At 41.5% G+C, this 144,179-nt stretch overlaps 1 protein-coding gene, 1 long non-coding RNA gene and 1 other non-coding gene across 3 annotated transcripts; 2 read left to right on the top strand and 1 right to left on the bottom strand.

Moving 5' to 3' along the window:
- Positions 1-1,947: 1,947 nt before the first annotated feature.
- On the bottom strand, positions 1,948-116,897 carry SLC16A10 (solute carrier family 16 member 10). Its single transcript, XM_019967206.2, has 6 exons — positions 116,371-116,897; positions 45,095-45,239; positions 39,681-40,143; positions 15,397-15,540; positions 6,787-7,015; positions 1,948-4,536 (listed from the first exon to the last, which is right to left on the bottom strand). The coding sequence occupies exons 1-6, from the start codon at positions 116,705-116,707 to the stop codon at positions 4,307-4,309; spliced, it is 1,548 nt and encodes a 515-aa protein (XP_019822765.1). The 5' UTR covers positions 116,708-116,897; the 3' UTR covers positions 1,948-4,306.
- Positions 40,958-41,030, top strand: TRNAE-CUC (transfer RNA glutamic acid (anticodon CUC)). Its single transcript has one exon. It is a non-coding gene; the product is annotated as a tRNA-Glu (tRNA).
- On the top strand, positions 41,974-45,511 carry LOC139184803 (uncharacterized). Its single transcript, XR_011568320.1, has 2 exons — positions 41,974-42,246; positions 44,864-45,511. It is a non-coding gene; the product is annotated as an uncharacterized lncRNA (long non-coding RNA).
- Positions 116,898-144,179: the final 27,282 nt, after the last annotated feature.

Raw genomic sequence — 144,179 nt, forward strand, 5'->3', positions numbered from 1 at the left:
ATTTTATATCTGTCAAAAAAAAAAACTGTACCATGGGAAATTTCTTTGAATGTAGAGAGGCCAAGGTAATTAATGTTTACTTTTTAAAATTATTAATTTTTAAAGCTAAAGCTAAAGTAGGCTACTGTATCCCAAATATCAAGGTTTGAGTGATTCAAAGATGTGGCAATGAATTGTTTCATGGGTCCTAAGCAGTCATCTGATAAAAATCCCTATTTATGGTAGTTTGGTGGTAATGAGTCTGTGTTGTGTGCAGGCTTCACATTTAGCTATGGGGATTTGGCCCTTTATTCTTGAAAATTGTAGCCTATCACTTGCAGTGTATATCTGAAACAAAGCATGAGTCTCTGTCAACAAGTAAAGTGATCCAGTGTGGCTGTGACTGTCATCCTCTCAGTGAGCCTGGAAAGTAAAGTGATCCAGTGTGGCTGTGACTGTCATCCACTCAGTGAGCCTGGAAGCTGTGTGTTGCTGTTGTCTACCTTATTATTTGCTCCCTCCTTGCAGCAACAATGAAGTTTTCAGTTTGAAAACTCCTGAATAGTTTTAAATATGTATTTAAATTATTCACATATTTTTAAATTTTGGAGCTAATTTGCTCATACTTTCCACCCACATCTCTAGACGCCGGGAACTTACTCTTAATACCATTCACCATAAATTGTAACCCAGGCCTAAAGCAGATTCACGAGACACTGCATCCCAGAGGCCTACTAGATTCCCAGGCAGCCTCCAGGGTATGTTCTCAGGACTACAATTTAGCAAAACTTTAATGGAATATGAAAATCAAAGTAAAAAAAGTATGCTCTGAAAATATGTTAAGAACTTAACATACTTTGCTCTCAAAGCATTTACCTTAAATATTTAAAGTTTTATATGTTAACACAAAAGTTGACAATTATATGAAACTTCTTATCCCCCCACCCATTATAATTTTTTTTCCAGTGTACCATTAGAACTCTAAGTGGAAAGCTGAGACCAAGCCATTCTCTAGGTTACACAAAATTGGATGGGGTTCCATCCTCTGAAATCACCGGGACCAGTAAGTACTGCAACTAAGCAACCAGTGGAACTAAGCAGGGATAGTCATTGACTCTTCAGCAGGCTTTTGAAGGATGTAGGGAAGAAAGGGCAACAGAATGATAAAGACAGTATAAAAAGAGGTATGCAAGGGCATGAAAGTTCGCCACCAGGAAGTCTTCAGTCCCACCCATGCTACAGGTGCCTACCTCTCATCTCATAGCACATTTTCTATTCAGCCTTATTGGATTTATCATCAGGTTATCAGAACATGGGACAGCTTACAAATAACAGTGGCACGTATTTAAATGTTAAGTGCAGTTAAAGGAGTATAATTACCAGAAGTAAACATATGTTTACTTTACAACCAAGTGTACATTTACTTTAAAAGTGTGGGAAGTTGAAGCTAATGGCATTAATTTTTTTTTCCCCCATACTTGGGCAGAGTCCATGGGATCATCTGCAAACATGTCTAAACAGATAATGTCTGATCATGAAATGCAAATGAAGTCTTATTTCTATTTATGAATAGAATTTGAAGCTCAGTGCAAGCACTGTGCAGTTTTCAGGAGAAATTACAGGTCTTGGGGTAGGGCTATAGACTTAAGCATTGCAACTGTGATCAAAGAGATGAATTCTGAAAATAGCATCAGTAATCTGGGTGGCTTATTGTTACTGAAATGGATGCATCCCAGCCACAGGCACTGCAGTAAACCCTAACCAGAATGTTTCTGGAAGATCCCTGGGCATCCTGTTACAGTAACATCCCATCCAGACTGTGTGTGAAGAGGAATGATCGCTCCCTTCTTTTATAGTGTTGGCCTCAAACGCCAGAACCTTTTACGTTTGAGAATTTGCTGAGTTCTTTAAAGATTTTATCTATTCTTTTAAAAAAGTGTCTTGGATTAAACAACAACAACAACAAAATGTATGTCCATCAGGTCACTTTACTGCAATTAAGTAACAGTCTTTAGAAATTAGGCCTTAGTTTGAAAGATTAACATTCCTTGGTCTAAAACAAATCTTTGTGAATACTGGTATTTTTTCTTAGGTTGTATATTTTAGACTTTTAGAACTTTTTGTACCAAACAACACATTACTAAATATGCATTTTATGTAATTTAGCATCTTATCTTCTATACTTTTAACTTTATATTATTACAGCACAGCACTCTCCCTAAGAGTCTATTTTAGTGGAGCCTTCGCAGTGTTATAGATCCTGTTTGATTCATTCCATTAGACTGAAACTACATATGTGTAATATTATACACAAACACAATAGTCTGAGATCTAAGTTATATTATACTTGTCGTGTTGCTCTTTTACTATGTAAAATAAACAAGATCAAGTCCGAGTTTCAGATAATTACTTTCCCCCACTAATATCAGCCAAATAATAAAAGGAAAAACATTCTGAAGGTCTTTACAGAATAAGTTTTTCAGATCTACTCTTTCTGAAAAATCACAGGGTAGTCAGGAGTTTGTGCTGAAACTATAGAAAAAAATAAGTATTTTATAGCGGCAGGTTTGATGATTGTTCATAGCTGTTTGTATATGAAATACAACTTCCAGTAGTAAGTTGCAGCTGTGTGTATGGTGTAGTAAGTTGCTGAATGTCTCTAAGATCAAAATTGTTTAAAGCTCTATTATAAATAAATTACATATTTAGTGTTTATACTGAACCTTCAAGGTTGCAGATTGAGAAAGCTGATATTGAAAAAGTTACTGGGTTTTCTAGTTGTTTACTTATCAGCCTCACTTTGCCTTTCCTCCTGAGTGCCCTCCTCCCCCAACAACTACAAATCCATGTTTTACCGACATCTCCATCCTCAGCTTGAGACAGGAATGGAAGGACTTTGCCCTTCACAAACGATCCAAGCTGAAAAGGAAAGTTAAGGAGATTGCATTTCTCTCAGCACAAAGAATTTAAGAACAGGCGGATCCTGAAGGGGCTTTATAAAAAAGATGGCATCTTCCCAGGTGAACAAGCCACATTTGAGGAGGATCTAATATACATATGCATTGGGGATTTAATTATGAGTTTGTGTATTATTAACGCAATAATAATAAGAAACAAATGGAAGATCCTTGGGCATCCTAGAAACAAACGTACTAAAATATAATTTCAAGATGAGGGACCCATTCCTGTTTTTTTCCTTTAGTGGAGTTTAGGTCATGTCATGACTTTGGTTTTAACTTTAAATCTTTAAAATTTTGCTTTCTTTCTTATATTTATATATAAATAGAAAAAATACAGGCAGTGTTAAAGGGGAACACACTAGGATAAATATATATGAATGCAAATTTTTGCCAGAAAGTTTTACCAACTTGAGCAATTCTTTCCAGTAGAAAGAGATATTTTCTTCACAAAGAGTTTTTTTTCCCCCATTTATGCCTAAAACTGCAACTTGATAATATGCTTGTTTAAATATCAGGTCCTAGTGCAACAAATTCAGAAGTCAGAAAAATTCTAAGCTAAAATTGCTAGAATATCTTTCATTCTATTTTACTGTTACAACTTAAACAATTCAGAAATCTGGGGTGTTTCTGGCAACTTGAGTAAAACACACTGCAAATCCAAAGGGAGAACATGTAAATGGAAGAAATGTCTGATTTCTGAACTGTTTTGCCCTTATGAACAGTATCCTGTTCATCTCACATATTGATTCTGAATACCTTGTCAGCACCTGCTCCAAGAAGGTCCCTTGACACTGGAGCAAGTCAGAATAACTTACTTTCATAGCTTATTTAACAGCAGGCGAACAATTTTTACACTGGCTTGAAATCTAAGTCGATCTGATATTATCTAGAATCCAGGCTTAAATTTTGTAAGAAGTTTCCAAATAGCAGAAGAAATTAAAACAGAGATACTAAAAACACCAATGTGAGACAACAAATAATATTTCCAGTCCTAATCAAACCACAACCCTTTCAGTATAGCTTGAGGTATTTTTAAGTATTTGTACAAGCTAAATAGCATTCACAGTTTCCGAAGCTGCTTTTTTACTGAGATAGCCTCATATTCTCATGATAGTTGACTTTCAGACAGGTTTTCTTGTACATGAAAACTGAGTCTGAGTCTCTGCCCTCAGACTCACGGAAATATCGGACAGCTAGCTGTTCACTGGCAGCAAATGGTTCTTGTAGTAATGAGGGTTCTATTTCCCAATTATTGTGCTACTCCTAGGATGTGATTAAAAAAATAACAAATTTGCAATTCATATATAAAAGGAATACTTGCTTCAGTTTCTGAAAGCAAGTCCAGTCTGGTGGAGGTATATAAGACATTAAATAACAGAGTCAGATTCCTTCTTAAAGATTGCAGATGAGCTTGACAGAGAGTTCTGGTTCGCCAGCATTTTCTCCATCTTTTCTCCTCCAGTGGTTTTAGTGACCTCTCTTTGCTTCTTACTGTGGACCCATGGGATAAAACAAAGAACAGCACCTCCAATAAGGGGAGGGATTCCAGCGAGGTAGAAGGCCACATCATAGGAGCCCAGCTTGTCCCGGAGTAGCCCTGGGAAGGGAAAACACTGTCAGCAGGAGAGAAAAGCATGACTGTTGGGGCCCAGAGGAGTCGCCCTGGTGGCCCACTGCCAACCTAGGACCTTCATCCCAGCAGGCCAGTGCAGACACCTCAGAGAGCAGACGTTTTTAAGGACATGGTTCTGAAAGATAAACCTTTTCTGATAGGAAAGAAAAGATGTCATTTCTTTAATCTTGTTGCAAATCTGTGACAGGCTTCTGAGTTTTCCTACCAAGATATCACGTGGACAGAACACTTGCAGTCAAGCTTTGGCTTTCTCAAAACCCTTCAGAGGCCCTTTGGGTATTCTGACACATGGTGTTAAGGTCCTGTTTCGGCTGAAAGTGGACGGTCCACCAAGCTGAAACCTGTCATACACACAGGCTTCAAAATGTTTACATTTGCAGACCTTTCGTGTGCCTGTTTATGAAATAACATGAAACTACTTAAAATGATAATCCAAAATCATGAAAAATTATAAATCTAAGAGGATGAAAAAGTTACATTGTTAAATACATTTTGGAAAGAGACTAAGGTTTGTCAGCACCTGCGGGGAAAATGTAAGAGTATAGATATGGTATTCTAATAGAGCCTACGGCTGTGCCTCTGAAAACTGTCAGAGTACTCCTTATTTCTATTTTGCTAACAAAATCCAGATTTTAAAAGTTACCTTAGTGTTTCAGACTTTTGCTGTACAACCTAAGTGACCAGAAATGTTCCAGGAACACATTATAATGGGTATCTGACTCTGCTAAATAAACAGCTGAGGATTTGTTCAGGTAAATACCAACACATTGGGGGGAAAAAAAGTGTACAGTCATTCCAAATAGAAACGTAAAACATACAGTGTATCTAAATACATGCTTTTCCTATCGGAATCAATATTGCATATGTAACTGAACCTTGCATCTTCATGAACACAGGTTATGTTTGGCTGTAATACTGTAATCCCTAGAACCTCCTGGCGTTTTTCTGCCCACTTTGGGAATTTCCTGTTACCCCCTTCATTCTTGATCTGTTATAGTCACCTCCAGTGGCAAAAAGAAACACCTTTTCTAGTAAAGTACTTCCTATAACTTGCTGTGGACTTGGAAACCCTAACAAAGCATGTAAGAGGTAAAAACAGGTTGTTAACTGGGAGAGAGGGGAAGGACTGGAGGGTTCTCCTGCAAGGAGACTGTGATGTTTAGAACTTATATTTCACTTGGTGTGCTCAGTAGTGGTTCTGCTTGCTTGATTCATGACTAGGTTCCTAACTGGCAAATTTGCTGACATGTGTGGTTCTGAATATGAGAATGAATTGAAGTTTCACTGAGTCACTCACATACAAGACAGATGCTAGTACATACATTTAAATTTCATAATATTTATATCAAATCTTATAATTTATAGTAGTACCCAGTTAATACTGAATGTGAGACAACTTTATACTATCATTCAGAAGATTTCTAAAGGTAAAATTCGTGTAACATAAAATTAACCATTTTAGTGGCATCTGGTATATTTACAGTGTTGTACAACCACCACTCTCTCTCTAGTTCCAAAATATTTTCATCACACCAGAAGAAAAGTCCACACCCAATACACAGTGACTCCCTAATCCCCCTTCCCTCCATCCCCTTGCATCTGTTCTGTCTCTGAATTTATTCTGGCTATTTCACATAAATGGAATAGTATGTGACCTTTTGTATTTGGCTTCTTTCACACTTAGCATGATGTCTGAGGCTCACCTACCTGGTGGTGTGTGCCGGTACGATGCTTCATTCCTTTCTATGGCCGAAGAACCCCATTGTACGGATGTAGTACATTCTGTTTACCCATTCATCTACTGACGGACATTTGGGTTCTCCTGTTAAGTGTTACTTTTCATTTAACTATTTCTCAGGGAGGACTGTGATCTCTTACACAATTCATACATATTTAGAAATCTTTCAGAATCTTCACCTCTTGAAAGAAAGAAGTCACATTTCCTATTCCTCCAAAACACTTACTAGCACAGGAACTCTTAAGTCTTCAAGTCCAGAAGCTAACTGCTATACATTTCAGCGGGCAGTTAAGATATCAGTAAGAGTAAGAGGGCTCATCAGCAAATTTTTCCAACATGCCATCTGCTGGTCTTAGTAAAAATGTTATAGATAAGCCACATACAACAGCAAGACAGCAGAAAGCAATAAATCATAATATATTTAACATGTGAGACTCAGGACCTACCGTAGACAGTGCTAGGACAATGTTATTTACCTGCGATTGGTGGGCCCACAGTCATGGGTATAGACATGAATCCGAGCAGAAATCCAATTGCTTGGGAGACGTCCTGGGCACCAACCAACTCAAAGGCAATGGGGGCCATAATGGAAATGAAGCATCCATCGAAGAGACCCATGATGAGGCAGACAGCAATGAGGCCCCCAAAGACGCTGCACAGGGGGATCATCATGGACATCAGACCGATGAAGAGAAAGGACAGGACCTGGGACAGGCACACAGTGTCAGCGCCGCTCTCGGAACAGGGAGCATCACAATTATTGAGCAACATGCGTAGGGCTTTAAGTGGTTACCGGTTAGTCACCTCTCCAGCCCACTTTGCCTTGATTTTATATACATAATCAACTCCCACAATCATCTTCCCTGAATTCCCCTCACCCTTTCTCAGTATTTCCATTAAGGGACAAGAAAAAAGTAAGGGTTTTTGTATACTTACTTTCCTTTCCCAGCGGTAAGCTCTTTGAGATCAGAATCTGTACAAAAGTCATCTTTGGCCCTACATATAATAAGGTTTAAGGATCTTGTACCTGGCCAGTGCTCATTACGTATTTGTTCTTTGAATATCAGCTCAAATTCACTCATCCAACATATGATTTAGAAATTTTACCTTTGAAATTATTTGCACTTTACTGGTGTCAGTCCTCTGCATAATGAAAATACGCCAGCCAGATCTATCCTTCACCTCACAGAGCTTCCAGTTTGCTAAAGTAACAGAATCAAACACTGGATTTTCCCTGCCATTGGGCAGCTCCTGTGCTCTGTTCTAGGCACTGTGCTATGTGAATAAAACCTGGTTAGTACCCTTGGGTTATGAAGAGATGACTGTGTAAATAAGTGCACATGAAGTATTCTAGATGTTCTAGTTGTATATTCAAAGCATGGTGGGTACAAAAAAGGAAGGAGTAGACAATTCAGTTTTTTAGGCAAATAACTAAAATTGTATCATTCACTCATTAGGTGGAATAGATGTTTAAAAAGAATCAGCTTTTTTAAAAGTATGCATATAACAGAAACTGTCGTTTATTTAATGCTTATGAAATGCAGGCATTGTTCCAAGGACTTTAGGTGGTGACTTTATGAGGTGAGCCCTAATATTTTCCCCATTTTACAGATGAAGCGAGTGATGCTGGGAGGTTTAGTAACCCCAGGTGGAGCCAGCCTGGAAGCCGGGCCTGCCTGGGCAGTAAGTAGCAGGGGCAGTGGAACCATTCCTAGAGGGCCCCCTCTGATGACAGCGGGGCAGGGACGGGAGGGAGAAGCCACAGAGAGCAGCGCTCCAGATCTCCACCTTCATCTGCTCTGTTTGGCCAGGGCTTAATGGGGGACACCAAGCTTGGCAGGGCCTCGGGGCAGCCCCCACCACCTCAGTGCACAGCAGGATCACCTGAGGACAGGGACCCCCAACAGTGGTTTTCACAAGCTCCCCAGGTGACTTTGGCACATGTCATCCACTGACCCCACAATCAAAAGCATTCTTGAAAAAGATTTTAAACTCCAAGTTGGGGACTTCTCTGGTGGTCTAGTGGTTAAGGCTCTGTGCTCCCAATACTGGGGGCTGCTGCTGCTGATGCTAAGTCACTTCAGTCATGTCCAACTCTGTGTGACCCCTGAGACGGCAGCCCACCAGGCTCCCCCGTCCCTGGGATTCTCCAGGCAAGAACACTGGAGTGGGTTGCCATTCCCTTCTCCAATGCATGAAAGTGAAAAGTGAAAGTGAAGTCGCTCAGTCGTGTCCGACTCTTCGCGACCCCATGGACTGCAGCCTACCAGGCTCCTTTGCCCATGGGATTTTCCAGGCAAGAGTACTGGAGCGGGGTGCCATTGCCTTCTCCGATACAGGGGGCACAGGTTTGATTCCTGGTCAGGGGATTAAGATCCCACATGCCACTCAGGGAGGCCAGGGAGAAAAAAAAAAATCCAAGTTGGTCTCTCTTCTGACACCATTGTATTATATAGCTGAGTAAATACGGCTTTATGGTAGAATTAGTTTAAGACTCAGAGTTGGCTATTTGAAAAAGAAGTCTGGCACTTCACATTTTTTTCCTAAAGAACATGATCTCCACATTCTGATTGTTTATACTCTACTGAAACATCTTTTCCTCAGATCCCATGTCCATTAGGGTGGAAGCGTAATTCCTTAGTGCTGCTTAGTGCTTTGGGCTTCCCTGGTGGCTCAGATGATACAGCATATGCCTGCAATTCAGGAGACCTGGGTTTGATCCCTGAGTTGGGAAGATCCCCTGGAGGAGGAAATGGCAACTCATTCTAGTATTCTTGCCTGGAGAATTCCATGGACAGGAGCCTGGCGGGCTACATTCCATGGGCTTGCAGAGTCGGACACGACTGGGTGACTAACAGACACAGACTGGCTAGGCACTGGGCTTGCAGCCTTAAGGCTGGAAAGAGCTAAGGCCCAGAGGACAGGCCCGGGTCCAGACCGCTGTGATCCTGGCAGAAAGACCCGATGCTTCCCATCTACCATCTAGAGTTAAGGAGTTACTGTTACTGAAAAACTAATTAGACCAATCCTAATATTATTTATTAGATACAGTTTTACTCTATCTACAAACACAAAGGAGATAAAATTCCAGCGAACCTGGAATAAAATGTTAGGACATCACGGGGCCAGATTCAATGGGTTTAATGCCCAACCATACCACTGTACTTCTACTAGGTTAGCTTAGAATGCGCTTCCTGTTCTTTTCATATTTTGTTCAGTACAAATCTCCTGCAAGATAAGACAACCAGAGTGAAAGTTGAAAGCTTATAGCACGAAGTCAGTTTTGCTGAATAAACAAATGTTTTCTTGGACCCAATACATTTAACACGAGACCCAGGCACTTACAGTGCTTATCCTGATTTTTCTATTCATTTTTGGCCCCTTCAAATTTTTATTCTTTGTTCAGTTTTCTAAGAAATCATTCATATAAGAGTTTCAAGTTTATTATTATATATTTTGAGCACATTATTACTTCTTAATTCTTTACCTGACTACAAGCTCTCCTTTTCTCAATTGAAATTATATTAATTTATATTCTTTTTCAACTATTTGACAGTATTTAAAACTTAAATTTTAACAATAATTGTTAAATAAAAATTATTAGTTATTTAAAGTAAAATTTGTTGGTTTTTCTTTAAGAATTGAACTGATAGAAATTTACACACATTCTCTAGTAGCTCTCAGAAAATACCTGGTTACTTCTGCCTTATTTGCAGCTAAATAGTAGTGAGAAATGCTGCTGTTTCTCAGCAGGTGTTACTACCCTAAATGTAGCTAAAGTTCAGAGGTAGCAGACCAAGCTGACAAGGACATACCTGTTCCCCACACTCAGGAACACTCCACCCACAAGTAGCATAGAACGAGGTTTAGCGCACTGTGCGTGTAGGAAGTTCATCACTTCCCCCAGTATCTACTGATCTGTAGATACAAGCCCCAGTGTGTAGGGTGAGTAAGTTAGTATTACAGTCTTTTTTTCCACCCCAAACACAGTAGCTCTGGTTAGATTTAAAAAAGAGATTCAGAGGTTCCTAACCCTTGTCTAGGGTCTAGCACTGCCATTTAATGAGACATTGACTTTTGAGATTTCTTTCTTGCTTCTGCTTCTTAAAACTGTACAGGAAATATCTTCTGTCATAATATTACAGTCTCTAGAAGAATAACCCCCTGCTTCAGTTAGTTTATGTACCTAAGAACAACAACAAGCAAAGTCCTTGCTATTATAGTTCCCATTTCTGTCACAAAGAACATTTTTGGAGGAAATGTCAGTGGCAGTTTTGCTCAGAAATCTAAGCATAATGACGGAAGAGGGAAAAATGAGCTGCACCTGAATAAGCAGAAGGCACTTTCAGAGGCAGATGCAAATTACATTAATTTATATTCTCTTGGCCACAGTTAGAAACAAGTGTTGCTCCTATGAATTTATTCAATATAAAGTTTGCAGACTCTCAGAGCCTCTGGCTAGGAGTCCACTAGTTGGCAGCAGTGGTCTTCGGGTCCATCACACCAAAGGGAAGTGTTCAGGGCACAGCCGGGCATCCGGCTTCTTCTAAAGCACGCAGTCCTGTGGCAGCGCTTCACCCAGAAGTCTGTCCAGCTTTCCTACTACACATAAACACCACCAGTTCTGCCTGGAGGAGGAACCAGCCCCAATGCCACAGCCCAGGTGAGAAGAGAGAATCATAGTCTGGTTCCTTGTTCAGGCAGGGGAACTGCTCAATATCTGGATACCATTGTAGAAGTAGCTTATGTTTGGTAAAGCATATACCTTTTATCCCAAGGTATCTTTCAGAAAACATAAAATACTAAAAGGGAACAAAAAACAGCAGCAGCAACAACAAAACTGGGCAATGAGGCTCAGTTTGTTTTACAAGCAGAAGTGACTTCCAGAGGAAGATGGATCTAAAAGTGATTCATTTTTCTAAATTACAAAAAAACAATTCTGCATTTCAAAAGTAACTCATGAATATATTCCTGACAAAATTCAAACTGTAGAAAAATGTATACAGTAATAAATGAAAGTCTTCCTTCAACCCCCTCCACCCTCAACCCACACTGTCCTGGTCAGGAATAACCAGTCACTAATGGGATGGTCCTCCCAGACCCTTCCTGTGCGCACCCATCGGGGTTTGTCTGCTTACGTACATGGATATGATGTCCACACTTTGGTTTACATCCATGGCACAGAGCAATCTGACACAATGGGAGAGTGATCTTAATCCAAAGCTTTCCATTCTTTCATTAGAGTTACAACTTCCAAACCTTTAAACTCACACTGTTGAAACAGGTACACAGTAAAGACAGAAATCTGCAATACTGTACTGGTGACTAGAAAGACAGGCCTGTGAAGTTAAGAAGGATGGCTGGGAAGGTGCCAGGACGCAGTCTTCCCTCTCCTAATGGAGTACTCCGGGAACCTCTGCAGAGATTCTCTTATCATTCTATATAATACATTTCAATCATCTCTTCGCTCAGTATTCAGAATTGTTAGGCTAAAAATACTTGGTTACCCAAGACCTTGCTGGAAGTTTAAATTCAGAACTCTTTAGCAAAAGTGTAAGATATATTCCTAAACTCTGTTACCTATAAGCAAAGATCCCCACATCAGAAAAACCAAGGTCTCCTTTCTTGAGACCTGTTCCAAATCAGGATCTGCCTCAGTATTTAATAGAATATTAAAATCTCACAAAAGCAAGGATTTATTAGTGATCCCCCTGGGCAGGCAGTTTACGTAAGCTGTCACCATGAATCCTCACACAACCCTCTGCAGGATCTGGGGGAGACAAGCTGTATCTCACTTTAGAGTCTGTGCTTTTCTGCTCTGCAGCCTCCCCAAACCCAAGATGACTGTGCCCCCAAAGCAGACCACATGGGATGCTGCGAACTGTGTCCCAGGCCTGGAAGCCACTCAGAACTGGTGTCACAGGGACAGGGAGGGAGGAGGACTGCCCTGACAAGGCTGAGCTGTAACAGCAGCAAGAAGCAGGCGTGTCTGAGAAAACCCAGCAGCCAGGAAAGGAAGGAGAGGAAGGTAGGCTGCAGAAGCATTCCAGCCCTTAACAGCGGGGCCAGAGGGCAAACAGCCAGGCAGGGAGACAGGGAGGGGAGGAGGAATAAGCCGACCCACAGAGCTGGACTTGATCACAGCAGAGAAGAGCCAAGGATCAAAAACCACACAATTTTTGGGAGTTGGGGCAGGGGAGAGACAGAGCGGGGAGGGCTGTTGGTGGCTCCCAGCAGCACAGGACACCCCTTCTGCTCCACGGGCCTCCCTGGACTGCAGTCACCTCACCTCGCTGTGACACTCGCTGTGCCACACTGTGGCTAACCTTTCATCCAAAATGAAATTACTCATTCTTCACTCACTTCCGTGTAACTGTCGGCCACACGTGGGCCAAGTCAGGAAAGGCTGTTTTCTTTCCTCAGTTACATGAACTACTAATGTATCTGCCCCCTGTTATGTTGTAAATGACCCTCCTCTGGGGGGAAACCTTTCTAAAGTCAAAAGTTGTTTTGGAGTAAAGTGTTGATGTATAAAACACGCCATGACTTCGTCCATCGTGTCACCACAGTCTGGCCTCCATCCTCTCTAACCTGGATGCTGTATCATCTCCTCCCTGGTCTCCCTCCCTCTTGCACTCCCGCTTCCCTCACAGTCTTCAATCCTCCACACACGGAGCAACCACGCCGACTTCAAAATGCAAGATCACATTATTCTCCAACAAGGACCTACTATGCTTAAAGTAAAATGTCTCCTCCGTGTATTCCAAGGCTCTGTTTAATCATGGGGAGAGGCCCCTCCTCTCCCCATGCCCTGCTCTTTCCAACCTCTTCCCAGGCCACTCTGTCTTCTTGAGTTCCCAATCATGCCCAGCTTTTCCCTGCCTCAGGTCTTGCTCTGGGAACTCAAGGACCATGTCTGTATCATGTTTGTATCACCCACCAGGGTCGGGGCTGGTGCTTGGGCACAGCAGACACTCTTTTAATAAATGAAAGGAAGCCAAAAGTCTGTAAGGCAACAAATGTCCACTAGAGGGCTCCCTTGACACTTGAGAACAAGACTTCTGTTAAACATTCGACAGAGATACCCACAGTTAAGGTGTTAATAAAAGGGGGAATGGTCATTAACACAGAAATACTTGCAAAGGTAGTGTTCTCCCAGCCTTCCAGCTATGTGACCAGACTCCTTACTGCGCTGACCGCCTAGATCTACAGAGACACCCACAGTGAGGCAGCCTCTGTCCCTCCGAGTTCACGTCTGTAAGTGCGATGGTACGCACCTTGAAGGGCTGGGCAAGGAGGGAAGGCGCACTCGGTTCATTGACCACCACTACTGTGTAGTTTTAGAATATTTACATCACCCCAAAAGAAACCCCACTGCCGGTAGGAGTTACTCCCCAGACCCTCCTTCGCTCAGCCACCAGCAACCACTGATCTACACTTTCTGTCCCTGGATCAGCCAATTCTGGACACTAGGTATACAGGGAACCACATAATATGTGGCCTTTTGTGACTGTATGAACCCTGGCCCCTCCTCCTCTGTATTCACCCTTCACAGCTACTAGGCTAAGCTTTATAAAATACAACTCTTGTCACGCCCTTGTATAAAAAAATCCTTAATGGCTCCTGGTAGATTCAGGATCGAGCTCAGCCTCTTCTGTGCTCACAAGGCCCTTCCCAACCTGACTCCTGCCTATTCGCCAGCCAGCCAATCTACTATTCTCTTAGTCCACTCAAACACTGTTCCCAGACACAGCACACAATGTCACATCTCCATCTCTGCCCGTGCAGCTGCTTCTGCTTGCAGCACTCTTCTCTGTCTTCCTTATCTATTTAACTGTTACCTCTCAACAGTCCGCCAGCCAAGGGAGCCTGCTCAGACCTCCTCTAGTGATTTAGCTGCTTTGGGCCTGTGTTTCTGTGGCCCCACCTAGCCCCGTTATTTCACTGTGCTGGAACACGGCTTTATCTGTCTTGCCCAGAGACCATTCGTCACAGAGCACACAGATGGTGTTTCATCTGTAGCATTTAGCACAGTACTGGGCATGGAGGAGTCACTTAAATACTTGTGAAGTGAACAACAGTATGGTCTCGGGACAGCACAGCCCACAACACCCAGAAGGCAATCTGCAGTGAGAAAATTCAAAAGACATGCACACCCCTGAATTTCACAGGGATTGCCAAAGGCACATGACCATGAGAACTACATCAAAAATAAAGCATTCTTAGAAAAACGCAAAAGATAGAAAACCATTCTGGTTTGGTGCAGTTCCATGACAGAACAAAGAATATTGTTTGCTCACCAATTTCTTATGTTGAAAACCCCGAACTCCGAACTACCCTGGCAGTCAAGACTCTGAGCTCCCTCTGCAAACTGGAGGTTAGGGAACTAAGATCCCACATGCCATGCAGCACAGCCAAAGAAAAAACCCAGACCTCATAACTGATTTTGCTCTTTAAAAGCTGCTTGTTGAGGTCTAGAAAATAGTTCTCATGTTTACGGAAGAATTTAAGTAAATAAGTACATGTATGAGCCATTAGGTGACAAGGATAAATCTGCTAGAGGAATAAAGGCTTATTAAGGAAGTACCTGTAAGGGCTTCCCTGGTGGCTCAGTGGTAAAGAATCCACCTGCCAACGCAGAGAGGACAGGTTCAATCCCTGGTCCAGGAAGATCCCACACGCCACAGAGCAACTTCTATTGAGCCCGCGCTCGAGAGCCTGGGAACCACCACCACTGAGCCCACATGCTTCAACCATGGAAGCCCCACACCCCAGAGCCTCTGCTCCGCAACAAGAGACATCGCCGCAATGAGAGGCCTGCGCACCTCAACAAAGAGCAGACCCCACACAACCAAGAAGACCCAGCACAGCAAAAATAGAAAAAAAAAATAATAAAGAATCAAAGCAACACCTCAAGCCCATCTCCACTCCATAGGCTGACCTGAAAGCATCTCCCTGTACTTCTTAGTTCCCTTGGAAATCCATGCAATAATGCCTGACACTGTGGGATTGGGTACATGGGAGGTTCATCAATGAGGTTTAAAACTTTACATAGTACAAGATGTTTTTTTAAAAAAAGAAAGTACCTGGAGATAAATTTTCTTCACGCCAGGCACATAATCCGCGATCCGGCCGAAGAGCAGCCGTCCGACTCCTGAAGTGATGCCGATGCACATGAGAACCACCTCTTTATTTTTCTCATCTTGAAACCTTTCATTCACATATTTCATCTGTAGGCCAAAGAGAAAGAAGCCACACTAAATGTGGTAGGAAAACTTGACAAGTTTTGAGGCTTGGTACAAATGCCTTTTTTTGTACATGTAAAAGACTCTCCTTCCAAAGTCAAATTTTTATAAAAATTTGTCTATGATAATTTTTCATAGGAACACATGAAGAAAAAACAACATGGTTTAGCCTGTATAAATAATTTTTATAAGAGGGCTTTAAAAACATTTTTAATAAAAGGTAACCAGCACACCCTTTCAGTTCAGTTCAGTTGCTCAGTCGTGTCTGACTCTTTGCGATGGGAAATAGATGGGGAAACAGTGGAAACAGTGTCAGACTTTCTTTTGGGGGCTCCAAAATCACTGCAGATGGTGACTGCAGCCATGAAATTAAAAGACACTTACTCCTTGGAAGAAAACTTATGACCAACCTAGATAGCATATTCAAAAGCAGAGACATTACTTTGCCAACAAAGGTCTGTCTAGTCAAGGCTATGGTTTTTCCAGTGGTCATATATGGATGTGAGAGTTGGACTGTGAAGAAGGCTGAGCGCCGAAGAATTGATGCTTTTGAACTGTGGTGTTGGAGAACGCTCTTGAGAGTCCCTTGGACTGCAAGGAGATCCAACCAGTCCATTCTAAAGGAGATCAGCCCTGGGATTTCTTTGGAAGGAATGATGCTAAAGCTGAAACTCCAGTACTTTGGCCACCTCATGCGAAGAGTTGACTCACTGGAAAAGACTCTGATGCTGGGAGGGATTGGGGGCAGGAGGAGAAGGGGACGACAGAGGATGAGATGGCTGGATGGCATCACTGACTCGATGGAAGTGAGTCTGAGTGAACTCCGGGAGTTGGTGATGGACAGGGAGGCCTGGTGTGCTGCAATTCATGGGGTCACAAAGAGTCGGACACGACTAAGCGACTGAACTGAACTGTACTTCCACTGCTTTCTCTGCAATCACAGAGTTATTATATCAAACAGTTGTTTCAAACAGTCAGACTCACTGTCCCCTACACCAAACACTGGCCTGAATTCTGAAAGTGTACAAAGCCAGTTTCCCAGAAAGCATGCTGGCCCAAGTGATCTGCTTGTGGCACCTGCAGCCTTTCTGGACAACACTGCCTTAGAAGACCTGCATTTTGCAGTTTTAGGCCTACTTGGGTAACCAACACCATCGCATCTCTCTTTTCCCTTTCAAAACTGGTTAACTATTCTTCCTCTTGTATTTTCACAGTGCTCCAGGATAACTCTCCAAGGAGATGGTCCAGTGGCTAAGATGCTGTGTTCCCAGGTTCAGGGGGCCCAGGTTTGATCCCTGGTCAGGGAACTAGATCCCACATGCTATACAGGGATCTATCCCACATGCGGTAGCATGCCACAATTAAGACCTGGCTCAGCCAAATAAATAAATATCCAACAACCAGAACAGAATAACTCTCCTAAACATGGCTTCAATCTTCATCGATCCCTTATACATCAGCTGACTACATTTATACCCCTTACTTTGGTATTAAAAGCCCTCCATAATCTGTCACTGATCTATCTCTGTAACTTTATTACCTACCAATCCTTGACTCAGAAAACTCAGATGTCTACAGGATTCGGGTAAACAGCAGAAAGGAATAAAAGAGACTTGCTGGAGAGGGACTGCGTACACTGAGTCCCATCATTACCGTATAGGACCTCCTGTGCTGCCAAGTCAACCTCCTGGCTGCCTTTTATTTTAAAGAAAAGTCAGAAATCTGGATTTTTGTGTGGAAATGTTGGCATCTATCTTAAATTTAGAACACTGCGTGATCCAACCCCATGTGTGCCAAACACGACATGTCTACAGCATTGATCTCATCTGGCCCAGCAGGAAGGTTTAATCACGGTGTCACTTAGACACGTCCAACACCTTCTCATCTGTCTACATTTCTGCTGCCACTTCTCCTGGTTCTCTGACTCTGCCCAAGTCCCACCTTTTCTATAAAGCTGTCCTTGATTACCTGACCCTTACATCCCCTTTGGGTTTCTGCCTAGCCTTCATGGGCATCTTAAGTACTGAGCGCCCTCCCCAGCCCTTCTGGCATCATAGGTGGCGCTAGTGGTAAAGAACCTGCCTGCCAATGCAAGAGATAAGAAGAGACATGGGTTCGACCCCTGGGTCAGAAAGATCCCCTGGAGGAGAGCACGGCAACCCACCTCAGTATTCTTGCTTGGAGAATCCCATGGACAGAGGGGCCTGGCGGGCTCACCACCTTCCTTCTTCCATTTCAGTCACCACCACTGCTGTTGACCCAACCACCCAGGTAAACACTGGACAACCATCCTAGACCACCCCCCTCCCTTCAAATCCAGTAGCCGCCATCCAGTTCTGATGACCTGTCCTCCCAAACCTTTCAGACACCCTCCCTTGGTCCATGCTCCCCACAGTTTCTACTTTGGGGGATCACTCCTCCCCTGGATCCCTACACCCGCTTGAACGTGCCTCAGGCCAGAGCCCTCACTCCTAAACCCCTAACCTGCATCCCCTGAGACCACCAGATGAAGTTCAAATTTTAAATAACACTGCTTCACCACTGTGGCCTTGCAGCCTTCAGGGTAAAGCTCAGACTCCTGGTTTGTCAGATGAAGCCTCACCTCCAGCTGCCTCCTCATGCACCCACGTCGGTGGGTGCTGGCCACGGTGGGCTGGGCTGTCCAGCACTTGAAATGTGGCTAATTTGAACTGAGATGTGTAAGTGTAAAACACACAGAAAATTTAGAAACCTTAGTGGAAAAAAAACGTAAAATATCTCAATAATTTAAAAATACCAATTCTTTGTTGGAATAATACTTTGGCTATATTGGCTAAATAAAATATATTATGAAAACATTTCTGAGGTCTTTTTTCTGTTTTTTTTGTTGTTGTTTTTTTAACTTTTAAAAATATGACAAGAAAATTTTAAATGACATGTGTCTTGCATTATATTTCTATTGAAGAGTGCTGGTCTAAGAAATTCACTTGTGGACACAAAGATAAAACAGCTGTTGATAAAAGTGACTTCAAACTGGCAAATTCCTCCAGGTCCTTATCAGAGATGGAATACAGCTCAATTCTAAAGAAAATGAATAACCTGATCTGAGGCAGGTGAGATATAATTACGGGAATTCATCAGCTTTATTTGGAATTTGAATTCTGACTCTCATGTATTAATCCACTTTAGGAATCACTCAAAGGATCTAGTGTAATTTTTTAAGAGACATTCTTTAGTATTCAAACCAGACTGAATATGCTAGTCATTCTTTTGATGAAACTAAGAACACATGCCTGCCGCACTATTATCCTTTATTAGTGGTTTATTTTTCTTCCCCCCGCTCTACACTTTGTAATCCTTAAAAGGAATAATGAGGATAAATGTTTGGGGGTCTTGTGAAATAATGGTAAATTTGGTAAATTCAAATTATGCTTAAGTGGAAACTTACTTCTTCAGCTATAACGGGCCTTATTTCATTGAATTTTGTTATTGTTGTTGAAACAAAGCAAGAACTTCAGCTTCTAATACCTCCTTTCCTACCCTCAGCCAAAATGTTCAAAGTTAAGCTGTGGTTTATTTTGTTTGTCTTCTGGTTTTGTTTGGGCAGGAAATAAGGGAACTGGAGAATAGCATCTGGGGAGGCGGCATCTACTGGTCCAGCAGATCTTCCTCATTGAGGAAACAGCCCACGGGAGAGCTGGTGTATTCTACCAGCCTGGGCCCCCCACTACTGCTACAACTATTCCCGGAATCCCCACCCATCCTTCATCCTCTGGAGACTGGCACACAGTTTAGTTTAGCAGAAGGCACGAGTACTGGCAAAACTGGTATTTCCAATAACAGTCCCATGGGCAGGGACATGAAGATGTTGACCAGATGTTCCCATGTTTAACCTAACTTATTTAAACCAATAGAGAGCTCTTATTAGAAGCCATTACCTACCCAGGGGATAGGCTTCGCCAGTGGCTTCGTCGGTAAAGAGTCTGGCTGCAATGCTAGAGACCTGGGTTTGATCCTTGGGTCAGGAAGATCTCCTGGAGGAGGGCATGGCAACCCACTCCAGTATTCCAGCCTGGAGAATTTCATGGACAGAGAAGCCTGGCAGGCTATAGTCCGTGGGGTCGCAAAGAGTCGGACACAACTGAGTGACTAACACTTCACTTCAACAGGGAAAACATCATTTTTAGAACAGTGGTTTTAAAACCGACTTTATCCAAATGTGGAAGTGCCTTTAGGGCAGGGACTACTCTTTTGTTTCTATTCTAAACATGTGTTTACTCCAGGGCTGCACACCTCTCAGTGATGACCAGAGCCTGGGTACTGCCTGCTCTTGAAACATTTTCCATCATTCCAACAACAACTGAACTTCATCAGTCACAGAAGCCATTTTTGGACTGGGTGAAACCCTCTTTTTGTTTTGTTATCCAAAGATAACCAAGAACTTAAAACCCATCATAGCTTCTCACTGCTTATCCATGGGTGAAAGAAGGGAACAAGACACATGAGCTCAGGGTTTACACCCTTCCCTCCTAACCATCCCCACTTCAAGTAAAGGGCGATTCAGCCTCTCTCCATGGAGGACACGATTCTGATCAGCCAAGTGAAGGGAGAAGCTCCTCCCCACTCACTGGAGCCTAGAGCCAGTGCCTAAGAAAGTGACCCTCTCACGGCGCTGGCCTCAGCCTGGCTTCTCCCCCTCTTACCTCTTCCCAACATGAGGCACAGCTGCAGACACTGAGACATCAGGTAGTGCTCTTCAGCTGAGAAGCCAGGCTGAGTCTTCTGGCTCCGAGAGCCAACTGTGAAGGAAGCCCAGCAGACAGCCATCGTATGAAACCAGCTCCAGTACAGCTGACGCAGTGCACTAGAAACTCAAGCTTCTCCTTGACGGGTGGTTTCACGACAGAAGATGGCCCAGCAGAAGGGAACCTCAACTCACTTTATCTACGGAAGCCCCTGAAATCCAGTGACCCTGCTGCTGCTGCTAAGTCGCTTCAGTCGTGTCCGACCCTGTGCGACCCCACAGACAGCAGCCCACCAGGCTCCCCCGTCCCTGGGATTCTCCAGGCAAGAACACTGAAGTGGATTGCCATTTCCTTCTCCAATGCATGAAAGTGAAGTCGCTCAGTCGTGTCCAACTCCTAGCGACCCCATGGACTGCAGCCCACCAGGCTCCTCTGTCCATGGGATTTTCCAGGCAAGAGTACTGGAGTGGGGTGCCATTGCCTTCTCTGACACTACGCAGCTGCAAAACAAGGAGCTCACTGGTCCAAAAGATGCAATAACTAGAGAACTCCCTGGCAGTCCAGTGATTAGGACTTGGTGCTGAGCGCCTAGGTTCGACATGTGGTTGGGTAAGATCCCACATGGCTGGCAGTGTGGGGAAAAAAAGAAAAAGTCCAATAATCACCTACAGTACTGCTTTCTAAGATTGAGTGTTATCTGGCCGTGCAATAGTTATTAGCCTCACTGTCCTCCCCTCCACCAGCACCATTTTAAAGGGATGGGTGGTCTTCATTTAATACCTTTTATATAATTTATTACAAAAAAATGATAAAACTTTGGTACATACAAGTTAAATTATGTATCACTAGGGGATAGCAGTTAAAGGAGGAAAACTACTGAAGATGTAGAACAAAAACAACTTTATTTCTGACAGCAGACTTGTAGTAACAGCTGACTGACTCAAGTAGCAAGTGCTAACAAAGGCGGTATTTCAGGAAGGCCAGGAAAGCAGGGTAAAAGCAGGCGCAGTAGAGCACTGCAGGCTATGGGGCTAATGGAACAACTGCCTCTGCAGAACTGAGGGGAAAAACCAAACCCTATTTATCATCCACTGTTGCTGCAGTTACTGTGCCCTTTGGGAGAGAGCTGATTCCAGGCAGCAGCCACTACCTGTCCTTGTCTGTGGCATCTCACTCCCTGATCCTCTGCCCTCCCCATCAGATCCACACCATCAAGCTGAGAAGGAGGCAGACAACAGGCAGTCCCGTTGCACTCCTTTCGGTGGGGACAAGGGACCTGTATCATTTACATTTACACAGTACCTTCAAAAACAGGATAATAAATGCTGCACCGTATTTTCAGGGCTGTGGAATTCAGAATTTCTCCAGCTTCCTACTTCCCCACAGGGATGCTGAGTTCCGAGCACTTCTGCTCTCTCGCTCTTCCTGAGCAAGTTAATCTCTTCTAACCTGAGATTAGCAGGTTCCGCTTGTTGCCTCTTCCTTGCATGCAATTTAATTTCTAAGAACACATCCTTTCAACACCCAAAAAGCTACTCCATAACTCTTTAAGTGGAGTATTTAAGTGTATTCTACTTAAATATACTTTTTTTTTAAGGCAATCACAAAGAAAAGAGCCTGGTTCCTTTAAAAATTACATGTACATTTGAAAGGCAGTAGAAGGCTGCTAGAGTAGTTAATGGATAATCTCAGATTTTGTTGCAAATCAAAACTTTATACTACCCTTTGACTTCAAAGAACGATGAACAGAAATCTGAATGGATGGAGGGTTTGGTTTGTTTTTTTCTTTCTTTTTTACAACAATTGTGTTTTTTTCCATCTTTGTTTTTGCTAAGAAAGTAAGTCAGCACTACAGGGCATTCCCTGAGAAAGTTTTACACGAGTACAGTACACCAGCAAGTCCAGTGAGGTGACTATAGATAGCAGAAAACTAAGCCCACGGATTTGGGTACATAAAATTAATCCCTTTACACCATTTAATACTGAAATAGGACGTTATGGCCATTAAGACAAGTGCTGATTAGAGCAGCCTCAAAATATCATTTTAACATGTTAAATCTGATCAACTGTGCTTTGAAGTAAAACAGCTCTAAGATGTACTTGAAGTGAAAACACAGAACCTCCTTGGCTGCCAACATTTTTAAGGGCTAATATCTTAGGCAGCCCACTGTCTCTTTACTAATAAGGTACCTGTTGCGATTAAAGCCGTGGCATGGGTACTGCCTGCCTCCCCAGGAACTAACCCAGCGGAGGGCAGACCTTTGCCCTGGCAGGACTCTAGGAGGCATGGGCAGTTGGCTCTGTTTGTTTTTTTAAACGGCCAGTCTTCCCATTTCATTGAGATGGGTTTCCATGGTGCCGGTAATCACACACGGCACTACTAAGACACATAAAAGTCAAGACTAAAAAAGGGAAGAGTTTCCAGGAACTTATTTAACAGCCACCAAGGGGTAGAAAAAGACGAGTTCTAAAGGAAGGAAGGTAGCTGATGGTTTGGAAATCCCTGATTTGGAAAACATTTTCTAACTCTAAAAATTCTTAAGACCTGATTATTTTTCTGTGTTTTTTTTTTTCCAAAAATAATTTTCCTTTGATTAAAACAAAGTTCATCCTTGACACAGTATTGTTTAGATGAGATTTGGCAAAATGTTTCAGAGGAATTATCTGTCAAAACCAATCTGGATTTAGAAGCTTCCCTGGTAGCTCAGAGGTTAGAGTGTCTGCCTGCAGTGCAGGAGAGCTGGGTTTGATCCCTGGGTTGGGAAGATCCCCTGGATGAAGGAAATGGCAACCCACTCCAGTATTCTTGCCTGGAAAATCCATGGACAGAGGAGCCTGGTGGGCTATACTCCACGGGGTAGCAAAGAGTCGGACACGACTGAGCAACTTCACTTTTTTTCAAATAATCCTAAATTATAGAAGTTAAAATGAACTTAATCTTAAAAAATAAATCACTAGGGTTTTTACATAACTTGAAGTTATTAGTGACCCTGACAATAATATCCATGCCAGACAGTTCTCAAATTATCAAAAATTATTCTCATCCTTCTTGAACTATGAAAGGTGTTTAATCTGTTGGTTGACTTAATTTTTATTCATTCCACCCAAATCCAAATATGATTCTGACCAGCTTTCTTGGAGGCTCATTCTTGGCACACCAAGGTCACCACTCCCTCAGACTCGTGGGTCCTGGCTAGGCTGGATGAACACAGTGGACTGTGAACCGTGGAGACCGGGCCCATCTGGGAAGGAGGCAGACTGCCTCTACTCTGGTCGGGATGGCTCGGGAAGGCCCCGCTGTGGTCCCTAGCATGCCTGCATGACTGCCAACGCTTCAGGACAGCACTTTGAAGGCATAAAGTGGTAGCAAGGTCTCCACAGATGCAGACCCCTGGTTGTGGTTAATGCTTTTCTGAGGCATCACTGACTTTCCATGTTTTCATTTATTTTTTTTTTTAAGGGAGGAGGTGATACATGCTCTTCTAAACTTACTCTTGGATTCATCTGGTGATAAAATCACCCATCAGCTAAATGTACATGCAGATAGACAGGTGTGGGTTATGGAGTTTCTAGTCAGCAGCTGAACTGCATGAATTTAGAAAAATAGTCCAAAATGAACAAATGCACCCAGCAAAAGGCTAGTTCAATTAAGGCTGAATTTTTTAAGATAGACTTCGTCTTAAAATAGGAAGGGATAACTTCAGAAAGTATTATTTAAATCACTAGGATTCTGGGTAATTTGATAATGACCCTGGAGCATTATTAGTTCTTACTTAGCCTCTTGATTTTGCCCTTAATTTTAAAGTGATAAAAGACTGATCCTTCCACAAAAATTCTACCTTCTTCTAACCTCTCCTCACTAAGATTCTTTCAGGCTAGTGATGCTGGCTAGAGAACCCTTTTACCAAAAGCCTTCTGGCCGCCTTTCTCCTTCAGTCTTTCTAAGGCACACCACAGAGCTTGTCTTTTTTACTAATTCTAAGAGTTATCTCTTAAATTCTCTCCCTAGAATCACATCACATTTTTAAAAAATTATCTGAATAAAGATCAAAAACCGTTAGGATTAGGGAATTCTTTGGCAGCCCAATGGTTAGGACTCCATACTTCCACTACAGTGCGATCAGTTTGATCCCTGGTCAGGGAATTAAGATCCTATATATGCTTGGCAAGCCACTCCAGTACTCTTGCCTAGAAAATCCCATGGATGGAGGAGCCTGGTGGGCTACAGTCCATGGGGTCGCCACGAGTCAGTCACGACTGAGCGACTTCACTTTCACTTTTCACTTTCACACAAAGGAGAAGGAAATGGCAACCCACTCCAGTGTTCTTGCCAGGAGAATCCCAGGGACGGCAGGGCCTGGTGGGCTGCCGTCTATGGGGTCGCACAGAGTCGGACACGACCGAAGCGACTTCGAAGCAGCATATGCTTCACGGGATGGCCAAAAAGGAAAAAAATAGGAATAAGTGCAGATCAGTCTCCCTTCCACTGCTGCCCCTTTCACATACTTCTGAAAACCGTCTACCCCAGTTTTTACCCCCTCTTTAAAGAATAAGACTACTTCAGAGTCGGGGTGAGGTGGTGGTGACTAACATTACTTTAGACATGTTCGGTCCTGTCTTGTGATTTTAAAGTGTTCAGGAAGAAAAGGACCACACCTCTGCAGGATAGATAAGAAAGTAGAAAGCCTGAGTGGTCTGGATTAAGGCAGCTGGCATGACTCTCAGTCTTTTATATACTGAGAGTTGGAAGGCCTAAGCAGAGCAGGTAAAAAAGTCTTTGAAATTGTGAGCGCTGTTCCTTACAAAGTCTAAGATCTTGGACATCACTTCCTTGGTTTCAAGTCGGCAATACACACTGCTTCACTCCCTTGGAGGGATGTTCTGGAAATCTACAGAGGCTATTTTTATCTGATATAGTTGTGCCCAAACATTGCTTTTTTTCCAATTAATTTTTTATTTTAATAAATTTTTTATCACATAACATTTACCATTTAAGCAATTTTAAAGTGTATACAGTCAGTGGCATTAAGTACATTCACGTTCTTACGTAACTATCACCACCATCCATCTCCAGAACTTCTTCACTTTCTCAAACTGAAACTCCAAACCCATTAAATAATCTCTCCCCTCTTCCCCCTTCTCAAAGTCCCTGGGAGCCCTCACTGTACTTCCATCTCTCTGAATCTGACTCCCCTAGGTGCCTCATCTAAGTGAAATCATACACTTTGTATCTGGTTTATTTCATTTAGCATAATGTCTTCAAGGTTCCTCTGTGTTGTCACATATATCCCAAACATTACCTTTTATTTTATCCAAAAACTATTTTTATTTCTTTTTATGTTACAAGTGGGGCATTACTGATTTTTTTTTAAATTATGTGTACAGGTAGGTTTTATGACCTAGGAATTTGGTTTCAGGAGAGAAAAGGAGGCTCCAGGTCTGACACACTACTCTAGATGTGTGACCGGGCAGCTGTGAAGGCGAATGTGACACTAACTTAGCACCTCACGAGGAGATGTGGGATGGGGACCCCAGGACCGGGCATCCCGACTTCAGGACTCAGGGCGGCCCCGAAAGCTGGAGACCAGGAGACAGGAGACATCGGCAGGGAGCTGTGAGAAGTCCCTAGGACAGCTCCCGAGGAGTCAGACATGTAAAAGGAAGCTGTGTGTTCACAGGAGCAAACCCAGGGATACCTGGTTTATGTTGAGGTTTTTACCATGCTTCATAAATTAAATAATCAACATATGGGAGCACTTTACATTCTATAGATGTGTGCAGGGGTCACGAGGCTGCGGCAGAATCTGCTAGTCTATGTGGTGGAGGTCCACTCAGACATCCCATTCTCCTGGAAGCACATGGTACCAGGTATGAGAGAGGATATTCCACCTTAGCAGGGCCGACTATATACTGACTATGTACCTGTAGCCGCTCATTTCTGTATCTTTAAATTACTCGACACTAGTCTAGATAAACATACTTTTATTTCCACCTTGTCACTAATTACACGTGTGATCAGAGAAAGTCTCAAAACCAATTAACTCCTCTCCACAAGAGTTGAAGAACATAAAGCACAATTAGAACGGAAAAACTGTCAGGAGTAGGGAAATTACTAGACCTCATACTCCAGCAACTCAACCAACCTATAAGCTCAGCCTCAAACTGGTCAAAACGATTTGCGTGCTGGGGGCTGAGATGCAGCAGTGAAGAGGAGGCTCTGTCCCTACCCTTGTCCCGTCTGCCTTACCTGGTTCTTCTTTATCATTTCATGAGGTGTTAGGACCCTCCCCACACAAAACGCCCCAGTATATGTTGTAGATAAATCCACAGTCTTCACCAGCCTTTCCCATACTTACACTGAACACATCATACAGTAGAAGGGCCTAACCAAAACACACTACTGCTGCATTCCGACTTAACATAAAATCAGATACTCTTAAATGCTTGAGGATTTCTTTCTTCACCACAAATCTTAAATCTTTCAGCTGTATAGGGCCCACGTTCTAGGGATAATTTTCATGCCTGAATAAACCATCCATCACTTCTAAAAACTAGCGTTGAATTATGTGTAAATACATATTATTGCTTGTAAGTACATATTATTTTTGGCTAATTAAAAACTCCAGGAGTTGGTGATGGACAGGGAGGCCTGGCGTACTGTGATTCATGGGGTCGCAAAGAGTCGGACACGACTGAGCGACTGAACTGAAATATAATTTGGAAGACATGACAAGCTTACTCCACCTTACTAAAAGCAGCAGCTCTGTTTTCATTTATCTGTAAATGATTCATTTCTAGATTTCTTATGTATTATATATTGTCTTCCTATCATGTTCCTATACTGCTGCTGCTGCTGCTAAGTCACTTCAGTCGTGTCTGACTCTATGTGACCCCACAGACGGCAGCCCACCAGGCTCCCCCGTCCCTGGGATTCTCCAGGCAAGAACACTGGAGTGGGTTGCCATTTCCTTCTCCAATGCATGAAAGTGAAAAGTGAAAGTGAAGTCGCTCAGTCGTGTCCGACTCTTCGAGACCCCATGGACTGCAGCCTACCAGGCTCCTCGGCCCATGGGATTTTCCAGGCAAGAGTACTGGAGTGGGGTGCCATTGCCTTCTCCGGTTCCTATACTAGTGTACTACAATTCAGAAGAAAAAAATACTCAAAAAACCAGCTAGCTTTTTTTGGATGAAACTGTTCTAAAGATATGGAACTTCACCATTAATGAGTCACAAGTGGCCAGAGAAGTAAAGATCCTTATTCATCTCAAGTAGGAGAATGCTGGTGAATACTGCCTAAGGCACAAAACTGGTAAATGGGCAAATTTTCACTAACCTGAGTAGTCAAATTGCAGCAGATGGTGAGATCTGCAGGGAAATAAATGCAAGGTTAGAAAAGCAAGAAAAGCACAGACACCACTGAAAAAAATCTGAAAAAAGTGGGGATAAAGTGATGGTGAGAGGACATCTACTCACTCATGTAATAACCACAGGAGAACTGAGGACTGCAGTTAGAGGATGTAAGTAGTGAATGAGGTATCTGCAGAAAAAGCAATGCTTGGGTCCTGTGCAAGAATTTTTCATTTCTAACATACAGATTTTAATATAATACATCAGATAAAAATAAGTTGAATGAAAAAATTCATTGACTGTTGGCTGGCCTTAAAGACAGAAACTAGAGAATTTCCATGCCATAGGCTTCCTGCGGGCAACAGGAAGCCATCTCGTTTTTCTGTCTTCTAAATACCTACTGCTGCCCTTCACCCAGAAGAATGCACCTACCAGCACCTCCTCAAAGGGGTTGTTGCTGATTTACACACTGAGGTCACGTCCCACCGCCACCTTCCATCTCATTTTACTGCCTTCAAAGAAAATATCACTATTTGAAAACTACCTTGTTTATTCACGAGGTTACTGTTTACTGAGCTCCCTGAGAGTAGAGACTACAGCCCTTCTCAGCACTGCAATCCCACATCTGAAGGCACCCGCAGGCGCCCGGTGAGTATCTATCAGGTATGCACTTGAATCCGCTCAATTTGAATCTGCAAACTGAGTCGTAATTCCTGAGAGGGAATTACACATGCGAGAAAATACAGCAGTGACAAAGGAATAACTCACCCTAACTCTACCCTAGTAACATCCCTGCCACTTACTGTGAAACTCTGCGCAAAAGAAAACCTCTCTTTTGGTCCAGGTTCTTATCTATTAGTAGGAGAGACCAGTATCAATGCTGCTTTCCTCATAAAAGGCTGCTGTGAGAGTTGAATCAGAAAATATATCTGTGAAGTGAATTCCTTCATATTCTTTAGGGAAGTCCACTGGGATGGGAATGAATGAATGAAATGAAATGGAAATAAATGAACAACAAAACATTTCCAGACCACATAACAGGGAAAAAATTTAGCAGGTGTGTATGTGTGTGTGTGTGTAGATCAGCACACAGTAAATTCTGTTATTTAAATCAATACACTATAAAAAGAAATATTCTTGTCGTCAAGGAAATCTTGTAAGCATGCTTTTGAATGAAAAAACAAAAATTACTTAAATTAGAAAATCTTGGTGAAAAATCTTGATTATTTTTTATTCTGCAAAGTACCAAAACATTCTGCATAGCTAATAAATGTCAAAGTAACAATAAAGATAATCAGAATAATAAACCCAAATCAAGAATAAAAAGGAGGGAGGGAGGGAAGGCAAAAATGAAATTTAACCCCTAGTATTTAAACTTTATTGTTTAGCATCCAGGCTAAAAACAAAATTAAAATGTCAACTCTGCCTCTTTTATCTGGTTATAGTGCCAGAAGACTGAGATAGGGCAACTCTTCAGGTTATATAATCCCGATGGAAATAATTTTTAAAATGTTTCCAAAACTCTGCAATCACCATCCCAGGGCTGAGGACATGTAATGGGCCTCCAGGCCTTTCTCCTGTCAGAACCTTACAAGAAACAGATAAACAAGGCAGGTGAGGTCAGCTCAGCTGCCCAGACCTGGCCCCATATACAGTAACCTCTGGTTTAGATGAATTCTGCTATGAACCCTGCATTCTCGGGGCTTAGCCACTCAATAACTGTAACTTTGAGCTCTAAATATATCCATGAGAGAAAGATGACAAAACCAGTACAATCGCTGCTGGCAACTCTGAATACCTGGACTGTGTCAAAATGGTGAGGTGACCTCCAGACTGGGAAAGGAACCCCATAAACTGACGAGGGTTGTGTTAGATAAGCCAACTTCATTCCTCTAATGATTCAGTTTCCACTACATACACATTTCAGGCTAGGATAAGCTTCCATTCATTTTCCGTGGATATTCTTGCATGTAATGGTGCCAGGTTCTACCATTTTTGTAACTATGTGACTTTTGGCAAGCAACTTAACCTTTCTGTGTCTTAACTACTTTACCAGTTTTTTTTTAAGTACCATTAAATGACCTGTACACTCCATTCAACTCCTAATTTACTATCATACTTTTTTTTTAAAGGCATCTAAATATTTATATTTTACTTCAAAGCCACACATTTAAGAAGACCAGGCTCAAGCCTCAAGCTCAAGGCTGCACCAGGCACCAGCCTTACAACCCTGAGCAAGTTGTCTTAATAACCCCAAGTCCAGCTCCTCTCCTGCTAAATGGAATCTGATCCTGCCCATCTTGTAGGGTGGCTCTGAGGCTCCAGCAAGAGATAATACTTGTGGAATAGTCTTAGAAAGTAAATGTTAATAAAAGTGTGGGATATAAAAATACTATGTTTAAAAGAAACTTAGGAGTTAAAATAAACCCTCGTGTGGCTGTGATGACTGGGCATACAGGATGCTAAACCATGCTCTGAAGATTGAACGCTGCAGTTGTTCTGGCCTTTTACTCTGACAATACATCAGTTCAACTTGACATGGATGCAGACACAGCTGGGTTACATAACTGCACGTCAGCTGTCCATGTTTGCAATTCTGCCTCCACACTAACTACAGTTAAATGAGCTTTTCTCCAGTTTGTTATGAGGCAATATAAACTTTCTGATGATAAGTGAGTTGCCAAAAGGTAGAGGAGTGAAAAAACTAGATACAGATAATGGGGCTGGAAAGCAAAGGGGAAAAGGGACAGTGGCATCTGGGGGCGGATACGTAAGAGACCGGCACTCCTCAAACTTTCTTTGGATCTAGAGACGCTTCCCTACATCATGAATACGTAAGTTACCTTCTCCCTCGATACTCTGTAATCACTGGAGTTAGTGTCTGTGAGGGCTTTTCCAAAGAGATGTCCCAGAACCTAGAGAGAAGGTTAAACTAGCAGAAGGTACTCTCAATTGATCAGACAATTCTCTCCACCCACCAGAGCCACCTGGTAAATGCAGGGCGAAAGGCAACGTCCAGGTTTACCCTCATACCTTTAAGAGTCTTCAAATTAATATTTCTATTGTGTTAATTCTCTATCATAACAATTTATTTTCTAGTTGACAGAAAAATCAGGATAGGACCCCTTATCAGCTAAATTTAGGTTCCTCAAACTTGAAAAAATTTTGATATTAATCCGACGAGTTGACGGATAAAGCAAATATCCCTATTACAGTTAAATTTTGACATTTTTCTAGAGAATATTATATTTTGACAAATAAAACATGAGACAATTAAACACAAAGACCTGGCGAAATTTACAAATTAACAAGACAGAAAAACAGATACAGAGGATAAACTAGTGGTTATCACTGGGGAGAGGAAAGGGGTGAGGGGCAAAACAGGGAATACGGTATGAAGAGGTACGCACTATTATGCTTAAGTAAGCTACAAGGACATATTTTACAGCATGGGGACTAAAGCCAGTATCTTATAACAACTTTAAATATCTTACAATAAATTTTATTATAGATTTATAAATGAATTTATATAGATTTATAATAAATTTATATAATTTTTTAAATCTATAAAAATATTGAATCACTATGTTGCATACCTGAAACTAATATAATATTGTAAATCAACTATACTTCAATTAAAAAAAAACAAGAAAAAACATTATAGATATGGCGAGGGGACAAGAGAAGGAACAGTTTCTCCAATGCTTTTAGGGCCTTCTCAGGAAACTTCAGTGTCTTAGGACACTTCAGCAGGCTTCCCAAGTGGCACTAGTAGGAAAAAAAACCTGCCTGCCAATGCAGGAGACATGAGAGACCCAGGTTTGACCCCTGGGTTAGGAAGATCCCCTGGAGGAGGGCATGGCAACCCACTCCAGCATTCTTGCCTGGAGAATCACATGGACAGAGGAGCCTGGGGAGCTACGGTCCATAGGGTCGCAAAGAGTTGGACAAGACTGGAGTGACTTAGCACACACACACACGGGACACGTAAAGATCTATCAGGGTCTTCAGAGTTTATATGTAACTCTAAAATTCAAGCAATTTGTTTCTTCGCATTTTCCTATAATAGTACTCTGTTACCAATCAAATACATTTGTACATTTTACTATAGATTTGTACATTTGTCCATTTTTTTCTTCGGCTATGCTTAATGTTTACTGTATAAAACCAAACTGAGCAAGAAACTATGCATATTTCATGTTCCACTTGATATTCTCATATTCACAACGTCCTAGAGACCAAAAGAGGAGACACAGGGGCTGAGAGAGCAGTTCCATGACACCCTGTCATTCACATCAGCCCATTTGCTCAGAGTCCTCTCCACGGCTGTGCAGCGTGCTCTGAGTGCCTGGATGGTCCAGCCCTGCTTCTGTGCTTAGTTCTGATAGAACGGGGGGAAACATGCAAAAGCCAAAGAAAATCCTGGTCCCGGCCCAGTGCGGCTGACGGCAGGCAGCACCCCACCTCTCAGGTGATCCGAAGAGAGAACAGACAACTCTACGAAAAGAACACGAGACTCAGAGTCTGAGACCCACGTTCAAATCCCAGCTCTGAGCAAACTCAGTGCTTGACCCTGACTAAGCATAGCTTATTTAGCAAAGTCGCTTCCTTGGCTCCAAGTATATAATTGTTTATGACATTTGTTACCCTCACCCTTGTGATGGTTATGTGAAATTTTGTGGAGATGCTTGGCACATGACAGATTCTTGACAAATGTCACCTGAATCTCCGTTTGAGGAAGCCACAAAGAGACAAGAACATGTCTGCTGTTCCTATTTACACGGCTCAGCACCCTGAGCTCTACCCTGGGGCGATATTCCTGCTGTGACTACAACGTGGCCAGTGGTAACCTGGCCAGTGAAGTCTAACAGGTGCATTCCACTACTGAGCCATGGAGCACCTGGCATTAATCAAAGCCATAAAATATCTCCTGAGGTTTTACATGCCCCATTGATTGGCTTGTTTGCCTACAGATTTCATTCTAATTTAAAAACACAACTTGTTTGTTCCCAATTACAATTGGACTTGGTATCCACTGAATTGCCCTGTCAGCAGGCAAATAATGGTGCCTTTAATCATAGTCTCAGATAAGTGGGATATTCGTACCAGATCAGAATTTCTTTTGAGGACAATTACTATCTGCCACAAAACTGACACATCTTATAGAGTTTTTTGAAAATGAGCTAATAAACACAAATTTCAACACACGAGTCAGTCATCTCTCTGATACAGAAACTATGTGGGTCAAAGCTTAAAACCTAAAACTTCACTGCCGTATGTTCTGGAGTCAAAGAACCCAAGTGCTGCTTTTCAAGGCGAGTAGTGGTGGAGAGATGTAAAAGCAATAAAAACTAAGTCATCACTCTCAAACTGCGGATGGGACGTTCTATGCCACTGAGAAGAGCTGCATCGCTGTTGCCAGTTGCAGCATTTACCAGGCATCCGACTGATGCAGCCCTGTGGTCAGTGCTCTGGGCCTGTATCCCCATTCTGTTCTCACTCACACCACCCAGGCTCTGCAAGATTTTCAGCTGCTATGCAGGAGAGCAGACACCAACTGTCTAGCTTTCCTTATTAATGGGGACGGCCATTCCATCCCTCCACACACTCACAACAGTGACAGAGACACACAAATTTCTTCCATTTATAAATTTTCAATTTCAACATGTATATATGGCTATAGGTCAAAAGCAAAACGCATCAACTCTTTTCTCCATCAACAGATGGCATTAGTGGTACTTTTAAGTCTGACGTCTGCTGAGTTTGAGCTTGTTGATTAACTGTGGAGTGGGTATGAATACCATCATGTCATATAGGTATAACATGTGAAACATCATTTTAGTATCATAGCAGAGAATTTTAAAGATCAAAATGAAAAGAAGATGAACAGTGCTTATATAGTGTCCCTTTTGATTAATCCATAAGACATTTAGTCATTCAACAAATATTTGAGCACCCACTGCTATGTTAGGCACTGTGCTAGGTGCTCGGGTTCATTCATTGAACAAGGTATAGAAGGACTCTTGGTTGGCCTTGACATTTACATTCTAACAGAGGTATACACACAGAGAACAAACAATCAGCATCACAATGAAGTTATATAACACATTAGAAGGTATGACAAAGAAATAGCAGTGTGAGAGTCTGGGAGTGTGTGGAGGGGAAATGGATGAAGGGAGTTTAACCAGGTGGTCAGGGCAAGCCTCCTTAAAAGTGAACAGGAAAGACAGCGGAGTGTTGAGAGCAGAGTGTGAGGGGATGGGCCAGATGAGATGGAGACAGGAGGGGACAGGCCACGGAGGACTCTGAGTGAAGGGAAGTTAGGCGCTCAAAATAGCCTGGAGTTAAAACTCCCCTCTGGGTCCTCCCCACCATTCTCTACAAAACAAAGAACTCTCTCACCCGAAGAAAAAAATGGACATTAAGATTGATTATGCCCAGATCCTGGCTGGTCCCAGCCTCTGGCCGATCTCCAGAATTCCTTGCCCCAGCTGTTTAAGATATAACTAATCTGAACAACCTTGGAGAAGAAGAGGCCCCCTTAAGACAGCAGATTTCCACATATATGCCTATATATACTTAACTCTTTTCTTGGGTTAGTGCAGCAACTCACTAATCTGACTGCTGCCCCTTCTTGCCTCATTAAAAGTGATTTGTTCTTGTAAAGTGCCAGTCTAGTTCTTTCTCCGAACCTCGCTTTCTCTAATTTCCTTACCCTACATTGAGAGCCACCAGAAGGACATTAGTTTTTACTCTCAGAGCAATAGGGAGCCACTAAAAGATTTTGAGAGACTTATGTTGAAAGAACACCTGAGGTTTCTGCATACAGACTGCAGCAGGGCAAGGAAGGAAGTGGGGAGATCAGATAGGAGTCTATTACATAGTGATCCAGGCTAGGGGTGATGCTGGCCCAGTCAGAGGAATAGTAATGATGATGTTGAGAAGTGGACAGATTCTAAATATATCTTGAAAGGAGAACCACCAAGATTTCTGGTCTGGATCAGGAGTATGGTGTGAAAGAAAGAGGCGCCAAGGATGCCTCCAAGGTTTGGGGCCTGATGGAATTGCCATTTCCTGAGATAAGGAACGCTGAGGGCAGAACAGGTTTGGAGGACAGGGGATAACCTTCAGGGCTCTTCATGTTAAATCTGAAACATCCAGCAGTCCTCCAAGTGGAGATATTAAGTAAGCAGTTGGCTATAAAAGTTTGGTAAAGAATTCAATAAAGGGGTTTAGACTAAATTAATATAAATTTTGAGCCACTGGCATATACATGATACCTGAACTTAGGAAATTAGATGAAATCATCATTTGGAATTAATACAGGAAAAGATCAAGAGGCAAGTCCTTTGATATTCAGAGTCAGGGTGAAAAAGAAGGAACCAGAAGAAACTATTAATAAGAGGAATGATGGAGAGGTAGGAGGAAAACTAAAAGCATGTTTCTGGAAGCTAGTGAAAAAAAACTGAAGACAAAGAAGCCATAAAAACTTAATCCAAGTGACCTACAAAGGATTAATCTCAAAAATATACAAACAGCTCATGCAGCTCAAATAAAAAGAGCAAATAACCCAATCTAAAAACTGGCAGAAGATCCAAACAGACATTTCTCCAAAGAAATATTAATATACAAATGGCCAAGAGGCACACGAAAAACGCTCAACATCATTAATTATCAGAGAAATGCAGACCAAGACTATAATGACGTGTCACATCACACCAGTCAGAATGGCCATTATCAAAAAGCTACAAACAATAAATGCTGGAGAGGGTGTGTAGAAAAGGGAACCCTCTGGCACTGTTTGTGGGAATGTAAATTTGTACAGCCACTATGGAGAACAGTATGGAGGCTCCTTAAGAAACTAAAATAGAATTACCATATGATCCAGCAATCCCACTCCTGGGCATGTAACCAGAGAAAAACATCCTCCAAAAGGATACTGCACCTCAATGTTCTTAGCAGCATTGTTTACAATAGCCAGGACATGGAAGCAACCCCAATGTCCATCGACAGAGGAGTGGATAAAGAAGATGTGGGACTTACATACAATGGAATATTACTCAGTCATCAAAAAGAATGAAATAATGCCACTGGCAGCGACATGGGTGGACCCAGAGTGTCATAATGACTGAAGTAAGTCAGACAAAGAAAGACAGATATCATGTCACAGAATCTAAAGAAAATTACACAAATAAACTTATTTACAAGACAAAAATGGACTCACAGACTTAAAAGAATGAACTTATAGTTACCAGAGAGGAAACACAGGAAACACAGCAGGGAAGGGGTAGCAAGGGAGTGGGGGACTGACATTAAAATGGACAACCAACGAGGACCTGCTAACTAGCAACACGGAACTCTGCTCAATGTCAGTGGCGGGCTGGGTGGGAGAGGAGCTCGGGGGAGAATGGATACAGTGTATGTGTGGCTGAGTCCCTCTGCTGTTCACCTGAAACCACTGTGACATGGTTAATCGGCAGTACTCCAAGACAAAATAAAAAGCTAAAAAAAAATAAAAAACAAGACAAAATGGATAACCAACAGTGACACAGGGACCTCTGCTCAATATTATGTAACAATCTAAATGGGAAAAGAATTTGAAAAAGAATAGATACATGTATAACTGAACCACTTTGCTGTACACCTAAAAAACCAACACAACATTGATTATCAACTATACTCCAATACAAAATAAAAAGTTAAAAAAAAAAACCTTAACCTAGAAAACAGAACAAAACAACTCTCAGGAAAAAAAGGGCAATTCAGAAAAACTAAAGCAGCTGTTAATGGGAATGGTTATTTGGAAAGTTACAGCTCATCAAAATTAATATATAAGATTTGTACCCTTACTCTATTTCTGTAATTTTCTATCTATGAGATATGGGATGTTTACTAAACTTGTTATGATATTCATTTCAAGATGTATACGATTCAAATGATTATGCTGTATACCTTAAACTTAAGACATGCTGTAGGACAATCATATCTCAATAAAACTAGAAGAAAAAAGATTCATACCCTCACAATAGAGATTACAACTGGGAAGGCTTAAAAGAATCATTTGACCCCTTCTAGGAAGCAACATGATTCTTCATTTTTAAAAGTCAACTACTAAAAGAAAACTTTCAACCTTGCTCTGAGAGTAAGAATGCCACAAAGCATACATATTTTCTCTCAAATCATCACACATAGTCTAACAAGCAAGTGACCTTAGAATTTTTAACATAACCATGAAAGCACTCATTGTATTTCTGAATCCTTCAAAAGAGACCTAGATAGAGAAATTAGTTCCCTAATTAAAGATGTAGTTTTAACAGCAAAGCTCATGATTAAAGACCAATTCCAATCCTATGAAGCTTTTACTAACCACTTTTCCAAAAAGATACCATCTTTCTCCTTTGACTTGTCCACTAAAATCACACAATTCACCATCATGTCATCTTAAATTTGAATAACTCTCATTTTTATACCAGAACTGGAGAGATGCTTTACATACCTTTTTTTGTCATCCTTACAACAAGGATTTATCCCTATTTTATAGATGTTGAAACTGATGGTTAGAGTCTGTTACCTAAGGTTACCCAAGTATAAAGGGACAAAACCAGCATCTGTTTTACTAACTATGCAGTACTGCCTCTTGCATGAAAGTATGACACTAATAATTGCCAGTCACTGTGTCTTGTGACCCTGGACGAGTTTTTATACCTCTCAGTGCCTCATTCATGAAATGCGGATGATACTCTACAGGTGCTGCACTGTGGTGAAGATTATATAAGGTAATGCCTGTAAAATTCCTTTATAAACTACAATGGTCGGTATTACTACTCAGAGTAGATTTTATGTTCCTTCAGCACAGGTTCTTATGCCTTACAGGCATTTTCCCTTCAACATTCAACATGAATTGAACACCATCTTACCAGTCCTTGTAACGACTTCAGACACCTTTTCCCCCCTCTAAGGAGGGAGGTGGTATCCCATTGCATGAAATCTGGATTGAGTATCGAATATCCCTAATCCTAACCTTAAACTACAACACAGTGACAAACTCAGCGTGCTCATCAAACAGGAGATTTAAACCACCTGCCCAGCATGTAACTGGTATTTCCTCTCCACCATGGCCTTAGTGCCATAAGAGTTCGAAAGGGAGAAAAATCCCAAATGAAAAAGTATCACATTTTGTAAGAAAACATGCCTGGAAGGAGGGACAGCAGAATAAGGCCTGGTTTGTTATCTGAGTTAACAGAGACCTTGTTGTTCTGTGTACAATCTGATTTACAGCTTCCTGATGACAGTAGTAACTGTAACACTGTCTAACTCATTACTCATTATGAAATTTCATCTACTTTAAGAAAAAGACCAATAACATATTTATGGAAGTTCTTAGGGAACACTCACTCCCTCTTCAATACAATGCAGGTTTCCAGTGGTATATCTGGGGACGGGAGCTGGTGTACACCAGAGGAAGACCATGCCAGGTGTGTTCTCCAGGTAAACACAGCAGGAGGCAACCAGCCCCTGCTCTGCCATGATTCTGGGGAAGCTGCTCAAAATCTTTGTTAATGATGGATCTGCTTTCCAGCCTGTAAATCATGAGCTAATATTATTTATTCTGCCTACCTCACAAGTTTACTGTGAAAGGTCAAATGAAATAATATATGTAAATTAATTTACAAATTACATTACTAGAAGTTACCAGAAATAACTAGATAATCAACTACCACTTGCCCTTTGGTAAACGTCAGGTACTAGCGACTTAGCAGCAGCAGCAGCAAAGTTGAGATATTGATTTCTCTAAGGGTTTTCACGTTGTAATAACAAACGGAATTTTTTTATAAAAAATCTACTCATCTTTGAAAAGGACACGACAAATGTTTTCTTAGCCACAGACTTCATATGTGATAGGTGTGACATACCAGGTCATTTTACCTAGTAACTCAGGCTCTGCAAAATGCCTCATGGTTCAGAGTCCTAAAAGCTAGTCCTCTCCTTGTCTCCCCATTAATCACCCCAGCTGCCTCCTTAAAACCTCTGGCAAAAAGAGAATAGGAGAATTAAGAATTCAAATTGTCTTAGATCCACAAAGGACTGATGATGTCATTTAGTAGCTGACCCCTTGACCCCAGTAATTCTCTGAACTACACTGCCAAATTGCGCCAGAATTTTAACTAAAGAAAATTGCACAAGCATCCAAAAGTAGACTGAAAGCTAGAAAAACTCCAAATCACACAGTATACACATAAAAGAAAAACTTATCCTAGTACCATTTTTGTTTATCATTTATCAACTATGTTGAACTATAAATACATTTTCAGTCATAACAACAAGAATAAAGGAAGAAACATAATAATAAGCACTTCTGAGCAAATTTTGCCAGGGGCAAATACTTTAGACACTGCTTACTCTTATTATGAAGAGGTTGAAATTTGCCTTTGCAATATAAATAAGCAATATAAAGTGCTCGAGGACGTGAAATCCTAATTTCCTATGAAACCCTTGCTCTCTCTTGTTATGTGGAACTTGCTAACATCTCTCAAATAATCCTCCAAATGGAATTCCCATTTTTTCAGAAGTATCTCACAAGTAGACAAAGTGCTTCTTTGTGTCCAAGTCACTGGCTTTTACTATTTACCTAATTTTTTCACCCCTTTGTTGAAAAATAATTTATTGGTGTTGACAAAATCATTGCACCGTCTTTGTCCCTGATTATGATTAATAAGCCATTTGAACAAAAAGGGACCTGTCAGCTTTTTTGTATAGATGACATTTGTTCCAACATTTTAGTGTTCTTAAAAAAAAAAAACAAAGTTGGTTTTATTTGTGTAGGTTTGGTGATCTGTTAAATACCAAAGCATACCATGAAACATATTCTCTGTGTAATGATCGGATGACTGTGCTGACCTTGTCTTAGGAGACCTTGACTTTCAAGAGTCCCTGAATTACAACCAGGAAAGCATTTAAGGCCAACTTCAATCTGAGCTCTCTTGCTCTTCTGAGAAGCTTTTCTGTATGAAATAATAATACCCGTTACCAGCAAAGCCAGAGCGGCGTACTCACCAAGTGAACATAAGGCACAAAGTACCCAAAAAGTGCAAGTGGGATTCCAACGGCCCACACCGCGTATGCTGTCACCTTGAAGATGGCAAAATTGAAGATTTTTTTTGGAGGACTGAACTTTCTCCTGGAAAAGAGGGAGAGTCTGTTGCCTCCTTTGGTTGTACCGTCTTTATCTTTGGCACTGGAAGCAAAAGGTCGGTAAGTGAAGCCAGCCAGAAAGAGGACAAACACGAAGATGCAGAGGACCCTGAGGGTGTGGAAGAGGCCCACGCTGTCAGTCAGAACCCTCAAAAGGAAAGGCAGCAAAATTGTGAAGATGCTGCTGCCAGCGGTGACGATGCCGTTCACCAGTCCAAGGCGCTTCTTGAAATAGTGTCCCAAAATGACCAAGGAAGGCTGGTAGGCGAAGGAGCAGCCACAGGCAAATATGATCCCATAGGTCAGGTACAGAGGCTCAATGGAGCTGTGCGAAGATGAAAAAGATGTAGAGCAGCTTTCATTATTTTCATCATGTGCTTGGAAGAATAAAGCCTTACGGTCAAAGGGGGTTTCAGTTAATCAACATATTTTCTACAAATAAAAATTAACCAAAAAGAGGTTAAAATCTTAATAAGAATACAACATTACAATATTTTAATTTCATCTGAACAGATAATAAAAAACGCCTTAATATGTGAAAAATGATCAATAAGGTCCTCAGTGATTTGATCCCTGCTCCTCTTTCTATTGACTTTCAGGCGAACCACGCAGCACTGGATAAAAACTGTGATGCTCCCAACTTAGAAATAAACAGCGGTGCCAGGAGGGGCCCCAGTGACACTGACAATCATTAAACTACCTAAGAAACACCTAGTCTCAATAAAAGCTTTTAAAAAGGAGAATTGAACTATGAAAACTCTTTTCCTTAATGGAATTTTCCCAGGGACTTATTAATCAGCAATGTACTCAAAGAGAAGGCCACGTTTGATATTTTCTCCCCAGGCTTATGCGAGGAACGTTCGCACGGACAGGCAGTTGTGCGTCTGCTGCATTTTGCTGGCCTAAGGGCTGCAGACCAACCTTCGCCCTGTGCTGCACTGTTCTCAGTGTTGTGCAAGATAATGAGAAATCATATTCTGATCGCAGGACTGCTAAATGAAGTGCATTCACTACTGATCCCAGTCTGTAAGCTTCAGGGCCAGGCAAGTCTCAGCAAAAATAATCAAAGGTTAAGAATTCTATATTTAACCAAATACTTAATTACACACTTCTGATGAAAGTCAAGGAACATAGGGAATTCCCTGGCAGTCCAGTGGTTAGGACTCAGCACTCTCACTGCCAAGAGCCTGGGTTCGATCCCCGGTCAGGGAACTAAGATCCCACAAGCTGCACAGTGCAACAACAACAAAAAAAGAAAATGAACAAAAGAAAAGAGAGGGCTGAAGCAAGAGGAGGCTGCAAAGTGGAGGAAATGTTTTAAAAAAAGAAAGTAAAGGAACACAGCATTACATTCTTTGAAACAAGGAGTAAAAGAATGCTGAAGTGTTTTTTCTTTTGAAAATTCAGAAGGCTGTGTATCAGTAGTAAAGGCAAGCTCTTTATTAGAAACTAAGGTAGATAAAGTTGGTTAATAATTAAATTTTGAACAATAATTGTAGCTAGCAATATGCTGAGGTAATCACAAGGAACTCTAGAATCTGATAAAATTAAGGTAGGCTTGCAGTCCTCTCACTCTGAGATGCCCCTTCCCCGTCTATTAATCTACGTAAAAACCATCTTCAAATCAGGTTCAAGAGCCAGTCCCTAATTCTCCCAAATTAACCTTACCTAACTCTGATCACTCTTTACTAAAATCTCACTCTTATTCAATAAACATATTTAACAGCTACTATGTTCCAGATACTTGGTGAAAAAAACACTTTAAGTGTGGTTATGCCCTACTTCTAGTCTGCTTAGTGAAACAAGACACCTACCTGAAATAACAAGAATGTAAAACAAAATATAAATAATATTTCACTCATTCTGCATCAGTCTTTTCACATTCAGTATTTTTCCAGATAACTGCAACAAATTTCTTAAGGTGCCAATTTACTTTTATTTAATAATTTTAAAGGAAAAATCTAAATACGTTTTTCTCTGCCTTCTTCAAAGTGTATGTTAAAAATAGTATTGACAGCACAGTATTGTCATAAACAATGACAATATCTATAATTACACTACATTATTGTAAAGCTGTCAGTTGGAAAACCAGAGAGCCATGGATATAAATAGAGACATTCTTTTGCACACCATTTAAATACGGAGTGCTGGGTAAGGTTAGCCTTGGAATCTCTCCTACAGGGTAAAATACATCAGCTTTGTGATGGCATTTTCACTGCTGCTGGAACCTTCTTCACTTCTAATTTTCACTTTAGTAACAGATGGTTCAAATTGTTGAAGTTTGACAACTGAGTAAGTGCCGTGTAAATCAGTAAGATAGCAAGTATGTGTGGGAAAAGTATTCAAAGAAGAGACACTGACGCAGCACCCTGGAATTGCTACAGAAGGCTTTCTTAAGAAGGGAGAATTTGAACTAGACGAAAAGAAGGTCAGTCCACCGTTCAACATATGTGGTAAGGTAAAGATCCCTTCAAGGGGTGGGGATGGGGGAGGAAGAGAGAGAAAAAGAACTAGGTCACCACATAAAATACATTTTATAATTTTTTTTCTCAGTGGTCAAAGAAGTTTGAGAAACATTGCTTGCTGTAAGTTGGTCTGTGTATATGAATTTTGTCTACCAAACTAGGTAATAAGTTACATGAGTTTTTTATCTCTTCGTTTCTCTCTCCACCAAAGCCTGAGTGTTAATACTTCAGCAAATGCTAAGGTCACTGACAATGGGTATCTGGAGGCTTCCAGGCCATGCAGGGGTCTGATGAGGCAGTAAGAGCACAATACTGTATTAGAGATAAAGAAGAACTAAAAGTAAATGATCTCACAGAATTACCTAAGTAGAATCTTATCCCAAACAAAACTGGTTCTTTATTTCTTTAAAAAACAACTTTAGAAGACAAGAACAAAGGCAACTTTAAAGGTGGAATACTTATTTTCTAATGAGAAATAAAAATAATTGTTTAGAATCCAAATAAAATGTCTAAGGTGAAAGAAAGGCTCACTTTAGAGTTGAGGAAGGGGTATGTGTGGGGAGAGTGAGGGTAAAATCAGTAAACCACGGATTCTGTTGATTCTAAATACTTAAAAATAAGCAGGGTGGGACTCCCCTGGTGATCCAGAGATTAAGGACTCCGAGTTTTCACACAGGGGCCTGGTTCAATCCCTGGTTGGAAGCTAAGCTTCCTCGTGCTGTGTGGTGTGGCCAAAATAAAGATCGAAGAAATAAATAAACAGGGCAATGGCCAATGAACACATGAAAAGATGCTCAAGATCATTAATTAACAGAGAAATGCAAATTAAAACTACTATGAGGTATCTCCCTCACAGCAGTCAGGATGGCCAGCATCAGAAAATCTACCAACAATAAATGCTGGAGATAATGTGGAGGAAAGGGAACCCTCCTATACTGTTAGCGGGAATGTGAACTTATACAGCCATTAGTGAGAACAATATGAAAAAACTAGGAATAAATCTACCATATGACCTAGCAACTCCACTACTGGGCATATACCCTGAGAAAATCACAATCAAAAATGACACGTGTTCCCCAGTGTTGACAGCAGCACTGTTTACAGTAGCCAGGACAGGGAAGCAACCCAGACGTCCACCGACAGAGGAGTGGATAAGGAAGACACGGTGCATACACACAATGCAACGTTACTCAGCCATAAAAAGGAACGGATTTAAGTCAGTTCTAGTGCGGAAAGGTTGAGGACAGGAGGAGAAGGGGACGACAGAGGATGAGATGGCTGGATGGCAACACTGACTCAATGGACATGGGTTTGGGTGGACCCCAGGAGTTGGTGATGGACAAGGAGGCCTGGCGTGCTGCGGTTCATGGGGTTGCAAAGAGTCAGACACGACTGAGCGACTGAACTGAGTGAGTAAGGTAGATGAACCTCTAGTTATACAGACTGAAATAAGTCAGAAAGAGAAAAACAAATAAAGTACATTAACCATATATATGGAATCTAGAAAAATGATATTGATGCAGCTATTTTCAGGGAAGGAATGGAGACACAAATGTAGAGAATGGACTTGTGGGCACAGTGGGGAGGGAGACGGTGGGATGAATGGAGAAAGTAGCAGCAACAGACAGAAACTCTTAGGTGAAAGATGGACAGCTGGTGAGAAGTTGCTGTGCACCACAGGGAACCCAGGTTTGTGCTCTGTGATGACCTGGAGGGATGGGATGGGGGTGGGGGGTAGGGAGGCTAGACAGGGAGGGGGTCTAAGGATAATTATGGCTGTTCTGCACTGTTGTGTAACAGAAACCAACACAACATTGCAAAAAAAAAACCCTTTTAATTTAAATTTTAAAAAAATAGAAAAAAATCAACAGGGCAAGCAATGTAAGTTTGATTTTTTTTTTTCCCTAGTAACTACAATAATGCTTTCCAACTAGAGCTCAAAGATAGCTAGGGAAGAGAAAGGGACAGGAAATGAAGATAAACCACAAAAGGAGACAGAGGATGGAAATCATCTAAGGGTTTTCCTGTTAAGTGCTGCCTGTTAGCCAGAGCTACCCATTAAACCAGGGTTTCTCTATCTGGGGATTATCCTGATAATGAAAGAGGATTTGCAGGTAAAACAGGAGCTGGAGGGAGAGGTGCTTCCGCGGTAAGGGTGCCCACCAGCTCTCTGCAGTTAGCGCCTCTGCAGGGCTTCTAACAGACACAGGGAACAATGTTTTGATAGGAATCTTTATTTTAAGCTGCATTTGATCACTACATTTTGTCATGCTCTTTTTAAATTTCAGCACTGTTCTTTCCCCCTCCCCACCCCCACCCCCCAAAAAAGTGCAGGTAGGAATTCTCTACCTGGATTAAAATAAACAGCAAAGTCTAGATCTCATTAATAAAAATATTTCACATCAAGCGTATGAACAACCATTTCAAAATATATGTTCTTGTACGCTTTGGAACTCAGAATGAGTTGATCTTAAATTAAGGCCATTGCTTTAGACAACTTTACTGCTAGAATCTGAGTTCTTTGGGATTTTTCTGTGAATGGAAAAAAACAAAAGGAGAAATATTTTTTCTTGGCTCCAGGGAACACATGTACCCTGACTTGGCATCTCACTCTGAGGCACTGCAAGCAAAAGCATTCAAATTTACAAGCTCTGATTTGCTGCTGTGGACAGTGCGTAAGTGACACGCTTCAAGTTTTAAGCACTTGAAAAGGAGGACTTTTTTTCCTTGTAAACAGCAAAGTTTCTGAAAGGAAATCTGGAAGATAGCTCACAGATTTTGAAAAGCAACATGAAGAAACCAAGTCCTTACCTTACAAAAGAACTTGATAAGAGTCCAACAAATCCAACAGCAGCGCCCACGACAGCTGTTTTCCGACAACCAAATATGTCTGTGAAGACACTGACAATCGGGCAGCAGAAGAAAATCATCCCCATGGAGAGAGAACTAACCCATGCTGCAAGAGAGGGGGAGATGGGGGACATTATGACACGGGGAATTCTAGTTGTTCTTATCTCATAAAATGCAAGACATATTGAGAAAAGTACCAGTGCAGGAAAGATATTACTCAGACTGATGAATGGGGGAAAGTTAGAATAAGCAACAAATCTGAATCATAGATCAAAGCATTGGCAAGGACTCATTATAATTAGCAAAGCAATTATTTGTGTTCAGTGGAACTTCTGAAAAAAGTCTGTATCCTTAAATAAATCAAACATTCTCCTGGGACCTAATCTCTATCCTGGTAACTATGGTTTTAAGCAACTTCTAATCTGCGGAAAGAAATCTGTCTGAAAAAATTGAAATATATTTAGGAACCCATGTCCAGGTGATCAAACTGCAAAGAAATAACCACCGAACTCAACAGTGGTGAAACCTGAAGAAAAGGAGTTATATGGACACAGTAGTTAAGAATCAAACATCTGCCTAGAGTCTGGGCTTTGTGCTTTTGTTAAAGGAACCAAATCCACACAGGCAATTTGTTGACCTAGATAATAGTTACTGTATATTCACTTTATTCATAAAGCCATACACACAGTTTATCTTCTTTTTTGAAAGTATGTTATCATTCACAATAGAAAAGATTTAAGAATCAGGTCATAATTTCCTGTTCTGATGCTGTAAAGACAAAAACAAAAGGAAAGCAAAAGAGAGACATACTGAGCACAAATGATCATAAATTTGTGCCAAAGAAATGAGTGATCTTGTAAGACACTGAGTCTGTGAATTCTTAAAAAGTATAATGAACTAGTGAGCCCTAAGTGAACATGAGCTATAAAATAAACAAATCCCTCAAGTCCCCAGCTCTGAACTATGCAACAAATTCTTGGGCAAATCATTTCCTCTGAGTCTGTTTTCTCACCTTGAGAGGGGATTGAACACAGATCTTTCCAGAATTATTAAAGATTAGAGAATATGTGTCTAAACCTCCACATATAGCACAGAGTGCTTAATAATGCAGAGTTTTAACAGCAACAAATTGTCTTAAAAAATGAAATGATCTCCAGCATTCCACCCAGCTCTGACAGTCTACTAGTAAACCACTCTATTTCCTTAGCAAAGGAAGTTAAGTCCAGACAGACCCTGTACAAATGACTATTTGCTAATAATGGTATTCAAATGGAGCTTCACCAGACTAACAATTTCATTTAATTCTTTGCCTTCTTACATTTTAAGTTATTTTAAAATTATGTATATTTTATGAGCCATAATTTCTTTCCTTTCTTCCCTTACCAGAAAGGAGACAAAACACAATGAAGAGACTGTACAAACAATGCAGGCTTAGCTTAGGTGTTGGTGGGAGGGATCAGAAGTGGACAGGCTCTGGGGGAGAGGTGATGGGCCAGATATTACCACAACAACAGCCCCGGATGTACCCACTCAAGGAGAAGTATGACTTTTTCAGTCCATGTTATATAAAAATGTTACTGATTTTTAATCATTTAATCTCATTCAAAAAAATTTTAGTCATCTATCATGTTGATGAAACAATCTAAACCAGTCTAGTCAGACCAGAAGAACAGCATCCTAACCTTTATTTTTGGATGAAGGTACTTGACAATTAAGTGAAACGCCAACACTAAACAGGAAATCACATTAAGAAATTCGAGAGCAAATATTTATATTGCGCTAACATTCAAAGAAGTCAAGGCATGTTTCAAGAAGAACAACAAGTCCTTATGCGTTATCTAGGTGTTGGTCTACCTTTAACACCAAATGTGAAAGTTTTTACAGAATCTTATGTCCACTGAACAAGCACTAAGTGTAGGATATAATCAAACACAACTTTACCTTTGTCTCGACTATCGCCTTAAAATGCACGCATGGAGAAGATGTTCCCTGCCACTGCACTAGCACTTCAGCAGGCCCACCTGACCCCTGCAGCCAGTGCTGAGCAGCAGGAAGGCCTCAGGTGCTTTAGGTTACAAACTAACCTTCACTAGGTAATCAGAATCTTTTTTCCTCGGGAGGAGAGGAAGATCAGCTTTGTCTCTTTTCCGTGGCCCTTCTTCCCCTCCCTAGCTATTGCTCTCTCCAAAGTGGGCGGGCATGAGACACAGGGCTGCTCGGAGACAAGGCAAGGAGACTCCTACTTAACAGGTCCTGCCAAAAGGCCTGAACGGCGTGTCCGAAGCGGATGCTTTCCCTCAGGTGCACTTCCATGGGTTCTTCCAAGTCTCACCTCAGAGCTCCTTCTGGCTACAGCTCCACAGACAAGGACAGTTCACTCTCGTCCTGGCTTTCTGGCTGTCACTTAAAAGACTCACTGTTGGAGCCTCGTTGCCCTTCTAGACGGTTTATTTGGGCAGGGATCAAAACAGCTCCTCTCTCCTCCACTCAGCCTCCTCTGCTCTGCAGGAAATGTTCATGTTTCCTCTGCCCTGACAAACACTGGAGTGTGGGCAAGTTCCACAGAGCCCTCCTCTTGCTGTGGGAGCAGCTGGCCAGATGCAGTTCTCTCCTTGTGGGATTTCTCACAGGATTCAGACCTCAGTCCTCTGTATCCCCTAACTGAAGAGAATTTTTTAAACCTCTAAGTAGTCCCTCTAAAGCTCCTCTCACTAGGTTATCAAGTGAGAGAGTGTGTACCCAAACTTTTCCCATGAGGGGTTGGGTGGAAGGAAGCCATAGCATAATTTCATTAAAAAATCTTCACAAAATGCTCTTCCTTGACCCATAAATATCCTTCTTCTGGGTTTTAGAGCCTCTAACTGATCCTTGAACATGAACTATCCCACTTTTGAATTTCATGCTTCTGTACCTTGATGCCTCAGCTAAATTCCAAACATCTTTTTTTTTTTTTTTGGCTGCACCACACAGCTTGAGGGATCTTAGTTCCCCTGCAATGGAAGCAGGGGAATCCTAACCACTGGACTACCAGAGAATTCAAGAAATTCTCTTTTTAGAAATTTTTTATTGGAGTATAGGTGACTTATAATGTTGTGTTAGTTTTGGACAAACAGCAAAGTCAATCAGTTATACATATATTCACTTTTTTTTTTAAGATTCTTTTCCCATATAGGCCATTAGAGAATACTGAGAGGTCTCTGTGCTATACAGCAGGTTCTTCTTCTTTTATATACAGCAGTGTATATATGTCAGTCTCAATCTTCCAATTTATCCCTCCATCCCCTGATAATCGCAAGTTTGTTTTCTACATCCATGACTATTTCTGTTTCATAAATAAGTTCATTTATACTCTTCTTTTATACTCCACATATAAGTGATATCATATGGTATTTGTCTCTCTGTGTCTGACTTACTTCATTCAGGATAATAATCTCTAGGTAAAGCCACATCACTGCAAATGACATTATTTCATTCTTTTATGGCTGAGTAACACTGCATTGTATATATGTACCATATCTTCTTTAACCATTTCTCTGTTGATGGACATTTACGTGCTTCCATGCCCTGGCTATTGTAAATAGTGCTGCAATGAACACTGGGGTGCATGTATCTTTTCAAATTATGGTCTTCTCTGGGTATATGCCCAGGAGTGAGATTGTTGGGTCATATGGTAGTTCTATTTTAAGGAACTCCCATACAACATACTGTTTCCATAGTGGTTGTACCAGTTCACCTTCCCAACAGTGTAGGAGAACTGCCTTTTCTACACATGCTCTCCAGCATTTACTGTTTGTCGATTTTTGATGATGGCCATTCTGACTGGTGTGAGGTGATACCTCATTGTAGTTCTGATTTGCATTTCCCTAATAGTGATGTTGAGCATCTTTGCATGTACTTTTTGGCTATCCATGAAATATAGCTACCAAATAACCTTTCGATTGGCAATAAAATGGTCAAATCAAGTACAGTTTACTCGTTTCTGAATTTTTATGTAGTTGCCAGACAATACCACACTCCAAAAGTCATTGGAACTTTGTTAAATAATATTTAAATGTTTATTTGAGGCTATTAGACCAATGTTCTATTACAGAGCAAAGATGTTGTGAAAAAGGCCAAGATCAAGTGGAAATGGGGGTTGGAGCTCTCAAAACAGGGCGAAAGAGTATTTATCAGCCTTCAACTAACCACAGTAAGTCTTCCCTTTGGGTGTTTTCAGTTGTAAACATTTTGTCCTTGTAGTCATTTACATCCAAGTTATAACATTTTTGTTTTACTTAATATGCAGGAAACTCTTTTTAAATATTAAACCTAACCACTTCTTCCAAGTGATTTGCATTTTCCTTTGGCCATGCTGAGAAATGAGGATTTGTTCTTAGTATGGAGTAGTAAACAAAGAGGGTCTGGATGGAGAAACTGGAAAGCTGATTGTTACTTTTAGATATATATGTAGTTTATAATTTATTGTTTTTTAAAATTTGTATTTAATTTGTACTTTTATGGTCACCTTACTATAACTGCTAACGGTTACACAGGATTTGAATTGAATTTGTATTTATGCTAACCACTTTGATTGTTACTTTATAAAAAAGATTGTCCTACCTGGTCTTTTTTTTGGATGTTTCTCTCTGTTAACATCAAACACACACATTCAAATAAGAGTGTACAAACGCACTCTAAAGTCTTTCTTTCTTTCTTGTTTTTTTTAAGGGAAAATGGACTTTATGTAATAGCTAACTTGAATCCTATAGAAGTGCCAACAACCTCAAAATCAATTCATTACATACATAGGTATGCCACTCTACAACAACAGTAAATATAGAAAAGTACAGTTCATTGAGAAATACTGTTAATGCCAAAGAGGTCCACTATGAAGTCATTAGCATTTTAAAATATCTGAATTTTATTACTAACATCTACATACATTTTAAAAACAGTATTGCAAATGAGAAGAAGATACAGCAGTATGTAACACACTTTGCTGATTAGGGATTCTAAGCTGGTGCATTTTCAGAAGATATTTAATCCCTTCTTTATTATACATTTTTTGAAATCTATATCTCTTAAGACATTTAGCACATTGTATTGGAGAAGGAAATGGCAACCCACTCCAGTGTTCTTGCCTGGAGAATCCCAGGGACGGGGGAGCCTGGTGGGCTGCCGTCTATGGGGTCGCACAGAGTTGGACACGACTGAAGCAACTTAGCAGCAGCAGCATATGGTGCTCTGGTTGGACCTCTATTTCTGTATGTATATTACTAGATGGAAATTATTGGAAGATAGAAAAATATTTTAGTTGTTTTAATATTCTCAGGAGCCTATGATAGTGCCAAGAACATACATAATAAACACTTACTTGGAATGGAGAGAATGTTATTATTCCATATTTTAGATAGTATCTCTTCCATTGGAAAATATTTGCTCTTCAACAGAATTAGGAAACCCTGTGTAGATGTTTAGTCAAATTATATGGGAGGATTAGGGGTAGTTTTCTTTTTTTTTTTTTTTTTTACTATTTATTCATTTATTTGGCTGCACCAGGTCTTAGTTGCAGCATGTGGGATCTAGTTCCCTGACCAGGGATCAAACCTGGGCCCCCTGCATTGGGAGCTGAGAGAGTTAACCACTGGACCAGCAGGGAAGTCCCTAGTTTGCAATTTTTAAACAAAGTTTTACCATGCTGGATATAGTGACTGTGTCTTTCAGTTTCTCAGTTTCTATTATTAATAGTAATCATAGACTTGGAAGGGTCAGAAGAGAACAACAGGCTCTTTTATTTTTATGGTGTATAGTATAATCCATAAAACCTTGGATTCTTCGTTATGCCATGTTAAAATTTTACAAAAACAGTGCCAAGTAATAGATTCATTCAAGAATTAATATTTTTGGTCACATAATCTATGACAGAGGCAGGAATATACAATGGAAAAAAGACAGTCTCTTCAGTACGTGCTGCTGGGAAAACAGGACAGCTACATGTAAAATAATGAAATTAAAACACTTCCTAATACCACACACAAAAATAATCTCAAAATGGATTAAAGACCTAAATGTAAGATCGGACACTATAGAACTCTTAGAGAAGAACATAGAACACTCTTTGACAAGATCTTTTTTGATCTACCTCCCAGCATAATGAAAATAAAAGTAAAAATAAACAAGTGGGATCTAATTAAACTTAAAAGCTTTTGCATAGCAAAGGAAACCATAAACAAAACAATAAGACAGCCCTCAGAATGGGAGAAAATATTTCAAATAAAGCAACTGACAAGGGATTAATTTCCAAAATATGCAAACAGCTCATGTAGCTGAATATCAAAAAAACAACCCAATTAAAAAATGGGCAGAAGATCTAAATAGACATTTGTCCAAAGAAGACATGCTGCTAAGTCACTTCAGTCGTGTCCAACTCTGTGTGACCCCATAGACGGCAGCCCACCAGGCTCCCCCGTCCCTGGGATTCTCCAGGCAAGAACACTGGAGTGGGTTGCCATTTCCTTCTCCAATACAATGTGCTAAATGTCTTAAGAGATATAGATTTCAAAAATGTATAATAAAGAAGGGATTAAATATCTCCCAAAAATGTACCAGCTTAGAATCCCTAATCAGCAAAGCGTGTTACATACTGCTGTATCTTCTTCTCATTTGCAATACTGTTTTTAAAATGTATGTAGATGTTAGTAATAAAATTCAGATATTTTAAAATGCTAATGACTTCATAGTGGACCTCTTTGGCATTAACAGTATTTCTCAATGAACTGTACTTTTCTATATTTACTGTTGTTGTAGAGTGGCATACCTATGTATGTAATGAATTGATTTTGAGGTTGTTGGCACTTCTATAGGATTCAAGTTAGCTATTACATAAAGTCCATTTTCCCTTAAAAAAAACAAGAAAGAAAGACTTTAGAGTGCGTTTGTACACTCTTATTCGAATGTGTGTGTTTGATGTTAACAGAAACATCCAAAAAAAAAAAGACCAGGTAGGACAATCTTTTTTATAAAGTAACAATCAAAGTGGTTAGCATAAATACAAATTCAATTCAAATCCTGTGTAACCGTTAGCAGTTATAGTAAGGCGACCATAAAAGTACAAATTAAATACAAATTTTAAAAAACAATAAATTGTAAACTACATATATATCTAAAAGTAACAATCAGCTTTCCAGTTTCCCCATCCAGACCCTCTTTGTTTACTACTCCATACTAAGAACAAATCCTCATTTCTCAGCATGGCCAAAGGAAAATGCAAATCACTTGGAAGAAGTGGTTAGGTTTAATATTTAAAAAGAGTTTCCTGCATATTAAGTAAAACAAAAATGTTATAACTACATGGATGTAAATGACTATAAGGACAAAATGTTTACAACTGAAAACACCCAAAGGGAAGACTTACTGTGGTTAGTTGAAGGCTGATAAATACTCTTTCGCCCTGTTTTGAGAGCTCCAACCCCCATTTCCACTTGATCTTGGCCTTTTTCACAACATCTTTGCTCTGTAATAGAACATTGGTCTAATAGCCTCAAATAAACATTTAAATATTATTTAACAAAGTTCCAATGACTTTTGGAGTGTGGTATTGTCTGGCAACTACATAAAAATTCAGAAACGAGTAAACTGTACTTGATTTGACCATTTTATTGCCAATCGAAAGGTTATTTGGTAGCTATATTTCACTTAGGAGTGGTTCTGAAGTTATTTACTATCAACTTCTGTTAGTAGCAGCAGAGTGAAGTGGTCAAGTAAGTCCTCTTACAGATAATAACTGTGTTGGGGGAAAAAAACTTATTTAAACACACTGGGAAATGTTTTAAAACAGACAGAAGTAGGAGAGTTTTCTTCCCTGGTGGCTCAGACCAAAAACAACCTGCCTGAAACGTGGGAGACCAAGTTCAATCCTTGGATTGGGAAGATTCCCTAGAGAAGGAAATGACAACCCACTCCAGTATTCTTGCCTGGAAAATCCGCATGGACAGAGAAGCCTGGCAGACTACAGTCCATGGCGTCGCAGAGAGTCTGAGAGACCAGCAACTAACACTTCCTTTTCCCTTTTATACCTGGAGAAGCTGAATCTGGAAGAAATAAAAATTACCAGTTTGTGGGCCTTCTTGAAGATCAACAAACTATGCAGATGCTGGGTGGACTAGTAAGGGGCCAGACTAAAAAGCAACAGCTGGAGAGGGGAAAAAAAAAAGCAACAGTTGGAAACTATATGAACTGAAAACAGAGATACCAGCTGCTACGTACCACAGACAGACAGACTTTGCAGTTTGAGTCCAGGCAAAATAACTGCCTCCTAGGAACAAAAACTCAATAATACTTGGAAAAACAAAATGGAGTTAAGAGTTGTTTCAAATATTATCTACAATGTTCAAGTATTCAACCTAAAATTACCAGACATGCAAAGAAACAGATACTAAATATAAATGGACTCTGAATGAACTTAGATGTTGAATTCAAAAACAAAAACTACAAAATGTCTATTATAATTATGTTAAAAGTATTGATATTAATGGATAATACTTTAAAAGTAAAATATGGAATTACTGAGTGAAGAGATAGAGAATCTCAACAGTGAAATGTAAACTACAAGAAAATGGAAATTTTAGGGGCGAAAAGTACAGTAGCTGAAAAAAATGCATTATGATAGGCTCATACGTAAGAAAGAATCTGGGAATTTGAAGACAAAAATTACCTAATATAAGAAAAGAGAAAAATAATACTGAAGGAGAATGAACAAAGTCTCAGAGATCTTGGAATGGAAATCTAGGAGATTTCCACTACAAGAAATCTTAAAGAAAGTTCCACAACTTAAGTCCAAAGGAAGGACTGAAACATACAAACACACACAACACACTGCTTTCTCATATTTCTTTATAAGATATATGACTATTTAAAGCAAAAATTATAACAATGTATGTGCAGGAGTGCTTAGTTGCTTCAGGTATCTGCCTCTGTGACTCCACAGACTGCAGCCCACCAGGCTCCTCTGTCCACAGAATTTTCCAGGCAAGAATACTGTGGGTTGCCATTTCCTCCTCCAGGGGATCATCCTGACACAGGGATGGAACCCACACCTCCAGTGGCTTCTGCATTGGCAGGCAGATTCTTTACTGCTGAGCCACCTGGGATAGATGTATTATAATACATCTATAATACACATATGATACATATATGATACATAATATGATAACAGCACTAAAGATGGAAGTAAATGAAAATACACTACCATAAGATTCCTATATTTTATCTGAAGCAATTCCATATCAATTTAAAATACATTGAGATATACGTTGTAATCCCTAAAGGTAGCACTTTTTCAAAAATGTAGAAATACAGCTTGAAAGCCAATAGAGAAATTAAAATTGATCACTAAAAATTACTTGATTAATGTAAAGGAAGGCAGAAGAGAAAGAACAGAAGAACAAGAGGCAGATGAGACAAATAAAACCAAATAGCAAAATGTCAGACCTAAATATGACCATATCAGTAATGATATTACAGAAAAATAAAGACTCCAAGCAAATGGCAAAGACTATCTAACTGGATTTTAAAAAATCAAAAATCACTTATATCCTGTTTAAAGAGATGCAGTTTAAATACAAATACACAAATAACTTGGAAATAAAAAAGATGGGAAAAGATATGCCATGAATTAATAACCCTAAGAAGACTGGAATGGCTGTACTAATACCAGACAAAACAGACTTCAAGGCAAGTAGTTTTACTAGAAATAAAGAGGGATTTTAATGATAAAAGTCTCAACACATCAGGAAGATACAACAATGACAAACCTATATACACCTAATATAACAGAGCTTCAGAAACACAAGAAGGAAATTTGATCTCTACTTTACACCATATTTTTACTTACCTCAAAATGAATCATAAAAATGAAATTTGAAACTGAAAAGTATAAAACTTCTAGGAAAAAACATAGGAGAAAATCGTTGTTACCTTGGGTTAGGCAAAGATTTCTTAGACACAACGTCAAAAACATAATCCGTAGATAAAACTTCACTTCAGCAAAATTAAGAATTACTATTTGAAAGACACTTTTAAGAAAATGAAAAGGCAAGCCATAAACTGGGAGGAAAGACTAGCAAGTTATATATCTTACCAAAAAAAAAAAACCCTGCACCCAGATTATAAAAAGAACTCTCAAAACTCAATAAAAACCAAGCAACCTACTTTAAAAATAGGTTAAAAAGATTTGAACAATCTCTTCACAAAAGATATACAAATGGAAAATATTCATTTTTGAAAAGATGCTCAACATCATTAGCCATAAGGAAAATATAAATTAGAACAATGAAAAAAACCACACACACCTATTCAAATGGCTAAAATAGCTAATCATACCAAGTGTTGGTAAGGATGTTAGGATGTAAGGATGTCTGTCATACACTGCTACTGGGAATTTAAAATTGGACAATCATTTTGGAAAACTGAGTAGGGATTTTTTTTCAGCTAAATACATCCCTATTATATTATCCAGCCATTCCGCTCCCAGGTATTTACCTAAGAGAAACAAGAGCATATGTCCATACAAAACTTATCTACAGATGGTTTTGATCGTCTTATTTCTAACAGTCAAAAACTGCAAAGAGCCCAAATATCCAGAAATAAAGTGACTGGATAAACCAATTATGGTATGTTCATAAATGGAACATGCGTGCATGCGTGCTCAGTCGCTTGAGTGGCGTCCGACTCTTTGCAACCCCATGGACTGTAGCCCACCAGGCTCCTCTGTCCCTGGAGATTCTCCAGGCAAGAATACTGGAGTGGGTTGCCACGCCCTCCTCCAGGGGATCTTCCCCACCCAGGGATCGAACCCTCATCTCTTATGTCTCCTGCATTGGCAGGCGGTTCTTTGCCACTATTATCACCTGAGAAGCCCACATAATGGAATACTACCCAGCAAAATACCAGGAGTGAACTATTGATAAATACAACATGGATGAATACCAAAATACTCATACACAGTGGAAAAAAGGCAAAAAAGGAATATATAAAACATGACTCCAATTATTAAAAATTTCCTAAAAATATAAGCAATATACAGGACAGGAAGCGTATCAGTGTTCACCTCGTTGTGGAGAGGGATACAGAGGGAGGGACTGTCAAAGACACCAAGAAACCTGAATGTGATGGAGACGTTCATTATCTGGACTGTGGTGGTTGTGTCTCACTGGTGTATACATATGACAAAACTCATCAAATTACCTACTTTATTTCATGTCATACAGCTTATTTCATGTCAATTACACAATAATGTTGCTTTAAAAAAAAATAAGAGAAACCCTGTATTTATATGACATGGTAGATGTTCACTAAACTCAATTGTAATCATCATTTCAGGATAAACTGGAAGGAAAAAATAGAAACTATATGGAGGTTTTCAACAAGAACAAAAAAATAGATGTCATAAAAAACAAACACACAAAACTGAGAGAACTCAAGGGAGAACTAGACAAATCCACAGTCACAGCTGTATATTTAACCACATCACTCTCAGTAATTAATAGAACAGGAATACCAAAATATAAATGTCTGGATGACAGCATCAAGCAGCGTAACTGACATTTACAGAACACTATATCCAACACCAACTGCAGAAAGCTGTTTGCTCTGCCAGCGAAATTTTTAATCACTGATGAGGGTAGAGTTGGGTGGGGAAAGATGGAAGAACTAACACATACAAAATGCCACTTAATCCATGCGCAGTGCCTGCATAAAACTGTCATCAGATTCTCAGGCAACACGGTGAGGCATTATGTTCATTTTATAGATGGGGAAAAAACAGATTAGAGGTATTTAGCAACTTGCCAAGGTTATTTATGCAACTCTGGTAAGATTCCAGGTGGAAAAAGGAATATGAAAACTGCCCAAAGTCCTTCATTAAAAAACATCCACCAGACTTCCCTGGTGCGCAGTGGGTAAGAATCCGCCTGCCAGTGCAGGGGACACGGGTTCGATCCCTGGTCTGGGACGGTTCCACCTGCCGTGGAACAACGAAGCTCACGCACCACAACTTCTGAGCCCACGCTGTAGAGCCTGTAAGCAACTACTGAAGCCTGCATGCTCTGGCGCCAGGAGCCACAACTAATGAGCCCCTATGCTGCAACTACGGAAGCCCACCTGCTACAGAGCCAGCAAACCCAACTACGGAACCTGCGTGCCACAGCCACTGAAGCCTGAGCTCCGCAAGAGAAGGCACCACAATGAGAAGCCCACCCACCACACCAAAGCGCAGCCCCCACAACTAGAGAAAGCCCGTGGTGCACAGTAACAAAGACCCAGTGCATCCAAAATAAATATTAAAAAAAAAAAATCCCCCAGAGAAAAAGGAACCCTCCTACACTGTTGGTGGGAATGTGAACTGGTGCAGCCATGATGGAGAACAGTATTGTTGCTGTTTAGTCGCTAAGTCGTATCCGACTCTCTGCAACCCCATGGACTGAAGCACACCAGGCTTCCCTGTCCTTCATTCTCTCCCAGAGTTTGCTCCAACTCATGTCCATTGCGGTGATGATGCCATCCAACCACCTCATCCTCTGTCGCCCCGTTCTCCTCCTGCCCTCAACCAGAACATTATGGAGGTTCCTTAACAAATGAAAAACAGAGTTGCCATATAATCCAGCAATCTCACTCCTGGCATATATCTGGAAAAACAAAAACTCTAATTAGAAAATGCACCCTAATGTTCACTATAGCACTATTTACAACAACAGCCAAGACATGGAAGCAACCTAAGTATCCACTGACAGATGGGTAATTAAAAAGATGTGGTGTCTATATATACAATGGAATACTATTCAGCCATAAAAATGGAAATAATGCCATTTGCAGCAACACGGTTAGACCCAGAGATTATCATACTAAGTGAAGTAAGTCAGAAAAAGAAAGACAAATATTAAATACTATATCACTTATGTGTGGAGTCTAAAATATGATACAAATTTATTTACAAAACAGAAACACTCACAGACATAGAAAACAAACATGGTTATAAAAAGGGAGATGAGGTAGGGGAGGGATAAATTAGGAGTTTGGGATTATCAGATAAAAACTACTCTATATAAAATAAACAATAAGGTCCTACTACACAACCCAGGGAACTTTATTCAATATCCTACAATAAACCATAATGAAAAACAATATGAAATCTATATGCTTGAATATATATATATATATATCTGAATCACTTCACTGTACACCAGAAACTAACACCTTGTATAGTTTGATTTTTAAAACAATTAATTAAATAGCAAAGAAATGAAAGAATATGAAAGCAATATAAAAGATTAACAAAACTAAAAGCTGGTTCTTTGGAAAGATAAACACAATTGACAAAACTTTAGCTTGACTAACCAAAAAAAAAGGACTCAAACGAGTAATACTGTAAATGTATATGCACAGCATGGTAACTATCAGTTAACAGTACTATATTGTACACTTGGAAGTTGCTCTGAGCATAAATCCTAAAATGCTTACCACAAAAAGTAAAAGTTGCAACCATGTGAGGTGATAGATGTGTTAAGCTATTTGTGGTGATCATTCACACTATGTATGTATATAAAATAAACACACTGCACCCTCAAAAAAAAAACCAACCCACCAGGTACCATACTTGATGCTGATAAAAACTTATCCCACTCTGGAGAAGCTCACAATCTAACTGAATTACATTATGGTTTTCTCCAGATATATGACCAGGAGTAGGACTTCAGGGTCATATGGTAGCTCTATTTTTAGTTTTTTAAGGACCAGCCACACTGTTCTGCCTAGTTGCTGTACTAATTTACATTCCCAGCAACAGTGTAGGAGGGTTCTCTTTTTTCCACACCCTTTCCAGCAATTACTCTTTGTAGACCTTTTGCTGATGGCCATTCTGACCGGTGTGAAGTGATATCTCACAGCACTAAAGGAAAGAAAGAACTGTCTTAGCCAAATCAAAACTATCTCTGCCATTGTTTATTTTTATTTTTTTTTAATTTTATTTTTAAACTTTACATAATTGTATTAGTTTTGCCAAATATCAAAATGAATCTGCCACAGGTATACATGTGTTCCCCATCCTGAACCCTCCTCCCTCCTCCCTCCCCATACCATCCCTCTGGGTCGTCCCAGTGCACTAGCCCCAAGCATCCAGTATCGTGCATCGAACCTGGACTGGCATCTCGTTTCATACATGATATTTTACATGTTTCAATGCCATTCTCCCAAATCCTCCCACCCTCTCCCTCTTGAAAGGACAACAGCGAAATAGTAGACAGGTAACCAAGTAAGGCCTAACATGGGTGCAACGAGATGAGCTAGAGCTCCATAAGAGGGACCCCTGCCCTGGTCCCCACATCAAACAGCACTGATACAGTGAGACTCATAACCCTGAACAGTCTTCCTTGTTCAGGCTTCAGAGAAGCACATCTCCACAGCCTTTGTCTTATGTCCAGGAAGCAAAAGGAGATTTCACCTAAACGTCATGAAGTAAGCTGTGGCTGTGCCACTGCCAAACTCAGACTGGCACCAGAGCGGCCTCAGATGCCTGCAGAGTAGGAGCAGGAGAAGCACTCAGCTAAGAGGTAAGAGAAAAGCAAATCCTTCCTCTTAGCCCCAACACAATCGATTCTTTCATAATGAAGATTACTTCAAAGCAGTGTTGAGTATTCACTTCCTGTGCCATTCATGGTTCTGGTGCGCTAAGCAGCATGGTTGTCTTAACTCCTGGTGAATACATACACGTGTTGGTGAACCTGTAATATGAATGACACATGACACTGCTTATGCAGGAACTAACAGACACGGAACACTAGAACATTTCTGATTTTATTAAACTACTTAATAAGATTTTTAAAATTTTAAAAAATAAATCAAATTCAGCTATAAACAGTCTGTATTTCAAAATTAAAATTCTTGATATTCTGTATTTTGCCTTTTGATTTTTTTCTCTCATGTAACAATTTAAAAGAGATATAATTCACACACCATAAAATTAGACCTCTTATAAAAGTCAGTGGTGTTCAGTACATTCACAAAGTTATGCAACCATCATCATCCAATTACAGACCATTTTCCTCACCCCAAACAGAAACCCTGTACCAACTAGTAGTTACTCCCATTCCTTCTTCCCCAGAGCCCCTGGTGACCACTAATCTGCTTTCTGTCTTTATAGAATTGCCTATGCCATTATTCTTGCCTGGAGAATTCCACGGACAGAGGAGCCTGAAGGGCCACAGTCCATGGAGTTGCAAAGAGTCAGACACGACTGAGAAATTTTTCATCATTCTGGACATAAGGGATTACCAGGTGGCGCTAGTGGTAAAGGATCTGCCTGCAATGCAGGAGACAAGAAATGCAGGTTGGATCCCTGGGCCAGGAAGATACCCTGGAGGAGGGCATGGCAATCCACTCCAGTATTCTTGCCCGGAGAATTCCACGGACAGAGGATCCTGGCAGGCTATGGTCCATAGGGTCGCAGAGTCGGATACGACTCAAGCAACTTGGCACACACACATTCTGGATATAAAACATGTTACCTTTTTTAAAAAAAATTTTAATTGAAGGATAATTGCTTTACAGAATTTTCTTGTTTTCTGTCAAACCTCAACCTGAACCAGCCATTCAGTTCAGTTCAGTTGCTCAGTCGTGTCCGACTCTTTGTGACCCCATGAATCGCAGAACGTCAGGCCTCCCTGTCTATCACCAACTTCCGGAGTTCACCCAAAGTCATGTGCATCAAGTCGGTGATGCCATCCAGCCATCTCATCCTCTGTCGTCCCCTTCTCCTCCTGCCCCCAATCCCTCCCAGCATCAGTCTTTTCCATTGAGTCAACTCTTCGCATGAGGTGGCCGAAGTACTGGAGTTTCAGCCTCAGCATCAGTCCTTCCAATGAACACCCAGGACTGATCTCCTTTAGGATAGACTGGTTGGATCTCCTTGCAGTCCCAGGGACTCGCAAGAGTCTTCTCCATCACCACAGTTAAAAAGCATCAATTCTTCGGCGCTCAGCCTTCTTCACAGTCCAACTCTCACATCCATACATGACCACTGGGAAAACCATAGCCTTGACTAGACGAACCTTTGTTGGCAAAGTAATGTCTCTGCTTTTGAATATGCTCTCTAGGTTGGTCATAACTTTCCTTCCAAGGAGTAAGCGTCTTTTAATTTCATGGCCGCAATCACCATCTTGCAGTGATTTTGGAGCCCAGAAAAATAAAGTCTGACACTGTTTCCACTGTTTTCCCATCTATTTCCCATGAAGTGATGGGACCGGATGCCATGATCTTAGTTTTCTGAATGTTGAGCTTTAAGCCAACTTTTTCACTCTCCACCTTCACTTTCATCAAGAGGCTTTTTAGTTCCTCTTCACTTTCTGCCATAAGGGTGGTGTCATCTGCATAGCTGAGGTTATTGATATTTCTCCTGGCAATCTTGATTCCACCTTGTGCTTCATCCAGCCCAGCATTTCTCATGGTTTACTCTGCATAGAAGTTAAATAAGCAGGGTGACAATATACAGCCTTGACGTACTCCTTTTCCTATTTGGAACCAGTCTGTTGTTCCATGTCCAGTTCTAACTGTTGCTTCCTGACCTGCATATAGGTTTCTCAAGAGGCAGGTCAGGTGGTCTGGTATTCCCATCTCTTGAAGAATTTTCCACAGTTTATTGTGATCCACACAGTCAAAGGCTCTGGGTATACATATATCCCCTCCCTTCTGAACCTCCCTCCCATCTCCCTCCGCATCCCACCCTCTAGGTTGATACAGAGCCCCTGTTTGAGTTTCCTGAGCCATACAGCAAATTCCCATTGGTGATCTATTTTACATATGGTAATGTAAGTTTCCATGTTACTCTCAACATACATCTCACCCTCTCCTCCCCTCTCCCCATGTCCATAAGTCTATTCTCTACGTCCGTTTCTCCATTCATGCTTCCATTTTTGTCTAGCTTCTTTCATTTAGTATAATGTCTTCAAAGTTCATCCAATTTGTAGGATATGTTAGTACTTTGTTCCTTTTTGTAACTAATATTTCATTTATGAATATACCACATGTCATTTATCCATTCATTGATTGACACCTAGATTGTCTCCTCTTTTTAGTTATTATGAACCGCACTACTGTGAATATTTGTGTACAAAGTTCTACAGGCACATATATTTTCTATGGGCACATATATTTTATTTTTTCCTTTGCTGCCTGTGCTTCTGATGTCATAGCTAGGAAATCACTGCCTTACCCAAGGTCATGAAGATTTATGCCTTATGTGCTCTTCTGATAGTTTTACAGTTTCAGTTTTTTAAGTCTTTAATCCATTTTTAATTAATTTGTGTACATGGTATGAGATAAAGAGTCCATATTCATTCTTAATGTGGCTGTCCAGTTGTTCCAACACCATTAGTTAAGTTTATCCTATCCCCCACTGAATTGTTTTGGCTTCCTTTGTCTTAATAATTTTTAATATTTAGGACAAAAAAAATCATATCATTTAAAAAAATTTATTTTTTAGTTTTACATACATAACTGTTACACAATAAATTGCACATAAAGTATTCAGTGAGAAGCTCTGACATGTATATACTCATGCGACCACTTCTACAATCAAGACAATGAATATTTCTATCGCTCAAAAAGTTTCTTCATGCCCCTCTGTAATTCTTCCCTCCTGTCACTTCCCATACAACACCGATTCATTTTCTGTCACTGTAGATTAGTTTTTAGACTTATTTACATGACTAGAATCATACAATATCTACTTTGGTTTATACTTTTACATTTATTTTTTTGGCCACGCTGTAAGGGATGTGGGATCTTAGTTCTGCAGCCAGGGATACAACCGTGCTCCCTGCAGTAAAAGTGCTGAGTCCTGACCACTGGACAACCAGAGAATTCCCACATTTACTTTTCTCTTCGGTTGCACTTGGGTCTTTGTTGCTGCACAAGGGCTTTCTCTAGTTGCAGTGAGCAGGGGCTACTCTTCATTGCTGGGTGTGGGCTTCTCACTGCGGCAGCCCCTCCTGTTGTAGAGCACGGGCTCCAGGCACTCGGGCTTCAATAGCTGCGGCACCTGAGTTCAGTAGTTGTTGAACACAGTTGTTGTTCCACAACAAGGGCTTAGCTGCTCCTCAGCAATGTGGAACCTTCCCGAACCAGGGATGGAACCCATGTCCCCTGAATCAGCAGGCAGACTCCCAACCAGTCTACCACCCCTACATTTACTTCAATTTACGTCTTTGTAGAAAATTATTCAAAGATTACAGTTGGAATACATTATTTTTTAATCCTTAAATCATCATAGACTGGGTCTTGTTACTAGTACACCAAAATATCTTTTTTTTTTTTTTCAAAATATCTTGAAAACAGTGGTTTTGCTGAAGTAAGGTAAATAATTCTATAGAATAATTACATAGTAAGTTTTGAATATGTCTTTATTTTACTTTACTACTCCTCCAAACATTACAGGTCTATCAAAAGAAAACACTTTAAATAATAACTGAATTGATAACTGAATTGATTGCATTCAATTATCTTTGATATTTTGCTTTCAGTTATCTAAAGCCACAACTTTATATATTTCCTAGTTTTGTTGCTATGAAGGTTGTCAAGATACAGAGCATATCTTAACCATTTTCAGACATACGGTACGTAGGACTCCATTTGTACTTTAGAAGCAGGCTGGGTTGGCAACATTCTGTTTCTTCATAAAAGTGTTTATAATTATCTTTCAAAATATACAGGCAAGCTTTTGCTCTTTTCTATACACAGGTTCCTTTGTGGCTCAGCTGGTAAAGAATCTACCTGCAATGCAGGAGATCTGGGTTCGATCCCTGGGTTGGGAAGATCCCCTGGAGAAGGGAAAGGCTACCCACTCCGGTTATTCTGGCCTGGAGAATTCCATGGACTGTAGAGTGAATGGGGTCGCAAAGAGTTGGATACAACCGAGCAACTTTCACTTATACATAGATTACATTTCACAGTAAAAGAAAAAGGAAAGGAAAAGGAAAAAGCATCTCAGAAGGTCACACCACTGATAAACACTCTACATCCTGGTGAACTTCCCTGGACAGTCCAGTGGTTAAGATTCGGTGCTTCCACTGCAGGGCGCAAGGGTTCGATCCCTGATCAGGGAACTAAGACCTGTATACTGTGCAGCCCAGCCAATGGGGGGGTGGGGGGGTGGGGTGCGGTGAAGAGGGGAAGAATGGGTGGAGTCACTACTGTTTACATATGAATTCAGCTTTTGGAGGAATTGAACCAAACCGACAGCTCTCCAGGATGTCACTGCCTGAGGCAACCAGGGAGGGGAGGGACCTTCTACACAGACCAACTCCAATACTATCAGAAGGGCTGGGAGGGAAACCAAGGGAAAGAACATCCAAGCAGCACCGTGGTGGGCCAGGCACACAGCCAAGGGCTTTCCGCATACATATCATTTAAGCCTTGCAACAGCTCTGGCAGACAAGGATTATGGGCTCCATTTCACTGGGAGGAAAGCTAAAGCTCACAAAGATTACTTCTCCAAAAAGCCACAGAGCTGGTTAGTACAGTGCTGGCTCAGGGCCAGCTTGCTGAGGATTCATTCACCAAATACACCAAATTGACTGACCCATCAATGACAGAAGAAAGATCTAGGAATTGGAAAAACAAGCAAACCATCAAGATGAATAAGATGACCAACGAAGGGGTTCGAAGACCAGATTCTAGTTTCAGCTCATTGACATCACACACCTCCCTGTCTGAAATACACTCCTGCCATTCTGTACCCCATTTATTTATTTATTCCAACTCTTACTAGGTAATAATTATTTTTTTTTCAAAAAGCATTTGTTTCACTTTATGCTTATATAATGTGTACTCAGCTGGTAAAGAATCCGCCTGCAATGCAGGAGACCGCAGTTCGATTCCTGAGTTGGGAGGATCCCCTGGAGGAAGGCATGGCAACCCACTCCAGTATTCTTGCCTGGAGAATCCCCATGGACAGAGGAGCCCAGCAGGCTACAGTCCATGGGGCTCACAAAAAGTTAGACATGACTGAGCAACTAAGCATACGATGTGTACTGTATGCCAGGTAGTTCTAAGTGTTTATTTTTAACTATTAATCCATTTAATCCTCATAACAACCCTATAAGGAAGGCACCATTAGGATCCCCCTTTTACCTAAGGAACAGAGAAATTAATTTGCCTCAGATTGTGTGTGTGTGAAAGTCACTCAGTCGTGTCCAATTCTTTGTGACCCAATAACTATACAGTCTATGGAATTCTCTAGGCCAGAATACTGGAGTGGGTAGGCGTTCCCTTCTCCAGGAGATCTTCCCAACTCAGGGATCGAATCCAGGTCTCCCACACTGTAAGCGGATTCTTTACCATCTGACCCACCAGGGAAGCCCAAGAATACTGGAATGGATAGCCTATCCCTTCTCCAGGGCATCTTCCCGACTCAGGAATGGAACTGGGGTCTCCTGCATTGCAGGCAGATTCTTTACCAGCTGAGCTACTAGGGAAGCCCTAAGATTACACAGCTAGTAAGTAACCTAGTCAGGATTCAAACACAAGCAGTTGGATCATGCTCTTAACCACTATACATTGCTACCTATTAAAAAATAGATTATCCTGAAAAACAAAACAAAAACAAGATTTTTGCACCAGATTATCCTGGTGGGAAAAAGATACTCTATTATCTTAGAGGACTCAAAACAGAGATGGGCAGGTGGCAGCCTGGATGACTGCCAAATGGAACTCAAGTCTGGAGTTGGTGGATAAGGGTGCACTGGCAGAAAGAGAGGTCAACAATAGCAGCAAACAAGAGTGGACTCTCTGCCCAGTAAGACTGCAGCCTCCCCAAGGGCGGATGTAATGCCTGTGTGTGTGTGTGTGTGTGTGTGTGTGTGTGTGTATGTGTGCACACGTGCTGAGTCGCATCAGTCATGTCTGACTCTTTACAATCCCCTGGACTGCAGTCCACCAGGCTCCTCGGTCCATGGGATCCTCCAGGCAAGAGTATGGGAGTGGGCTGCCCTACCAGACCACAGGGCAGCTCAACACACTCAACAGGATGCCTGGTGCTGAGAGCCAACCAACTGAGGCACCCGAGAAAAGGCAGCGTCTCAGGGAACAGTGCCTTTTTCCAGGCACTATTCCCATGTAAACACAAAGGAAATGGCCACATTTCAGCAACAGGTTCACTGAAGACTGTCACACAAGCTTCCATACTATAAAAGAAAACCTCTACGTGAATTTAACAGGAAGTTCTGCCCCCCAGAAATCTCAGTATGCTGACTGCACTGCACTGCAATTCATCTAGAATGCATTCTCCCTGACCTATACACACACACACATGCTCCAGCACCAACATGCACTCACGTTTTTGTTGTGACAAAAGTAGAGCGCTTTTGTATACTCTATACAAAGAGGTGCTTTAAAGCAAACTAGATATTCTGATACTGTGATGTGTCTCATAATTAAGTACTGCAGTTCATAACTCAAATGTAGGCTTCCATAATTTAAAGTGTGATGGTCTGAAATTAACATCAAACCTGATTTTGAAATTCTCGTTAAGTAAATTATTTTCCCTCAAGCAGATGGAATCCACTGTGCCAAGGTCCCTCTCTCTACCTCCCTCCCCTCCAAAAAAGTAAAATTTCAAAGTAATGATGGAGAAATGAAGAAATAATCTATCAATTGTCTCAGACCTTCTCCAAACAGGTTTAACAGGATTTCTACTGATTACTTTGTCCCATTGCCTTTCACTTACCTCTTGTCACATCCAAAAACCCAAGAGGAAAAGGGTAATTTGGATGGAGGAATTATCAGTAAACCTCCTGAATATGGGATTCCATCCTCAGGGTGCTTGGCTTTACATCATGGAAGACTTGAGGCCCAAGTGGCTAGTCTGTAGTTATACAAATTTGAAACTGAAAAATCACTTTGAATTAAACTGAATTTAAATACAGAGTAACAGCTTTATCACTAAAATAGTATTTGTCAAGTATGTACTTTGTTCTTCCACTCTGATAAAACTGGTTTTATAAACAATAAGTAACTATTAAAGCCACCACAAAAAGCAAAACACTGATAATTCTGACAAACCCTGATACACTGCCTGCTCACTAAAGCTTTACCCTCAGTTAAAGTACCATATTAGGTAGGGATTATTTTTCCTCTTTTCCAACACTGAACTTAACCATATTGCTAGTTTCACATGGCTCCAAATCACTGTATTTTTCCACTTCCCCTTGGCTCTCTTGGAAGCCTGACAGATTGCATGGAAAGATGAAGACTTTCCAAGGTCCAAACACACAGCTGCTCCTTCCAAGGCCAGCTCTAAAACGGACGTGGCTGCCTGGTAGGCATCACCCCAATCAATTATTAATGCCCTGTAGCCGTTTCACATTCCACTCTCCTCACTGGAGAGGCTTATTACTTAACTTAAAAATCCTGATAACATAATGTTAAATGAAAAATGAATATGTTATAACTATGTACAAATTATACACAAATAAACACAAGAACTGGAAGTGAATGTGAAAAAATAAGAACAGCTAATTTGCTAGGATAAAGATTTTTCTTGATTTATAAATTACTATTATTATATTGTTTCTGCAATAAAACCACTAAAGAGGTAATAATCATAATCTGTCATTAGTTAAGCCCCTTCTGTAAGGGATAACACATACTCTTTTGAAAAAACAGAGATTCTGATTTTCTCAATAAAGTGGTTTTTTTAAAAATTATTTATTTATTTATTTATTTATTTATTTATTTTTGGCTGTGCTGGGTCTTTGCTGCGGCACATGGCCCTTCTCTAGCTGTGGCGATCAGGGGTTACTCTTTGTCACAGTGTGTGGGCTTCTCTTGTTGCAGAGCACAGGCTCTAGGCACTCAGCTTGCAAGCCTAGTTGCTCCATGGCATGTGGGATCTTCCCGGACCAGGGACCGAACTCGTGTCCCCTGCATTGGCAGGTGATTTCCTAACCAGTAGACCACCAGGGAAGTACCAATAAATAGCCTTTCTTAATGGACTGCACTTCATATGCATACAGACAGAACTCTTCAGAATAGAGACGCTTATTATATGGTCCATGGAATGAACTTCTATATTCCTTTTTAAAACTAACTGGTATTCTCTTAGCTAGTGCCACTCCCCCCACTTCTTATCAGACCACTAAATAACCAATTAGTAAGTGATAAATATATAAAAGCAGAGAAGGCAATGGCACCCCACTTCAGTACTCTTGCCTGGAAAATCCCATGGATGGAGGATGGGACCCCCTGCAGTCCATGGGGTCGCTAGAGTCGGGCACGACTGAGCGACTTCACTTTCACTTTTCACTTTCATGCATTAGAGAAGGAAATGGCAACCCACTCCAGTGTTCTTGCCTGGAGAATCCCAGGGACGGGGGAGCCTGGTAGGCTGCCGTCTATGGGGTCGCACAGAGTCGGACACGACTGAAGCGACTTAGCAGCAGCAGCAGCAAATATATAGAAGTGTGAAGAAGCGATTAAGAGCATAATCTCTACTCTAGAGTTAAGCATGAGTTTGAGCCCTGGCTTCACTGACCTGCTCTGGGACCATAAGCAGATTAATTAAACTCTCTCTGCCTCATTTTTCTCAAAAGTGGAAAGACCAGCACCTACCCTGGATGGTTCAAGAATTAGCAGAATAATGTAGGTAGAAAAGTGTATAACTAGCTTTCCATAAGTGAAGTGAAGTCGCTCAGTCATGTCTGACTCGTAGCGACCCCATGGACTGCAGCCTACCAAGCTCCTCCGTCCATGGGATTTTCCAGGCAAGAGTACTGGAGTGGGGTGCCATTTCCTTCTCCATAAGCACTCAGTAAATGTTAGCAACTATAATAATTATATATGATTGAAACATTTATTGATAATTATCATAGCTAAACAGATGGAATAATTCAAAGAAACTAACTTCTCAGGGACTAGAACCCTGTTCTGAAAAGAAAACACAGAAGTACGCCTGTTTCTGGCCTCGGCCAAGATGAGAAAATATACTGACGGAGCTTCAGACCACAGAGCCAAGGAGGCTGCATCGGGGTTGCGCTGCCTGAATTCACAGGGAACCTGGGAGAGAAGCGGTCCATGCAGGCTCCCTCAGGTCACCTCAAGAAGCCACAGTTTAAAATGCATCCCTCAAAAAAATTAAAAAAAATAAAAAATAAAATAAAATGCATCCCTCAGCTCTGTGCACAACAGAATCTTGCTTTTCCCTTCACTCCTGTACTCTCCAATCTCTACTTTCTATCCAGTGTTCAGAAACAGTCTCTTTACCCTTTCCCTCCACTCTCCACCTGGAAGGAATGTCTTCCATTCCCCTTGGACAGCTTGTTAGAGAAACAGGTAACAGGAAACCGTGGCGCTGGAGAGCTGACTCTGTGAGAACACATGATAAACAGCATCCATTATCAGATGAGGTGCCGACCAACCGAACACTGCGCAGTGCTCTAACTGCTTATCTGCTACATACTGGTCTTACCACACAGAAGACTGCCAGTTATAGGAAGAAAGAAATGTTTCGTCCATACCTTTGTCTCTTTCACAGCACCTGGTTTGGACTTGCCCCAACGTGTACACATCCCTTCCCTGCTCAAGACCCCACACTTCAAGACTCCCACATTTTTGTGGAGTTAACAAATAAATGAGTGACAACCTCTGAAGAGGATAATGCTACCTAATATTTACTGACTGTCTACTGCTTGCCTCCACCATTCTAAACACTTTGTACTCATTATCTCATTTAAACATTTCAACAATCTTATAAGGTCCCCCATTTTACATATAAGAATACGAAGCTCAGATTAAGAGCCAGGATTCTGGTCCAATCCGTAAATGTAAGAACATATTCTTAGCCATGGTGCTGCACTATCTCCAAGTCAGAGTTCTTTGTCTGTAATATGATAATAACCATGTCATCTCACATGACTTAATATGTTTATTATGAGGAACAAATATAAAAAAACAGGTTGGAAAACATAAAGTGGCTATGCAGATATATTACCATATCGTAAAATAGTCACAAACTGCATAGGATACATCTAATAGGTCAAAAAGAAACTCAATAAGCAATAAAATTATTTAATCTCACACTTCATCTCTGGCACAGCTGTCAGCAGCAGCATGAATCTGACACTCCAAGACACATTTTAGCATAAATCAATGCATGTTCTCTCCACCTACCCTTCAGCTGCAACTGCATAATTATGAAATACAGGGAAGAAGCCAACCAAAGGACTAGTGTCCAAAAAAAGACCTATAAATACCAAGAAAATACTCCTGGCAAAGTCAGCTTCACCTTTATAACCATAACCAAATACCAACACATTGGTTCCTCATTCATCATGTGGAGTAAATGGAATAATTGAAGCAGTCTTCAAAATCTTAGTATCTCTGATTCTAGGACTCTAAGATAATTTTCACTAAAACAGTAAGTGGTTCTCATCTGTAAATCTAAAACTAAGGCACTACTGATTACAACTCTTAACATTTACAACAAATAGTATATACATATAAACACATGCCTTTTCATACTGTTCGGAAAATAGCTTACAAATAGCTGTGAAAAGAAGAGAAGCGAAAAGCAAAGGAGAAAAGGAAAGATATAAACATCTGAATGCAGAGTTCCAAAGAATAGCAAGAAGAGATAAGAAAGCCTTCTTCAGCCATCAATGCAAAGAAATAGAGGAAAACAACAGAATGGGAAAGACTAGGGATCTCTTCAAGAAAATCAGAGATACCAAAGGAACATTTCATGCAAGGATGAGCTCAATAAAGGACAGAAATGGTATGGACCTAACAGAAGCAGAAGATATTAAGAAGAGATGGCAAGAATACATAGAACTGTACAAAAAAGATCTTCACGACCCAGATAATCATGATGGTGTGATCACTGACCTAGAGCCAGACATCCTGGAATGTGAAGTCAAGTGGGCCTTAGAAAGCATCACTACGAACAAAGCTAGTGGAAGTGATGGAATTCCAGTTGAGCTATTCCAAATCCTGAATGATGATGTTGTGAAAGTGCTGCACTCAATATGCCAGCAAATTTGGAAAACTCAGCAGTGGCCACAGGACTGGAAAAGGTCTTCATTCCAATCCCAAAGAAAGGCAATGCAAAAGAATGCTCAAACTACCACACAATTGCACTCATCTCACACGCTAGTAAAGTAATGCTCAAAATTCTCCAAGCCAGGCTTCAGCAATACATGAACCGTGAACTTCCTGATGTTCAAGCTGGTTTTAGAAAAGGCAGAGGAACCAGAGATCAAATTGCCAACATCCACTGGATCATGGAAAAAGCAAGAGAGTTCCAGAAAAACATCTATTTCTGCTTTATTGACTATGCCAAAGCCTTTGACTGTGTGGATCACAATAAACTGTGGAAAATTCTGAAAGAGATGAGAATACCAGACCACCTGATCTGCCTCTTGAGAAATTTGTATGCAGGTCAGGAAGCAACAGTTCAAACTGGACAAGGAACAACAGACTGGTTCCAAATAGGAAAAGGAGTTCGTCAAGGCTGTATATTGTCACCCTGTTTATTTAACTTATATGCAGAGTACATCATGAGAAACACTGTACTGGAAGAAACACAAACTGGAATCAAGATTGCCGGGAGAAACATCAATAACCTCAGCTATGCAGATGACACCACCCTTATGGCAGAAAGTGAAGAGGAACTCAAAAGCCTCTTGATGAAAGTGAAAGTGGAGAGTGAAAAAGTTGGCTTAAAGCTCAACATTCAGAAAACGAAGATCATGGCATCCGGTCCCACCACTTCATGGGAAATAGATGGGGAAACAGTGGAAACAGTGTCAAACTTTATTTTTCTGTGCTCCAAAATCACTGTAGATGGTGACTGCAGCCATGAAATTAAAAGACGCTTACTCCTTGGAAGGAAAGTTATGACCAACCTAGAGAGCATATTCAAAAGCAGAGACATTACTTTGCCAACAAAGGTTCGTCTAGTCAAGGCTATGGTTTTTCCTGTGGTCATGTATGGATGTGAGAGTTGGACTGTGAAGAAGGCTGAGCGCCGAAGAATTGATGCTTTTGAACTGTGGTGTTGGAGAAGACTCTTGAGAGTCCCTGGGACTGCAAGGAGATCCAACCAGTCCATTCTGAAGGAGATCAGCCCTGTGATTTCTTTGGAAGGACTCATGCTGAAGCTGAAACTCCAGTACTTTGGCCACCTCACGTGAAGAATTGACTCATTGGAAAAGATTCTGATGCTGGGAGGGATTGGGGGCAGGAGGAGAAGGGGACGACAGAGGATGAGATGGCTGGATGGCATCACTGACTCGATGGGCGCGAGTCTGGGTGAACTCCGGGAGTTGGTGATGGACAGGGAGGCCTGGCGTGCTGCGATTCGTGGGGTGGCAAAGAGTCGGACACGACTGAGCGACTGATCTGATCTGATAAGCACATGCCATAAAATGTGCATGTACCTGTGTCAGAGTCAAGTCATAATTGCCACGCGTGTCTTCACTAAGAATGTATGATGTAAGTCAATCTATATGGAGCAAAAAAAGCAACAAGGAGTTTGGAGTCCAAAAATGCAGGTTTATGGCCTAGGTTCTCCAGGTACCTCCTTTTTGAGGTAGTCAATCTGAACCTCAGTTTCCTCAACTGTACAGTGAGGATGAGGATACTGATGATAATAATAGTAACAATACCACCACCATCCTACGTGTTGATCAAGTTAGGATTGAGGGTGTTATTTATGCAAAAATACACCAGAAAACCTAAAGCAGTGAACACACTTTACACTTTTTGTATAGTAGTTGGCAATTCTAACAGCAAATATCCAGTAAAGATAAAAACTTTTATTGATACTCAGGAATGAAGAGAGTTGCAGGACATACTTATTTAACCATAGAAATATCCAAAGAATTACACTCCCTTATTCAGGCTGTCTAGAAAAACTTAATAGAGGCAAAAAGATCTCAAGTACAATTTGATGAGACATAGAGTAGTTTTTTAGTGAACTCAAGTCAGACAGTTTTTCAATGAGTCTTAATCCTAATATCTTCTTGTAAATGTATTCTGGTTATCCAGAACATACCTTTCTAGCAATTTCAAGGAAGGCAAGAGAGAACCACTCCATGCCCATACACATTTATCAAAACATAATTCAGTATTCTTGCCTGGAGAATCCCCATGGACAGAGGAGTCTGGCGGGCTACAGTCCATGGAGTCGCAAAGAGTTGGACACAACTGAGCAACTATTCACAGCACAGAACAGCGTTACCAATCCTACAAAGGCTTGCCCCAAAGTACTTCCATTAGCCCTGGAGATGAACCAATACTCTGTAATTTAATAACACTGTTTTTAAGGTTGATAATGTGAGCTTTAGTGCAGTTATAGAAACAGAAAGATCTTCAAATTAAAATGTCTCTGCAGATTTCATGATCTATTTAGATCTAGTTGAGGAATTTAGATACAAAAGTAAAGACTCATTCAGGGTTAAAATTAACTTCATTAATAAAAATTTAAGATACTGTAATAAGATACTTCTCTAGGGACTTCCCTGGTGGTCCAGTGGCTAAGACTCCATGCTCCCAACACAAGGAGCCTGAATTCTATCCGTGGTTAGGGAACTAGATCCCACATGCCACAGCTGAAAGATCTTGCATGCTGCAACTAAAAACTGGTGTGGCCAAATAAAAAAAATTTTTTTTTAAAAAGATACTTTTCTAACTATATTTCATCTTCTCCACACAGCAGTTCTAAGGTTAAAGAAGTATGACTATCTTTAATGAATTGCACTATTTAGCCAGTAGCACTTATGAAGCCAAGCACCCCTAAAACTGATTTGCCTTACCAAGTTTATGATTAATCTATTCCCAGCTGGCTCAGACCAGTAAAGAATTTGCTTGCAATGCATGAGACTCAGGTTCGATCCCTGGGTCGGGAAGATCCCCTTGAGAAGGGAATGGCAACCCACTCCAGTATTCTTGCCTGGAAAACTCCATGGACAGAGGAGCCTGGTGGGCTACAGTCTATGGGGTCACAAAGAATCGGAAATGACTGAGTGACCAACACTTTCACTATTCAAAATTTTATTCCCTTTGGTGCCCCGTCTGACCTCAATCCTGTGCTAACAGAACATTAATCAACCAGAGTTTGATGACTAAGACTGCTGTCGTTGATAACATCGTTAATGTACTAAAATTGCTGTTGTGTAGATGTTATCATTAAGGTACAAACTCAGATTATCTCTCCAGGTCCAGATGAGCTCAAAATGTCCAGAACCATGGACCACCTGGGCAGAGAACTGTAAACTGAGACATCCTGTCTCCTGAAATCACAATTAAGAAATGTTACAGAAATGTCAGAAGACGATGACTAACCCCAGATGCTTTGTTCTTCCCTTTTAAAACATCTCCAACTCAAAGACCCAGCTGGAGTGGATCTGAGGCTTGTCTCCCACCCCCATGCTGGGGGCCCTGCACTAAGCGCTTTTGTTGTTTGCCGTCTCAGTCGCTAAATTGTGTCCGACTCCTTTGTGACACCATGGACTGTAGCCCGCCAGGTCCCTCTGACCACAGGATTTCTCCAGCAAGAATACTGGAGTGGGTTGCCATTTTCTTCTCCAAGGGATTTTCCCAACCCAGGGATCGAATCTGCCTCTCCTGCACTGCAGGTGGATTCTTTACTGCTGAGCCACCGGTGCAGCCCCTGACTTCGCTGCAAATGACTTCTGTGGAGTTTGGCTTTCAGTGCCATGGGCACACAAGCACACTTTTGATTCAAAATCTTACTAATCAACAGAGGGGAAAATTTCCAGATAGTGCACAATGAACTAACTCTGACAGTTATTAATGGATGAAATTGCAGAGGTAGGAAAAACAAACAACCGATAAGCAGAGTTTATAAACATTTATTTTTCCTATAGCTAGTCTGTAAGAACATTTTCTACTACATGTCTTCAGAGACTTATTTTTACATCTTACTAAAGATCAACCTAAAAATTACCACCCTCTGCTACTCCCACTCAATAACTTAAGCCAGAATAAAGTTTTAGGGATACAACAAAGGAAAAGCACTCTATTGGGAAAAACAAAAATCTTTTTTTCAAGCAATAAGTAGAAAAGTCAGTTTCTCAGCCATCAACCAATCCTGAATAAATAGGTTCAGAATAAGCAGATAAAAGCAGATAAACTTAAGAGTTGAAAGCATAGAATCCTGTATATTTCTATGGCCAATCCCATCACCCAAAGTTTATTCGGGCTTCCCTCGTGGCTCAGCTGGTAAAGAATCCGCCTGCAATGCGGGAGACCTGGGTTCTATCCCTGGGTTGGGTAAATCCTCTGGAGAAAGGAAAGGTTACCCACTCCAGTATTCTGGCCTGGAGAATTCCATGGACTGTATAGTCCATGGGGTTGCAAAGAGTCAGACACGACTGAGTGACTTTCACTTTCTCAGACACGACTGAGTGACTTTCACTTTCATTCACTTTCAAAGCTTACTTACTTCGTGGCAACTAGGAAGCCCACTGCTAATCAAGAACCCCTCCACCTATACCTGGGGCTGAGATAACCCTGGACATAGAGCTCTGATTTTCTCTTAGGACTTCAGAGTGTGTGGTTTGCCCTAATGCTTCCTCTCACTGTGTCCTGGAGCAGAGCCCTGGAGCCCATGGGCTCCAGACTTTGAGCCCAAGTTATCCTCCAGCCCAAAGTTATCCTTTCCCACCTCCAACTGGATAACTTTCCTGCTGGCTTCTCATCCAGCCCTGACCCCAAGCTCTGGGCCTTTTTGGAGATTTAATAAAGGAAAAGGGGAGTGGGGAGGCGGGGTTTAAGCCAGAATCTCCGTCGATAACACAATGGAAATTGTACTGCTCTTTTTCTGATAAATGAATACCGCTGCCTTCTTCAGGAAGGCATTGACGTGAGAAAGTACTTTTTGAACTGGGGTCACAGTAGTTTGTATAAAGTAGGACAAAAACAAATCCAGCACCCCAGGGAAACCACCTCTGATACAGGGCTCCGATTCAGACTCCTATTTGCCTCTTAGACCTAACAGCAGAACATTTAGGAACTTCTGGTTGTTGGTCTACTGGAATACAGTAGAATCAGATGAGGTTACTACCAGCTGTAATTCTGGGGCTCAAATAGTGAACCAAGTAACTGACAGGGCAGTAAGTCTCAGCCAGTAGGTCTCCCCAATTTAGTCCTCACTAGACACGGAGGGAGGAGGCTAAGGTCAGACACAGACCCTTCTCCAGCGGGAGCCACACCTGAGCATGGACATGAATTACACAAGTGAATAAATAACTGATCCACAGGCCGAAAGAGAAAGCATTCTTTTATGCTGTAGTAATCTGAAGAGACTTCTCCGATCAAGAAGAAATGAAAATCCAAAAGTGAAGTCACTGTGGAAACCAGGCAGAGATCTGCCTGTTAGGATGACAGGTGGGAGGAACAGGCAAGAGTCTGAACAAATGCCTGATGATAAACACACACACAGCGGGAGTAATAAGATCCAGCTCCAACTGGCTCCAAGATCATGCTGATCTTTTCAGAAGGAAAGTTAATATGCAACATGTGAGTAAAAGGCAAATGTGAAAATACTATGCTATGAACAGGTGAGGCGATGTTTATTTTCCGAATGAAATGGTTCTCAGCAATGATGAACTGGTAGCAAATAAAATACCAGCAGCAGGATCTAGTCATTATGCTCAGCATCCCTCTCCCAGGAGACGGCCAACAGTCGGCAACTGAGGGTGAACTCCAACTCAGCCAACAGCCAATAAAGAACCCTCCAGTTCTCCCCGGGAAGCAGGAAGCAGAAGCAATGCTGAGTGTGCTAAGGACGTGATAAGAACCCGGCAACGAGAGCGCTCACCTAAACCAGATGTTAAGTCTGCGTAGAAGAGCTGTACCTGAAGGATGGCAATCGTTTCCTGGAAGCTTTCAAGAGCACAGTGAGATAAAAGGGCCAGATTTCCTCCCTAGCAAGCCACTGTGGGGAGGGGAGTTCTCCCTGGTGTGCAGTCCAATGAGCATTAAAGTTTCTCTCGCTTGGAAAATCAGTGACTGAGTCCAGCCAGAATTGTAACTCCTTTCTGACAGTCAGCATACTGGGTTCCATCTTTAAAATCCCAAATCATCTCCTTTTTCTATGCAACTGAGGTGGGTTTCTAGGGAATGCCAAGAAGCAGACTAAAGGGGCAGAGTCAGGCCCAAGTTCAGGACATATAAGAATAAGACACAGGAGGCTGTCAGGGAGAGGAGTGCATGAATGAAGGGCCAAATCTATCAAGACCAAGAGACTCAAAAGCAACAGTAAGGACAAGACATGGTCAAAAAGCTCAGGGGCTCCAAAAGTCGGAAACTATGACACTGCAGGCACACGGACAAGAAAGAAATTCATTTTGGAGCAGAAATCATTCCTGGCATTACGTGCTCGTGGTATAGCCACCTGCTTACTATAGTGAAGACGTGTTCCTACAGAATTTACTGTGTATGGTAGGAATACAGTAAATTCAGGAGAATTATTCTTCTGACCAAAGAGCTTCACAGGTCCGTTTTATTGCACATCAGATTTCATGCATATTTGTACGATCCAGCTTGAAGAGAGAGCTTCCCGGGTGGCTTCCCTGGTGGCTATCTGAAACAAATCAACAGAGGCCACTGAAACCATGCAGTTACAAGAAAAGAAAAATAAAAATGTTTAATTAGTAGCATGAATTTTATCACTCTCTTTATGCTGTGCGATGCCAGTCTTAAATGCAAGTCTAAGAATGTTTAACTCATACACAGAATCACGAAGTTACACAATTCACACTTCACAGCCCATCCCCAGAAGGAACCTGGAGCTAGCTAGAAGAGATAAATTCAAGCCAGATTCAGGAAGGCTGGTTGGTAGGAGGAAGAGAGGATGCCTTGGGCATGTAGCCAAACCACCAGAAGCATTCCTCTGGGCACAAGGATACTCACAGAAAAGTGGGACTCCTAAGGGGCGGGTGGGGAAGGGGGTGGTGCTCTAAGTATATGCTCAGGTCTGATGGTTGCTGGGTTTTCCCTTCTTATCACTGACCAGACCAAGGCTCTGAGGAAGCAGAGCCAGGCATCTTCCCTGCCCTCTGCCCAGCCCCTACAAACCGTGCTAAGGGATGCCCAAGGGTTGTTTAAACCTCCACACCTGGGCACAGTAGGTACCTGGATTGGGGATGGGCTAGAGGCTGACCCCCCAAATGCACCAGTGTGCTTCCAGCCTGGGGCAGGGTTGGCTCCCACCACTCCCCACGACACTGCAAGACGTAGGCACCTGACCCCAACCCTCCCTGAAACAGCACCCAGGCCACAGCAGGAGGTGCAGGGTGACAGCAGAACGCAGGCCGCCTCCTCCCCAACTTGACCCAGGCACCAGCCCCAGGGGAAGGTGTCAGTGGACATGGCTGGTAGCTGGGAAGGGGGAGCAGGGCAGGGCCTGAGGAGGCGGAGAGGTGGAACCCGCTCATGAGCCAAGGCCCCAGACCCCCAGCACGGGTTCCACTGTCCCACTGGACCTCATTTACAAAACAAGAGCAAATATAAAATTATCAAGAATTCGACATGCTGGCAGCAAAGCATTAAATGAAGCGTGGAACCCTTCTGAGCACAGAGCCCTGTGTGACTGCACAGGTCACATGCCCAGGAAGCCAGCCCTGCCTGATTCTCTGCTGTAACATGAAGAAAAAACTCTAAAAGGCCATTAGTCTGTAGCTTTCCATGAAGTTCCCTTAAACTATGCTTTAAATGGAAATGGAAGAATAACACAGAATTTCTCTAAAAACTATGTTCCTCCAAACACAATGAAATCTTGATAATGCTGCCAAAGAACTAAACTAAAAAAGGCCTGGAGGGTAACTAGGCTGCTTCAAGCCCTCCAACCGAATGAGGGAAGCATGTGTGTAATTATATCTTGTTGTTGCTGTTCAGTTGCTCAGTCGTATCTGACTCTTTGTAACCCCATGGTCTGCAGCACTCCAGGCTTCCCTGTCCTTCACTATCTCCCAGAGTTTGCTCAGATTCATGTCCACTGAGTCAGTGATGCTATCTAACCATCTTATTCTCTGTTGTCCCATTCTCCTTTGGCTTTCAGTTTCTTTTCCAATAAGTCAGCTCTGGCCCAAAGTACGGGAGCTTCAGCTTCAGCATCAGTCCTTCAAGAGAATATTCAGGGTTGGTTTCCTTTATGATTGACTGGTTTGATCTCCTTGCTGTCCAAAGGACTCTCAAGAGTCTTCTCTGAGACCACAATTCGAAAGCATTAATTCTTCAGCACTCAGCCTTCTTTATGGTCCAATTCTAGCATCCGTACATGACTACTGGAAAAACCATAGCTTTGATTATACCGAACTTTGTTGGCAAAGCGATGTCTCAGCTTTTTATTACGCTGTCTAGGTTTGTCATGGCTTTCCTTCCAAGGTGCAAGTGTCTTTTAATTTCATGGATGCAGTCACTGTCTCGATGATCCAATGAATGTTGGCAATTTGATCTTTGTCATTATATCTTACAGGTCATTATTTGACACATGAGTCATTTAAACTGGAGCTTTAAGAAGACAGTTGTAATGCACACACAAAATTACTTTGGCTACCTCATGTGAAGAGTTGACTCATTGGAAAAGACTCTGATGCTGGGAGGGATTGGGGGCAGGAGGAGAAGGGGACGCCAGAGGATGAGATGGCTGGATGGCATCACTAACTCGATGGAAGTGAGTCTGAGTGAACTCCGGGAGTTGGTGATGGACAGGGAGGCCTGGCATGCTGCGATTCATGGGGTCGCAAAGAGTCGGACACGACTGAGCAACTGAACTGAACTGAACTGAATAAACATTCCAAATATATTTTGAATAAATAAATGAACAGAAATATTTGACTAAACACTTTATATTTTTTTCCATTAGGGAAATAAAATTCCTACTTGCTTCATATCCACACACACACACTCACACACACATAATTTAAAAATTATTCCCCACAAAATAAGCTTTATTTCAGAGAGGGTCAGATTATATCAGAAGTTCTGAAGAGTAAAAATAACCCTGACACCTAAAGATAGAAAATTGATTTGATAAAAGTCTTTTTTTTTTGGCCACATTACACAACACGTTAGATCCCCTGACCAGGGATCTAACCCATGCCCCCTCCATTGGAAGCATGGAGTCTTAACCATTGGATGGCCAAGGAAGCCCCATCAAATCAAATTTTTACTTAAAAAAAAAAATTAACCATTCTGCAGGGATTGCAACAACTCTAATATCCTGTTCAAATAAATACTGATAATCATCACTATGACATGATGGTCATCCTCTTTTCAAAAGGATGTCAAGTAACCTACAGTCCCTGTTGGTACATAGCATAAGTTAAATTCACCACAACCAGTGCTTAAAATGGTCCATGGGTGAGTACTGGTCCATCAACTATTTATTAGAAACTCATAACAAGACAACTGAGGAAACAAAGTATTTATAATTGTTTATAACAGTTTGAATGGGGAATTTTATGTCTGATAGATTTATAATATAAAATACAAATCCAACATTGTATGTCTGCTTTTCCTTTTTTTAGTAATTTTGGACTGGAGATACACACACAGTAATAGATTCCTGTTGGCATTTCACTCTACTTCCATTTAAGGTATGAAATTTACACTGTGTCGAAATTCAACTATAGAAAAACATATGGAAAATGCAAAGACTGCCAGAGTTATCTGGCCCTAAGTAAGTCCATAGCCCAAGTTAAATCTCTACAATAGTGACATGTTGGAAAACTGACATTTATCAACTCTAACCTCTGGTGTAGGGGTCCATGTTTGTGTACTTGTGTTTATTTTAAAACAATGTGAATGACCATTTTTCATGCTGGTGTTACGCCAATGATTATAAGTAGACCCAGAGGAAAACCTCTTGATTATTTTTCCAAGAAAGTGAGAAAGTATTACACAGAAGAAAAGGAGAAATGAAAAAAATGCTTCATGAAACCCAAACTGGAGCCATTGGAAGAATAATGTCAGTGTGTTTCTCTGAATATCAGTGTGATTCTGCAATATGAAGACATGTACTAATCACCTCTTACAGAAAGAGATGCAAACAATACCATTATGACCACATTTTTAATATTTCTAAATATTTTGTTAGTTTTTATGATGGATGTTCCCATTAATACTACTTAATGGTTTAAACCAACTACATATTTAAAAACTGCCCCAATAAGCTTTAAAAGAACTTCCTTCATTACGGAAACTATGAATGTGGATGCATAAAATATTTGAAGGAAGACATGCAAAATGATAAAAATAGAGACCAGAAGTCCGACCAGTACCAAGGTTTCCAAACTAGTAAGGTTACAGCATTCTTTTTGCAGTGTTTTTTAGTTTCCAAAATTCCAAGTCCTAGATAAGGCCTGCATATGATTAATTTTCCCACAGCATTACATATATTCACCATAACTGTTTTGCTTTGTTTTCTTCCTGAGAGCCAGAGTTATCAGCAACAACCCATGGCACAGTGTGGTTCATGGAAATTATTTAAATACAAAATAAAGGTATCTTACTTTATTTAGCTTACTCAATTACACTAAGAGGTGAAGCTCTGCCTTTTTTTTTTCTTATATTAGGGTATCTACTGATAGCCTAAGCACATTTGTGTATTTGATTATAAAATCCTACACAAAATATTCAAAATTTGTCCTGCCAGTACATCATGGTTTCAAAATGTCCCAAATGCAAACAAACAGTAACAACAATTTTAAAAACACCATAAAGACAAAAAGCAAATAACAAACTGGGAAAAATAGTTTGCAACTCATATCACTGACAAATGGCTGAGCTTTCCAAGAAAGCAGAAATTCCTAAAAAAATTGGCTTCCCTGGTGGCTCAGGTGGTAAAGAATCTGCCTGCAATGCAGGAGACCCAGAGTTCGATCCCTGAGTTAGGAAGATCCCCTGGAGAAGGAAATGGCAACCCACTCCAGTATTCTTGCCTGGAGAATCCCATGGACAGAGGAGCCTGGCGGGCTATAGTCCATGGGGTCACAAAGAGTTGGACACAACTAAACGATTAACACTTTCACTTCCTAAAAATAAAAAATAAAAAAAAAACAAAAAAGCCAACGTCTCAGTAGAAAAATAGACAAAGGATATAATAGGCAGCTCTCAAAATGGAAATATAAATATGTGACTCTCCATATACAGAAGAAGATCCTCAACCTTACCTATAATTATTATTAAAATTACCCACATAAGATACCATAATGATTACCTAAATTGTCCATGATATAATTTTATCCAGAATAAGGAAAACATGTGATAGTGGAATACCATTATTTCACTAACTTACTGTTAACTAACAGTGCTGGTGCAGTTAAAGGTAAATTGTACACACATTCTCATGCATTACTTTTGGGAATGTAAAGTGGCACCACCTCTATGAAGACAATATGGTAATTTTTATTAAAATTAGAAATACATGCCAGAAGGCCTATTATTGGGTCAATGATGAGAATCAATTTGGAAATTAGAGAAAGGTATCCATGTTCAATTTACTGAAGTTGGTAACTTATGGTTATATAAGAGGATATCCTTATTTTGAGAAAACACACATTTAAGTATTTAAAGGAAAGGGGCAATAATATATTCAACTTAGACTTAAAACAGTTCAGAAAAATGTACTTATATCTATATGCACATGCATGCAAACACAGAGCAAGAGACAGAAGAGAGCAAATGATAAAGCAAATGGAATAAAATGTCAGGAGACGATAAAGGGTTTACAACTGTTCTTTATATTATTCTTATAACTTTATTGCTAAATATAACATTTTTAACTGTGTGAAAAAATGAAAAACCCTTTGACCCAGAACTTTCCCTTTTAGGATGTATCTACAAGTTTACCAACATGTGTTAATAATTTACATATACAAAAATGTTTATTGTAACATTGTTTGGAAAAGAAAAAGATGGAAACCACCTATGGTCCAGCAGAGGGGCCCAGTTAATTATGGGCACCATACAGCGGACTGCCGCTGAGATGAACTGCATAACAGAGTGGCCACTAGCCACATGTGGCTACTGAACACTGGAAAATTAAACATACACCTGATACGCAGTTCACTTACTGGAAAACCTTTAGGCATGTCTGAAAATTTTTATTGATGTGAGTCTACTTTTTCCAACTGTACATTTTAAGAGCTCTAAATACAAGATCAGCATCAAGCATTCAAATTGAAATGTGCTATAAAATGTTCAACACACAAATTTCAAAGACTTCATATAGGAAAAAAAGGAGTGCAAAATGGTAATCTTTTTACACTGATTACATAATTGAAATAAAGTATTAGGACCTCTCCTGGCAGTCGAGTGGCTGAGACTCCACACTCCCGATGCAAGGATGTAGGTTCAATCCCTGGTTGGGGAACTAAGATGCCGCATGCCACACAGTGCAGCTTAAAAAAAAAAAGGCATTAAAATTAGTTTTACCTGTTTCTGTCTACTGTGTAAAATACAGCTAGTAGAAGTTCTTGATTTACATACATGGCTGTGTTATATTTCTATTGGCGATGCTGCTACAGAGCAGCCATCAACAAACTATTGCCTGAAGGCCAAATATGCCCACTGTTCTTGTACAGTCCACAAGCTACGGCCTTTTACATTTTTAAATACCTAAAAAACAAAAAAAAATCAAAAGCAGAGTTGTTGTTTGTTATTCAGTCAAGTATGTCATAACAAATGAAAATTATATAAAACTGAAATGTCAGTGGCCAATAAAATTTTACTGAAACACAGCGATACCCATCACTTACATGTTGTATATGGCTGCTTGTGCACAACAGCAGAGCTGAGTAGTTGTGAAAAACTCATTTGCCAACTCTTGCTACAAATGATGAAACAGAGTGAAGCATCTCTATGTGGTCAAAAGCAACACTTTTACCCTGTATACTTCCAATTAGAATCTAAAGGGACCTGTTTGCGGGTCCGTAGTATTAAGTTCAGCCCTCTTATCAGAACTCCTGGGCCCAGATAAGGTCTGTGCAGATGTGGGCCTTGGTTACCAAGGACAGACAGCCCACTCATGCCCCTTAATCTTGGCTTCAATTGGCCTCAGAGTCACAGCAATGTCCTGCCCCCATCTTTATCAGCAGGACACCCTCCAGTTCCTGGGCTTGCCTTCGGTCTCACTCCTGTTTTGATGAGTTTTATTCCCTGGTTTCATCTTCCTGGGGCCCTGTAGTATCTTCTGGATGGGCACAAGGACACTGCCTTACTCAGATCTGAACCAGCTTCTCTAACTGTGTGGAGCAGGGGAGGAACATAAAATTAGGTGCGGATACCTATTCTCAGGGGCTTCCCAGGTGGCACTAGTGGCAAAGAACCCATCTGCAGGAGAGGTAAGAGATGCAGGTTCGATCCCTGGGTTGGGAAGATCCCCCTGGAGAAGGGCAGGGCAACCCACTCCAGTATTCTTGCCTGGAGAATCCCAGGGACAGAAGAGCCTAGCAGGCTATAGTCCATAGCGTCACACAGAGTCAGATGCGACTTAGCACACACACACACTCCTATTCTCAACTGCTTTGAGCGCTTCACAGCTTTCTTCCTAGTCGTCCACAGTCAGCAAACACCACCTGAGATAAATCACCCATAGGTGCCAGATAGGACTAAGTGAATGAATAAAAAGAGGTGTAAAGCTACTGGAACTTTTATGAAATTCACATTCCACACTGTATTTTGCCTTTTACTATTAGCATCAGTTCTTTCAATTATAATTACATTTCCTAAAAAGAGAGCAGACTGTTAGCAAGAACCCCTACAATGTCAATGGTCTGAATAATAAAGTTCATCTGTAAATGTTTCACCCTGAGGCAACAAGATGCATTTATTATTTACATTTCTTCAACAACGTTGCATTTTTTTTCACGTTACTGTATTTTTTCTTTGGAAAATTGTCTGCTGATGTTTGCTGATATCTGTTTTGAGGTGGTAGTGTTTGTAAAAACTAACTTAAGATGAGAATGACATCATACCCAATGTTCTGTCCATCCTGAAAGAGTGGCCCCTAAAATGTCAATCATTTGGCTCTGTTCTCTCTCCCTTTTCCTCCTTCTCTCCTTGGGGAACAGCATAAAAGACACTAGATTTGGAGCCCTAAGACGGAGGTTCATCGCTAAGTCCTTGGGTCTTATCTACTGACATATAAAGTAAAGGAACTGGATTAACTGGTCAGTAGGCCTTAGATATCTAAAATTCTTTCACTCTATTTCTAATCCTTCCCCGGTTATCACCAGCCTCAATCTACCTATGATGACAAGATGATTTAACTGTGAGTTAATTATAGGACTCTTTTTTTGGTAGCCATAAATCAATCAGCAGTGACGTAAAAATCAAAAACAAGAAGTATAGAGAAAAAAGAAATGGTCTTTCATGCCCTCAGAAGTTTCAGTGTCTGTATAAATGATAAAATTAGTTAAGATTCTACCATCTCAGGGTCAGACTTTGGTTCTGTTCAGGATGTTAATGGCATTATTGCAAACAAATAGCTTCAGAGCAAATAACCAAATATTGACCAACCAGAACACAGTCCAGAATTTTGGTTTATTTGGTAGTGCAGAAGAATAAGCTAGTCACATTAGCTCTGATCCTCCCACTTCTTGTACCAATCCTCAATAATCTGATTTCCACACAATTGCCCTCAGCCAACTTAATTCTAAAAGGCAAAATTTAAATAATCAATTTGTGCCTTGCTAAAGCACTCTTGGTTTAGGTTTTAGTTTTATCATCAAAAGGGCCTCTACTCTGCATTTTCTAATATCTCCTATCCTAACATCTGCCATTTTCTTAGAAATTCAAATTTTTCTTTAAAAGATCTGGCTCCCCAACCAAAAACAAAACAGTACACTTTTTTTTAACCAACAGTGAGGGGAGAAATCCACTCAAAATTCTACTATTTTTTTTTTTTTTTGGTCATCCTGTGTGGCATGCCAGATCCTAGTTCCCTGACCAGGGAACGAACACGTACCTTCTCCCAACAATGGAAGCAGTCTTAACCACTGGACCACAAGGCAAGTCCCTACATTCTAATACAACTACTGCTTGCTTTTCCCATATTTCCTACATCTTTATTCACATTCATGCAACTTTTTAGAGTCACATCATGTGATACATTCTGTTCTCATCAAAAATTTTCCATGTTGCTATACAGACATCACTATCATTATCAGTTAGCTGCAACATAACTCATAAAGTAGATCAACATCACTTATTTAACCACTTCTATATTTGAGGACATTTGACTCCAAAGTTTTACTTTTTTACAGTAATGGTATGATGAAGATTTTCATGCATAATGCTTTTTTCTTACTTAGGAGTCATTAGAAAAGATCCAAAGGAATGAGATTCTGGGTCAAGTGATGTGACTATATTTGGCATTTTTTAATAGACCCTGCCAAATCGTTTTTCCAGTCAAACAGTAAGGATTATTAAACATATAAGAATGATGCTAAAAATATGAGGACTTCCCTGGTGGTTCAGTGGTTAAGACTCCACACTTCCACAGCATGAGGGGACAGGTTTTGATCCCCAGTTGGGGAATGTAAGATCCCACATGCAGTGTGGTACAGCCAAAATAAATAAATAAAACAAAAATGTTACAGGATATGAAAAATATTACCTTTTCATGGGTGTGGGAAGCAATGATCACTAAAGGTAGTATGATAAAACACACTACACTCCTTCAGCTCTTGATTCCTCAATGCTTCAGTCAGTTCAGTCGCTCAGTCGTGTCCGACTCTTTGTGACCCCATGAATCACAGCATGCCAGGCCTCCCTGTCCATCACCAACTCCCGGAGTTTACTCAAACTCATGTCCATCGAGTCGGTAATGCCATCCAGCCATCTCATCCTCTGTCATCCCCTTCTCCTCCTGCCCCCTATCCCTCCCAGCATTAGAGTCTTTTCCAATGAGTCAACTCTTTGCATGAGGTGGCCAAAGTAATGGAGTTTCAGCTTTTGCATCAGTCCTTCCAATGAACACCCAGGACTGATCTCCTTCAGAATGGACTGGTTGGATCTCCTTGCAGTCCAAGGGACTCTCAAAAGTCTTCTCCAACACCACAGTTCAAAAGCATCCATTCTTCGGCACTCAGCTTTGTTCACAGTCCAACTCTCACATCCATACATGACTACTGGAAAAACCACAGCCTTGACTAGACAGACCTTTGTTGGCAAAGTAATGTCTCTGCTTTTGAATATGCTCTCTAGGTTGGTCATAACTTTTTCTTCCAAGGAGTAAGCATCTTTTTATTTCATGCCTGCAGTTACCATTTGCAGTGATTTGGGAGCCCAAAAAAATAAGAGTCTGCCACTGTTTCCACTGTTTCTCCATCTATTTGCATGAAGTGATAGGACCAGATGCCATGATCTTAGTTTTCTGAATGTTGAACTTTAAGCCAACTTTTTCATTCTCCTCTTTCACTTCCATCAAGAGGCTCTTTAGTTCTTCTTCACTTGCTGCCATAAGGGTGGTGTCATCTGCATATCTGAGGTTATTGATATTTCTCCCGGCAATCTTGATTTCAGCTTGTACTTCTTCCAGTCCAGCGTTTCTCATGATGTACTCTGCATAGAAGTTAAATATGCAGGGTGACAATATACAGCCTTGACGTACTCCTTTTCCTATTTGGAACCAGTCTGTTGTTCCATGTCCAGTTCGAACTGTTGCTTCCTGACCTGCATATAGGTTTCTCAAGAGGCAGGTCAGGTGGTCTGATATTCCCATCTCTTTCAGAATTTTCCACAGTTTATTGTGGTCCACACAGTCAAAGGCTTTGGCATAGTCAATAAAGCAGAAATAGATGTTTTTCTGGAACTCTCTTGCTTTTTCAATAATCCAGCGGATGATGGCAATTTGATCTCTGGTTCCTCTGCCTTTTCTAAAAGCAGCTTGAACATATGGAAGTTCACGGTTCACATATTGTTGAAGTCTGCCTTGGAGAATTTTGAGCATTACTTTACTAGCATGTGAGATGAGTGCAACCGTGTGGTAGTTTGAGCATTCTTTAGCATTGCCTTTCTTTGGGGTTGGAATGAAAACTGACCTTTTCCAGTCCTGTGGCCACTGCTGAGTTTTCCAAATTTGCTGGCATATTGAGTGCAGCACTTTCACAGCATCATCTTTCAGGATTTGAAATAGCTCAGCTGGAATTCCATCACCTCCACTAAGCTTTGTTCATACTGATGCTTCCTAAGACCCACTTGACTTCACATTCCAGGATGTCTGGCTCTAGGTCAGTGATCACACCATCTTCATTATCTGGGTCATGAAGATCTTTTTTGTACAGTTCTGTGTATTCTTGCCACCTCTTTTCAATATCTTCTGCTTCTGTTAGGTCCATACCATTTCTGTCCTTTATTGAGCCCAGCTTTGCATGAAACGTTCCCTTGGTATCTCTAATTTTCTTGAAGAGACCTCTAGTCTTTCCCATTCTATTATTTTCCTCTATTTCTTTGCACTGATCACTGAAGAAGGTTTTCTTATCTCTCCTTGCTATTCTTTGGAATTCTGCATTCAATTGGGCATATCTTTCCTTTTCTCCTTTGCTTTTCGCTTCTCTTCTTTTCACAGCTATTTGTAAGGCCTCCTCAAACAGCCATTTGTCCTTTTTGCATTTCTTTTTCTTGGGGATGATCTTGCTCCCTGTCTCCTGTACAACAATGTCACGAAACTCCATCCATAGTTCATCAGGCACTCTATCAGATCTAGGCCCTTAAATATATTTCTCACTTACACTGTATAATTGTTAGAGATTTGATTTAGGTCACACCTGAATGGTCTAATGGTTTTCCCTACTTTCTTCAATTTAAGTCTGAATTTGGCAATAAGGAATTCATGATCTGAGTCACAGTCAGCTCCAAATCTTGTTTTTGCTGACTGTATGAGAATATAATCAATCGGATTTCAGTGTTGGCCATCTGGTGATGTCCATGTGTAGAGTTGTTGGAAGAGAGTGTTTGCTATGACCAGTGTGTTCTCTTGGCAGAACTCTACTAGCCTTTGCCCTGTTTCATTCTGTACTCCAAGGCCAAATCTGCCTGTTACTCCAGGTGTCTCTTGACTTCCTACTTTTGCATTCCAGTCTCCTATAATGAAAAGGACATCTTTTTTGGGTGTTAATTCTAGAAGGTCTTGTAGGTCTTTAAAGAACCATTCAACTTCAGCTTCTTCAGCATTACTGGTCAGGGCATACACTTGGATTACCATGATATACCATGGTATATTGATACCATTCAATATCTCAAAATGAACAGAGATCATTCTGTTGTTTTTGAGACTGCATCCAAGTACTGAATTTCAGACTCTTCTATGATGGCTACTCCATTTTTTCTAAGGGATTCCTGCCCACAGTAGTAGATATAATGGTCATCTGAGTTAAATTCACCCATTCCAGTCCATTATAGTTCACTGATTCCTAAAATGTTGATGTTCACTCTTGCCATCTCCAGTTTGATCACTTCCAATTTGCCTTGATTCATTCATTCCAGGTTCCTATGCAATACTGCTCTTTACAGCATTGGACCTTGCTTCCATCACCAGTCACATCCACAACTGGGTGTTGTTTTTGCTTTGGCTCCCTTTCTTCATTCTTTCTGGAGTTATTTCTCCACTGATCTCTAGTAGCATATTAGGCACCTACCTACCTGAGGAGTTCATCTTTCAGTGTCCTATCTTTTTGCCTTTTCATACTGTTCATGGGGTTCTCAAGGCAAGAATACTGAAGTGGTTCACCATTCCCTTCTCCAGTGGACCACATTTTGTCAGAACTCCTCACCATGACCGATCCTTATCATAAGCCTCTTACGATTCTCCATCAGAGGGCAGACAGACTGAAAACCACAATCACAGTCATAGTTTAATACATGTAAATAACTTTTTACATGATTAATATGTAAATAGCTGTAAATACTATATAAGGAGTTTCAGGCATGTGGTAGATTCAAGTTTTGCTTTTTAGAAATTATGGAGTTTTTTTTTCTGAGTATTTTCGATCCACAGTTGGTTGAACTGGAGAATGCAGAACCGTTGACGTGGAGGGCCAACTACACTATACTAGAAAGTAAAACAGAACCCACTATACATAGGCTTTTGCAACTTGCTTTTTATGTAGCTTCTATATATACACTTTTCATTATGAAATATATACAGCATACAGAAAACTATAGGAACTCACCAACCAGCTTTATCTAATCTTAATGTTTTGCAATATTTGCTTTAGATTTTTAAAAACAGAACTGAAGCCCCTTGTGTAGCCTTCCATTCTCCTCCCCCGCCTTCACAGAGATAAACTGCATGCTGAATTGGCTATGTATTATTTCTTTTATATTTTTATTGTAAGTATGTTTCAGTAAAATACATTTACCTTATTTAATTCCAAAATGAAAGCCTTTTCATACTATAACATCCCTAAAATTGGAATGTCTTACAATCCATAACAAAGCATTACATCACAATTTAATCTGCAGATTTCCCTTTTTGTCAGTATACCTACAATAGGGGTATGTCTCAGCATCAATAGGGTTTTAGACTCTATGAAATGCGGTAGTATTTTTTTCCCATTTTAATGAAACGTGCTGCTGCTGCTGCTGCTGCTAAGTCGCTTCAGTCTTGTCCAAATCTGTGTGACCCCATAGACGGCAGCCCACCAGGTTTCCCCGTCCCTGGGATTCTCCTGGCAAGAACACTGGAGTGGGTTGCCATTTCCTTCTCCAATGCATGAAAGTGAAAAGTGAAAGTGAAGTCGCTCAGTCAATTCCGACTCCTAGCGACCCCATGGACTGCAGCCTACCAGGCTCCCCCGTCCATGGGATTTTCCAGGCAAGAGTACTGGAGTGGGGTGCCATTGCCTTCTCCGTTAATGAAACATAAATTATATCAAATGAAACATTCTACAACTTCATATTTTCATCCAGTACTACAAAGATTTCCTAATGTTGCAACATACATGCAGCATCTTTAAATGTTCTTAATTCATTGTTACACAACACAAAAGTAGCTAGTGGAAATGGCAACCGTTATCGTCAAATCTGTGTGCTTGGCTAAAAATCAGGGAGTGACAAGATGAAAATAAGAAAAAAAAAGGGAAGGAAAAAAGATAAACAGAAGGGGCTTGCTCGATGCATAAGTAGCTGGGGACAGCCGACGACTGCATAATCAAACATAATGATTCAGAAATAAAAATGATGACAGGAGGAACTATTCCCGGGAAACCTGTGCTGTTGCTACTTCAGAGCCCAGATGGAGAAGCAGCCTGCTCGTGTCAGCCAGGCAGCACGAAGACCCCAGACCCTGCCTGTACACAGCAAACTCTTCTCACTCCAGCATCAGGACAGGCCAGGCCACAGGGACAGAGACGAACAAGTGGCACTTACACAACAGGGACTGCAGCCTTAGTCTATTTCCTCTGCTTCTGCTCCTCCCTGCCCCTCCATCCCACCTCCTCCGCCCAACTTCCCTCCCCAGCTCATTTGTGCTCCTCCTCTCAATTACTTACTTGAGGAAGTGCACTTGAAGACCTATGTCCACTGACTGTCTGCTCTCCCACATACATACATACACACACACACACAATCACTCAGTGAAATGTCATAATAATCAATCAGGACTAAATCTTGCTGATGGGACATAAGAAAATTTCCATTACTAGGTCCTAAAGCCAAACTCCAGTTTTAACTTATTCTGAGTTTTAAAAGGTAAGGAAATAATAAACCTAGAGTTCCTAATAACTTTTTCTTTTCTCTTTCCGTATGACATAAAAATACCTTGATGGAGGCAGATTTTATTCCTAAGAAGAGCCTCAATGGCCAAATACACATACAGAGCCCTTACCCTTATCAGAAGACACACTGCCATGATTCTTATACAGATGTATTGTACTGCAAATTAACACTTACATGTGTGTTTTGCCCCTTTATTTCCATTTAGCCATGAGCTTATGACACTACCTGATCTAACAGGAGCTAACAAAGCCTGTATTTACACATATTTCTTAAATAAAAGTATTACTGAATTCATTAATAAATGGAGCTTTTAATGAAAAATAAAATATATTTTTTATCTTTAACAAAGGTTATATTTTAAACTCTAGTGTATTCTTTTTTCAGTTCAATCATGCTTTAATAAAATAAGACATAACAGAGAAATCACTGGGAATTACATGATAAGAGAATGGAGCCAAGCCTCTGTAATGACAGAAGGGACATTAGACGATTACCCCAAGCATTCACAAGCAAACCAACTGCTTCCTTCCCCCCATGAGATGCCTGAGAAAGCTTCATTTTGCCGTGAGTCCATCTTTGTTGGGAGTCCATCTCTGTCAGCCCGCTGACTGGGGGACAGTTTACAGTGAGCAACAAAGGCAAGCGGTTTGTCTCAAGTGGAAGGCGGCCATCATACGTCTCCATCCGGACACTGTGAACGTGTGTGTTATGCCTTCTCCAGACTCTCGACCTTTCTCTCCTCACTACTGGCTTCCCTTCCCCAAGATCTGTCCCCTCAGTAGACCCCAGGAGGGTCCACCTCGGGATAGGAGACTCAGAAGCAGGGAGGATGAGGGGACAGCTGGATGCAATGGATCAAAGCCCAGGCTTTGGAGAAAGACAATCCAGGAAGAAATCCCAGCTTCTTTCTGGGTCTTGAGCAAGGGGCTTCACCTTCGTGAGCCTCCCCTTCCTCATCTTAAAAACAGAGATATGACTATCTGCCTCACATGTGGGAGCTTTATTCTCTCAGTAAATACTTGTTGAAGAGAGAGACAGACTTAGAGAATGAACTTATGGTGGCCAGGGGGCAAGGGATAGTCAAGGAGTTTGGGGTGATCATGTACACACTGTTGTATTTAAAATGGATAACCAACAAAGACCTACTGTATAGCACAGGCAAGTCTGCTCAATGTCATATGGCAGCCTGCAGGGGACGGGGTTTTGGGGAGAATGGATACCTGTGTATGTTTGGCTGAGTCTCTTCTGTGTTCACCTGAAACTATCACAACATTGTTAATCGCCTATACCCCCCAAAAAATTAAAAGTTCAAAAAATAAATACTTGTTGAAGGCCAATCATGCAGGAGCAACAGAGCCAGAATGAGGGTAAGGCAAGCAAGGCATTTTCTCTGAGCACAAAATTTAAAGGGGCACCAAAACAGTCCTCAAGATAACTTCCTTTTTTATTAATTTATCTTTGGCTGTGCTGGGTCTTCATTGCTGCACTCAGGCTTTCTCTGGTTGTGACGAGCAGGGCCTGCTCTCTGGTCGAGGGACACAGGCTTCTTGTTGAGGCGGTTCCCCTTGTCACAGAGCTCTGGAGCTCAGGCTCAGCTTTCTAAGTTGTGGGCACATGGGCTCTGTGGCCCCTCAGCATGTGGAATCTTCCCAGGTCAGGGATCGAACCTGTGTCCTCTGCAATGGCCCTCGGATTCTTAACCACTGGACCAGCAGTAGGGTCCTCATAGTAACTTTTTTTTTAATTGGAATATTTTACTTTATTTATTTTTAATTAAAGGACAATTGCTTTACAGTATCATGTTGGTTTCTACCAAACATCAACATGAATCAGCCATAGGTTTACCCATTAAACTCTAGTGCATTTTATTTCATATAAGGTAATAGAACCAAACAGTCCCCAACCACTTTATTTCTTTCTCCAATACATTCTATCAGCCATAAAATCCACATGTATTCTGGTATTTTAGAGCATTCTGCAACTAAAGTTCCTGCTACTTGCTGACATATTTGAAGTGTGTTTGAACATAAATTATCGGAACATTCTTTCAACTTTGATTAACTCATTTTCTGTCAAGTTATCCTAATTAACCTACAGTCTTCAAGTTTTGGGATTACTGCTGCCAATTCTGTACAACCATTTGTTTAATGCATGGTCTGTTCCAATACCCTCCAAGGTGAAACTGCAAATATAAACCCTTTTTAATTTTTACTCATTAACTAGACATTGGAATGTGCCATGCCATGTAATCTGTATTAATGTGTGAATACAAGTTTTGCCTACTTCATATGAAGCATTCAGAAAGAACTTATTAAACAAACTGTCTCAGTGAAGAAGGCCTCTCATTTGTTCAAAAACTTCACTGAACGCCTAGTATGTGCTAAGAACTGTGCTGGGCAGCACAGATATAAGCGTAAACAAGGCAGACACAGATAGCTCCAGCTCTAGTAAAGAACACAAACATTAAACAATTACAGTCAAATAGTGAGAAAGCTACTGTCTCAACTGGTGCCTTGCATAGTACCTGCCAGGGTCAAGCTCAGGACATGCTGTTATCAACACCTCAATTACAAACAGTCTACCCAGTGAAGTTTCCCTGTGTTAAGTTCATACACCCAAGTGAAGGAGAGAGATGACAAAGTCCTGCTTCAGATTAAAACTGTGGTACAGAGCACTATGAGTGTACTTAATGCCATGATGTGTACACTTAAAAACGGATAAAGGACTTCCCTGGTGGACAAGTGGTTAAGAATCCGCCTGCCAATGCTCGGGACATGGATTTGATCCCTGGTCCAGGAAGATTCCACAGGCTGCGGAACAACTAAGCCCGTGTACCACAACTACTGAGTCCGTGAGCTCTAGAGCTCATGCTCCGTAACAAGAGAAGCCACCTCAAGAAGAAGCCTGCACATCACAACTAGAGAGCAGCCCCCCTCACTGCAACTAGACTAAGGCATGGGCAGCAACAAAGACCCAGCACAGCCAAAAATAAAATTAAAAAAAAATTTTAATGAATAAAATGGTAGCTTTTATGCTATATATATTTTACTACAATAAAAAAAACAGCACTTTAAAATCGTATTAGACTGATTAATCAGGTGAAGCTGATTCAACATTTAAAAAAGACTCAGAACACACGAGTACTCTGGCCTCTCAGAATGGTGCATAACAGGTAGAGAGAAGAGGAAGCCATACTGCACACAGCTGAAAGCCGACAGAAAATGTGAAACTGTTTGGCTTCGATTCTGTTCCAACTTTACTGAACTGCTCAGTTCACCTGCTCTCCTCACCCTGCCTGAAGAACACAGCTGAGGGGTGGGGCGGCGGGGAGCCAGAACCTTAGATACAGGTTTCACTACAAATTCACAATTTCTAATTTTGGTTCAGTTCTCAGAACTGTTCTCAATCCTTTTCCTTATCAGTAATTAGCTCCCCAATCTTTTTCAGTCTTAAATCTGCTGCTCAATCCCACAGGCCATAGTTAACACACGACTTCTCCTCAGAGGAAGCACAGGTCAGTGATTCTCACCAGCCCTACCTCCATCTGCTTCCGTTCTGACTTTCCTCTCTCCAGGCTCTCCAGGTCCTGAAGAGATGGCACCTCTGGCAAATGCACGGCGCAGCCCCACACCAGCTGTGCTCTGGATTCCCCCATCTGAGTCCTGCTAGTGAACTTATTCCATCAGTTAGCCACTTGGTAACTTGACCTTCTCCCTCTCTACAGGTTCTTTCTCCTCAAGCTACTCCATGTTTAAAAAATTGTTATCCCTGCAACTCCCAACCCTAATTCTCTTCCAGCCACCACCCTATTTCTCCCCTCCCTCCTTTCTTAGCCTGAACCCCACCCCTGCCTCCCATTCACTGCTCCACAAACTACAGTCAATCCCTGCTTCCTGCACACCCAGGCCAAGGAGTGTCTGCTAGCTGAAGTCATCAGTCATTTCCCACTGACTCATTTCAAAGGACCTCCTTTAAAAAGGGAAAGAAAATCTCAGCCATATTTGACTCACTTGATTGGCAGTAAACCCACTCACCCAAAATCACCCAAGTGGAAAACCTGCCTTTCCAAAGTCCCTGCATGCTATTTCACCTCCTCATTCAGTCACACGCAAATACATATAAACACACAAATACATAGTATTATCTTCCTGTTAAATTTAAAAATACAGATAAGCATATAAAATAAAATTAAATAAAATAAGGTGCACAAGAGGCAAAAACGTATGTCCATACAAAGACTTGCACACAAATGTTCATAGTAACTATTCAGAGCAGGCATAACGTGGAAACAACCCAAATGTCCACCAATACGTGAATGGATACAGGCAAACAATGGAATACTATTCAGCAATAAAAAGGACTGACCTGCTAGTACAGTCGTCTCTCAGTATGTGAGAGTTGACTCCAGGACCCCAGCAGATACCAAAATCTACAGATGCTCAAGTCCCTTATATAAATAAAAAAGCATCTACATATAACCTATGTACGTCGTCCTATATACATGCATTAAACCATCTCTAGGCTATGGCCCTGCAGGACTTTATGGGCCTTCCTGGGACAGACTCCTCCTGCACATCCTCTGCTTAGCTCCTCTCTGCAGTGCATTGATAACAGCATCTGATGCACATCTCCTGAGTTGTTTTACAGACCTAAAACCACTACCAAATGGAAGGAGTTAACTACTGGATGACCATAAGCACAAAGCCTCCAGATCTAACTGGAGCCTGAGGAATGAAAATATCAACCCCTATGACCCCACCCTGTTAACCTCACCATCACCCAATCAGAGAGCTGATCACACACCCTGGACCGTCCCCCTTTCACCTAGCCTTTAAGAATGCTTTGCTGAAACCCACAGGGAGTTCAGGTGCTTTGAGCACTAGCTCTCCTGGACTCCTTGCTCAGCAATAAATGCCCCACTTCCCTTCACTATAGCCTAGTATCAGTAGATTGGCTTCATGGCCTGAGGCGGGCAGACCCAATTTGGTCCAGTAACAGGTTATTTATAATACCTAATGTACATGCTATGAAAATAATTGCTGGCATGGGGTAAATTCCAGTTTTGTTTTTTGGAGCTTTCTGAAATTTTTTTTTCTGAATATTTTTTACATGTGGTTGGTTGAACCCAGGATACTAAAACCAGGGGTATGGAGGGCCAACTGCACACGCAACAATATGGTTGAATCTCAAGAGCATCAAGCTGAGGGAAAGCTAGGCACAAAAGAAAACACTGTGGGATTCCATTTATAGAAAATTTTAGAAAAAGCAGAACTACAGTGACAGAAAGCAGATCAATGGTCGTCAAGGGCAGAGGTGCAGGGGAAGACTGACAGAAAAGAGGCCTGCAGGAACATCGTGGGGTGATGGAAGGCTCTGTATCATGACTGCAATGATGGTCACCTTACTGTCAGAACTCAAACTGTAGACTTAACACTGGTGAATTTTACCACATGTAAAATAGAGCTGCCTTCTAAAAATTAAAGTGAGTCTTCTAAAATACACCCTAGTTAAAATCTCTGTGTCTACATTTATTTTCCATAGTCCTAATTAATATTTTCAGTTCTATAGTAATTCAGTCCTATATAGAGTACTTATAATAATGTGTTTCTTATAATAATACAAATCCTCTGACTGGAAACATACACAGAATTGTTTTATTTCCAGAAACCTTATTAAGGCAACAATTTGTTACAATGTGTGTGAACTTTGTTATTATTAAAATGGTAGTATCTTGATCACAGTAAATATGTAGTATGTCTCTGATTCCACTGGAATAGCAATTTCATGTACTCAGATAAAAAGGTTCTTTGGGAACCTCTTAAATGAAGACCGCAAACTCCAAAAGGTAAATACTGGCCTGCCTTTTAGACACTGTATGCTATGCTATGGTAAGTCACTTCAGTCGTGTCCGACTCTGTGTGACCCCATAGATGGCAGCCCACCAGGCTCCCCCGTCCCTGGGATTCTCCAGGCAAGAACACTGGAGTGGGCTGCCATTTCCTTCTCCAATGCATGAAAGTGAAAAGTGAAAGTGAAGTCACTCAGTCGTGTCTGACTCTCAGCGACCCCATGGACCGCAGCCTACCAGGCTCCTCCATCCATGGGGTTTTCCAGGCAAGAGTACTGGAGTGGGGTGCCATCGCCTTCTCCGTTCAGACACTGTACCCATGTGGAAAACACAAAACAAAGACTTCCTCCTTAACCTTACTCCTTTGGGATTGAAATATCTACTTTTCTTTATGCCCACCCCAACCTGAGTACCTAACATATATGATACTTTTATGTTGACTCCTTCAAAAAGTATTTAGTGCATAAATGGAATTACTGTCACCGAAAGACTCACTTCCTAAACAATCTATATTCAAACCAATTTTATGATGTTATCACAATTTCCCTAATCCTAGTAACCAGAAATATATACACAAGTTGCAAGCCTTAACCTGTTAAGGCAACCCTATTAATCCTTAGCTGGGGTAAACCTATGAACGTCTACTTGAAAACCACAAGATAGTGTATTATGTTCCCTGGTTCCACACAGTTTCCTGAGTTTCAAAAAGATCATGCTATAATGCAAGGGAGAAAAGGCTGAAGGCAACTAATTTCCATTCACTTATTATTAGTCTTAGAAAAGCTGATCAACTATGACAATTCTACTAACTCACCGACTTGCTTTCCAAAAAATTAAGGATATTTCCAGCTAAATACAGTAATTATCCAAAGATTAGTGGCCAGTGATTAATTTATCTTCTTAAGTGACCATAAATAATAGGGATTACTTTGCCTTGACATTTTCCATAACCCATTCTCAGTTGCCACCAGACACCCAAAGTCATCATGATGAATTGGAGGAAGAAGACAAATTAAATGGATTAAGCATTACTTTCATCCGGTTTTTTTTTCCCCAAAAAGAGTAACAGTCTGCCTTTTGCTTTAAGTGTCTCAATATTTGTTTCCTAATCAAAACTACAAAAAATAACTACCACTAATTATATACCAACTCATTATAATTTTGTTAGCATACACACAACAAATGAACACTCAGTTATAGAAACCAGTGTATTTTGAAGTCAATACCAAAAAACACACACTGTTCTTTTGCTATTCCTAACCTTTGCTATTAGCAAATCTCTCTGGTGTGTTGGCATGAGATTTAAAAGACTATATGGCTTCTGTTTCTCAAACTCTGAGGAAAAAACACTTGACTTGGGACTTCCCTGGTGGTACAGTCAGTAAGAATCCAGTTGCCAATGCAGAGGTCATGGGTTCAATCCCTGATCCAGGAAGATTCTACGTGCCACAAGCAACTAAAACCTCTGCACTATAACTACTGGAGCCTTCGCTCTAGGGCCCAAGAGCTGTGACTACTGAAGCCCATGCTCCTAGAGCCTGTGCTCACAATGAGAGAAACCACTGCGATGAGAAGTCCACACACAGCAAAGAAGAGAAAGCCCACATGCAGCAACGAAGAGCCAGCACAACCAAAACAAATAATTAATCTTTAAAAAAAATACTTGAGTTGGCCTCCCTTTTACCTACCCTCCCCACAATTACTGGATGTCAAACTGACTTGTCAGCAGACCAGTACACTTCAGTTCACGCCAGTAAGCACAACAGCAGGCAAGCAAGGTCAAAATACTGCCTTAAATGCTGACACGTGCTTTCATACAGACCTTGTAAGTGAAGTCAAAAGGTACTAAAGATGAAACAGTTACTGGAAGGAAGGAGAGGGGATAGGGGTGTCTTGGCTTATAAAACAGGCAGATACCATCTTCTTGCACAACCATCAATTAAATTCCCTTTCACCCACTCCCTGCTTTTATTGGCTCTTCCTCCAGGGTCACTGTACTTCCAGCACCTTCAGCTGGGCTTCCATCACAAGAGAGCAATTCAGGACCTGAATTCTGAGAGATTAGAGCGCAGCATGTGAATCCACAACACGCCCACACACAGGGACTGGACCAACCTACTCAGTAACCAGAGTGTCTGACCCATCTCAAGTGTGTTGTCCATCCAAAGCACTTTGACATTACCTTACGTGAGACTCACTGCTAGGCTGCGCGACAGGAAACCAACGTAAAAAGAAACCGGCGTGCAGCCAGGCACTCTTTTCCCTAAAAGCGAACTAACGCCATTTCTGGGCAGCAAGCACCACAAGACATATCCTCCTTGCAATCAAACCTCAGATGTCTGGTGTTAACATGCCACAGACAAGTCCTATTTCTTAAGAAACTGTATAATATATTCCACCCTAGTCCTAGTCAACAGAAAACTTAATTTCATTTATACTGCTTTTCTAGTTTTCCTAGATGAATTTTTGAAAGAGTGAGCCTACACTGTTTTCATTATGAACTGTAAGAGAGGTAGCTGACTCAGTTCCTAAGCTCAGAAGGCTGATCTACAAGATAACACCTTTCTGTTGAACAAGTTTTCCACCACTATCAATACTTTACAATTAGAATTATATAAACTAATGGAAATGATTCTAAGCTACTCTCACCACAGGCTCTTGGGTCTAGAACATCTGGAAAGTAAGATTTAGGGACCAGCTTAATTCACTGTATCGTTAATGTAGAAACAGCGAATGCCAATAGTCTCAGAAGTCATGGAAAACTGAATGCGGGGCAGAAACTAAGTCTTGGGACTAAGTTTTGAAAATACTTAAGATAATGATAATAAAAAATACAATCTAAACTTTCAAAAGTTGCAAGTCTTAGAGAAATCTAAATGCTGAAAAGATTTTAAGGATGAAGTTTTGTTACTTTTAAATAAGATGATTTCAATGGAAACCAACTAAGCTACCTAGGGGCAGCCTCTAAGGCTTCTTGAGACAGAATTTCTAAGTTTCTATTATTATATCACTTTCCTCTTAAAGACACAGGCTCTTTCCAAAGCTCTACCTCTGGCCTCAGCTTTGCTCTGATGCTCCAGGTTCACATTTCCAGTTACCTGCTTGACATCATCGCCTGATGTCCTCTGGCATTTCACAATCATGTCTAACAGCTTGAGTCAGCCTTTCCCTATCAACTCCTCCTCCACACGTTCCTGGTCCTGTCAGTGGCACCATCCAGCACTGTCTGCAGCATTTGTAGGGCCAAGTACAAAACAAAAACGTGGGGCTCCTAGTTCAAAATTAAGACACAGTCCCCAAGCGAAGGCATCATCCCAGTTTCCATGACGCTGTCCACACCCATCACTTGCCAGACTACTTGATCTGTCTTTTCAAGTGTCTCGCATCCACCCCTCCCTGCCCACTTCCATCACTGCGCTGGCTCTCAGCCAAGAGCTCTAAAATTGATGTTCCTCTTTCTTTCCCTCAGAAACCCAGTCATGATTCTCAAGGCATACTTTTCAGAAATCCTTAGAATCTCCCCATTGCCTATTAAATCACATCCAAACTTCTTAACTTGACAGTTAAATCTTCCCATCCCTATTCTTTCCAGGCCTGATCTTCTGGGGGCTTTCCTCTACAAATCCTGGGCTCCAGCCAAACCAAATTCTTTGTCATTTGTTTAAAGAGCCCAGTGTATTGCTGAGTATAATGAACCTGGATCCTGACCCCAGAGACTGAATTCAAATCCACCCTCAGTTGCCCATCTGAAACATGAGGCTCATAATAGCAATTATCCCACAGGATCAATAAAGCAATAAAAAACATACAGTAAGACATTTACTATTAGTGTGTACCCATCCCAGGGATGCCTATTCTGCTAAATCTGCTGAAGAAAATTACCAATCTTTTGAAGTCTTAACTCAAAAGCTACCTCCCAAATGCCTTCCCTGATCATCTCAGTCAGAAGCCATTTTGCCTTCCCCTAAAATCCAATACCACGTTTGCTGCTGCTGCTGCTGCTAAGTCACTTCAGTCGTGTCCGACTCTGTGCGACCCCATAGATGGCAGCCCACCAGGCTCCCCCATCCCTAGGATTCTCCAGGCAAGAACACTGGAGTGGGTTTCCATTTCCTTCTCCAATGCATGAAAGTGAAAAGTGAAAGTGAAGTTGTTCAGTCATGTCTCATTCTTAGTGACCCCATGGACCGCAAAGAGTCAGACACGACTGAGTGACTGAACTGAATTGAATGTGGACCACAGCCTACCAGGCTCCTCCATCCATGGGATTTTCCAGGCAAGAGTACTGGAGTGGGGTGCCATTGCCTTCTCCGAATACCATGTTTATGCCACATTTAACATGGGTGGCATACTCTCTCCAAGTTACTCATGTACACAGCATTTTGTCTTTCCTCATAACCTCCCAAGACTATGGAATATGCCAAAGTCCTTTCTGTTTCTTGCATGGCCCTAATACATAGTTTGTGCTCAAATGACTTTTACATCACTTTTAAAAATAAATCGTTTTAAACATACACCCAAATTAATGAATTAAAGCTAATTCCATAGAATTAGCTGGGTCTGGAAGAGACTGAGGCAAGGCCACAGCACAGATGGAGAATGAGACAGGGCTGCTCGTGCAGACTCGAGCCTCTCAAGGCCAACGTATCACCTAAAGAAGACACTAAGTCCTCACGGCCAAGCCTCCCAGATTGTTAATTTCCATCCTCACTCCCACCCTTACAAAAGGCCTTGATCAACACCTAGGCTGGGCTTAGAGCGCAGAGGAAAGGGAACAGGGGCCTGCCTCACCTGCCAAGGTGGGTCACCTGAGAATCTAAGGGCCAGGATAATCTCAGGCCTTTCTAGTGTTCCCACCGGTGGTTAAGAAAGCTTTACTCTAATATTTTCACTGGTAGGTGTCCTCTTGTATTTCCAGATGCCATTTACTGCTTCTAAAGGGCTCAAAAACTGGGAAAATACACTGCCCTAAAAGCAAGGAAATATGACTTCAACTAATTTTTAAAAATACCACTAGCAATTATCAAAGTAGCAAATATTAATAAAAATAAAACCTAACATTGGTAGAGTTTTCAGAAAGTCAGTATACCACTGGTGCACAGTAAACGGATTCAAGTTCTCTAAAAGACAGTTTGACAATGGGAGTGCATGACAATCTACTACAGTATTCTTGCCTGGAGAATCCCCATGGACAGAGTCAATGGAGTCGCAGAGAGTCAGACACTACTGAGCAACTAAGCCCAACAAACGTTATTATAAAGTTGTTCATGACCTTTGAACGAGTAATCTCACTTTGGGACATATATGCAATGAAAGCAATTCGAAAAAGGGGGAAAGAATTTGTTCAAAGATGTATATAGATATGCCATTTACATTTCATAACACAGCCTGCACTTCAAACACCCAGCAAAGGAGGCTCAGCTGAGTAATCTAGGGTAGAGCAGTATGATAGCCGAATGTCACATTTACTGAAAACATGAAGCAGGTTTCACTATCTGATAAAGAAAAATGTACCTTAAAAGGAATGTCCACTGAGAAACAGAAACAAAATATTCACATATAACTCTACAAATCCTTATTTCCAATTCTGAAATTACAAACCCAAAGTCTTCAAGATAGCATCAATACTCACTTGGAAGTAAAACAGGACCTGAACTGACATGAAGCTACTTATCGTCTCTATTTGTCCCAATTACTCTGAACAGGCATACGTTTTTTGCAAAAACATCTATTAGATTACAGGGTGCTGCCTCAGACTCCGGGAGTGGGGAGGAGTGTGTTTTAAAAAAAAAAAAAACACATGTGTATGAACCTGGTTTTTTTTTAAATCCAAAAAATTCTGACCCCAAAGCACATATGGCCCCAAGAGTTCCAGATAAGGGATTGTAGCTCTGTACCAATGACATCAGTTGTAAATTTAAAGAATTCAGGTTTGGTATTCCTTGACTTGGTTGAAAAAAGTGTTTGAAAGGAGTGCATTCTCTCAGGAAGATTCCTTATAGTGCTATATCTGCAGGAGTGTATGAAAAGACAAACCATATCCCTCTCCAAATAATTACAATTCCAAACCAATCAAACTGAACTTATCATAATTTCTTTTTGCTTGGATTCAAGAAGATTTCACATTTCTGGAAAAGGGTCAGTCTCCTGTTCTACTGAGCATCACTTACAGACACAAGTTTGTTGAAAGAAATGATAAACACATTTTATAAAGAACACTGAGCTAAAATTTAAGTCATTTAAAAGCATTACTTTAAAGCTTTTAATTTAAATGATCATTTAATATGTAACCATTTTTCCCAAGTTTTTTTTTTTTTTCTGATGGCAACACATGTGTCTCTGAGACTTTTTTTCTGGTGGCCAGCAACAAAATGTGGGGAAATGCTCTATTTGTCTTTGCCCCCATATAAGCAGCCTGTGTACCATATATACGTAAGAACCACCAAACAAGAGGATTTTAGATTAGTAATTATATAATATTCTGGATACAATTATGCATATAAACACAAACATTTATCTATTATTTCTTCTGACCCTCCTTAAGTCCCTCTACACACACCCCCCCCCAAAAAGAGATACATTAATAAGAATTCCATGTGCCATATCTGTGTGGGGCTTAGGTGTGATTAGCACTAGTCTTAGCAACTGTCCATCTGACATTAAATATCTCCATTTTGATCCAAAACAAAACGTGGTCAAATAATGTTGTTGTTGTTGAGTCACTCAGTTGTGTCCGACTCCTTGCAACCCCATGGACTGTAGCCCGCCAGGCTCCTCTGTCCATGGGATTTTCCAGGCAAGAAAAACTGGAGTGGACTGCCATTTCCTTGATGTGATTTAAAATCAGTTCTCTGGGACTCATCTGGTGGTCCAGTGGTTAAGACTCTGAGCTTCCAATGCAGGCGGCATGGGTTTGATTCCTGGTCAGGGAACTGAGATACCCCAGGCTGCAGGGTGTGGCCAAAAAAAAAAAAAAACAAACACCTTTCTTCCTAATCTGTTCATATATGATTAACAAAAGATTTTCATTATAAAAATAAAATCAGTTTCATTTATCAGTTCTAGACTATTTCATAATTAACATTTTTATCTTGAGAAAAAAGAGACAAAACCTAACAATTACAATGAAAACTCCATATATGTATCATTTATTCCTATAAAACCACTTAATCTTAGGGCAAGTTTACTGTTACAGTCATTAAAGTTAATATTCTAATGCTAATAGTTATTTTTAATATTAATATTTTTACTATTATAAAAGCAACACTGTTCAACAAAGCAAAACTAAGAGCTACAGATAAAACAGAAAGAAACCTAAAAGCCTGGCAGCGGGAGATAACTTCGGAGTTGAGGAATTGTTGCCAAGTTCAAGTGTTACAGTGCTATGCAACAACAAGGGCAACTTTCTGCCCCTATCTGCACTAAAACATCAATTAACTTTGTGGAATGCCCTTGTTTAAACAACCATTGACAAATGTGAATCCTCTGACATGCTGCCATTTGAAATTGGAACGTAAACTCAAAACTAATAAAAAGGATAATTAAACAAGATGAAAAGGTTTTCACTATTAAAACCAGTCACCAGACTAACCCACTTGATTCTGGCATTAATACCTATCTACCCAGAAAAGTCAATAAATACATCTGTTTAATGAGTAGTGGTTTTCTACTCTCATGAAACGTATTTCAGAATTGGTTTTTGGATCGCGTCTAAGTTGGTCACAAGACTAAATAAAGTTTTTACTTTCTGAACACATGCAGAGCACTGTTGATGCAATTTACTCCTCAGCCAAAAAAAATGGGTAACAGCTGAACCACAGATCAATGCACCTTTCCCTGAGTTTTATACACTAATTTAACCGCTGACCTTTCATTTGGATTTAACTAATGATAGAAAAGCATGCCTTGAACTCAATTCAAAACTCCAGTTACCGATTCTCAAGTTGGGTGGCTGTAGGAGGAAGGCAGGCTGGTTCCCCCTTACTAATAAGAGCAGATCTAAGAGGCACACTTAGTTTTGAAAAGCACATTCACTATTATAACTGTCTTTAAAAACAAACAAACAAAAAAGAGTCCTAGGGAATTCCCTGGGAGTCCAGTGGTTAGGACTGGGCACTTTCACAGAGCTGGCCCAGGAACTAAGAGCCTGTATGCCTCGAGGTGCAACTAAAAAAAAAAAAAAAAAAAGAATCCTAATTATAATAATGCCAGTAAAAGTAACGTGACAAAATCTCAGCTGGTGGAAAAACATAGAGAATGGCTTTATCTTCTGGGTATTGCTGCTAAGTCGCTTCAGTCGTGTCCGAATCTGTGCGACCCCATAGACGGCAGCCCACCAGGAGGCTCCCCCGTCCCTGGGATTCTCCAGGCAAGAATACTGGAGTGGGTTGCCATTTCCTTCTCCAATGCATGAAAGTGAAAAGTGAAAGTGAAGTCGCTCAGTGGTGCCCGACTCTTAGCGACCCCATGGGCTGCAGCCTACCAGGCTCCTCCGACCATGGGATTTTCCAGGCAAGAGTACTGGAGTGGGTTGCCATTGCCTTCTGCCTTCTGGGTATTAGGGAATCTCAAAAGGTAAATTACCCTTGGAGGGGAGTATCAGAATTTTCAAGGGCTATGAGAAGACTTTTATGTTTGGGAACAAAAGGGTTAGAAACACTGCTTTAGTCCACATACATTATTTCAAATATTTATTTCATGCATTTCCCCATAATTAAAAATTAGTGAAATGCAATAGCCAAGAAATGGAAACAATCTATCAATAAATACCCATTGACAGATAAATGCATAAAGGAGATGTGGTACATATATACAATGGAATACTACGGAATGATGCTGAAGCTGAAACTCCAGTACTTTGGCCACCTCATGGGAAGAGTTGACTCATTAGAAAAGACTCTGATGCTGGGAGGGATTGGGGGCAGGAGGAGAAGGGGATGACAGAGGATGAGATGGCTGGATGGCATCACTGACTCGATGGACGTGAGTCTGAGTGAACTCCGGGAGTTGGTGATGAACAGGGAGGCCTGGTGTGCTGCGATTCATGGGGTTGCAAAGAGTCAGACACAACTGAGCGACTGAACTGAACTCAACCATTAAAAAGAATGAAATAATGCCACTTGCAGCAACATGGACACAACTAGAGATTATCATACCAAGAGACATAAGTCAGAATGAGAAAGACAAATACCATGTGATATCACTCATATGTGGAATCTAAACTATGACACAAATGAACCTATCTATGCTGAAGCTCCAATACTTTGGCCACCTTATGTGAAGGTCTGACTCATTAGAAAAGACCCTGATGCTAGGAAAGGTTGAAGGCAGGAGAAGGGGACGATAGATGATGAGACGGCTGATGGCATCACCAACTCAACGGACATGAGTTTGAGCAGGCTCCAGCAGACAGTGAAGGACAGGGAGGTCTGGCGTGCTGCAGTCCATGGGGTCGCAAAGAGTCGGACACGACTGAGCGACTGAACGAAAACAACATGAAACAGACACAGGGACATAAAGAACAGACTGCTGGTTGCCAAGGGGGAAGGGGCTGAAGGAGCAGTGGAGTGAAAGGTTGAGGTTAGCAGATGGACGCTTTCATATACAGAATGAATAAACAACAAAGTCCTATGCAACACAGCAAACTACATTCAATATCCTATGAGAAACCATAATGAAAAAGAATACTTTAAATATATAATGGAATCACTTTGTTATACAGTAGCAATTAACAACATTGTAAATCAACTATACTTCCATTTATTTTTAATTAGTGAAATGAAAAAAAAAAGACTTCCAGCTGGGAATAAGGCAAGCCACCTCCTCAGTTCCCTGGTTCTAGTGCCTACAGGCAAGGTGGGATCCAGGCATTTTGCTGTTAATGAAGATGGCTTAGCTGAAAAGGTTTGCTCACACGCAGGTGGTACAGAGATGACTAACAGCACTGCTCTCCTCCATTAATCCAGTCCTGGGTGGTGCTGCTACCCAGTTCCCAGAAGGCTTGGAGTTGCTCCTTCTAAAACACTGCCAATAAAAACACCCACAGTTCCTGCCTGGGTGCCAACAGGCTAGGTGGGTGCTCAGAGCTGGGCTGAGCCAATTGTAGGAGCAACGTCTGGGGTTCAGCTTGTTTTTGTTAAGGTTTATTTATTTCACTTGAAAATGAGACCAGATCTCTAGCTGGGTTATGATAACTCTAAATGGGATGGATTGGACGACTTCACAGGATTTCTGGTAGCCTGGGTAGGAAAAACTACGTAGGTTCTAGAGAACATTTAGGTAAACACACAGAAAATAGTTTCAAGGGGATAAAAGGCCAGGACTCCACATCTCGAGACAAGTTTAACAGAAGGACAGATTTCTGTCCAACATTCAACTTAATGAATGTAAATACTGATATCACGTGGCCCAACCTTAAACTGTGCAAGTTGCGACTTTATTATCTATAAATGAGATAACGACACACTACAAGGCTACTCTAAAAAATAAAATCAAGTAATGTATATGAAAACCCTTCCTTTATGGTCTACACAAATTATCACTTGAGCAAATATGGGTTATCTTAAACAGAATGCTAGATCAGGATGGGTTGGAATTAGGTTCTCTGTCTTCCACTCTGAGCTGAATTCATAATTCATTTGAATTCATGCTACCCCCAAAACATCCCATGTGCATCAAAAACATAACAACAGTTGTAAAAAAGCATTTTTTATCCCACAGCGGTGATCAAAAAAATAAAACAGCCAGGCCATTTCACCAGAATCTTATAAGGACCAACAACCACACTAGAGAGAGGAAGTGGCACACACAGAGGCGAAGAAGCAAGGCAGATTCGGTAAAGTGCAAAACCTCCTCCGCCTACGCTGGAGTGTGAAGTCCAAGAACGGGGAGTGTCTTCCTTCCTTCACTGGTGGTCCAGTGGTTAGGACTCAGTGCTCCCATTGCAGGGGGTCTGGGATCGATCCCTAGTCAGGGAACTAAGATGCCACATGCTGTGCAAGAAGGGAGAGCGGTGAGCAAGGTTACAGGGTCAGGCAAGGGCCAGTGCTCAAACGACTCTGGTTTTCCCAGAATTAATGGGTATCACTGATGGCTTTTAAACAGAAAAATGATATGGTCTAATGTTCTGGAAAAATCACTCATGTGTCTAAACTGAGGACCAGCAGACCCGTTAATGGGTTTTGACAGTAATTGAGGCCAAAAGTAATAAAGGCACAAATTAATGCACGGCACTAAAGGATAAGATGGGGATTGACTTATGAGGCATTAAGGAGGTAAACACAAAAGGACCTTGTCTGATTTAACAAAATAGGAAAGAGAAGAAATAAGAAATTAGGATGGAGTCCATGTTTTTGACGTGAGCAACCAGAGGTGTTATACACTAAGAGAATTCAGAAGGAAGGCTACATCTACCCACAGGTGACCTGAGGTTTTTGATGGTAGGTGAAAACACTATGTGGGGTGGCTAAAAAATGAGTTCATTTTAGTTGAGTATGATACACTTGGGGCTTCCTGGTGGCTCAGTGGTAAAGAATCCACCTGCCAAGGCAAGAGACTTGGGGAACTTATGATTAAAGACTGTGAGTATATTTGTATATGGTTATACAAGGCTGTAGTAATATGAGAGTGGGCTTCTCAGGTGGTTCAGTGGTAAGGAATCTGCCTGCCAACAGGGGACACTCAGATTCAATTCCTGGGTCAGGAAGATCCCCTGGAGAAGGAAATGGCAACTCACTCCTGTATTCTTGCCTGGGAAATCCCATGGACAGAGAGCCTGGAAGGCTGCAGTCCACAGGGCTGCAAAACAGTTCGTCACAACTTAGCAACTAAACAACAATATACCTGTGCATCCAAATAGAATTTTCTAGAAACAGGTAACATGGGTCCTGAACACAAAGAAATTTGGAAATAACAACCCCAAGATAGTGGTTTGAGCCACAGGTCATACGAGACACCCAGGGGAGGCAGGAAGAGTGAAGCAGGCACATGGCCTGGGACTAAGTCTCAAGGAACTGCCACATGGATGCAATAAGAACCGATACAACAAACCACATCAAGAGTACAGGATACAATTCCTTATAAAACACACCTCAAAACCTCTCCCGAAATAATCCCTACACTATTTCTGGTTGAGTTGGTTCTTTTGGCAGTTAATTCTACTGATAAAAATCCCATGATAAAACACCACAGGAATACTCATATTGTTGTACTTAAGCAGAATTCACTATACACTCTTTATACTTTCCATGTTTTACACTTTTATGCTAAGGGCTTTATTTTGGTGGAAAAACCTGTTTGCATAACTAACCATTTCTGTGTTATAAGAAAGTTTCTAAATTCAGAAACATTCTGGAAATGGGAGTACGAAATGCTCATACCATGCTCATTTCTTTCCAAAATTCTGAACTATTTTTGTGGTCTAACAACTTATTTTAACAGGCAGTTTAGATTAATTCACGGAATATAAAGTTGAATGTTTTAAGATGGAAAAGAATGAAGCAAATTCAAGCCTCATAACATCTGCCATAAGAGAGTTTTCTTGGCTTTTCAACCTCTCTTTGAGTGCAAATAAGAGTCAGGCATTTTCCTTATAGTGGAAAATGTGTACAGTATGGGACCACGAATCAGATAATTTGTTCACTGTAACCATCTTAACAAAGCACCACAGGCGGGGCCCGATTCTTCCCGGCGTGCTGCGGAGGAACGGCTGTTGGCCTGTGGTTGATTCAAGCTCCCAGCTGGTCGGGGGCTCCAGTGAAAAAAAAAAAAAAAAAAAACAAAGCACCACTACTAAAACACTTTCCTGTAACACAGAAATGGTTAGTTATGCAGACTGGTTTTTCCACCAAAAACAAAGTCCTTCAGCATAAAAACCAGACATAGAAGTTCAGTTCTGAACCATAGCCAAAACCTCCTGTAAGTTCAGGTCTAGCACACAACTGCAGTATGTATTTAAGTATCAGCGTAATATCAGTACGTAAATGCAAAAACTTTAAAAAAAAAAGAAAAAGAAACCTTTAGGAAAAACTGACTGACTTAAAAATTTCAGAGGTGCCAGAAAGAGGATGTTGAGGACTTCCCTGGTGGCACAGTGAATTAAAATCTGCCTGCCAATGCAGGGCACACAGGTGTGATCCCTTGTCCAGGAGGATTCCCCATGCTGCGGAACAACTAAGCCCGATCGCCACAACTACTGAGCCCGTGCTCTAGAGCCACAAGTAAAGAGCCCGTGTGCTGCAACTCTTGAAGCCCGTGAGCCCTAGAGCCTGTGCTCTGTAGCAAGAGAAGCCCCCACAATGAGAAGACCTCGGACCGCAACAAAGAGTAGCCCCCGCTTGCCGCAACTAGAAAAAGCCTACACCAGAGCCGCACCAAAGCAACAGAGACCCAGGGCAGTCAAAAACAAATAAATGAATAAAGACCAAAAAAAAAAGGCTATGTTGAGAGGTGCTGCAAGATGCATCCATCCCTCAATGCTACTAAAAATCCTACTTTGTGATTATGACTATCTAAAGAGCAATCTCCTTCCATATGGGAAAGGTAGAGTTGTATTAAAGATGATAACCAAAGACCTTTTTGATAGCCCATTTTCCTTTAAAACTACTGAATATTTTTAATACCTTGATTTGTACTTGGAATATCCAAAAGAAGATGATAATGTGCACTGTTTCCCAAACTTATTTAACCACAAGCCTCTATGTTAAAGAAAGGCTATTAAAGAACACATTCTCGGAATTACTGGAAATAGTAGGGGTCTTCTTGACTCAGCCTCTGTACCAGAGTGACATAATTTCTTCAAAAGAATATCATTAGTGATCTTAAATACTGATTCTGAAAACATACTTGTTTTAAATAGATGTTTCTAAATATCAACATACCACTAAAGTATTTTTACTTTTTCCAAGAAAGCAGATAAGTAAACTAGACTAATACCCTAGTAAGATCCCAGAGAGTGTTCTTTTAGAGCACTAAAAGAACCCTAGAATCTTTTTCAGTTTCATGAAAAAACTAAAAATAGGTTTTCCAATAATTATAATTTCTAAATTATAATTTTAAGTTGTAATTTCTAAGGGAAAACAATGTTCCAGTTAACTGTAGTTACCTGTTTTAGTTTTCCCAAAAGTGTCTGATCTCCCCCCACCTGGGCAAGAAGCAGGCACATATGAACAGATAAATCTTAGATGAACAGAGACAACTCAAGCTCATCTTGCTCCCTCTGATGGACCTTTCTAACACAGCAGTAAGTGCAAGGCATATCTCTGAATGCCATGTCTTCAGCAGCCAGGATAACATGATGGGGCTGTGATGTACTCCACCGGAGTTCAGCTTTCTTCCCCTTTCCAAAGTCTTAATTTCACAAAATGAGATCTACTGCCACAGGGAAAGAGGCCATCAAACGTTTTTCCCAGCCTCCACCATTCGTGGGAATTTCCTTAGACTTTCAGCCTCTTAATCTCCCCAAGCCTGTGTCCTGGTATATTGCAAAGAGAAATATTCTATTTACTTTTGTATCCCACAGCAGATCAAAAGCTCCTTGGGGACAGCTGATCTTGTCTCTCTCAATTACCTCCTTCTATGCCCAGCACAGAGGGTGTCAAATACTGGGTAAACATTTGTAGTATGAATGAGAAGTAACATTAAGATGTGTAAACTCACTTATATCTTAGTGTGAATGAATTTCTCCATGCCTGTTCCTGAGAAATTGTGGGAGGATCATCAGTGGCGCAGAAAGAGATAAGAGAGCCTTGAAGAGAAAAAGTAAAGCCTGAGGAAGTCTCTTCTTCACTTAACATCTGGAAATACTGTTCTGCTATGGATCAGTCTAAAGGAGTCTGGTTCTTCAAAGCAAACTCCAGAGTCTGGCTTGAATGCCATAAGAAATTATCTTGCTTTCCAATGAACATCTCCCTATACTTCAAAAATCTTTTTTTTTTTTTATTTTGGCTGCACCACTCGGCTTGCAGGATCTCAGTTCCCCAACCAGGGATTGAACTTGGAGCCACCACAGTGAAAGTGCTGAATCCTAATCACTAGATCACCAGGGAACTCCCAAAAATCTATTTCAATGAGACATTAACAACTGGCAATTGCTTACTGACAGCCAAGTGAGATCAAGAAACAGAGATCCTGATCTTTCACACTTCTTTTCTAACTCCAGAATTCCTATATAGTTATCCATTTCTAAAGCTTGAATTAATCAAGCATAAAGAATGATGCATTACCAGAATGTTATCCAACCCATGTAATATGATCAGTCGTTAAAAACCTAGCTTCTGGAGTCAGATAAACCTGAGGTTGAACCCTGGTGTCCACTGCTTACTTAATCTCCATAAGCCTAAGTTTCCACATCTGAAAAGAAAGATTAAATCGAGCCTATCTCATGCAGTCACACTAAGGTTTAAAATAGGAACGTGCTTAGCACTGGGCCTGACACATGGGAGGTTCTCAAGCATCGTTGATGGTTACGAACCATCGTTTGGAAACCTAGGTTCCCATTCCACCACCCTGTGCACCTCCCTGTGTAGCCTTGAGCTTCTAACTATGAAGAAGCTAATGAGCACGTGGAGACAGAATGAACTGACCTCTAATGCTGGAATTATCAATCATGAACAAGGTAATAGAAAATGGACCAAAACTTTGAAAAATTAAGTCTTAAATAATTCCACATCTGTTTTATGTTGTACCTGAAGCTAGCACACATTTGATCACAGATGATTCAGCATTAGAATATCAAAATAAAAAACCTGAAGAGTCAAACTTCAAAGCAAGCATTCTCAAACCCTTCAGTACCTGTTGTTGATAGACTTTATATGCAACACCTGTACGTACGTGTCTGCAAGAGAGTGCATGAGCAGAGGGAGATGGAGATGGACGGGGGAAGAAGGGAGGGAGGAGGGAAGCAAGAGAGACACTAAATGAGGGACGAGACAGAGAAAGGGAAGAAGGGAAGGCGAGGCAGAAAGTGGGGGGAGAAAGAGAAAGAAAGAGAAAGAAGGGAGAGCTGGCAGAAGGGAGGGAAAAATGGAGGGAAAGACAGAAAGGTGGGGGGGCAGGAATTTAAACATTAATTGGCGTAAAGGCTATCCAGTCTCCATTTTTTCACCAATGAGGTGACCTCAGACCTTAAAGTTTATCTGCTGTACATGTTTCACGCATCAACCAAGTACAAGTACAGGCTGTTGTGCCATCTGGCTGGGGTGTTACACAGGGCCACAAGGGCACGGGCCCCTCTGCAGGAGTTAGATCAACAGCACCCAGAGCACAGGCTGGTTCTCAGTCAGCACTGACCCTGGGCCGCGCACCTGTGTGCAAGGGCACAACCAACCACGTACGGCAGTCAGGCAGACCAAGTCTTCACTATTTAACGTGCACACCTGCATACCTGTTTGTGCAGTACACACCCACACATACACAGCCAAGACTGGAAAGCCATCAAGGCTGAGTAAATGAAGATATTCATCAAAACTGAAAATACAGAGTTTCAAAAAGTTGAAGAGAATGGGTCCCTGTGGCCTCCCTACCCTTCAGCTACCCAGAATTGGGCTATCGTTGTCACTGGGAATCTTTGGGACCAAAGAGAGAGAGGCTTCGACATCACAAAACTCTTGATTTCTGATGAAGCTACGGTCTCTCCAGCAACTGCTTGCTTGCTCACTCGCTCTCTCTCAAAAAAATGAGTTAGGAAGGAGAAAAAAAATAAGACTTTCCACAAACAACAATGGATCTACTCACCTGAGTTTGCAAAACCTGTGGTAGACAAATGAGTATTTTGTTTTGGTGTTCTGACTGCAATAAAAGTGTAATCCCAGGCAAGAATTTACTAAATGCTGAAAGAACTAGTCTTAAAATGTGGACTCTGAATTCTGCCTCAGTGCCCTTTTCTCTCCCAGATGCTGGCTACTCAGAGAGAAAATACACAAAGTTATTTTTGTTTACTACTGCATATGCATATCTATCCTGCCAAGCAAGTACATGATATTATATTTTGAACACTTTTGTACCTAGCTCTGTGACCTGAAGAACACAACAGCTTTAAAAGCTATTTAAGGAACAGAAATTCCAGGTTAAATATGGTACCTGATTCACATGTGCAAGGAGACAATGTACAAGAATATGCATGGCAGCACTGTCTATGGTAATTTTGAAAGTAACCTAAATGTTTATTAAAGAAAGAATGCATATAAAGTATAATATATTCATACAATGGAAAACTAGACATTAAAATGTAAAGAATTTAAGCTACCAGCTCATACTGTTATGGGGATAAACTGCAAACACAACGCAAAGTAGAAGAAAAGATGCAGAACCACAGTATAATACTCTCTAATACAAGTCTTTAAAACTCCCAACATTACCGCTCCTTTAGAATTTGTTATAACAGACTAGCATATTTTTTTGTATGCACACTAAAGAGCTAAGGAAAACACACTAAAAATAATTGAAAATTAAAGTTAAAAAAAAAAAGGACCATATGTCACTGTTGTTTAGTCACTAAGTCATGTTTGACTCCTGTGGACTGTAGCCCACCAGGCTTCTCTGCCCACAGGATTTCCCAGGCAAGAATACTGGAGTGGGTTGAGATTCCTTCTCCAGCGGATCTTCCCAACCCAGGGATGGAACCCGGGTGGGTCTCCTGCATTGGCATGTGGGTTCTTTACCACTAAGCCACCTGGGAAGCCCTCATTAACCACAGAGAGTTGCCCAAATGGCAAGGAGGGAGCATGTTTTAGTAATGAAAATCGCCTGGCCCTTTAAATAAGATATGTTTCATCACCATTGTGGACTCATTAAAACACTTTATTTCAACAAGCTTCACTTTTCTCCCCTAAAAGGGGTTGATAACGCCTGCCTCGCAGGATGACATGAAATAATGCATGTAAAAGACTTGGTAGATCAGGTAATAATCATTTAAAGGGAAAAAATGTTGAGTCTGCACCTTTTTCATCTAATTTGGTATATGATTAAAAATGACAAAGAACACAACAGGAAAAGGGCAACCCTTCACCTTCCTCTTCCCAGTCCCTGATCTGGCTGCCTCCTATGCTTTCTATATTTAGCAGAGTGACACCCCCCTTCCCCCACCCACCCCCCAAAAAAAACCCAGCACGAAACCGTGTTTCCTTCAGAACTCCCGAGTCCTTGCAATACAGATCTTTCATCTCGCCAACTCCGCCTCCCCCCACCACACAAAGTCCTCTGCAGCGCCGGGGGCAGCAGAACAAAAACCCAACCGTCACGGTCACGAAAGAGATTGTAAAAATAACGGAGCGGTGTAACTAACTGGCTTTGGAAGGGTCTGTTTGTTTTCAAAAATTAAGAGAAAGTCTACCAGAGACTCAGCCTCTATCCTGCAGAAAGGGGAAGCAGGAAGATCTAAGCAAATAAGTTTTGTGACTTGTATCCAAATGAAGTCTCTACATCTGGATTCAACACAAAGAGAGGCGCACGGAGGCCCCGGGAGCGGCAGGGCTGCTTTTGCAATTGGACAGACCCACCCCTCACACCCTTTACACACACGGACCCGCAGGGGCGCACCAGGAGGCGCAGAAGCTCGCTCCACATGCGGGATGCATCCCGCGCCCATCCCCCGGGGCTGGCCGCGGCGGGCGCTGTGCCTCACCTGTCTTGAAGACCATCTTGTCATCGTCCTTGGACCCGAAGGTCTTCAGCATGGACACGAAGAGCACCCCGCAGGCGTTCTGGATGCCGAACACCGACCCGTTGCACCACATGGCTGCTAGCATCACCAGCCAACCCCAGCCGCCCTCAGGGGGCTCAAGGGGCTCGGCGCCCACCGACCCACCCAGCTCTACTTCCACCTTCTCGGCCGCCGCCGCCTCCGGGCCGTCTAAGGGTCCCGCGCAGGGCAGCGGAGCGGCCCCCGGAGGCGCGGAGCCGGGCGGCTGCGCCTCGCTTGTCCCCCGCGCGGCGGCGGGCTCCTCCTGGGAGGGCACCATGGCCGGGGGCGGCCCCCTCGGGCGCCGGGGAGCGCGAGGGGCGCGAGTTCCCGGCGGGCTCGCGGAGGAGCCGCCGAGTTGGGCTGGCGGGCTAGCGAGGCCGAGGCGAAGGCGGTGGAGCCCACCGTGGGCGGGCGGCGGCGGGCTTACACTGGAACCTCCGGGTCCACAGCCCCACGCCCGGACTCAGCAGGAGGCCGGACCGCCAGCTCTTAAAGACGCCCCCCCGCCCCACCCCCCTGGGGGCGTGGTCGACGGCGGGACCTGCCCCGGAATCTCCTGATGATTGGGCTTCGGGAGAACGCGGGGGGCCCACCCCCTCCCGCGGCGCGCGACCCAGGTGCCTGCGGGTGGCTATATCTGCGCGCGCGCCTGCCGCCGGGCCTCCTCCTCTCCAGCGGGGGTCACAGATGTGTAGGTCACCCCGCCAGAAAGTGTTAACGGAAGGGGCACGTCTCCTCCTAGGTGCAGGCTGCATTGGGTCATCGGGACCACAGAATGGGACCTTCTTTAGTCTCAGTCCGCTGACAGCCTGACCAGCAAACATTGTCCCTTTGTTTTCTTTTTGTTGTTGTTTTCTGGCGTTCACCTCTAATTACTAATTATAATACATAAGATATGTTATGCCAACTGCGGACTTAAAAAGGGAGTCAGGAAGATCAGAGGCCCTATTTAATTTCTCCTACATTCACATGTGATTTCCTATGAATACTTTGCATATTGAACAGGCTCATTTTGGAAGACACAGACTCATATCAAAGTCTTCAAGAAACAAACGTTTTTGACAGACATCTAGAAAACATTACTTTTAAACTACAGCACAGTTGTTTGCACTTCAGACAAAAACTAGTACCTATATTCAACTTCTCTTGTCTCCTTAAAGCATGGAACAACCATGTATGTAAAAGAAATGAAGATTAACTAGTTGTATAATATTGGGCACAATTCTTAATTTCTCAGTCACTCAAATTCTTAACTTCAAAGTCAAAATATGCTAATTACTTGATGATGGAGTCCCTAAATGAGTGTGATTGATCACATTTCTGCCCCTACGGGTTAAAAAACTAGTAGGAAGAAGTCCTAGGATAGAACAGGAGTGTCACATAATAAGTGTTACAATACATATACAACAAAGAGAAGTGGAATGGAGCCATTAAATTATCTTCAAAACATTAGAGAAAAGCTTCCACAGCAAACAGCCTTTGAGCTGAGCCCTGAATCATACTAGGAGCTTTCCTGGGCAAAGATAGAGGAAGAGTGTTCTAGGTAGAGAAGATAGCAGAAGCTAAGGGGAAGCAGGGTATGCTTGAGGAGCAGGGAACAAAAATCAAGCATAATATGTCTTAAGGATGGGATTAGAATGGTAAACTAAAGAATAGTCACACAAGTGCACAAAAATGAATGTACAAGGATGTTATTCCACACTATTGGAAATAAAAAGTGGAAGCAAAAACATGCATCTGTACTACATAACCACTAAAAGTTTTTAAAATTCACCTCTGTTGACTTTGAAAGTTATAACATTTTATTGGGCAAAGAAAGCACATCCACACACACACACACACACACAAAGGTATGGGTTATAGCACAAAATATAAATATCCATGATCTATATTGATACAAGTAAATGATTAAGTACATAAGTAAAAGGGGGAATAAATACCTCCATGCCTGATTGTCTTTCACCTTTTTGGAATGGTGAATTCTCACTCTATCTTCAAGGCTTAACTCTAAAATGAAGTTACCTTTATCAGTTCTTCCTCCAGACTTCCATATTTTATTTAAACAGTTTTTGCAATCAGCTGCAGGGTGGTTTTCAGTCTCCTTAACTAGAGTAAGAATTTTTAGACAGGTCAGATGATGTCGCATGGAGCTTTGACCAGAGCACAACGCACAGTGTTGGGGCACAACAAATAATTGTCGAACCAAATTGAATTGAATTTTTTTAAAAAATTAAAGAATCACAAAGCATTCAGTTGAGCACACCAACTTGGTCCCATATTTTCAGGTGGAATATTTTCAATATTTTTTAAACAACATGAATTTGTTTTCCAGTTGTAAAAGTAAACATGCTGGCTTTAGCAGTTACCATAAAAAATAATAAAATTTTTAAAATGTATTATTGTATCACTCAAATAACCTCTTTAACATTTAATAGTTTTTAATTCTTTACATATTTATGGAAGATAGAGCATCCATTTTATAACTACCATTATCACATATTTCCCCTATAAAATATGGTATAGCTCATCCAAAAAATTATGAGTCTTTTTGCCCTTAATGAAAATTGCTTCATCCAAGATAATGAACAAAACATAAAGAAGCCCAACGAGATGAGACTTTGCCATAGGCCATCTTCAAAGGTCCATTCGACTTAGATTTGTACATCTGCAAAGTAATTTACCAGTTACTATATATTATGAATCTTCAGGATTTGCTCACAAAGCCACAAATCTACTGTTTCCTTATAGTCTTTTTGTTGTTGTTTTCATTTTTACAAATTATTTTTTTACTTTCTTTTTGGATGCATAGGTCTTGGTTGCTGCACGGGGGCTTTCTCTAGTCTCAGTAAGCAGGGGCTACTCTTCATAGAGGTGCATAGGCTTCTCATTGTAGTGGCTTCCCTTATTGCAGAGCACAGACTCGAGTTATGGCTCCCAGGCCCCAGAGCACTCGGGCTTCAGTAGTTTTGGCTCAAGAGCTCTATAGCGCAGGCTCAGTAGTTGTGGTTCACGGGCTTAGTTGCTCCGAGTCATATGGGATCTTCCAGGACAGGAATGGAACCCATGTCCAACGGGTTCTTATCCAACTTTACCACCAGGGAAGTGTCCTGTACTTTTAAATAAAATCAGAATTACAATGTTGTGGACTGACTCTTTACCTCCCTGCCAAAAAAAATCATATTGAAGCCCTAATCCCCAGTACCTGGGAACATGACTATATTTGGAGATGTGGCCTATAATAAAGGTAATTAAGTTAGAATGAGGCCGTTTGAGTGGACCCTAAACCAATCTGACTGATGTCCTTATAAGAAGAAGAGATTAGGACACAGAAAGACACCAGTGAACGGCCATGTGAGGTCACAGGAGGAAGACAGCCATCTGCAAGTCAAGGAGAGAGGCCTCAGAAGAAACAAACACATAAAAAAGCGCTGCTGACACCGTGACCTTAGACTTCTAGCCTCCAGAACCGTGAGAGATAAATTTCTATTATTTGAGCCACCCAGTCTGAAATATTTTGTTATGGCAGCCCCAGTAAACTAACATACATTGTTTTTGCTGATCTAGTTACTAAGGCATGCCTAGCTCTTTGCAACCCCATGGACTACAGCCTTCCAGGCCCTTATGTCCCCAGGATTTCCCAGGCAAGAACACTGAAGTAGGTTGTCATTTCCTTGTTCAGGGGAGCAACACAAGGGATGGAACCCATGTGTTCTGCTTTGGCAGGCAGATTCTTTACCTGGGACCCCAGGGAAGCCCCAACTAAGAGACATAACTAAGAACAATTTTGTAACCTGCAATTTTTTACTTAAACCATCATATCATAAATAACTCCCTGTGTCATTACATATTCTTCAAAAATATATTTAGTGGCTAAATAGGATTCAACTATAGAAATGGACCATAATTTATTTAATCATTTCCTATCATACCTATACATATATAATGTATTTCAGGTTTTTCATCATTAAAAATAGCACTGCAATAAACATCCTTACACACAAATCTTTACCAGCATCTGTGATCATTTTTTAGAATACATTTCTAGATGTAAGAAGCATATGAATATTTTAAGACACTAAACATGTTGATAAATTTGAAAGCAACGTTGTCAATTTATACTCTCACGAGCACTGTATAAGAATGCCATATTAGTGCCCCTCAGGAAACGGGGAATAATAGGATTATTTCCATTTTTTTAGCTTTTTATAATTATTTTTAAAACCTGCCCATTTAAAATTAAAATGAAATCTCTTTATTAGTTTATTTTTCAAATCTTTGGTTATAAGTGACAAATATCATATTTACTAATCATCTGTATATCCTTTTTTATAAATACTGTCGTGATAGTCAATCTCCACATTTTCCAACAGGAAGATTGATGTTTTTCCTTATTCATGTTTACTAATGTTTCCTATATAGGTCCCATGCCTGTCTCATTAGAATTATTTTCGGGCATTTCATGTTCATGTTTTTGTTGCTGGTGATGTTGTTGTCACTGATTTTGTGAATGGACTTTTTTCATGAGAACTTCTAACTGGTTGTTGCTAATACAGTTCACTTCAGTTCAGTTCAGTCACTCAGTTGTGTCTGACTCTTTGTGACCCCATGGACTGCAGCACACTAGGCTTCCCTGTCCATCACCAATTGCTAATACAGTAAAAAGCGATTAAGTTTTTATTTTCACTCTGATCTAAATTTGACAACAAAGCATTATCTACTGGATTAAGATAATGCATACCAGCCTAATTAAAAAACATCCTTATCATTTTATACTAATGTAGATGCAGTCCTACATCTTAAATGGACACACTTTAATTGTGTGTACACATTTACCCACTTTAGATTCCTAATTGAAAGTAACTTCATTTCCTTTTTTCTAATGCAATGACTTCTTTCTTCAAGTATTTTATTTTTATATAAAATGTCTTTAAAAACAAAACACTGTGCATCAGTGTTTATGCTGTTGATTGTTCCATAAGCCTTCTCAAGCCCCTATTAGGGAATCCAAAACCAGGTTAAGAAGGCTGAATAATCTTCAGAGAAGATGTCTCTAAACTACTCTATGCTGATCTCCTCCAAAAGAAGACACAGGCTATCTTGGAATATCTTGGAATCAGAAGATGAATTTCTGTCACTTCACCATCAGTGTGACCTTGGCCCAGTCACTTGCCTATCTGCAGGTCAATGTTTGAGACCTAAACACAATTCCTCAGGGTCTAACCCAATCCACCCACCCCACACTCCATTTTTCCATCATGACAGCACTACCTTAGTCATACCGCAGTTCATCTCAGATATGTTTTAGTATCACTAAAGAGGTTTGGGGAAACCCATTCTTTAGCAGCAATGTCTTTGCAAATATTTTGGAATGAGAATTGTGGATTTGATACTTAATCAGCTTCTTTCGCAGAGGATAACATTGTCCAACTCTACCCCAAATTGTAGGAGTGTGTCCTCTTGGTGGCCTCTGGTTCTGCATGCTTTGTCCATCTACACCAAGTGTCCCCAAAGCATGACTGCCCAACACAGATCTGTTGACTTCAGCATCCCGCCATTCACACCCTGCTGATGTTGAAGCATACTAAAAATGAAATTTACTGTCATGAGAAGGAAAAACATATTGATAATTTAAATTTGGTAACGGTAGTTCTTCTCCCTGTGGTACAATGGAATTTAAGAAGGTTTCTGAGGAAGGAGATTTGAAATCCAGCCCTGACTCCACCCTTCACAAACTGCCAACCCATGGTCCCAAGACTGTTGAGATGAAGTGGGAAAATGACCAGGAGCTGTCTGTGACCTGTGCCTCCCTGTGAAGGGGCTGTGGCATTCTTGTTGCTGAAAGAATGTCCTTAGTTGTAAATGTTTCTTGAAATTTTGTATTCTTGGAATTATACTATATTTCTTCTAGAGAAGGGATCTTATTCTTTTGTTTAACTGTCTGCTTAAAGCAAGACTCTCTTCTGAAGCATCATAGCAGAAACAAAGAGTATACGGCCTGTGAGACACTGTGTCCACATATAGAAAAGCCCATATGATGTCATGGAGTCCTCTGTGTAACAACGGGGCTCACGGTCACACCTCAGCCCCTCCTCTCACTCTCAGTGGCTGTGCTCAGCATGGGCTCAGTACAAAGACTGGCTGCTTGGGTTGAGGGTGTAGGATGGTGTCATGGAAACTGGTCCTCCGAAATCACCATGGAGGTAAATCCCTATGGAGTGCCTTCTGCAGACACAGGGAAACCTAAAACACCAGGCAGAAGGAACCGCAGGAATCATGATATTTTCTAACCGTAATCCATAGTTAGAAACACATTCGATGTCATAACCCAATACATACGCTCACAGACACACACACACACATTGGAACAAAAATTTAACAAAGCAGTTTCTTACAATAGTAAGTACAGCCCTTCATTCTGATCTATTTTGTTTCATTGAAATAATCTACTGACAATCTACTGACAAAAACTCTAAACTGATTTTACAACCCACTAATGACTTTTGATTTGAGGTTTGAAAAACACTGATCCTGTCCAATGCTCCCATCTTACAAATGAAGAAATCTGAGTCTCAGAAAAAGGAAATGACTGACTATTCCAGAAAGACATACGTTTCCAACATGACAGTGACAAGGCACCAGGTCTCCTGATCGTGGTCTTCCCTCAGAACCTCCTATTACTGCTCCTGGCTTCATGGATAGAGATATAATGTCGCCTAACTCTATTTTAGAAACAAGAAAATAGTCCTCTATCAGACAAGGGATGAAGGGTCCTCCTTTCCCTCCCATCTGCCCTGGATGTCCCCCAGTGTTTTGGCTGCAGCAGGGGCCCCTGCAAGCTCTTTTCCCAAAGACCTAACACACCAGTGGCCCAGAAGAGAGATCCTTCCAAGGTCTCTGTGTCCCTCTAGTCTTATGCTTGTGGGGACTTTTTCTTTGAATTAGTTAGCTAACACCTGGAAAGAGTCATCTGAGAGCCTGTCCTTAGAAAGTTAAAATAAAGGATAGTTCCTTTCCTTGGGAAAAGATGGAATGTGGGGAGAATCCTTCAGAGAACCGGTCCGTAACTAACTCCGATTGATCAAAAGTTGTTTGGGGCAATTTGGCACTGTTTATGGAGAATCCATACCCCAAAGCACTTAGAGAAGAAAGACTGCACTGATTTGCCCTTGAGCAATAGCTTCCTCTGCCCTCTTGCCTTAAAGCCATTCTGTCTTCTTCTCTACTCCCCTTTGCCTAACCTGCCAGAGCCGCCTTTAAAGGGGATATATTTTTCAACCAGTAATTCCTGATAAGATGCACACTATCTTGTCCCTGTGTGTGTTAGTTGCTCAGTCGTGTCCGACTCTTTGCAACCCCATGGACTGTAGACCACCAGGCTCCTCTGTGCATGGGATTTCCCAGGCAAGAATACTGGAGTGGGTTGCCATTTCCTTCTCCAGGGGGAAATCTCCCCGACCCAGGGATCAAACCCAGGTATCCCACATTGCAGGCAGATTCTTTACCATGTGAGCCACCAGGGAAGCCTGAACACTATCTTAAATATGACTATTTAAAGGAATCAAGAAAACAGAAACAAAATCCAGAGCCTCTTTCTGTTATATTGGATTTTCCATAGGCAATACTTTTGAACATGAGGAACAAGACTGTGGAGATATAAAGAGGGAGGAGATGGTTAAAGACAGACAAATTGACTACTGGTCATGAAAAGCTTTTTTTTGGCCAAGCCCCATGGCATGTGGAATCTTCCCCAAGCAGGGATCAAACCCCTGTAGTGGAAGGGTAAAGTCTTAACCACTGGACCACCAGGGAAGTCCATGAAAAGTTTATGATTGGGAGGTTTTTACTTATCTTTTCCTAGCAAAAGATTGTGCAAACTCTTTTTGATGTGGTTTTGTGTTTGTTTTTTTTTTCCCCCTAGAGTTTCAAAACACTTCTCTTAGTTCTTTCTTCTCCCCAACCATCATCCCAGCCCATCTCCATCCCACTTTCAAACAATAATAACAAGATACAGTTTGAGATAAGAAGTCAGTGACAGAAAGCAAACTGCAGACTTGGCAGATCAGAGCTGGAGACCAGTTAATGCTGTAGAAAGTACTGTCTCTTGCTGCACAGAACCAATGCAGCTCCTGCCTGGCTCTCCGTAGGTGTTTTGTACATGCTGATAGAACAACTAATTAACACATACTGTATGAGAAAAACATCTATTTCTGCTTTATTGACTATACCAAAGCCTTTGACTGTGTGGATCACAATAAACTGTGGAAAATTCTGAAAGAGATGGGAATACCAGACCACCTGACCTGCCTCTTGAGAAATCTGTATGCAGGTCAGGAAGCAACAGTTAGAACTGGACATGGAACAACAGATTGGTTCCAGATAGGAAAAGGAATACGTCAAGGCTGTATATTGTCACCCTGCTTATTTAACTTCTATGCAGAGTACATCATGAGAAATGCTGGACTGGAAGAAGCACAAGCTGGAATCAAGATTGCTGGGAGAAATATCAATAATCTCAGATATGCAGATGACACCACCCTTATGGCAGAAAGTGAAGAGGAACTAAAAAGCCTCTTGATGAAAGTGAAAGTGGAGAGTGAAAAAGTTGGCTTAAAGCTCAACATTCAGAAAACGAAAATCATGGCATCCGGTCCCATCACTTCTTGGGAAATAGATGGGGAAACAGTGGAAACAGTGTCAGACTTTATTTTGGGGGGTTCTAAAATCACTGCAGATGGTGACTGCAGCCATGAAATTAAAAGATGTTTACTCCTTGGAAGGAAAGTTATGACCAACCTTGATAGCATATTGAAAAGCAGAGACATTACTTTGCCAACAAAGGTTCGTCTAGTCAAGGCTATGGTTTTTCCAGTGGTCATGTATGGATGTGAGAGTTGGACTGTGAAGAAGGCTGAGCGCCGAAGGATTGATGCTTTTGAACTGTGGTGTTGGAGAAGACTCTTGAGAGCCCCTGGACTGCAAGGAGATCCAACCAGTCCATTCTGAAGGAGATCAGTCCTGGGATTTCTTTGGAAGGAGTGATGCCAAAGCTGAAACTCCAGTACTTTGGTCACCTCATGCGAAGAGTTGACTCATTAGAAAAGACTCTGATGCTGGGAGGGATTGGGGGCAGGAGGAGAAGGGGACGACAGAGGATGAGATGGCTGGATGGCATCACTGACTCGATGGACGTGAGTCTGAGTGAACTCCGGGGGCTGGTGATGGACAGGGAGGCCTGGCGTGCTGCGATTCATGGGGTCGCAAACAGTTGGACACGACTGAGCCACTCGACTGAACTGAACTGTATGAGAACAAGCAGAAGGTCTAAGGAAGATCAGCTCGGAAACTGGATTCCAGACTCCAGGAATGCAGTCAGGAGACCAGGAAGTACCATCAGCAGAGAAGACTGAGCTAGACTCGAAATTTATAGTCATGAGTCAGAATCAAGACTGGCAAAGAGCAGGCTTCCCTGTTAACATAAAATGAATTTCTCCCATTATATGGCAAGTGTACTTATTTGACCAATGACAATGGATTGGCTCAGCCTAAGCTGGGGAATAGTTCAAAGAACTAGAGATATTGACTACAGAGAAGAGGAAAACCCAGAGGAAATAAGAAAATTATCTTCAAATATTGAAGAACTGTCATATTGTACCATGTGACTTAAGGGATAGAATTAAGCCCATGAGTTAGAAAAGATTCTAGCTCAAGAGAAGGAAAAACTTCTCCCTCAGAGCTATCCAGAGGCGGAATGGACTGACTCATTAAAGAATGAGCTGTCCATCTGGTGGGTGTTCAAACAAAGGCTGAGCACATGCCTTAAACACAGACATTAAAAAGCAAAAGAAAGAGGAAGAAAGGAGGATTCTTATTGTGAAAGAAAGGAGGTTATTTGTCAAATATATCAGGAAGGAGATATGAATTCAAATATGAATGAGCTGTTAGACATGATGATCTTTGAAACCCCTTGAAATTTGAAGAATCTCTAACTCCTCGGATTGGTTTTCAGCCACTGGGTGAGAAATTCAGAAGAGTATGGGGAATAGGGAAAGTGTACTATTTTGAGCAAGATCAGGTGGGAACTCATGAAGTGACATGGTGAGAGACTGCTCCAGGGAAAAAATGAGGAAGCAAGTGGATGATTAAGCAATTTAACTGGAATTTAATGGAGCAGAGGCACAGGGGAAAAAGGTGCAGGAGGAAAGGGGAATCTTAAGAAAAAGAAAGTCAAAGAGAAGAAAGAATTGGTTTGGGGAGAAAAAATGATATATACATGGGAGGTTTGTGATAAAAGGTACAAATAGAAGCCTCAATTTTTATTCTCCCTAACTCAACGAATGACCTAATAAGCACTTTTTAAGACAAGTCTGCTTAAATAGGAGTAGAAAAATGGAAATTGGGTATGTAACTAGGAGCTTGATAAAAGGAGAGACAAAAACAGATGAATGTGATGAATACAAAACATTACAAAGTTTTTTTAATTAATTTATTTTTTAATTGAAGGATAATTGCTTTACAGAATTTTGTTTTCTGTCAAACCTCAACATGAATCAGCCATAGGTATACATATATCCCCTCCCTTTTGAACCTTCCTCCCCATCCCTTCCATCCTTTATTACAAAACTTTTGAAAGAGCAAAGCAGGAACTATTTGACCACCCACAGAGCAAAAAGTGTTTCTTCTTCTATCACCTATTCAACCTCCACCCTTCAATAGTCTAACAAAAATAACAGAACTATTTTGAAATAAAGATTGTATTATTCTCCTCTTAGCTGCTTTAACAAGTTACCACAAATTTACTGATCTAAAACAACACAGTAGTTCTCATACAATTTTGGAGGTTGAAGGTCTGAAAGGAGTCTTCTGGGCTAAAAGCAAGATGATGTCAGAACTGATTCCTTCTGGAGGCTCCAAGGGAAAATGCGTTCTCTGTCTCTTTCAGCTTCTAGAAACTGCTGGCATTCCTTGGGTCACAGCTACTGCTGCTAAGTTGCTTCAGTCGTGCCGACTCTGTGCGACCCCATAGACGGCAGCCCACCAGGCTCCCCCATCCCTGGGATTCTCCAGGCAAGATCACTGGAGTGGGTTGCCATGGCCTTCTCCAATGCATGAAAGTGAAAAGGGAAAGGGAAGTTGCTCAGTCGTGTTTGTGTTCGAACACTTCATCACTTCATCACTTCAATTTTTGGCTTGTATAATCATCTCTCCTTTTCTGGAGAAATACAAAACATTACAGATTCCTCTCATAAGGACCCTTGTGATTATTTTGGGCCCATTCAGGTAACCCAGGATAATCTCACATTTTCAAAGTCCGTTGTACTATTTATGATAACGTATTCATGAGGACTTCTCTGGGAATCCATTGTCTACCATAAGGATGGTAAGCATCTGGTTTTCACAGTTAGAAACGTCATGAGAGCTTCTGAAACTGAGACCCCTGATCCGGCATTTTTAGGGCATGCTATTATTAGGGAGCCTGGTGGTAGAAAAAGCAATAATTAGGATTCCAGAAGACTGGGTCCTAGTTCTATCACTGCCATTAGCTTAGTTGTATGACCTTGAACAAGTCACTACCTCGTCTCTGGAATTCTCCTTGTCTATGAAATAAACTCTATCATTCTCCAGTGGGAAATTGCTGAACCAATGTCCTTGGCCCATTCTTTCTTCCTTGTGATAAAGGGCATACATCTTCCCTAAAAGTTAATAGTTCATTCACTGTTGCTAGGAAGCAAACCTTGCTCTTAGTAGCCGAGTGGTAAGGTTTCCAGACTAACTCTGGGGCACTTTGCGAAGCATGTCATGTCACCTAGTCTTTGTGATAGTATCAGTCTACACCTTGTGCATGTCAGTCAAGTCTCTTAAGAAAACAATGTTCTGAAGTTTGTTAAGATAAGACCTCTGAACTCATGTGAATACAACATCCTGGGCTTGTGCTCTCACATAATATCTAAAACTATGACCTAAATACATATATTCATTTATTCAACGAACATTCATGGAGAACCTACCAGGTGTAAAGCACTGTACTAGGCTGATTCCTAGCCAACTCAGTTCTTGAGTATAATAAAGACTATTCTACCTAATAGATTAAGTGGAACACTTGAACATTACCAGTCAGCAAACCATTCGATAATGTCTGTGAGAACTAAACACAGGAAATAAGAACTCAAGTGCTCTGACCTGAAGTAATACCATATAAATATAATACATATGAACATGCCTTAAGATCAGGTTGCTTTTTTTTTTTTGAGTTTTCATTTTCCTTTGTATTTATAATTTCTAAAAGAAGTGTCAGCCTCTACCCCTCTGCCTTTCCAGCTGCTGCTTTTTCTAGTAAAGCAATATAAAAGTAGAAATTTTTATCTTAGATTCTGAGTATGTTTTCTGTTATAAATAGTATAATCTTACTTTTAATTTTAAAAGTATATGTGTGATTTTCCCTCATAAGATGGGATTTTGTGTTTTTTCTCTTTTTCGAGTATCTACATTTTCTAAATTTTCAATAATAAGCATTTATTTATCATATAAGGAAATATGTCAAACTGTTTTGATGCGAAATAAATAGATCCTGGCCACTTGTGATACATTGACCTTCAATGTAATTTTTCTGTTGGAAAACTTGGAGGTATATTATTTGGTGTTCACAGTGGTAGTACATGTCTGTACAATTTGATAGCTTTGAGTAATAATTACAGTCACAAAGCATTTATGAGATTGTAAGATTAAGTTTTGACTTCTCTCCAGCTCAATCTGGAACTTGGGGAATTGTTAAACTTCTCTGTACTGTGGTTTCTGGCCACATTTCACTCTGGGATTTTTTTTTCCCTGACCTGGCACAAATTAAGAGGCATATGAGCTTTGATGGTCAAATAGCCTTTGAAAACTTTCTATTTATTGCATTTATATCTACTAATGGTCACTTTATGATATGTAAAAAAATTGAGGGACTTAATTTGAGGCAATTATTGTAAATCTCTTGAAACTAGCAAGTTACAAAACCTGACGAACTAATTGATTCCCAAATTAGATACTAAATTCTCGCTGCAGCTTCCTGAAGGTCAACCAGGAAAGACAGAACTAACGTAAGCACCCGCGTAAGGTTATAATTTAACCAGTGGTTCCCATTTGAGATGACTGCATTCTTACACAGAAAAGGAAATGTTTGTTCAACAGTTTTATCTGTTTTCTTTCATGGGATTTGAAGGAATTTACAATGTATTATTTTAACTTCAGCTACTTTCTTGAACAAACTTGAGGATAAGCCCAATTCACAAAGCATATCAAAGGTAGTAGTTTGAGGATAGGGTTGTACTCCTTTACTCAATCCCAAAGAGATCACGTCACTCGAAATCACATGGTTATAAGAAAAGGACACTTGAGAACAAGAAGTTCCCAGTATCTGGAATAATCAAGAGGCCCTGTTTGACTGAAACACACAGATCTCCTCTTTAGTTTTCAGCCCCGACAGTCTCCTGTTCCCACTTGTTCAGCCCCCCTCCTTATTTTTTCATTCCACAGCCGTTTTTGAGCACCTGCCCATGCCAGTCACTGTATTAAATGTTGGAAGAATAACCAACACATTGCTGTGGGGGCCATTCACAAGCCCCTTTTACCATCATTGTATCATTTGGCCACTTAATGTGAGCTATTCACAATGTGTGCCGAGACTCAGTCATCTTACATCATCTCAGACTTAGTTTGGTGCCTGCTCAGTACACCTAATGTTTGTTTAATGGATGCATAAATGTACACAAGGATGAGGAGTGAATATATAAAACCTTTTTTATATATATAAACCTATTTTATATATATAATATATAAAATGCATTTTTTTCATTGGCTATCAAGCATTCATTCACATCTCTCCTTAACTCTTTTTTCCCTTGGAAACGTTTTCTGATCCTTCTCATTCCCTTCTCCCTTGTACAGCATCTCCTAATGGTGCTCAGAAGCAACACCTCAACTCCCCAGAAATCCTTCAACCTTCTGTCCCTTGGCTGGGATCTTTGTTATCCTAACAAGCCCTGGGTGAGAGGACCCTGTGGGTCAGTCCCACTCTGGCCTCTTTTTGAAACAGATCACCTCTTCTTGTGTGGGGGATGCTGCACCATATGACTTGCGAGACCTTAGTTCTCTGACCAGGGATTAAACCCAGGCCCTGGCAGTGGAAGTTCTGAGTCCTAACCACTGGACTGTTAGGGGAGTTCCCAGAACCAACCAACTCTTTATGAAGGTTTGGCAATTGGACTAAGATGCAAATTTTGTATTCTTATTACTGTTGTAGAATAATTTTAGTTGGGATAAAAATCTGTATAGATTTTCCTTGTTAGATTAGAAATCAAGATAGTAACATGTAAGAAATTTAGAAAACTGTGGTGGAAACCATAAGCTAAGCTCATGTACATTTAGCACTCAGGGTGAGGGCAACAGGCAAAATCAGGAAATAGATGGTGTTTAGAGATAGCTAAAAATATTTTAAGCAGTTAGCTACTAGCCTCACAAACAGAAGGGGGTGTGTATGTGTGTTTAAGTACCTTTTATATCCACCTTACCTGCCTCCTGAGAAACCTGTATGCAGGTCAAGAAACAATGGTTAAAACTGGACATGTAACAACGGACTGGTTCCAAATTGGGAAAGTAGTATGTCAAGGCTGTATATTGTCACTCAAGTTTATTTAATTTACATGCAGAGTACATCATGTGAAATGCCGGGCTGGATGAAGCACAAGCTGGAGTCAAGGTTGCTGGGAGAAATATCTATAACCTCAGATATGCAGATGATACCACCTTTATGGCAAAAAGCAAAGAGGAACTAAAAAGTCTCTTGATGAAGATGAAAGAGGAGAGTGAAAAAGTTGGCCTAAAATCCAACATTCGAAAAATGAAGATCATGGCATCTGGTCCCATCACTTTATGGGAAATAGATGGGGAAACAATGGAAACAGTGAAAGACTTTATTTTCTTGGGCTCCAAAATCATTCCAGATGGTGACTGCAGTCATGAAATTAAAAGACGCTTGCTCCTCAGAAGAAAAGCTATGTCAAACCTAGACAGCATATTAAAAAGCAGAGACATTACTTTGCCTGCAAAGGTCCATGGAGGTCTTTATTCCCCCTTTTACTTATGTGCTTAATCATTTATTTATATCAATATAGATCATGGATATTTATATTTTGTGCTATAACCCATACCTTTGTGTGTGTGTGTGTGTGTGTGTGTGTGCTTTCTTTGCTCAATAAAATGTTATAACTTTCAAAGTCAACAGAGGTGAATTTCAAAACTTTTAGTAGTTATGTAGTACAGATGCATGTTTTTGCTTCCACTTTTTATTTCCAATAGTGTGGAATAACATCCTTGTACATTCATTTTTGTGCACTTGTGTGACTATTCTTTCGTTTACCATTCTAATCCCATCCTTAAGACATATTATGCTTGATTTTTGTTCCCTGCTCCTCAAGCTTCCCTGCTTCCCCTTAGCTTCTGCTATCTTCTCTACCTAGAACACTCTTCCTCTTGTCTTTGCTCAGAAAGACAAAGACACAACAGGGCAATCAGGGAAGGAGATGCACTTTAATTGCTCCCCCAGCCAAGAGACCGGAGAGGGAGAGGGTGTGAGGTGAGATCCCAGAAGCAGGAGGAAGAGAGAGAAAGGCCCAAAGTCAGAGGAGGCAGTGGGGTTTATCCTAAGGATGAAGGAGAGCCATAAGAGCAGTGGAATGGCAGGCATGCCACATACCAGGACTGGAACAAAGCTAAGGTGAAACAGCCATCTCAAGAGGCACTGGAGTTACTAGCCACCCCCTTTGCCTCATTTATCTAGACACTACTGTAGAGGATTAGCTTTGTCATCTCATGTTTTGTTATTAATACTTTACTAGCCACTTTCCTGCAGAAGGCAATGGCACCCCACTCCAGTACTCTTGCCTGGAAAATCCCATGGACAGAGGAGCCTGGTAGGCTGCAGTCCACGGGGTCGCTAAGAGTCGGGCACGACTGAGGGACTTCACTTTCACTTTTCATTTTAATACATTGGAGAAGGACGTGGCAACCCACTCCAGTATTCTTAGCCTGGAGAATCCCAGGGACGGGGGAGCCTGGTGGACTGCTGTCTATGGGGTCGCACAGAGTCGGACACGACTGAAGCAACTTAGCAGCAGCAGCAGCAGCAGCCACTTTCCTGTTGGTAAAGATTGTGCCAGGTTTTCCCTAAATTACCACATTAAATCATGGTGAAAACTGAACCATCTGCAAGACTTCAAAGGCCTGCCTCCCTCAGCTCATCTACAGGATTGTGTCTTGTTGAGCTGACACTCCCATAATGGGTCAGGAAGAGGGTCAAGTTGAGGGTCTTCCACAACAGATTCCACCACGAGGCAAACAAATGTGCCTGTAGATTTCGGTCAGGAGGAACCACGTATTCCTTCTCTCAGCATGTATTTACGGGCATTAGAGATGTGAAAACTAGTAGAATGCAGTCCCAGTCCTTGTGCTTAGTCACACGGGAGGGGATCTAATATATCAGATTCCAGTTCATATCTGCTGCCCCCTATTTAATCCCTCATCTCCATCCACAACCTTTATGCATTTCTATGATAGAGAATGGAAGAGAGAGCTGGGACACAGGGAAGGGGGAGAACTGCTCACGCCTCGTAAACACACCCCAGCACCATTGTGCATGAAATCAGGTGCAAATTGACATCCAGGTTGACCTATGGAGATGAGACGGCAGGCCGGGACAGTGGCTACAAGCGTGGGCTCTGGCATCACCCCGGCCAGGGTCTCCACTGGCCCACAGTGTGACTCCGGGCAAAGGACTCACCCTCTTTTAAGTCTTAATGTCTCATCTTAAAATGGGGGAAAATAGTACCTTCCTTACTGGACTGCTGTAAAGCAGTGGTATGTAAAGCATCTGTCTCGAAGCCTGACTACAATGTTTAATAATTGGTGGCTTTTCTCACCCCAGAGAATAAGAGAGGAGACCTGGATGTGGAGGCACGAAGAGGTGGTTACCCTGGAGGTGTGGGAAAGGGAGTGGGCTGGCAAAGAGTGGGCCAGCCACGGTGTGCATGAACTGAAAATTCAGGCTTCCTCTGCCATCCTGTGCACATGTAAAGCCTCAGGTCAGAAGGGAGGTAAGCAGGGCATTGGCACCAGGGAGAAGCCACCCTTCCTGTCCCGTCCCACCTCTTCCTGCCCACACTGCCACTAGCTGCTGCTCACTGAAGGCGGTGGCGGCACAGCTTCCACAGGGAGGAGAGCCTGGGAGACGGATCTGTTCACTTGTCCTGTTAAGTTGCTCTCTTGTCTCCTTCAGCAGTTGTGGCCCACTTCATTCAACCAGTCGCACCGAGGAAAACAGACACCTTAAGTGGGCCAGAGGAACAGTATGGCCCAGAACCTGCTGACTTTGCAGTCTTTACGTGCACCACAGTTATCAAATGTCTGCAAGTGAACATTTGGAAGATACAACGACACTTAACAGGACATGTAAGAAGGAGCATTGGTGATTAGAGAAAGGGGCGGCGGAGAGACGTGACCACATCCCATGGGTAGGCTGCGTGGAGCAAGTGACTTCTGAGTCAATGGAAAGGGAAGATGTGTTTACCACAGGGTCTGTTTTGTCAAGCAGCTCTTACTGAGAGAGACTGAGAATTAGCCAGAAGAAAACAGGGTCAGAGATAGATGTGTTTTAACACCAGAGTGACTTGGGCATGGGTATGGACTAAGAGACAGAGCAAAAGTGGCTGAACTAGTAAGTTCTCCTGGGCACTGTGGGGGAGCTGGGTGGGACTCAGCAGAGGAGCAGTGCGCCCGAGATGGGGAGAGGAGGTGAGGTCAGCTGTAAATGTAGCTAAAATGGAGGGGGAGCAGGTTTTTCATACTTTTGAAGGTTCTTGGCTTAATTTTCTCAGTGAAGCAGGGAGTCAACTCCTGAGACTGAATGAAGGAGAGTCCGTTGGCTGGGGCCTGGAGAGAGAGGTGAAGCTATGCAAGAATCCCTGAAGACTGTTGCCTGGGATGGAGGACCCAGCTGCTGCGTTGGAAGCAGAGGTTTTGTTAGGGTCCTAGACCTCAGGGGTGTGAAGTTTCTTCTAGCAAATGACAGTCTGTGCATCCCATAGAGAGAGGCAGACCATACAGTAAGATGGTAAGGGGTGGTAAGTTTCAGGCCATCCACTGTGTGTCAAGGCTGGACGGGAAAGTTGGAGGACATCCGAAGACTGGCACACTCAGACAAAGCCAGGAGCCAGTGCGACTGGAGGGCCCCCTGAGGGGAAAGAAGAAATAATGGGAGGGGAAGGACTGTGCTGAAAACAGGAGTCGGAGGAACTCTGTGCTGGTTTGAATAGTGTCCTCCAAAAGTCCATGCCCACCCAGAACTTCAGAATGTCACCTAACTTGGACATGAGGGTCTTTGCAGACATAATTAGTCAAGATCAAGTCGTAATGCATTAGGATGGATCCTAAATTCAACGACTGGTGTCTTCATAAGAAAACAGAGTCACGGTAATACACACAGAGAGAGGAGAAAGTCTTATAAAGACAGAGGCAGAGGCTGAAGTGACGTGGGTCTAGGACTCAAGGAATGGCAAGGATCGTCAGCAACTACCAGAATCGAGGAGAGACATGAAACAAATTCTCCTTCAGGGCCTCTGGAAGGAACCCATCTGCCACACCTTGATTTTGGACTTACTTATTCTCCAGAACTATGAGAGAATAAAAATTTTTGTTGTGATATTTGTCACGGTAGCCCTAGGAAAAGACTACAAAGAGGAAGAAGGTCATGGCTATAGAGTTGGGGTTCACGGTGGCGACATCCCCTCTCCCACTTCTGTGCTTTGCCATGACAGTGAGGAGAAAAAGGGTTGGCAGACATTAGAGAGAGCCAGTGAGGTGGACTCGGTGGGACCTGGGAACTCATTAGGTGATGGCTGGGGAGGGGAAGGAGACATGGACAAAAGGGGCAAAGAGGACTTGAAGGTGTCACAGCCAGTAAATGAGTGACCACTGACCTCCGTGTCCTGTGACTGGAACAGCCCTTCTCCCCTGGAAGGAGAGCATGTGATCTGAGAAGATTCAGGAGGCTGGGTGGAGGCTTAGGAAAGAAGTGGAGAAGGGGCCGTGCTGCCAGGTGACGAGTGAGTTTGTGGCGAGGAAGTGGAGATAATCAGAAGAGAGGACGTCATCCACAGCTGAGGAATGAACGAGAGGAAGGTCAGGCAGAAAAGCTGTGCTCTTTGGACATCAGTGTGGTTTGTCTACTAAAGGGTTACCTTGGACTCAAGAAAAATGACAGTATCACTGTCATTTTTTTCTCTCCCACCCCATATATGTATATTACATAAATATTAAATTGAACCACGTCTCTGCATCATAATCCTGGCTATTCTAACCTCCTACCTGAGTTGGTCACAGTGAAACAGAATTGGAAGAAAGCTCAAAGGAAAGAGCACATGGCTGTGCCCATGTGTGTGCGTGCACACGCATGTATGCATGTGGTGTGTGGTGAGGAGACAGGAAGTACTTAGAAACTGAGTGTCTCATCCCAACAATGTCTTTTGGTACACCGGTGTGGCTGATTTCTGGGAGGGTGGCTCCCACCTCTATCTGCCCCGACTCTGCCCACATGATGACCTCTCTCTCTGGAGGAGTGGCCATAGCACCCAGGAAGTCCTGGGTCTGGGTCTCCTCTTAGCAGGGGCTCAAGTTCCCTTGGAGGGGATCACCTCCTCCTCTGTGTTGTAGATCATGGCCAAGGCTGCGCCCGCTTCTTGTCTCTGCTGGATAAGGACTCATCCCTAATGTTGTGTTTTGTCTTACTCTAGCAGCAATTTGTTGTTCATCTTCATTATTTCTAAGTACTACCCCTTGGTCTACATTCCTGGCATAGAAACAAAGAACTGGTTAAAGCTAATACCTTGTTCTAATGGAACCTGGAGAGCAAACTCAGAGGATCAGTGTAGGCAACTCTTCCAAGAGCCTGAAAGCCATTTTCCTTCCAGCACAATCTTGATGCTCTCCTTGCCTCTGTTTGCTTAGACGGTTCTTAGATGTAATAGAATCCTCTTACTCCACTTGCAGCCTGATGCCAAGAAAGGATTTATGCTTATTTATCAAACCTTCACAAAGAATAGTTAAGTAGGATGAAAATTAAGCACAGAAGCAAATCAAAGCTTAGGTGTTTTATTATGCATACCGCCACCCACAGAGCCCAGGTCTGCTGATCAAGAGATAAAGCAGAAAAGGCTGGAGGGAAGAACCAGGTAAACCAATGAAAGGGAAGTTTCCTTTGCTCCTGTTGTCAACAGCTCTGTGTTGCCTAGTAAATTTCACAACATTTGAAGGCCAGTATAACACAGGAGGGATTCCCTGGTGGTTCAGCAGTAAAGAACCCGTCTGCAATGCAGGAGATGCGGGTTTGATCTCCAGGTTGGGAAAATCCCCTGGAGAATGAAATGTCAACTCACTCCAGTATTCTTGCCTGGGAAATCCCATGGACAGAGAAGCCTGGAGGGCTACAGTCAATGGGGTCACAAGGACTCCAACATAACTCGGCAATTAAACAACAGCAACAACATAATACAGGAGGAATACTGAAGAAGTGCAAACTTTTTATTAATTCATTCAATATTTTGAGCATCTATTGTGCACTGGGCATTGAGCAAGGAGAACGTTGGGAATATAAAAAAGAACACAATCTCTGTCTTGTGGTAGGGATTAGCGTCTATACAAAGCACATAGGAGGGAGCTACAGTTACTGTCTGGGGAAGTTGGGAAGGCTTCGGGGAGGAGGTGATAATTCAGGTAATTCTGCAAGATGAATAGGAGACTGCTAAGTATTAGAAATAGCATGCACTAAAGTACAGAGCTGTAAAGAACATCTGTTGTTCACGGAACATTAAGTTGAAAGCTGTAATAATTTAGGTAGTGATAGGGGATGTGGCCAGAGACGGGCAGGCCTTCTACCAAACAAGAAATTTGGATTTTATCCTATGAAGGGAGCTCTGCTGGGAGTCTTTTAAGTCGGAGAGCTGCTTGGTGATAGATTGGACTAAACACTGGAAGGCTAAAGATGAAGGGTGACGGGTGAGGGTATGGAGGGAAAAGAAGAACTGGCAAAACAAAGGGAAAGAAAAGAGTCAAGTCAAACTGCCAAGATTCCTGGCTGGGCAGCTGGGTGGGTGGTAATGATATTAACAGAGCCGGGGAGTACAAGACAGCCAGCAGGTTTGGCAGGGAATCATCACGTTCACTCCAAACCTGTTTAATGCACCTTGGAGCATTCTGCAAAAACTCAGAGGGAGTGGACAGTACAAGACTACAGAGTGGGAGGTTGGGACTTGCAGTGCAGGCAAGGATACACCTACAAAGAGGAGGTCCACCCGCAAGTTGAGAATCAAGACAGGCACTACTGGGGACTTCCGGGGTGGTCCGGTGGTAAGGATTCTGCCCTTGCAGTGCAGGAGGCATCGGTTCAATCCCTGGTCAGGGAACTGAGATCCCTGCATGCCACACAGTGAGGAAAAAAGCAATCAAACCAACAAACATGGGCACAGTATAGGAATTAAGTATGACATCCTGAGCTACAAACTAGAAAGAACCTAGAACAGTTGGTGATCCAGGAGGCTGGAGCACAGTAGATGGAAACCGCTTTAGGGAGCAGCGATATCCAGCCAGGAACACCTGACTCCCACACGCCCACTCAAGTCTGTGATGAAGTGAAGAAAATCCACCAGGTAGAAGGCACCTGACATCCTTCCTTTGTCTTTCTTTCTGACTGTGCCCAGTGCCCCTCGGGGCTCATCTCTGGTTCAAATTTACCTTTGTAGCCAGAAAGGGCATCAAGACCACAAGTCATGGGGAATGGACAGGTGAGTCCTTTCCTGGATAGCTCAGTTGCAACATGGAAAGGGACAGCAGTTTACTCTCTTTGTTAAAAGATTTTTTTTTTACTATTATGCAATAAAAGATATAATAAAGGAAAATTTGGAAATAATGGGGGGAAAAAGGAGAGAATACTTAGTTTCAGAAATCACCATTACCCTTGTGGAACGTTTCCTTCCAATCTTTTTCTATATACATAAAGTGAAGAAGAACTAAAGAGCCTCTTGATGAAAGTTAAAGAGGAGAGTGAAAAAGTTGGCTTAAAGCTCAACATTCAGAAAACTAAGATCATGGCATCTGGTCCCATCACTTCATGGCAAATAGACAGGGAAACAGTGGAAACAGTGTCAGACTTAATTTGGGGGGGCTCCAAAATCACTGCAGATGGTGATTGCAGCCATGAAATTAAAAGACTCTTACTCCTTGGAAGAAAAGTTATGACCAACCTAGATAGCATATTAAAAAGCAGAGACATTACTTTGCCAACAAAGGTCCATCCAGTCAAGGCTATGGTTTTTCCAGTAGCATGTGGATGTGAGAGTTGGACTGAAGAAAGCTGAGTGCCGAAGAATTGATGCTTTTGAACTGTGGTGTTGGAGAAGACTCTTGAGAGTCCCTTGGACTGCAAGGAGATCCAACCAGTCCATCCTAAAGGAGATCAGTCCTGAGTGTTCATTGGAAGGACAGATGTTGAAGCTAAAATTCCAATACTTTGGCCACCTGATGGGAAGAGAAAATGGGACTCATTTGAAAAGACCCTGATGCTGGGAAAGATTGAAGGCAGGAGGAGAAGGGGACGACAGAGGATGAAATGGTTGGATGGCATCACCAACTCAATGGACATGAGTTTGGGTAAACTCTGGGGGTTGGTGATGGACGGGGAGGCCTGGCGTGCTGCAGTCCATGGGGTCGCAAAGAGTTGGACACGACTGAGTAACTGAACTGAACTGAAGAGTTTTGCTTATTTTTTGGTTATTGCCAGCATATCTACTCTTGCCTGGAAAATCCCATGGATGGAGGAGCCTGGAAGGCTGCAGTCCATGGGTCGCTAAGAGTCGGACATGACTGAATGACTTCACTTTCACTTTTCACTTTCATGCATTGGAGAAGGAAATGGCAACCCACTCCAGTGTTCTTGCTTGGAGAATCCCAGGGACGGGGGAGTCTGGTGGACTGCCGTCTATGGGGTCACACAGAGTCGGACACGACTGAAGCGACTTAGCAGCAGCAGCAGCAGCAGCAGATAATAAGGTTGTTAGATTTAATTTAGTGTTAGCATACATATATAATAGTTCATTTAAAATAGTATAAGCTATGTTTTGCACATATTTCATAAATACCACTTTTAATGATTGCATAAATTCCTTTGATTGAAACAATAATCTATTTGAGTCTTATATACATAGTAAAAATTCAAAATGCAGTAAAGGTATACATGAAAAATAAGTCTCTCCCATCCCTATCTCCCAGCCCTTCAGTTCTCCTTAAACATAAAACTAGTTCCACTCTGTTGTGTGTTCTTCCAGGGATATTCTACATATATCCAAATATGCATTTATAAATAAATGTAAATAATATTCTTCTTTCTTCTCTCCCTAATGGCAGCATATTATATACAATGTCTGCAATTTGCTTTTTTCACTTATCAGTGTATCTTGGAGTCTGTTCCAAATTGCCAAATTAAAGCTGCCTTGTTCTTTTTATTAGAAAAGCAATTTCTTAGTAGGCAACAAAGGGTGGCTCTCCTAGGAGCAGCGGGACCCTCCCTTGGGCCAAGGTGCCTGTCAGCCAGGTCTGCTCCTACGAGCCAGGAATGTCAAGTCTGATATTTCCATCTCCAATCCACAGGATAGGGTGACCCAGAAGCCAGGAGGCAGGAATGTTTCTCGTTAATGAATGGAGGCTGACTGGAAGACTGAACCTTGCTCCAGAAATGAGGCTGTTTTCTATTTCATGTTCATTGGCTTGTGAAAGCCCACATGCTCCAGGAAACCTCCCCGGGCCTCTCTAGCCATCAGTCTCTCCAGTAGATCAAAGGCAGATCTCTCCAGTAGATCTCCAGGGATGGCGTGACAACCTTGCCACAGACATCCCTCCATCTCCTGGCCACGGCTCTTTTCTCATAGTTTTCTTGAAATTCCCAGTTAGAGGGCCAGCCTTCAGCACTAGATCTATCCTGCTAGTATTTTAAGGAGTCTTACTTTACTAACTCAATTAGTTCATGCATTTAATATTCAGAAAGATAACCAAAAATCTGAGAGGTTTGATAAAATAATAATGTTAAAGGTCCTAAAAAAGAGGGAGATTATTGAAGAGAAATATGGACAGTGAGCTAAAGTATTTGTTGGAAACAAGATTTTCCTGTTTTCCTGAACTTCTAAGACCTCCCCCTACTCAGCCCCAGATAAACAGGAAGGGTGGATTTCTCATGTTCATAGTGCCGAGGGGACCCAAAGGGTCACACTGTGCAGCTCTTGATCTCAAGGAACCTATAATCCACTGTGTGCCAGGCACAGTGCCAGCACTATGAATAGATACAGTGAGGTGAGGAGGGGTTCATGGTCCAGATGGTAAGACAGATATCAGTCCAACAGATATCACTAGTGAGTAAAGAGTGGAGGCCCAAAGAATGATAGAGTTTGAGTTTTCAAACTGTGGTCCTTGACTCATTGGTGGATCATGAAAGCAAACTTAGCAAACGATGGATGTGATCGGTATCTTTTTTTTTTTTTTTTTTGGCTGAGCATGTCTTTGTTGAGACATGCAGGATTTTTAGTTGCCGAATGTGGGATCTAGTTGTCTGATAAGGGATTGAACCTAGGCCTCCTGCATTGGGAGCATGGAGTCTCAGCTACCTGAACCACCAGGTAAGTCCCCCAGGATCTTTTTTAAAAAATAGTAGAATAGAATGAAAAATCCTAAAGCTTGAGGTACATATTTTGAACTCCACTTTGTGAAACTTTTCTTTTCCAGATGCATATCAAGTTACACGTGTTTCAGTCATCCTTAAAAACGTATTTATTACTGTGGATTATGGGCATAAAGTTGAAAACAACTAACTTCACAGGAAAGAATGATTTATGTACTTGTGAGTAGCGAGGGGAAAATACCTCAAAAGTACAGGACCCAGCACTGAGTATGTGCTCAAAAATGTTTATTGAAGCTGTGCATGCTACAGGACTTTAAGGGAAGGCCAAATAAAGCAGAGTGGGCTCAATGACCCTAATCCTTGGGATCAAATGTAGGGGCTGCTGCTGCTGCTGCTGCTAAGTCACGTCAGTCGTGTCCAACTCTGTGCGACCCCATAGACGGCAGCCCCCCAGGCTTCCCCGCCCCTGGGATTCTCCAGGCAAGAACACTGGAGTGGGTTGCCATTTCCTTCTCCAATGCATGAAAGCGAAAAGTGAAAGTGAAGTGGCTCAGTCGTGTCCAACTCTAGCGACCCCATGGACTGCAGCCAACCAGGCTCCTCCATCCATGGGATTTTCTAGGCAAGAGTACTGGAGTGGGATGCCATTGCCTTCTCCGAATGTAGGGGCTACTCAGGCAATATTTCTTATTTCTTACATCTGGGATCCTTCCAATTTGTTCCAAGACCATTGCTGCCATTCTAATGCAAGTCCTCATCATCTCTGGGCTAGACTCTGGCAAAGGCTCTAAACTGGTGCTCCTTCTCCCCCAGCCCTCTGTGCCAGACAGTAGTGTATTCAGCTCTAACAGGAATCCCTACCTCAGTGGTTTAAACAAGTAGGGATTTATTATTCACATGTAACAAAAAGTCTGGATATAGACTAACTAGAGCTTATATAAATAGTAGCTCAAGGGTGTGATCTGAAAACCAAGCTCCTTCTATCCGCCTGCTCTATATATCTTTAGCGTGAAACCTTCATCCTCATGGTTGCAAGATGTCTGCTGTACCTCCTGGCATTATATCCTTTTCCCAGATAGAAAAAAAAAATGTAGAATAAAGAAACATACCTTTTCATCAGTAAAACAACAGCCTTCCCTGAGACTACTGATGTCCACTCAGTAGACTTCCAAATTACATCTCATTATAACCACTTATACTGTAACATATCCTCCCATGGGCTTCCCTGTGCCAAGGGAACCAGTGAGTTTGTGTTTTTGACTGAATACATTGAAGCCTTCAAAGAAAATACAGGGTTTTGTTAGTAAAAAAATAAAAATGACGTCTAAAATCATCAGCTACATCCTTTTTAACATAATCCTTGCTTCTAATCTTTCAATGGTTTTCCACTGCTCTAAAGAGCAAATCTGAAAGCCTTAATATTGCTGTTATGGACTGATCATGTCCCACCAAGCCCCCAAATTCATGTGCTCATATGACTAAAAGATAAACTAAGGCATATTAAAAATTTTAAGCGTTTATTTGAGTAAAACTCAGTTCGAATTGGGCAGCAGCCAATCTAGCAGACCGAAAGGAGCTCTAAGAAGCTGTACAAAATGAGAGACTTTTATAGCCCGAAGGGAGTAGGACCAAGGAAATTATACTAGGCAAAAAAGTGTGTTGGTTATTTAAGGTTACTTTACTTTAGGGGATGACAGGGGTCTCTCATGTAGACTATCTAACTAGTGCTGATCGGGCAATTTCTGACTGGTTTAAGATTCCATTTCTAGGAGAGATGAAACTGTAATTAAGTCTCAGTTTGACGACATGGGGTTTAGTACAAGCAACTCCACTTGGGGCCTGTTATTTTTTAATATCCCAGTAGACAGGGGCTTCCCAGGTGGCTCAGTGGCAAAAAATCCACCTGCCAATGCAGGAGACAAAGGAGACTTGGGTTCAATCCCTGGGTCGGGAAGATCCCCTGGAGAAGGGATGGCAACTCACTCCAGTATTCTCGTCTGGAAACTCCCATGGACAGAGGAGCCTGGTGGGTTACAGTCCATAGGGTTTCAAAGAGTTGGACACAACTTAGTGATTGAACAACAACAGTGTCCTTAGTAGAAGAGATTAATACATACAGAGACACCAGGGATGCATGGACACAGAGGAAAAGCCACGTGAGGACACAGTGAGAAGGCAGCCACCTGCAAACCAAGGAGAGAGGCTGCAGGAGAAACCAAACTGCCAACAACTCGATCTTGGAGGTGTTCCAGCTTCCATTTCTCCACTGTGACAAAATAAATTCCTGCTGTTTAAGCCACCTAGTTTGTGCTATTTTGTTATGGTAGCCTGTGATGTTGTGATTTATAATAAGAAATATATATTTGGTTTTCCTCCCCTTAATGGCACAGAGCTCCTAAAACCCTTGGAATTTTCAAAGTGATGAGTGCAATAAAGGTGTCTTTTGTTACGTTAATTAGGTGATTTGGGGAAGGCTCCTAGGTAACCTAAGGATCTGGGCTAGTTGCCAGGGGAACCAATCAAGGGATTAGAGGATCGGAAACTTGAGCCCTCTAAAGAGGAGAGAGGGGTTGGAGATTGAGCTCCATCACCAAAGGCCGATGATTTAATCAATCTTGCCTTTGTAATGAAGCCTCCATTAAAACCCAAAAGAACCGAGTCCAGAGAGCTTCGAAATTGGTCAACATGTGGAGATGCAGTGACTGTTTCTCTCACAGAGCTTGGAAGCTCCTCACCCCTTCCCACACACCTTGATCTAAGCATCTCTTCCATCTGAGTGTTCTTGAGTTATATCCTTTCATGCTGCTGCTGCTGCTAAGTCGCTTCAGTCGTGTCCGACTCTGTGCGACCCCATAGACGGCAGCCCACCAGGCTCCCCCGTCCCTGGGATTCTCCAGGCAAGAACACTGGAGTGGGTTGCCATTTCCTTCTTCAATGCGTGAAAGTGAAAAGTGAAAGTGAAATCGCTCAGTTGTGTCCGACCCTCAGCGACCCCATG

Source organism: Bos indicus, chromosome 9 (genome assembly GCF_029378745.1).
Source record: "Bos indicus isolate NIAB-ARS_2022 breed Sahiwal x Tharparkar chromosome 9, NIAB-ARS_B.indTharparkar_mat_pri_1.0, whole genome shotgun sequence".
NCBI classification, from domain to species: domain Eukaryota; kingdom Metazoa; phylum Chordata; class Mammalia; order Artiodactyla; family Bovidae; genus Bos; species Bos indicus.

Coding starts and splice junctions, on each gene's coding strand:
- SLC16A10 (XM_019967206.2), bottom strand. CDS start 116,707: ATGGTGCCCTCCCAGGAGGAGCCCGCCGCCGCGCGGGGGACAAGCGAG. Junction 45,240..116,370: donor CAAGATGGTCTTCAAGACAG/GTGAGGCACAGC, acceptor CCTCTCTTGCAG/CATGGGTTAGTTCTCTCTCC. Junction 15,541..39,680: donor TTGTGCCTTATGTTCACTTG/GTGAGTACGCCG, acceptor TTTGGCCTACAG/ATGAAATATGTGAATGAAAG.